The following is a 139,826-nucleotide window of genomic DNA, read 5'->3' as shown; positions in this document are numbered from 1 at the left end:
CACATGATTTTGGATCCCTAAGTGGGCAGAGGTGCACTCATCTTCCCAAAAGCTTTCCAGAGATCCCCAAAGGTAATGTTCCGGTGGTGCTTCGGGAGGGAGAAGGAAACGCAGCCCAACTCGGAGGCGGCATTTCTCGCCTTCCAGAATGGCCACCCTTGCCGCATTGCCCATTTCAAACAAAACCTTGCCTCTCCATGACGGGGTTGCTGCCAGGGGAAAGCAAAGGTGCGTCAGCGCCGGGCGAGAGTTCCCTGAGGCCCGGGTGAGCACCTGGGCACCCACAGCCTGAGACACCACCCCTGGGTCCCTCCACGTCGTCGAGGCGTCCAGCCCCGTGCTGGGAACTGGCGCATTGCGGACAATGGAAGTCTCTTCACACTGTAGCGTTTCCCTAATTAAAAAAACTAGAAGCAAGCTCAGTGGTGCAAGCCAGGAGAAAAGCAAAACAAACAGATAAAGCCCCTTTTCTTATTCTCTCCTGGAAATACATTAATTTGGCTACAGCTCATGAGAAATGGACCCTTTCTGTTGTCATTCCCTATCCTAACCGGCCCCAGTACAACCAGTCCCTTTATTACATGGATGATGTGAAATCCGAAGAAGGTCTTCTGGTGAAAAGATGTGAAAGGCGATGTAGTATTTATCAAACGTATCTGACCCACGATGATGGCTTATTGTAGAGCTTCTAGCCTAAAATCGCCTACGGAAGGATCAAAACCAGAGGAAGTAGGATCTAAATTGTGATGTGATGCTAAAGTACGTGTGTTATGTATCTCTGTATGCGCCTGTATATAAAGAGGCACATATTTCAGCAGCGCCCGTTGTGTGCTACCGTGTGCGCACATACACACACGCACACGCAGACGTGCATATCTGTGGGCTAGAACTGTTCACAGACACACAGGCGGTAGAAAACCGTGCATGATTTCACGCGTGCCCATGCCCCAGGTTTCAACCGTTCCTCTGGAACAGCAGGCGACGACACACAATAACACACACACACGCACACGCGTGGCAGAGCTGCAAACACAGAATGCGCGCTGCCTGTGCGGCACGTTGCCTGCGCGCACCCGCCTTACCCGCCCTGTGGGCACATGTGTGCGCACACGCGTGTGCAGCACGCTGGCTGGGAGGGCGTGCAGGAGATGCGCCCGAGTGAGGTGGATGTACCTCTCGCCCTCCGGCTGGATTATTTCGGGTGTCCTTTCGCCCCCTGTCCCTGCTTTTCGGGTACATGGGGTTCGGTGCTGGAAGGGGGGGAGCAGCGGTCACCCGTTTGCGGGTCCCACGGCCGCGTCCCCCCCCAGCGTGCAGGCGGCCATTCATCCCTTTATTTATTCCAACATAAACATCTTTGCATTCCGACTGCAGCCCTAACTTGATAAAGCCCTTCCGAGGGGACTCTCCATTTTTCGTCGTTTGATAAGGCTGCAAAAGCAATTCGGCTTGTTGGGAATGGCTCTGGATGCCTTTGTGCTTCCTAAAAGAGCATAAATAATTAAAGTTTGGCAGGGAGGAAAAGCTTTCTTGCAGAACTGTAGTGGCAATAAATGAAATGACTCAGAATCTCTTCTCCAGTCGGTTTTTACGAGAGCTGCCAGACAGTGTCTGTTCACGTTCTCCAGATACTAGGGGCGCCATAACAAAGTTAAGGTCAAGTTAGTGTCTTATCTTGGGTGGCACAAAACACCGCATCTTCTCCAGCCGGACTGGGTGTATTTTTCAAACCCGAATGTTATGCGAGTCGCCTTGATTTTCAAGGAGGGCTTTTGGAAATGTCACTTGGACCTGAATCCTTGGTAATTCCAGGCAACGGTTGCAGATGTTTCAAGACGCCTAACGGTAAAGTATTCGCCTGACTGTGGACATGATGTGCATTTATGTTTCTATGCTGTCTAATCTGCTTGAAGGGGAAAGAAAAAGAAGGGGGATATATATGTAATGCTCAGAGCTGGGCTGGGAACCTACCCCAGGGTGAAAATGCTGTGGCAGGCGGGGACCCCCAGCTCTGCTTTATTCCAGCAGGGTCTCTGCTATGGTACTGGTCTCACATTCTCCAAATTAGATTGCTCTTTAAGGGACTGTTTCCTAAAAGGGCTTAGTATTAACAAATCGTCGCCATGTCTTTGAACTTGAATTAGTTGAAACCGGTTGGCTCCTGCGCCAAAATTTAACTGATGATAGGCTTGCTGCATCGAAAGAAAGGTGAAGGATTCTGGCTAAGGCGTTATTAGTTGTTTGAACAGGAAATAAAATGAAGCTCCGTAGGTTTCGAGAGCCATCTCTCCTTAGGAGATAGGCGATGAGAAACCTGGGGGCACAATCCAAACGGATCCCTGCCCTGCTCTACTGCAAGCTCAGGGTGGTAAGTGACACAGGAGCCATTTTAACTGCGCAGGCATCGTTTTTAGGAGGTTGCTCATGTGTTGCATCAGAATCGAAGGGGCTCGAAAGTTATCGATAAAAGAAAGGAGTGGTGGTTTTGTGCCTCGATCTCTAGTCTTACCTCGCGAGGGTCTATCTGCTGTAACCCGTGTGTGGCGTCTGAGATGGTTTGAGGGCGAGGCACCAAGACAAAACCCACCATATTGTACAAAGAAAAGAAAAAATGAAAGAAAGGGAGGAAAAGGGGGAATGAGTTTCATCTTATCTGCTTGGCTTTGGTCTTTTGCTTTTTAGAAAGGGCAAGTTGGGCTGCGGTGAGGAAGCCCCTTGGGCAGCCCTCGCCTGCTCTGGGGGTCGGAGGATGCGGGAGGGGCAGCTCCGGTGGTGGTGAGGCGGAGGGCAGGGTGCGGGGAGCAGGGTGAAGGGAGCAGGGTGCGGGAGGTAGGGAGCAGGACGCTGCGGGTAGCCCGTGCTGCGGGTCTCCCCTCATCGAGACCCTCCGCGGTGTGCAGCCGAGGTCGCTCTGAGGCGCCTGACACAGTGGGGCCGAGCCTTCTGTGGGCACCGCCGCCTTGCGGAGCCCGGGAACCCCCGGGTCTTTCACCCACTTGCCCGCTATCTAGGGCCAGTTCTCTACCTGCCGAGCTCTTTGCATGCTGTGGGACCAGGCGGCTGCCTTTCTGGAGGTGATCTGGGGCCTGCCGCCTGGCCGGAGGCCCCGGGGATCGTCTGGATTCAGCTGGTGGCCCCCTCGAGGTGGAGAGCTCTCTCAGATTTTGGGTGCATTTGGAGAGCGGCGTGTGGCGAGGCTGCTCTGGCTGTGCTGTACAGTGGTGGAAAAAAGGCATTCCCATAGAGAGCTGGCAAACTTATCTGGAATGAGGGATTGCTCGAGCATAGAGCTATTGCTGGCGCGTTTTATTTATGCTCTTCTTTTTTCAGTCTTTGTGACCTGGGCTGTGCTCGTTTATGTAAAATAATATTTCAAGGCGAAAAAGAAAATCTGCAAAAATGAGCCCTCGAGGGCAGGGCGGCCGCGGGGCTGGCGGCTGCTGTGCGTGTCGCCCGCTCCCAACCCTGCTTTTCCCTTCCAATGAAAATGGACATTTTGGTGGGAGTTGGAGGCACGGGAACAGAGGTCACTTTGTGTGCTGCTTTGCTTCCCAAGGAAACCGTGCTGGGTGGACCTCTCTTCCCTTCCTAGCCCTCTGCTTTCCAGAAGAGCCCGAAAGAGTCTCCCTTTCATAAAAGCGGCTTCTGAGAGATGTTCTGTTTGCGTATTTGTGATCTCAGTTTGTCTCTGGCGCCCTGGCACAAGAGCACACTGTTGGGCTTGTAAGAGGGGGAAAATGAGGTGATCGGGACTCGGGCTCTGGATTTTGTGACCCATTCTGATGCCAGCTGTGGATTGCTGGAGCCTGGCGGGCTGACCCACCCGTGCGAGTGGGGCTTGTATTTCCTGAGTGATTCATAACTCATCCACCATCTCTGTGAGCGGCGGTGGCCGGCGAGCATCGCTCCCGCTAACGAGGAGCCACCGAGCTCCAGAGCCAGGGTTGCCCGGCGGGCTCCCGCTCCCCGGGGACCCCCTTCCCCGACGGTGGATCTGCTCCCCCATCTCTGCTGGCGGGCGGGCCTGGTAGAGATGCGGGCGGGGGCTGCGCACCGCGGGGCTCCGCTTCGGGCTGCAACGGTGGTGGGCAGGCACCCGCCCGGGCGGCGCGGCCCCAGGTGATCACCGGCACCACCGACGTGTACCTCACCGCCGGGGGTAAAGCTGAGGGTGAAAACCGGCTGTATTTGTACAAAGGCTGCTCTCGCCTCTCCGTGCTGGGAGGGCTCTTTGGAGCGGTGTTAGGAGCCTTTCCGAGGGGCTGATATAGATATAAGGACATTTCTGCATCGCGTCACGTGACATAATTACCACTAGAATCAATCAAGATGAATTGCACGTCAGCACACGGTGGGGATTTTTTCTTAGTTGATCCTGTCCAAACCCTCTTGTGCAATAGATGGATCTTGTTCAATGCATTGAAGCCTCCTGGTTGCTTGCAATCGCAAAAAGGAAGACATGACTGAGTTTGACGATTGCAGTCACGGCACTTCCAATATGTATCTGCCAGGGTGCACTTATTACGTCTCACCCTCAGATTTCTCGACGAAACCCTCTTTTTTGTCGCAGTCGTCGTCCTGTCAAATGACTTTTCCTTATTCTTCCAATTTACCTCATGTCCAACCTGTGCGCGAAGTGGCATTCAGGGAATACGGATTAGAGCGCAGCAAATGGCAGTATAGGGGCAGTTATGCTCCTTATTACTCAGCTGAAGAGGTGATGCACAGAGACTTTCTGCAGCCTGCGAACAGGAGGACGGAAATGTTATTCAAAACGGACCCTGTCTGCGGCCACCACGGACCGTCTCCCGCCGCCTCCAACTTCTACAGCTCGGTGGGGAGGAACGGCATCCTGCCGCAAGGCTTCGACCAGTTTTACGAGGCAGCCCCCGGACCCCCGTACCAGCAGCACTCCGAGGGAGAGGGGGACGCGGACAAGGGCGACTTGAAAGCCCAGAACAGCACTTGCAGTAAAACACCTTCCAGCCAAGAGAAGAAAGTGACACCAGCAAACAGCGCCGATTCCCCTTCTGGTGAGGCTGTTGCAGAGAAGAGCAACAGTTCAGGTAGGTATCAGTAGTAAATTGGGGGCAAGAGTACAAGGCCAACACTTTGTCAAGCCGCATTTTATGTGCAATTTTATAAGCATCCAAAGGATTTTATATATCCTATAAGATTTCCTTTACCGTTGTAAAGCGTGTTTACGATAGGAAACCAATTTAGGTGGGCTTAAGGTATTCTTGGAAGAGGATATTAATTGTTATTAAATTGTTGATTTGGAGGGGGGGAGACTGGGAGATTTCACAGGTACTGCTCAGGACTGCCTTCGGTTTAGAGCTTAAGATCTTCGTTTGTTTGGGGAGGGGGGTGGGTGAGAGGAGTTTGAGAAACTTGGAATTTTTCCAGCCCATTTAAATATCTCTCTGTGTTGCTCGAAGTGCTCTCTTTTAAGAAGAAGTTGGGAAATATTCGCTTTTTTGTTAACTCACCCAGAGAGCAAAAGCCCCGGGAATACTTTTTCTTTTAACTGTTAGAGGTCTGTTATCCAGGCAATGTGATATTGTTAAAGTCTGACCTCTTACTAGCTGAGCGTGTTCGCAGCAGCACAAATCAGTTTCTTCTCTCTTGAATTTCAGCAATTCCCCAGAGATCAAGGAAAAAGAGGTGTCCCTATACCAAATATCAGATAAGGGAACTGGAACGCGAGTTTTTCTTCAACGTGTACATAAACAAAGAGAAAAGACTGCAGTTGTCCAGAATGCTCAACCTCACTGATCGGCAAGTTAAAATCTGGTTCCAGAACCGAAGGATGAAAGAAAAGAAACTGAACAGAGATCGACTCCAATATTTCACTGGGAATCCCTTGTTTTGAAAGGAGTAAAAAATAAATTAAAAAAAAAAAAAGAGAGCAAGAGAAAAGGAAGAAAGAAGAAAAACAAAGAATATCCAGTCTCTTTGACCTGCCATCTGAATGCAAAAGTAAATTGGTTTACATGACACATCCACCCTGCGGAACTCAAAGTTTCATTTTCATAGGCAACTCCACACATTGAATAGCCACTGGAGATTTCGGGGCTTGGCGGTTCAGATTCCTGATAAGGGGAAACTAGGGCAAATCCAACTGTCCACTCTCCAGTGTTTCTCGCCAAAGGTGCTTATTTTCCTCTCCCACAGTGCCAGCAATGGACCTGCAGTGTGTCTGGTAGTTTTTGCTTACAATTCATTGAGTTCGGGGGGGGGGCTCTGTTGTTGCTTTTGAGCTAGGGTAACACTTTCCTCCCTTTAAGTGAATGCGGTTTATTTAAGAGATGGTAAATGTACGTTCGCTATATATAAAATATATATATATATGTTTCTATTGTCATCCAAAAGCATGGGCCACTGTCTTTTTCATGTGAATAAATGGTTTCTAGTAAAGTTAAGGTTATAACTTCCGTGCACTCTATGGATTTCCATCTGCAAAGGATTCTAGCTTTTCCCGGGTTAGAGCCAAGATCAATTGAATAATAATGGAAAGCTGCCTAGTCGGGTTGTTTTGAACGCGTTTAAATCAAGATTAGTTTAGATGTGTAACTCTTCCTTTGTAGGAATGCGTAACCTCCTCTGTTCGCCGTGAGGCAGAGCCAGCATGGCTGTCTGCAGCCCATCACTTCTGATGGGGCTGCAATTGCTGTAAACATCGAAAAAGGCTTTTATTTTTAATTAAAATAATAACAATAATTGTCAGTCTCGCAGGAAGGCCAGAATCCGCAAAGCCAATATCTGTTTACTTGTTAGTGAAGAGAGAGGCATAAAGACGGAGGGCTCAGAGCGAGGCAGACGAGAGGGAGCTATAAACAATTGGCACTAGTTGGGGGAAAAAAAAATAAAAGGAAAAAAAAGAGACCCTTTTGGAGGCAGAGGGGTGGATCACTTGGATGCCGTTCCTGGGGAGGGCTAGCGGAGCGCCGGCAGCGCAGCCCGCGGCCCCATCCGCGGCTGCGGCGGGCCCTGCGCGGGGGCCGGCATCCGGCAGGGCTCTGCTCCGCGCCGCTTTATCTTGCGTGACCTGGCTGGGCTGTTTACAAAACCTTGAACTGTCTAGACAACACCATAAAAACCGAGGTTCTAAACAGCTTAATTGGGTTATATTATACACCTTCTGGTGGGTGAAAAAGAGATTTCCGCAATGTGCAATAAAGGCGAGGAGTGAGGAAAGAATTTGCCTGTTTTGAATAGGATGAAGCGGCAGCTCTCACTACGCTTGCAAGTAGGGAAGGCAAAAGTGCCCAAGTAAGTCAGGAAAAGCTCGAGAATTCAAAAAATGGAGAAATAGAAGCGGAGGGAGGCATGACTTAAAAAAAAAATATTTTTAAACCCTTTAGCAAGAAAAACATAAGTGTATGCCTTTGAACTTCCAAAATGTCAAGGTCATCACCTTTAACCTTTCTGAATAATTAGGCGCCTTAAGGTTCCTCTGTTATTTTCAACCACCACCCACTCTCTCTCTCTTTCTGTGTCTCCCTCCCTCTCTCACACACCCGCACAACCACACACACACAGTTATTACCGCATAGTTGGCCGGATTAGCAAATGCATCATAACGCAGAGAAAGCCCCGGCTGGGTCGAGGTGGGCTCTCGGCGGCGGGCGGGAGCGTGCCCTGCTCTGCTCCGCGCCTGCCTTGGCCCGCCGACTCCCGCGTCCCTTGCCCTTCCCTTCTGCTCAGAAGGAATACTCCCCAGATGTCCCTTTTTTTAGCTCTAAGAATAAAACAAAAAGGGTTTGGGTTTAGGTTTTGAGGTTTTGTTTTTGCTCAAAATGATAATAGGTGGGCTGTAGGAAATGCTTCGTAATGTAAGAAGAAAGATGGTCTCTCTATGCAGGTTTTCCGTAGCTGTGCGTTTCTCCACAAAGCCCATTAATTAGAAATGCGCGAAGCGGCGGGGAATTTCTCACAGCGTTTCGCCTGACCTTATAGCAAAATTCTCGCGTTTCTCCCGAGCCTTAGTCCGCAGGACAAGAATGAGGCGTTTGATTTTTCTGTTCCCTGCAGCGCTTTAACAGTCTATCTCAGCAGATTAATACGCCTTTAAAATGCTAAGACACCGCAAAAAAAAGGGCCGCGGAAATAGAAACAACACAGCATTAATCTTGCATAAACGCTCAGGGTTAGCACGGTTACGTTTCTATTTAAAAAGAACAAGAGAAACCCGTGATCGGGAGAAGACGGATCCGCGGAGGAGAACCCCGGGAGAGGCAGGCGGGCGGCCGCGGCAGTGCGGGCCGCGGCCACAGGGGGGCGCCCTGAGGCGCTGCAACGCCCACGGCCGCCCGGCTCCCTGAGAATAACCCCACTAATAAAATAGCTAATATATAAGTAACGATAAGATTTCAGGGCCTTCCAAATGAGGAAATAAAGCATCAAAAAGATTTATTAAACAAATAACCCATAACCGTGACGGGATGGAGAAATACGCCACTTTAAAGGAGAAGAAAAAAAAATTTGGTCGTAATCTTTTATAATGCATCAGAGCTTTAAAAAAAACCCACCATAATTTTAAGAAAAAAAAAAAAGCCACCGAAACTCCAGTGATATCCCTCATTCGTTCCCTAGAACGAAAATCTGTTCATTCCTTTAAGGGCAGCCTTAACGCCAGTGAAACAAAAGTAATACAAAACCCATGCGTTTCCACAGTTTATCTTCGGTTTTTAATCCAGGCTTTTCTTAAAATAAACCTTTAGGCACAGAAAGCATAATTTTAAAAACACACTTTACTTAAGGGGAGATTAACGTTAGATCCTAGAGAGGGCTTATTTTTTAGAAAGCAAAAAGGCAGTCTTTTTAATATCCGAACATCACTTTGCCAAGGCAATGCTGAATGAAATCCCTCTCTTTAAAAGTACTATGGAGATCTATTAAAATGAAAGTAGAGATTAGAAAATTAAAGTGAAGCTTATGAATTTCCTGGATGCTCTCCAGTGACCGAGCATGTTCCGGTTTTTGTTGGTTTTCTTCTTTATATTTTCCTTCCAGTGCGCAGTTTTGATCAGAATGTGAGGAATGAAAGGGCTTCCCTGCCTTCTGCTTATTTGCAGAATTAATCGAAATCTATTTCACGTTGTTTCAGCCATATTCTGCATTTTTTAAAGCCTCTTCTCCCATGAAATCATTTGCTTGCACTTTGCTGTGTTGTTGGGGCTTGGGGTTCTTTTGTTTTTAGAAGTTCATTGTTAACACTTTCCTAGAAATAGCCTTTCCGTCTGTAACAAAATGGCATTGCACAAGCTGAAATCCTTGGGATCCCTGACTCCAAAGGTAGTCCTTACAGGCGCGGCCGGATCCCGAAGGAAAATCCTTTGGTCTCTCGGTGGAGATACCCAGTTCGAGAGGGAAACGTTTAGCGAAGTTTTTGTTTGTTTTTCTTGGCTTGGGAGTGCTCGTTGTGAGCGCCCACACCAACCCCAAACCCATCAGGCTTTATGCGAGGAGCTTTAACCGCTCGCAGTTACAGTGAGGCCGATCGCAGTTGAATGGGAACGACTGATTGGAGCCAGGATGTGTTATTAAAAAAAAAAAATCTATATACCAGAGTATGGAAACGCACTTCTTTCTCGAATAATCATGTAAATGTGATGATTCTCCACGATCCTATAACCTCTTCTATCATTCCCCCCCCCCCTTCTCTGTTTTATTCCTTTAGACAGAAAAAGCTGTGAGCTATTTCCAAGTGTCTATGGGCTTGTCCTTTAAGGAGAACGAAAAGGATATTTGCTTATTTTCTGATTAAACTACACGTGCGGCAGGAATCTGCTGAAAGATAAATATGCCGCCCAAAATACCGAGGCTGAGGGCTGCATCTGCAGCCAACTTACAGGCTAAAATCTCATCGTAGCAGATACTTCTGTGTCCGCAGAAATATAGAAATACAATTGAGGAAGGGTTGAGGCTTCGGGTGAAGCTGAGAGGACAGTCTGGGCTCCTGTGAGACCCCCACTCTCAGAAACACCTTTGAAGAAAAGGTCAGTGTACTATTCTGTTTATTTTATAAGCTTTCATGTTTAGGAAGAGGCATAATGTCATCAGTATGTCGTCTCGTACCCCCCCGTCCCGTCTCCCGCCTACCCCCTCGGTCAAAAAATCCAGGGAATCTGAGCCCTCAGCCCAGACGCCGACTATCTATGAAAATATGGCACATAGAAATCTGGGCAACGTGACAGTTGCATTATTAAAAGAAGAAAGGACACAATATTGTAGCCAATTTTTTTTTTCCCTCCCTGAAATAAAAACTGTTCTTCAATATCTCTGCAATATAACAGCATGGCATAAAATATACCATCCCCGCCTTTAAAGACACCTTAAATGAAATGCTGAAATCGAGTAAATGAAAGGAAATTTCCTAAAAGCTTCCTGGATTCCATCCTGTTTTTTAAATATTTCCTGCAACACCTTTGTTACTGAAGGCATCTGCAAAATATCTAGCCTGTTTCGTACCTCGCTCCCATCCCCCTCACATAATGAGACACAAACAGAGCAAATTGCAACATGAAAATCCTCAGCACAGCCGAGACAAGAAATAATAATCATATCACCAGTAATAAGGTTTAGGAAGATAAGGCAGTGAAAATTAAGCCCTGCTGCCATGTCTGGTAACCTCAGGTTTTTAGCCCTGACATTTGCTAGAGGAGAAAACTGTAATGTCCACCTATGCTTTATTACAAACTGTGATTTACATCTGCATGGACCCATTGGTTGGTTTTTTTTTTTCTCCCTCTTTGGGAAAAATATGGGGCTCTGAGAGCCAAACCTTTATATTAATGTAGATTGTATATCTCATTTATTGCACAATATTGATTTATTTATTAATGTTAATTACTTGATTCCATTTTAATATGATTTAAAACAAGAATGACATTAAATGCCCAGAGCCTAAGTCCCCAGTTCCCCAGTGGCTCTCCCATGTTTATTCAACTTCTATTTACATCAAACTTAAACTTTCCTACTGTTCATTTTTAATAATAAAAAAAATGCTGCCCGCTTTTAAACCTCTTCATGATTTATCATGAGCGAAGTGTCTTACTGAGCCGTTTACCAGTCCTGAATACGATATTTAAGTCATTATCATCGCAACCATCAGCTGAGTTCCCATGTAGTGACATGAGAGAAATACATATTTTCAAATGAAAAAATCAAAGAACCCTCAGGTCTAATCAGGAGCCGAGCAGTCAGTTCCCCCAGCACCGGCCGGGCTGGTGTGGACGGCAAGCGCAGCCTTTGCTTATTGTTTTAACTTCGCTGCCGGGCGAAATCCTCTGCAGAGCTCTGGGCTCACACTTCTGCTGGGATATTTCTGGGACCCCCTTTTCTGCAAGTGTAAATAAAGATTATGAAAGAGCCATTTGATGGGCATAAAATTCCTGATTAGATTTAACAGTCGAGTCTTAAACTGCGTCAAGGAAAATAGTATTTTGTTTCTTTAAACTCTGTGGGTTGTCCGGGCTGTTGTTGCAGAAGAGGAAATTGCTGGAAAGCGAGGGGGGGATGCGGGGCTCGGAGGGAGCGTCGTGGGCTCCGCCGCAGCTTCTCCTCCTCCTCCAGCGCAGGGAAATCTTAGCCATGGCTCTGATAATGATCTTAACTTGCCATCCCGGCGGAGCTCGACCCTCGGCGCCGGTGGAGCGCGCCCGCGGAGGGCCAGCGCCAGGCGCAGGGGATGCTGCTGCGGGAAGATCTTGAGAGCAGCGACTATGCCGAAGGTAATATTTAAACTCTTAGGCGAGCCAGGAGCCGGAGACTGCAGCTATAAAAGACTCTGGCTCTTAACCTGACAATGATGTTGTATTTGAACAGCTGCGATAAGGTTTTAAAGGGTCTGTCTCATTGCCACAGCGAAATTTTAAATAGGGTTATTGTTTCCAGCAGTGCAAAGTGTACGGTAAAAGTGCAAAACATCCAAATGCCAAGAAAAGGAGGAAAATGCAAACCCACGCTGGTAGGGTTTCCGCCGTGCAAAAGGCGCGTTTAGATTTTTTTAAATCCTTCCACGTGCTGTCTGCTTTTGGGGACCTGAAAGGGCGTTTTGATGGTAGAAAGGCCCAAAATAAACAGGCGGGGGAATCCGAAACAAAAATTATCCACAAGTTCACTTTGTCTGGATAAGAGTCTTTGACAGCATCAGCCCCAGATAAGAAACACCTCACTTTGAGTACAGTAAAAAAAAAAAAAAAAGAAAGAAAAAAGAAAATAACCCCCTCCACAAACCAAAACAGCACACACACCAAAAAAAACAAAACCAAACCAAAAGAGAACACAACAAAAGCACTAAAAACCCAACAAGAAAAAAAGGGGAGGGGGGAATAAAAAAAAGAAAAGCAAGAAAGAAAGAGTAATAAACAGTTTGTGCCGTCACTATTTAAACTGTAATAGATGCGGGTGTAGATAGGGGTAGGAAGTTGGGGGGGAAACAGTAAAACAGGTTTAAAATGTTGGGGCGGAAAACTCTGGTTTGCCATGTAAACAGTTGCTGTTGCCTTCGGTATTTCTTTTCTTTTTATCATACAGATGCATTTGTCATTCTCCTTCAAAACCAAAACAAGACATGGAAAGAAAAAGTTGCTGGAAGAGTTGCAGTGAGGCTATGAGTTTCTGTATGCTTTTTAATGAGCAACACTACAGGAGAAATTATCTTTATGATGCTTTCGGTTTCCAGGGCAAGTGAAAAACCCACTTTCTTTTTTAAATATTTCTTTAATTTCTTTAATTTTTCTTTTTTTTTCCCTTTTCCCAGGCGGTCGGGCGAGAGCATAGTAAAATAATTTTAGGAATGTGGCTTCCCTATAAAACTCGAGTTATGACAAAAGTCTAGATTTTAATATTTGACAATTTGTGTTAAAACAAAAATTGACCTTCTCGGTTAGCAGCAAGGAAAAAAATCAATAGTATAATTTTCAATAATTCATAACGCGAACGCCATTATGCTAAATCTTAACTATTAATCTTATCCTTTACAAAGTCTGGATTGATTTGTTAATAAAATATCTTCCCGTGCGCGGCAACAGAGGGTATAACTCTGGAAAAAGCTTCAGAAGCAAGAAAATTACCAAGTAGCCCAAGAATGTAGATGAGGGTTTTATTGATCGCCCCTGATTCTCCTTAATACGCATTAATAAATCCCGCAACCTTTTGTCCCCGCACTTGTCAGACGCGGGGCTTTTACGGGAGCCATGGCAGACAAGCGGCGGTTTGGTTTTCAGCCAGCCGTGCCACCCGGGGAGGTGGTGTTGGGGGGGGGGTGGGAGGGGGCTGTGTGTGCTCCGCACCCGCGGAGGTTCCGCGGCGGTGGGAGGGGGGGGCCCGGCCCGGCTGCCGCAGCGCGGGCGCGGCGCGGCGGTGCGGTGCCGGCGCGGCGGCCTAGGGGTCGCTGTTGACCGCGGCGGGGCGCGGCGGGGCGGCGCGGCGGGGCGCGTCAGCGGCGGGGCGGCGGGGCGCGGGGCGGCGGGCGCTGCCATTGGCCCGGCTGTCATGTGGTCGCGCGGAGGCATCCGCAATTACACGGGAATGTTTTCCTAGAGATGTCAGCCTACAAAGGACACAATCTCTCTTCCTCAAATTCCGCCCCAAAATGTCCTTTCCCAACAGCTCTCCTGCCGCTAATACTTTTTTAGTAGATTCTCTCATCAGTGCGTGCAGGAGTGACAGTTTCTACTCCAACAGCGCCAGCATGTATATGCCACCTAGCACAGACATTGGGACGTATGGGATGCAAACCTGTGGACTCCTTCCGTCTCTGGCTAAAAGAGAAGTTAATCACCAAAATATGGGTATGAATGTACATCCTTATATACCTCAAGTAGACACTTGGACAGACCCGAACAGATCTTGTCGAATAGAGCAACCTGTTACACAGCAGGTCCCCACTTGTTCCTTCACTACAAATATTAAAGAAGAAAGCAATTGCTGCATGTATTCCGATAAGAGATCCAAACTCATTTCTGCAGACGTCCCTTCCTACCAGAGGCTGGTGTCTGAATCATGCCCCATTGAGAACCCAGAGGTTCCCGTCCCAGGATATTTTAGACTGAGCCAGACCTACGCCACTGGGAAAACCCAAGAGTACAATAATAGCCCTGAAACGAGTTCAACTGTAATGTTACAGTTAAACCCTCGCGGCAGCTCCAAACCGCAGATATCTGCTCAACTTCAGCTGGAAAAGAAAATGAATGAAAACCCGAACAGCCAAGACAGCACCGCTAAAGTCTCTCAAGTGGAAAGTCCCGAGCCCAAGTCCACGTTGCAAGACGAGCGGAGCTGCCTGCCCGAAGGCTCCGTGTCAAGCCCAGAAGTCCAGGAGAAGGAGAGTAAAGGTCTGTATTACCGAGTTTAAACCGTGCCGTGGTGTAACTCCAACACACCAGCACCATAAAGCAGGCTCGAATATACTAACGAGCATCACAGCCATCACATTTAATGCTAAGGAGTATCGGGCTGCAGGTGCTGTGTCGCTGAAGATTTTGGCAGGAAAAAAAATGCCACACTAAAGGGTCCGGGGATTTTCTGTAGAGGTCTGCCTCTTCCGTGCATGCAGACCTGCAGACAGCCTCCGTGATACGGGGAATATAGCCGTCTGCTCCTTAGTGCGCTGCAGCAGCCAAAAGCAGCCCCATACCTCTAAAAAAAGCAGGTCTGGAGGTTGTAAAATACGACCAGCTCAAGTTTTCTCTCGTAAGATTTCGCTGATTTTTTTTGTTTAATTTATTTTTTTTCACTGAGCCTTACTGCGGTTTGATTGCAGTTAAAGTTAATTACGATCCTATTAAAATAGGTGAGGAATAGGTGCTACCAGGCTGGGTAAAGTTGGAAATAAACGCACAATGAAAGCAGCAGCTCGCTATCTGCCTGGTCCAAAGATGGAATGTTTCAGTGTGATGCTTTAGATAACCTTGGGTTTGTCTCCAAAAGTGCTACAGTATTTTTGAAATGCGATTGGAAGCTAAAGGTGGTGTAATCTGATTTTATTTTCGCTTTAAAAGTGCACTAAAGCCTTCCTTTTGGATGGCGTGTTTCGAAGAACCCCGAAACGGGAATTTTTTTTTATATCAAAATGTACTTTGCAACCTCTAGGTCGATTTTTACCCTACGTGTGCATGGAGATTATCTTTATCTGAATTATATTTAACATCCTGGGTCTAGATTGATGTGGGGCAAATTTCTTTGTGGTGGGAAGAAAATCTAGAAAGAAAATGGAAAAAGATAAAAAATCCGAGCTGAGGGTGTTAATTTCTTGTATGTCTTTATGTCTTTTTGGCTGGCAAAACGGCCATGTCTGTTCCTAGGTGTGCTTGTGTAATTCAGCTGGTGGCTGGGGAGATGCTGCTCCCAAATACAGAGAGAGGGGATTTTGTGATTGGGATATTTTCCTAGCAACTGTCGTGGGAACCCGAGGCGCCCATGGCGGAGATAGACCAGTTAAAATCCGGCCATGGGGCTGATGGCAGGTTAAATATTGTTAAAATGCTGAACGCCAGCTGAGAAGTGGAGAGGCAGTTGCGGGCCGGGGCAGGAGGAGTGCAGGGCGGTAGCAGGCAGGGGCCGGGTGTCAGGGCCGGGCAAGTCCAGCCTGGCAACGGGTCCCCTCCCGGTGCCCACCCCGCACCCGAGCCCTGTTTAGTGCCCGCATCCACCATATCTGCCAGACACTGCAGAGGAGGGGTCATGGCCAAGGGTACAATCTAACAGACTGAGGTATTTTTGATTTTTTGTTTCTTCTTCTTCTCCTTCTTTGATTTTGATAGAGGAAATCAAGTCTGATACTCCAACAAGCAATTGGCTAACTGCAAAGAGTGGCAGAAAGAAGAGGTGTCCTTACACTAAACACCAAACACTGGAATTAGAGAAAGAGTTCTTATTCAATATGTATCTCACTCGAGAGCGCCGTCTAGAGATCAGTAAGAGCGTAAACCTCACTGACAGGCAGGTCAAGATTTGGTTTCAAAACCGCAGAATGAAGCTCAAGAAGATGAGCAGGGAGAACCGAATCCGGGAACTGACCGCTAATCTGACCTTCTCTTAAACCCTAACCCCGGGGGGGGCACCAGTGAGGAGTGGGCACAGCACCGCCACTTGTTAAAGGCAGGAGAGACTGTGGCAAAACCCGGCATTTCCCAGTTTTGTTTTGGTTTGTTTTGTTTCTGATAGAATGTGACTTTTCGTCCTTCTTTTAGCGCTGCAAGTGAATATGTATTACTATGATGAGTATATATAAAACCTAGCACGTGTAATTTATTTTTGTTCTCATCGTAATGCAGGGTAACTATTATTGAATATTATCATTTGGTCTTAACTTATTGGAACTGTCGAACATCCAAGCAATGTGACTTTTTCATGTTTTTACTAACAAAATGGTATTTATGTGGGGCTGTTACACGGGCCATAACCTTTGGAGTACATTCAATACTTTAAGAAAAGGGGGGGGGAGGGAAACTTTGGGGGCGGGGGAAAGAGAAGCACATTATAAGGTAACTATCCTCGCAAATGAACTTCGAGATTGTCCTTCGTAAAATGGAATATTTCCTTCTTCTCCATTGTAGACATTTCCTTGTGGTGCATATGTGGAATAGTAGTCGTTCAGCAGCAATATGTCCTTCTTGTGCATGTTCTGTTTGCATGTATAATGCAATAAACTCTGTAAACTACTGCGGTTCCTTTGGTTTTCTACAAATACTGAAAGTACAGATGCAGGTTGGTCTCCTGATCTTTCTCTATGAGCAGCTCTTTGGACTGATGTACCTTCTTTGCCATTTTCTGGTCTTTGTGTGTATCTGCCTGGTTTTCTTTCTTTCTCCCTCTTTTCTTTTTTTTTTTTTCCTTCCCCCTTCCTTTTTTAGGGGTGGGGTGGAGACTGGGGCGGGAAATGATGTAAATCTGGTTCATTTATAATTGTGCCTGTAAACAAATGATTAATTGATAAAATGTTGTGTGATGTTCCCAGTCTGACAAACTGAATGAAAAAAAAAAAAGAAAAAAAAAAGAGGGGGGAAGGAAACAAAAATAAAAACGTACTAAAATATTATGACCTCAACTGGACATCCTCATCCAATCAACTCATAAATGGTAAGTGATAAAAATTCTTTCTACTACAAGCTGTCAGCAATATGTATGTCATTTTATTTGACGTTCGCATGTTGATTTAAAAAATATCAGTCACCGCGTGCTTACAATGTGTAGATTTTGATTCCGTGTCTTTACTCTCTTAAAAGAATCCCAACATGCCAAATGCAAAGCTGGGCATAAGATAAATGTTAAGGAGTTCGGCTCTTGATCAGCTCAAGAGCTTTTGGAAGGTGGTGGATGTGAAAATGTTCCCTCAAACGTCTGTCAAGTTTGGCTTTTTTGAGCAGAAACGCTTCAAACGTGCTTACAAAAGTACACTGGCCTCTTCAGACCTACTTTTGTCAGCCTGCACCGTTTCTGTTTACTCAGAGATCGTTTTATTTCACGCAATTCCATTTTAGTAGAACACAGCCAGATAATGACGTTCACGACTCTTAACCCTTTCTGTACATAGCTGAAAAATGTTATTCGCAGGGCTCTGCTGAGGAAGGGTGCGTGTGTGAGAGGGAGCGGGTGAGTGCCTGTGTGAGCAGAAATACTCAGCAGAACTGCAAATGGCTTGCAAATGAACATGACTCCAAATTGAAGTGCAAATACTTGGGCATACTTTCACCTTCAAACAGTACTGGAAAAATAGAGCGCTACTGTTTGCGCTGGGAAACCAGCTCATTCACCATTAGCGCCCATTCCTCCCCTAAGCAGTTTGTAAATCAAGAAATTAAACGCAAGATAGTGCCAACATTGTCTGACTTGGTGGCACTAGCACTGGTCACGTTGCAGCTGGTGGTGTTGCATTTTGCTCTTTTGTTGCTGAGATTTAAATTTATATCAATTAAGTACTTAAATTTAGGCCAATACTTCCTCATGTGCGCGTTCACTCTTAGGGCAGGGATATATATTCCTCAAACCAAAACATCATAATTTTGATGTTGCGGGAGCCGCAAGCCCGTAGGTATTTTGTGCTTGCTCTCGTTTCGAAAACAAACAAAAAACCCGGTGCTCAACAGCCCCCGCACCCACGCCCCCCCCCAAAAAAAAAATCTTTAAATATTGCATGCATTTGAACCGTCTTTTATTTCCTTTTAAAGATACTGGCTACATCACCAAAGAAGTTTCAGCAGTGGGAAGTAATTAGCTGGCTCCATACCAAGTGTTTAATGTATATAGAAAAAAAAGGAGACTCGCTCTAATTTGACCGCTTTATCAATTTTTATCTGTGTAAAGCATGGGACAACTTTTCGCCATATCAGAAACTCAGCTTCTTGAGAAAAAAATATAGAAGTATGAAACATAAAGGAAAATACTAAAGTGTGATGAGAGAAACAAACAAATAGCAAGGGGGGGGGAGGAAAAAAAAGTAAAAAAAGAGAAGAAAAAAGGAAGAAAACAACCCCAGAGAGTAATAAATCATTAAATAAACAGGAATTTCAGTCCCTTCCTCATAACGGCCCGGGAGTAGGAAGTGTTTTCGCAGCGCTGCTGTCGCTGGTGCCCTCGGCGGGCTCCCCACTAACCGTGTGCTTTCCTCCAGATCCCGGCACAGCCGCCGTCCCTCGCTCGGCAGAGCAGGCGTGGGCAGAAGACCATGGGTAATCTGGTTTTCCGTACTAACTGGGCACCGTGTCGCTCGGGGAAGGGTAACGGGGCAGGGAGAGGGGGGAGGGGAGGACGGAAGGAAAAGAAAGCAAACTGGGCAAAAATCTCACGTAGGCATTGAACGTGGCCAGCGCATCCCGGCCCAGCTCCCCCACGAGCTAGGGGCGGAGGAGTCAGTTCTGCCGGGGAGGGGGGGCAGTGGAAGCTCTGCCTGCGCGGCCCCTGCCCTGCTGCCGCGGAGCTACCTGCAGCCGAGCCCGCCGGCCTCCTCTGGGCAGCGCTGGGCACGGCCAGGGGGGCTGCTCTGGGGCTGCATAGCCTCGAAATTTCGCAGATACAGGAGCGTGTGTTGAGCCACACGTCAGTTGTGCTTGGAGACAGAGGCTTTGCTGTTTCCATCCGTCCGTTTTATTAGGGACACATTAATCTATAATCAAATACACCTCATAAAATTTTTATTGAAAGGCATAAAATCATTACAGAGGTCTTCCACCTGTTTTAAAACAACAAAATGGGCATCTCTTTTTAAAAGTGTACCCTTTCCATGGAAACTTTCTGTCAAAGGGTGGTGTGGGGGGAGCGGATAATAATACCCGCACATGCTCTGAAATATGGAAGTACCGCAATGTGCTTTTACTGTAACATTTTCCTGTTTTATGAGAAGTCGTTACAGTCCCAGCTTGCGATGGTTTGTTTTTACAGGCAAGAATCCCCCTTTCCCAGCGGGTTTCCTCAGCAGCTTGGAGTGTGATTAGCAAGCCAAGGCTGTTGAATTTATTTTAACACCCTGCCTCTCATTGATTAAGAAATGAATGGCAGAAATCACTCAAAGGAGATGAAGAAATAGTGCGCGCCCGCCGCGGCCGTGGGCTGCCAGAGCGGCCACGCCAGCCGCTCCCGGGCAGGCAGGGCAGGCAGGGCGGGCAGCGAGGACGGGCAGGGCAGGCAAGGCAGGGTGGGTGGGCAAGCGGGCAGAGAGGACGGGCAAGGAGGGAAGGGCGGGCAGGGAAGGCAGGGCAGGCGGGCAGGGCGGGCAGAGCGGGCGGCCCCTGCGAGGTCCGGGAGCGCTGTGCGGGGCTGTTGTTGATGATGATTTTTTTTTTTAATCACAGCAGCCCCAGTTTAGCGGATTGATTTACTCGCAGTATTGGTAAATATGATCACGTGGGCTGCGCAACCAATGGTTGAGGGTTGCAGTCTGCAAAATACTACGATTGTTCTCCGGGAGGGTATCATATACAGTTAACAGTGTAACCTTTTATATGACTACGAGGGAAGCCTAAAATGTCGTCTAGTGGCACCATAAGTAACTATTATGTCGATTCTCTCATAGGCCATGAAAGCGAAGAAGTTTACGGGAGTAGATTCGTCCAGGGAGGTCACAGTGCGACCTCCAGGCCATCAGGTGTTGCAGAGAGTTCAGATTTTTCTTCCTGTAGCTTTGCACCAAAATCCACCGTGTTCTCCACCTCCTGGTCCACGGTTCACCCTCAGCCGTCTGCGGCAATGACCGGGATCTACCACCCCTACATGCACCAGCCCCACTTAGGGGCAGCCGACGCCGGCCGCTACGTGCGCTCCTGGATCGAGCCCTTCCCGGGCTTCCCGGGCGGCGGCGGCGGCGGCGGCGGCAGCGGCGGCGGCTCCGCTTCCAGCTCCGGCTCCTCCAACGGGCGCCACTACGGGATAAAGCCGGAGACTGGAGCAGCCGCCTCCTCGTCTTCCTCCTCCTCCTCTTCCTCTTCCAAAAGGACTGAGTGCTCCTCGTCCCGGGAGTCCCAGGGGATCGGTGTACCCGAGTACACGTGCAGCTCCTTCCTCCAGGAGCCCCGAGAGAAGGCGGCTGCCGGCAGCTCCAAGGACCCCGCCGCTTGCAGCCACAACCCTAGCCCGAGCAGCGATCTGAAGGAGGAGAAACAGCAGCAACTTGACCCAAGTAAGTAAAAAAAAAAAAAAAAAAAGAAAAATAGGGGGGAGAGAGAGGAAGAGAGGGGCAGAGAGAGAGGGAGAGAAAGAAAGAAGGAAAGAAAGAAAGAAATTGTTCCTTTGATTTATTGCCGAAACCTGTAAGGCTCGAATGTGCAAAACTGATAGTTTTACTAACCTATAAAAACGTCTAGACGCCTACCCCAGCGCAAGCAGCAACAAGCACCCATAAAAGACTCCACATAACCACCTACCATCAAGACATCATTTGTACAGTAAACAGACTGGGGCATTAAGGCTTTTATGATAATTTCTCCAAAGTTGTGAAAACAGTCCATCCTTCGTTAAATTAATTTAACGACCTTTCTCTCTCCTCCCCCCCCCCTCCCGGCCCCCGTTCCCTATATACCACCCTTCTTCCAGATAATCCTGCAGCAAACTGGATCCACGCTCGTTCAACAAGGAAAAAGCGTTGTCCCTACACAAAGTATCAAACTCTGGAACTGGAAAAAGAATTTCTCTTTAATATGTACCTCACCCGAGACCGCCGTTACGAAGTAGCTAGGATTTTAAATCTCACAGAGAGACAGGTCAAAATCTGGTTTCAAAACAGAAGAATGAAAATGAAAAAGATGAACAAGGAGAAAGGAAATAAAGGAGACTAACGCTGGGGTAGAAAGGCAGTTGGGGAATACTGCTTTAGTTTTGAGTTTGGGAGGTTTGGGTTTTATTTTGGATTTGGGTTTTTTGGTTGACGAGTTCCTCTTTTTTTTCCGGGGGGGAGGGGTCTTTCTCTTCCTTTCTTTTTCTGTTCTTTTTTCTCTTTTTTTTTCTTTTTTTTTCTTTTTTTTTTTTGTTGGTTTGGTTTTATTCATTCTCCCCCTGTACTCTCAGCCCCACATACATTTCTCCTCCTCCTCCCGGTCCCCCCCCCATCTCCCCCAGGAACTTTAAATCAATCTGGTCCTTTTTCTTTTTTTCTTTTTCTTTTTTTTTTTTTTTCCTTAGCTAGAAGTGAAACGTGGTCTATGTCAGGTATTTTGGGAAATTTTGTCTTGCTCGCCAACGTGTTTTGCAGAGTCGCTTCATCCTCCCTTCCTCCTTCCCAGACCGTTTGGTTGATATTGTGAGTGCACGTTAGCTTTGGGAACTCTATCTGATGTTAAATGTTTGACATGTTCCTTAAAAGTGATGTAGTCTAGATAGTTACTATGCCAAAATAAAGGTAAGGAAATTAATTATAATTACGGTAATAAAATATATATTAAATTACAGTGGCTTAAATCAATTGGGGTGCTGTGTTCTCCACGATTTACTAAGAGGAACCCTTTCACAAAACCTCTGCTTTCTAGGTCTGAATTTCGCTCCTTCGCAATAGATGCCACAGAGGGGCCACGAGCTATCCCCCCCACACCTTTAGTGCACTGGTAGGAGGTTGTCTCATCCCTGAAGCCGTTCGCAATAGGCCTAACGCCTCGCGGTTCCCCGGCTAGCTGGCGTCCCTGCCCCCGGTGACTGTTGTGTTAATTAACCGCCCCGTGTCTCGAACTACGGACCTGTTGTAATTGTTGTCAGTTATTACACAATAAAGTCTGCCGTGACCGAACGACAGCGCTGCGGTGAGAGGACAAATCTGTGCACCCCTCGCGATGCTATCCGCGCCGCCGACCCTACCGCGCAGCTCCCGCGGGGCACTGCCGGCCCGGGGCCACGGGAAAGCCCGGCCTCGCTGCCGGGCCAGCAGCACCTCTGGCAGCCACAAAGGCCGGAGGAAAATCACTTCCTCTCCGCTCTCGCCTAATCGACGTTTGCTCTTGGAGGGCAGCGGCGGCGAGGCCGGCTCCGGCCTCTCCGTGTACGTGCACGGGCCGCGTACCCCTCCCGAGCTCCTGGGTTACCAGCGCTCTCTGAAACACCAGCCACCTCTTGGGACAACTTAGGAAATGTTCCCGCACCGGTCCTCCAGAATCAATGGAAAAAAATGGTGCCTACTCGCTTAAACTTCTTTTATTGTTGGGGGCCTCTTCCAACCTCTACGCTCGTTAATCTGGAGGTTGGAGGGCTCTGGGGGGACTCGGCTGCTTCCAAACGTTCGGCTTTGTTGTCAGAGCTCATTTAGCAACGTGTCTCCTGCCTTCTGCATTTATAAGCCCACATGACTTTATCAAGATAATTGAGATGAAGTTCATTGTAAAAAATGCTTTGTTTAAAGAGCAACCATTAAAATGAAGGACCCGTAAATATTTACGAGCAGTTCGGTTAATTCAAGAATAAGGGGAGAGCTGAGAGACCTGGTGTTTAATGTTTTCTACCTCTGTAAAAAAAAAAAAAGGGCAAAAGCCTGCAGTGCCAGGAAAAGGTGTTGCATTGCTTCCCATCCATTGTGGAGAAGATACCTATAATTCTTTTAAAACAGGAAGAACCGTGGTATAATAAAACCATTGAGATGGCTAGACGTCTGGACCTAATGAGTTTACGATATGCTATGGCGCTTTTCTTTGAAACCACCTTATTTTGATGTTTGTGTTTGTTAAAGGTGGGGGGGAAAGGCCAAAAAATCCAGACGAACTAGGTCTTAAAATCTTGGACTATAAATTTCAATATGTCAGCTTTGGGCCAAGGCAACAGACTCAAAAAAGACCCGAAGGTCACTGAACTGAGAGATTTTACAAAGTCCACTGATTTGTTGAAATATATTTCATTGTTTCTTCCACTGCGACGTTAGCCTCCGTGTTTGCAGAAATAACTATGGAGGGGGGTGATCTATAACTAACAACACATAAACAATATTCTTGCCACACAACACTCTATTAAGTTGATTCCAGCAAAGGTTCTGGTAAGATTGTCGTCAAGTCCACAGCATCTCTTTTAAATATTTTATTTCTGGCAGATTGACAGTTTCTACCTTGTCTATTTCCCCCCCCCCCCTCCCGCCTTTGTTTACCTATTTCTAATATGGTGTGCGTTGTTTCAAAATGGCAGAAAGAAAACCAAACGGCTCGAACGCCGAAACGCGGTTTTTCCATGGAAATGACTTTTTGTGTCAAACTGAACAATAACTTAATTGCTACCCGTTGGTTGTGTTAATATATGTTTGTACATATGCGTAGTCGCGTGCGCACGCATCATACCGAATAATTCACAGGCATGTGTGGTGAAGGGGGGGAGGATGAACAAAGATCCATCTTTACTTTCGTTTACATAAATCAATCCATAAATACAGAAATGCACGGGCAAACAAAATAACATGTTCACTACAAAAACGTATAACTCTGAAACTACCACACATGGAGAATTCGTGGTGTAATACGTGGGGAAACACGATTGAAAACGCGATCGCAGCGGTCTTCAAAGCTCAGGCATCTTTGCTGGCTGCCATGTGTAAACGAGGCGCATTCTTTGTATGTAGTTAATTATAGCACTGGCAAAAAAAAGATAAAAGGGGGTCACCGAAATGTGCTAAGAAAATGGCACTATGAAGTCCGGCTGACAAAAAAAAAAAAAAAGTGAAAAAAAGGGGGAGGGAAAAGAAAAAAAAGGAAAAATAAAAAGAATGAAAACCATCCCAGAACCAGCGAGCACAGGAAGGACCGCTCAGCGCTGAGGCCCCGCCGGGGCAGTGCAGAGCCGGCCGGTGTCCCGCAGGGTCCCTTTGGATTTCTGGCAGAACCACAGGACGGCGACGGGGCCGAGGAGTCTGCGGGCAGCGCGGGGCGGGAGGGCGCTGCCTGCCGCCGCATGCCGCCAGAGGGCGCCCGCGCTCCACTTTAGTGCCGCCGCCGCGCCTCTCGCTCCGCGTCCCGCTTACTGCTCTGCGCGCCCCCCCGGCGCGGAGAACCGCTGATGGGACTGCAGCTCCATGCGAGTGGCAGTGCTGGCACGTGGGGGGCGGGTGGTCTGGAGTGGATGCGGAAAGCATCCATGCTGACCCTCCGCGCCTCTCTGCGGAGTGAGGCTGTTTCCCTGCTGCCGCCATTCCACCAACACACCGCCTGGCCTGGCCTCCTGCCTTCCTGCTGCTCTCTTGCTATGGCGTTTTGCTTTTGCTTCTATCTGTCCTTGTAGCATTAAAAATCCGTGTGCCCTCTCCAGGCCTCTCTCACTCCATCACCCCCCACCCGCCTGTTCCCCGGCTGTCCTTGAGCCTCTCCCGGCCTCCAAAATCTTGTGTTCTAGGCTGCCGGGCCCCTGCTTGGGCGCGGATGTCACTGCGGGCCTAGCACCCGTTCGGGCACTCATGTGCTGGGCAGCAGGGCTGGTCACCTAGACAAAGAAAGTTAATTGTGATGGAGGAGGGGAGGTCGGGGGGTGGGGGAGCAAAGTGTGATGGGGAAGGAGCCTGCGATGCCTTTTATGTAACCACAAGTATTTTTTGTCAATTCACACCAGATGGTCACACGTGGCTCTAGCGGGGCCCGTATTATATTTCACCTAAATTTTTCGTTTCTCTTCAAAATAGGGCGGACTCGACCTCCTGGGGTGTCTGTCCAAAAAGCCGGTTCCCACCGCAGGACGAAGCGGGGAAGAGAGGGCTGGAGACAGCACTTCTCGAGGCTCGGGCCCCCTCGATGGCTGCCTGCCCGAGGAGCAGGGGCAGAGCAGAGCCTGCCGGGCACCGCCTTCCTTCCTTCCTTTCGTATAACAGGGCTCGCTTTTTTGGGACCGCGTCCCCGAGCGGTGCTAACCGATCATCCACATATTTTCCTTTTTTTTTTCCCCTCCATCTCTCTGCCTCGGTAATGACGTCCACCAAGGGTGAAATGATGGAAAGTATATTCATAGGCATGATTTCCATTAAGTGTCAATTAACCTGGAGCCTCAGCCATGCGTGCATAGCGTCAAGGGTAAATGTGCATCTCATTTCCCAGCGCTTTGCTAGCCTGCAAGGGAATGACTGGAGGGCCCGTAGCACCCCTCCGCCCTCTGTATCTCCCCGGCTGCCCTTGCCGGCACCCCCGGCTCCGTGCGCCGGGCACCGGCTCCCTCGGCTGGTCTCTGCCCTAGCCGGACGGCGGTGCAGGCCTCGGTTCAGTGCTCAGCCGCGGCCCTGGGTCCCTAGAGGCCTCGCCCCGGGCAGCGCGCCCGCGGTTATCGCGCGGGATCTGCGCGGCTGCCTCGCCTCTGCGCGGCGGGGGTTTCGCCGGCTCCTGGCGAGCGCGCACCGGCGGGGGGAGCGGAGGCGCCGTGGCTGGGGTGGATCCGGGCAGGGCTGGGCCGGGTTTTTTTCTTGCCTGAGGAGCGGCACATGTAAACTGAAGCCAAAAGTCCCCCCTGAGCTCATGAGCGTGTGTGTGTGTATGTGTGTGTGTGTGCGCGGGCTGCTGTGTGCCTAATAGGAAATAGTAAAAGCAGTGAGGCAGGTCATTTTGGGAGCGATTATAATCCAGTCCTGGTCACCACATACACGGAGAGCAGGAGCGGTGAGCGCACGGGCGAGCTGCGGCGGCATGAGCGCGGCGTAGAGGCACCAGCGGCGGCGGCGGCGGGAGCAGCGCCCCGTGCCCGAGCCCGCTCCCCCGCCCGCCGCTGCCCCCTCCCAGATGAGTTCCTACTTTGTCAACCCGCTGTACTCCAAGTACAAGGCGGCGGCTGCGGCGGCGGCGGCGGCGGGGGAGCCCATCAATCCCTCCTACTACGACTGTCACTTCGCGCCCGAGGTGAGCGGCCGCCACGCCGCCGCCGCCGCTGCCGCCGCCCTGCTCTACGGGAACGGCGCGGCCGCCGGCGGCTTCCCGCACCCAGCGCCCGGAGGGGCGGGGGGCGGCGGCGCGGCCGCGGACTTTTACCACCCGGCCGGGGGGAGCCCCACGGCCGCCTACCAGCCGCCTCCTCCTCCCCCCGCCGCGCCTCCGCCTCCTGCCCCCTGCAGTGGGGTTACCTGTCACGGGGAGCCCGCTAAATTTTACGGATACGATAACTTACAGAGACAGCAGATTTTTACGACACAGCAAGAGGCCGAGCTGGTACAATATCCTGACTGTAAATCGTCCAGTGCTAATATTGGCGAGGAACCAGACCACTTAAATCAGAGCTCGTCTCCTGCTCAAATGTTTCCCTGGATGAGACCACAAGGTTGGACGCAGTAAAAAATTTGCTTCCATCTCACGTCTGAGTTCGAAACTTTCTTTTCCTCCTCCCGCTTCTTTCTTGCTGCATCTCGCTCCCTGCCTCTGCCACCCTCGCTCCCTGCCTCTCTCCCCGCGATTCCTATCTCCGCGGTGGCTTGCGATAATAAAGCGATACAGTAAGCAAACAGAAAGCTCAGCAGAAGGCGGCTGTCGCCCCAAGAGTAGCTTTAAAGTCCATTTGGACACCGAGGTGTATTGCCACTCTCGCCCGGCTCCTGCCGCAGCCGTCCGAACGGGAGGGAGCAGGGCCGGGGGGCCGGTCATGAGATAATAAAGTGACCCCGTAAACTCAGTCCCGCAAACCCCGGTGAAGGGGTGGGGAGCCGAGTCACTTCGTGCATCTGCTACTGCTGTTTGTCCCGCACTCGTGTATAGAACTCGGCTGTGTTGAGCCCTCTGCTTTTTCTCCACTGCATTGCTGTGGGGCTTCTCCCCAGGGATTCCAGAGGGGCCCGAGCCCTCGCTCCCTCCTTATGCCTGGTTTTGAACGGCCACATCAACTTCCAAAACCTTGTGTTTTTGTTTTAAACAGCAGCGCCGGGCAGGAGGAGAGGAAGACAAACATACAGTCGATTCCAGACACTAGAGCTGGAAAAGGAATTCCTCTTTAACCCCTATCTGACCAGGAAGAGGAGGATCGAAGTGTCCCACGCATTAGGACTCACGGAAAGGCAGGTAAAGATCTGGTTTCAGAACAGGAGGATGAAATGGAAAAAAGAGAACAACAAGGACAAATTCCCCGCTTCCAGACAGGAGGGAAAGGAAGGGGAGGCCAAAAAGGAAGCACATGATCTGGAAGAAGACAGAGCTGAGGGCCAAACTAATTAAATTTTGCCCTAAAAGCTTTTGCGAAACACCATCAGAAACAACCAGCGCCACAGCCCGACATGTCAGCCGGTCTCCCCTGTACGAGGTCCTGCTGGGGAACGAGAGACCCAGTGTACCTCTGCTTGACATTTCTCTGCTTCGGGTGCTTCAGTTGTTCATGGTTTTGTTTTTAACCATATCCGGACCAATTTCTAGATTCAACAGTTCATCTGCTTCTTTTGCAAATTTGATACAGAGTTTGTAGCAATAAATTTCTAATAATTTTTTTTCCAATCTTCAAAGACGGTGATTGCGAGAAACAACATAAACTTCATAATAATGAATTCCAATAAGCAAGACATTTAACGATGCTTTATTAATCAAGACAAGTGCACTTGTACTATTTTAATTCTTGTTCTTATGTTGACTAAATTAAATAAATTTAATAAATTTGAAGAAAAGAACTTAGAAGTATATTTAACCTTCTGCTATGATATTTGATTAAAATAAACCAAATTTATTCAAATATAAACTGTATCGGCATCTTCATATCTTTTTCGTAATCCACTCCTCCAGTAAACCTCAGTGCCCCTCCACGTCTGGACTAACTCCCCCCTGCGCCTTTCTCCGTATTTCTCTCTCTGCTGGGTGTTTCGGTGGGGTCTGGTTAGGGCACATTGGCTACAAATCCTGTGTTTCTCTCCCTGCTGCCTGCACACCCGGCCAGAGCCGCCAGACATGGCTCTGCGGGATCGTGGTGGAAACAGCGGACAGCGGGGACCAAGGGCCCACCCTCGGGCTGAACCCACGCTGCGGCCCGGTCCCGTGAGCCTCCTCGATGTGTGCGCCCGGGCCCTGTCTTTACCTTTCCCGCCGCCCCTGAGCTGCGGGACGGCGGGGCCAGGGGCTGCTGCCGCCAGACAGGGGCTTTGCCTTGCCTAGATGAGCGTTGATCCTGATCGCTGGTGGGCTTCCATCCGCAGCCAAATCCGGCCTAAGCCACCCTGCGGATGGCGGATGACTGGAGAGACTAAAAGCTTTTGTGGCCTTACGTGGAGTTTTCTCGGGAGCTGTAATGGTTAGTGCTCCCAAATCACGCGTAAAAGTAGAGAAGGGCATTTTCCCCCATAAGTATTATGGCACGGCTCGAGTGCATTCCCCTCGAAGGCCACAGCCGGAGAGAGCAGATTCCCCGCAAGATTCCCCGCAGCCAAGGGGAGAGGAGCCCGCTCTGATCAGTAAAACGGTTTAATTTATCTCGTCTTTTCCCCTCCCTCCCCTTTTTCCAGCTCCTCGGCGAGGTCCCGCAGCCTGCGATATCTGAGAGGACGGCAGAGAGCAGTCCTTTTTAGGAACAGTAGCCAGAGCGCTGGGGTATGAGGTATAAAACGCTACCAAGATATTTGCGTCATTTTTTCTCCACAGCATCACGCCCCCGTGAGTGATGGTTACGTGAAGGGAACTGCAGGGACGCGCCAGCCACTGCCGCGAACACGAGAAATTTACATTTTCTGAACGAGAAACTGTTAGGGGCCGAGCCGGGGTCCCACTCAGAAACACATCGAGGAGCCTGGAGGGGTGCCGGCCTCCGCCGTCCGCCCCCAGTGCTGCAGCCCTTCTCCCGTGCCCACCGCTTCGCTCCAGGGAATAGATCCGGCACGGCGAGAACTGCCATGCCCGGTGTCGGGATCTGTGTGGTGGGCATGGTTCACTTCGTTTCCCTTCCCTTTACCCCCGCCCGGCCACCGAGCTAGGCACGTTTCCATTCCTGCAAAACAGTAGCTCTAGAGGGAGTCACAAGCAAGCGGAGCTATTGTTCTAGGTTTATTTTAATCCCGTAGTTGGTTAAAGGTTGTAAACGAGGGGAAACTGCAGCAAAGAGGTGAAGTAAACATTTTGCCGCATGGATTTGCATAAATACACGGGCACCCTTAATGTCCGGGAAGGATGTGGGGCTGGTGGCGGCACGGTTAAGGAAACCCAATGTCCTGACACGTAACATCCCCTCCTTGGTTTTCAAAATAATACCCGTTGCCAATGGCACCGACATGTTGGGTCTCAGGTCAGGGTAAAAGCCCCTTCCCTATGCTGCGGTTGTGGCCAAGCCCTGGTGTAGCAGGTCTCTGCAGGCGCTGCCGCAGAGATATCAGTGCCGCAGACCGGGACGGCAATACGGGAAGCGCGTGTCGGAGACCTGCACACCTGAGCGAGCACTAATATTCATTCGGGAAAGAGCTGATGCTGTGGTTGTGTTTAATTTCCAGACAAAGAGAATAAAATTGAAATATTCCTGAAGAAGTTTCCGTTAAGCGTCGCTCTCCCTGTGCCGACTGGGAACGCAGCCACGTAGACAAAACTGACTTCCTTGTGTGCACATCATCTGCAAAGGCCTAGCTGTAGCTGGGATAGTCCCTGTCTTATTCATTGAGAAAACAATAAAATCGCTGTAGTTGTGAAGGTATCTCCCCCTTATAGCCTGGCAGCTGAATCTCCCCCTCTTTCGTACTTGGAATCATGCTAAAAAAAAAAAGAAAACTGAGCTAGAAATTGTCCCGGGCGGTCAGTAAGCCCCCGATTAACCGGACTCCTCGAGCTCCGGAGCAAGCAGTGGTATTTTGGCAGAGAAAAGCCGTAGCTGCGCGAGTAGCGGAGGCAATGGAGGCAAGAGGCAGCCTGCGGTGGCCGCAGTGCGGATATACCGCGCCTTTGGTTTCCGCGGGATTTCTCCGTTTCCACCCGGGGCAGCTCTGCCCTGCCGTGGGTGCCGCAGAGCCACCTAGAACGGTACCGGTGCCTCGGCAGAGGGGCATGACACGCGTGTGATATTCACGAGTGTGCAACTGCCAGAAACAGAGTCCTAAAAGGATCCTCCACCTTTAGAAGTGTTTACTTTTGTTAGTTCTATTTTTGAGGCAGGTACAATCAACCCGGAGGTCACTGATGGAGGGGTCTGCTTATTTTCTAGAATAAAAATTGAGCACGAATACTCCGTCTCCGAGCAGAGCATTCCCTGTGGACACGGGGCAGGTTTTAGCTTTTTCTAGTACTTTCTGAGAATGGGATTTTGCCCCAGATCCTAGTAGCCACGGTAAGGTTTTCTTGGGGACAGGGGCATCCTCACCGGCGGAGCCGCGGGCAGCCTGGGCACGATGTCAGCGCCCTCCGTCACCCGTGGGCAAAGGGCACACTGGGTGGGGAAGCGGCCCTGCCTATTTTTAGGTCAGCAACGGCTTCGGCTTCAGTAGTGGGCGCTCAAGCAAGTGTGGATGCTTTTAGGGCAAGCCGGGGCGGAGGGGGGGGGGGGAGATGAGTGTAAAGCCGCCTTTCGTTGGGGAACGACGTGGAGCTGCCGGAGCCGCTCGGTCCCCCTATTTGTGCGGCTCCGAGGAAGCTAACCCTTCTCCCTGCGCGGATGTTCCGCGCATTGCCGCGCCAGCAGGCCTCCGCAACCGCGCCCGGGGCTCGCAGGCCGCGGGCAGGCGGGATCGGGGACTCAGTAAAAGCGCAGCGCGCAGGCGAAAGAAACATGGCGCTGGGAAGCAGTATGTGCAAAATCCGCAAGGAATTGCAGTAAATTCCTTTTTGTTTGAAGAAAATTTACAACTTGGTAATAGACCTTTTTATGACCTATTTGGGCTCGTCATTGGCTGCGGCTGGTCATGTGCAGGCAGCGAGCGCTTTCATGGCCTTTTCCTGATTTCCCTGGCGAATTTCCCCCTGCATTCTGCCTTCAGAGAGCTTCAGCCCCTCTTTTTCTAACCTTTGTCTAGGCTGAGGTGTATGGCAGTCGCCCTCATGTTTGTGCCCTGCACCCTAAAACCCGCGGTCGGTCCCGCCGTTGCCGTGCTGACACGTCCCCGGCCCCGCGGCACTTCCTCTCCCGCGACAGCGGGGGAATGCGCGGAGCTCCGCGCCAGCAGCCGCGCTGGCTCCAGCCCCCCGCTCCTCTCCCGCCGCTTGTTGCCGACACATCCTCCGGCACACGGATTGCTACGCGGGTGCAAAATGGATTACAGCGACCGTCCCGGGCTCCTTCTCCGGCGGGCAGTGCCACTAACCGGTAAGCACTCGGCTCCCCTCGGGATTGCCGCTGGTTCTCCGCACCCGCGCACAGTCCCGCACAGCAGAACGGCTCCGGCTGCCCTGTCCTTCAGCCCCGCTGGTCACCTGTCCCTCATAGTCCCTTGTTTTCCCTAATCCCATTTCTGTTATTGTTATTACTGTTATTATTGCTATTATTACTGTTGCTCTTATTGCTATTGTAATTATTGGCATTGTTATTGTTACTAATAACGGTTGTGGGTACGCCGCGGGGTGTATGAGGCTGTTGCGCTAACTGGAACGGAAAAGGCGTTGGGGCCCGCGATGGAGCGGCGATGAGAGCCCCTCCGCCCCGAGGGGCGGAAGGCTGGGGCGTAGAGCTCGCAGGCAGCATTTTTCATTAGCGGGGTTTCTTCCAGTAAAAAGCGGTTTTTTTTTTTCCTTTGGGTACTTTTTTCCCTTCCAGTCTGAAGCGCAGTGTGGTGATACTGTGGTTTGGTTTTCTCATGCGGAAGGGCGGTCGCGTAACTTTGAAGCTTAACAGGTGTTTTCGCAGGAGAATCGGGGTCAGCGCTCCCGCAGAGGCGGAGGGCGCGGGGCGGTCCCGCCGAGCCGGTCGGGCCGGTGGTTGTGCCCGGGGCCCCGCCAGAACGGTTTAGCATATCCTTCTCTCTTCACTGTGCATGAGCCAGGTTCCGACCGGCCCTGTGGGAGGCACGAGGGCCGGGCTCCGCAGCCGCACAGCTCGGGGAGGGCTGCGCGGAGCCACGGCCAGGGGACACTTCGCAGTGCGGCTGCTGAACCGCGTGGAAATAGGGGACGAGTTTGCCGGGAAAAAAATCCTCTCCTCAGCCCAGGTTTATTTTGAAATATGTAGAGGAGGTAGAACACTCATATAAACTATATCTGCGATACCTATATGTGTGTATACACCCGTATCTGCATTACCTATATACTTACATATGTACGTTCTCTGTAGAATATTGCTCCTTTGGAAGTATATTATTTTGAACGCACATGTATTTTACCCATTTCCTCTTCATTTTCAAGATGTGAATGCACAGCAGAAAATCCGCTGCCTGGCATTTAGTGTTTACATCGTTGGTCAGCAATGAAAATGCTCCATGCCATTGCACTGCGCGAATTTACTGAATCGCCAATTTACCGAATCGCTAGTTTACCTCAAAAGCAGCCGCTTATTTAACGGTAAAGCAAACCGACTGATTAAACCATCCCTAGTGAGAATGGAAAAGGGTGTGTTGTGCCCCAGGTACATAATTTGAAGCCGCAGGAGAAATTATTCTTTAATCCATCCCTGAGCATCTTCCCAGCTTGCTCAGCCCGAGCCCAGCTCAGGAAGCGGTAGGATGCTTTTCCCTCCCGCTTTGGCTCTGCAATAGCCGGCTGCCCTCCACTGCTGAAAGACATGAGGATTATTTGAGTGGATAATTTTCAACATAGCAACAGTCTTTAAGAGTAACTTGGAAAGTATGTATTGCGTTAGGTTTCACTCTCAGAATCTCTCCTAGGTGACACAGTAATTGTAGCTGCTTGGATATAAATCTCTCCAAAAACTTCGAAAAATCTCGTCCTTGAGCTGTTTTGAAATTATTCGTAGCCTGGGGGAAAAGAAGGAAACAAAAGCAGGATGTTCTAACGAATTCTTATGTGCATGTCAGTCTGCGGGTCTATATGCTGACACATGCGGATACACATACTCATTTATGGTCCCACTGGTTTCTGTGGGAGTTCGGCTTTTTTTCCTTTCTAAATGGCTTCCTTCCTTTCTTGCTTTTGCTCTTGTTTTTCTCTGTTTTGCTCCCCCTTTCATTTTTTTAGTTAACATTGAAACATAAATATGTGTATGCTCTTATATATACCTATGTGTTTGTGAGTGTTCATAACTAATTCTGCATGGATGTGTATATATATTTATGGCACATACTAGAACTGTATTTTTATATATATTTATACACCTATATAAGGTGGGCGCCTGTGTGAATGTAGATGTGTTGGTGTGCTGTAATTTTTGAAATACACAAACTACATTTACATTTCTCACACCTGCTCCGTTTTCCGACGTGTTTGGCAGAATTTATGAGTCATCTCATTTTTTTTTTTTTTGTTGAAAGGAAATAGCTGAGCCCTAGCCCACACTTTATTGACGCACGGGCAGTGAAAGAACAGCAGCACAAAATAACCCTCAGGACAGCGCAGGCTGCGTTCCCCAGCAGTGCCCAGGTATCCCTGGCGCCATCTGCCATTTGGGAAGTTAAGCTGGGTTCCTGCTTAGCTGCTCCAAGTTGCCTGGGCGAGAAGAGCAGCCTCTGCTCCCCGAGCCTGTAGGGGTTTTGGGGCAAGGAAGGGAGGCGATGTGAACCGTGGACCCAGGAAACCTGAGGAAAGAAACACACGTTGGGTTTGCACTCTTACGAAACGCAAATCCGGACGATTCGTTTATTTCCCAATAATGTTTCTCTTTCCCCAAACAAATATAATTCTCATGGGGTGTTTTATGAGCGCTTAGGGCAGAAAAAAATCCGAACAAAGACAGTATTTCACCCCTCGGTTGGCAGGCAGCTGTTAAAGGTATTTACGGCTCTACTGCAGTGCGGCACTCAATGCTGCTGAAGCGGGAGAGGGAAAAACAGGAAGCGAAAGGAAAAGATGAGGCACAATAAACATTGCAGCAGGTCGCAGGGGCCGGGCAGGGCGCGGAGGAAGGGTCCTGCCAGAAAAAAAGAGGCAATAAAACTGCATTCAGAGGCAGCAGGCTCTGTCCGAACCCAGTACTCGCCTCCCACCACCGCGGGGGAGGAGGAAGAAGGGGGGGCAGCCCGTATCGCTCATCCAGCGCCCCACGCTGGAGCCGACCCGAACTGGACCCCGCCGAGGTGCCGGGGCTGAGGCCTCAGCCCAGCTCCCCGGCCGGTTCCGCCGTCGAGGTCCGTCTCCGACACCTCTGCCCGAGTGTGGTGCCGCCCCGACGGCCAGGGCAGGGGTCACCTGCCCGCGGCTCCCCCCCTCGGATGGTCAGGCCAGGCCAGGCCGGGGTGCGGAGCGGAGCGGCCGCCGGGGGCGCGGTAGGCCCTGGCTGCCTCCACCAGCCATTTTGTCTCTACGGCCTCTTCCAGGAGAAGGCGCTGTAGGACAAGCCTGGCCACTCTCCGCGCCTCCGAGAGGGGCCTGCCGGCCGGCCGCCCCCCACCGCCTGTCCCGGGCCCCGACCTGGCCTCCCGCCTGCCCACGGGAGAGGTCCACAGGAGGGGCCCTCCCTAGCCGTGGCCCAGTTGTCCCACTGCTTCCAGCCCTGCGGCCTCCCTCCACCCTGGGTCCGCGAGCTCTTGCACGCACCCGCACACACCCCTCTGCGCTCCCTGCCTTTCCCCGCGGTGCCGGCGGGGCTCACCTTGGGTGCCCCGCCGCCCTCCAGGTCACCGGCCCGCCCTTTGATGTCGGGCAGTCACTTATTCCTTCTCTGCCCCTTTGATGTGTGTGCCAGAGCACCATGGCAGCCAGCACCCTCCTCTCTGCTGGCTCCCTTCCACCGAGCAGAGCCCCCCTACCCTCTGCAAGCGGGGCCTGGCAGCTTTCACTGCCTCAGCCTCACCTGTTACCTCCAGGTTTCATCTGACCCAGCTTTGCCCGGACATGACCCTGAGGATCCATAGCCCCCCAGGCCGTGCCTGCCCCAGCTCGACGCTCCCACGGCCTCCGGTCTCCCCTCCCTGCTTTGTGCTCCTCGCCCTCTTCCCCCGCGGACCCGGGGTGCCGCCGCCGCTGCCGCCTTTTGATGTCGGGGCGCGGCTCGCCACCACCCTGCCCACCCCGGTTCTCCGCTGCCGCCGGATCTGCCTGCGGGAGTGGGGACCTGTGGGCAGGGGCCTTTGCATGCCCACATCCTGCTCGGCGAGGGCATGGGTGGTGGGGTGACTGCTGAAAGGTCAGGGTTATGAGAAAATAGAGGAGGACTAATGTTTTGGACGCTATCAAGGCTCTCTGTAGGTCTTCAAAGTCAAAGGTGGAGCCTGTCATTTGCTGGTGGTGTGGTCCTCGGGGTAGGATGCTGGCAATCATGTCTATCAAGTGCCATCGAGAGCGACAGTGGTTTATACATGTGATTCAATTTCCCCAATCCTTTTATCGCAAGTTACCAGAGGGAAACCAATTGTCAGTGGGTAACTTAATTCCACATCTTATCCACCCCCAGATAATCAGTCCTGAATATGAGAACTGGCATAAAAACCTAGAGAACGAACCGGCCAGAGCTTCAAAGTCAACATTCACATCTGCATCTTAGAATAAGAATGTGAAAATCCTCCTAATTCCCTCTTCAAAATGTCAGGGCTAGAATTACTCAGTTGCTGAAACATTCATCTTCATCTTGCCCATGATCACAGGGAGCTGTATCTCATTCATCAACTCCTCACTACCCCACAGCCCCACCGTTCCCAGCCCCAGCCTCAAGGCCACATTTGCCTGAGGCACATGCCCGGCCCGGCTTTGCAGGGGCTGACTCTCCGACCGGGCACCAGCAGTGCTGCCACGCTGACTGCCTCTCCATGGCTCTCCTCCTCCTGCACGTGTGGGATGCGACCCAGTCCAAACTAGGATCTTTGCTTGCCCACAGGGTAGGCCAAGAGAGTAGAAGCTGTTTTAGATACCAGAGAAGGTGGGGAAGACGATCACAGGGCTGGAGCCCACTCGTGGTCCCTGCTGCCCAGGACAGGACCTCCACTGTATCCAGCACCAGCTGCCAGGCCTGGGGCAAACACCTCTGCTTCTGCATTGCTGTCCCAGCCTCTTTTCCCTACATTTTCTTGGACTTCCCCATTGTATCCCTACCACTCACATCCCGATCCTTATCCTTTTCTCCCACCTTCTCAGGGGACCAGCACCCTGGCATCTTGCAGCTGCCTGCCGCTGAGGCCGTTCCCCAGATGTCAGAGAGAACGGCCTCTTTTGGAGCGAGGGGGTGCCTGAAGGCTGCCACAGAGCCTGGTCCCACACAGGGCAATCCACTCCTGCCCTGGGGGAGAATGGCCTGCCCCCCCCCCCCCCCCCCCCCGAACTTTAATCGGCAGTATGATGAAGCAAGCTTCTCAAACTCCGCCTGAAAGGCCACCTTGAACAGTGACCTTGCCAGCTATTCTGGGCAGGTAAGGGCACAGGGGAAAAAGTCATTCCGCGGCTTAGGCCATTATAAAAGCACACAGGTGATGTCAAATGATTAAAGTGTTGACACAGCAAGAGAAACAGCGGAATGCCGAATAAGTCTGTGTCTTAAAGAGAGAGCAGGGAAGGTGCTCAGGACGCCTCTTGTACTAAGGGGGAAAATTAATTGATCAGCTGTGATCTGAGTCACCTAAAGAGCACAGCGGAGCTGAGCTGCGCCTTTAGGGCAATTTAAAACTCGTGTTAACAGGCAGATTGAGCAGCACACGGCCGAGTCAGAGGAGACCAGGTGGGACCTAACCAGGCACCACCCAGCTGGTGCCGACAACAACAGAGAGCTGAACCTATCTCGCTTTTCAGAGCTGAGACCCAGCGCAGCAGCTCGACCGTATCCTCACTCGCGGGCCGGGGCAGAGGCCGGTCCCCATGATCTGCGGCTGGTCCTCGACGGGGCTGACGCGACTCCCCGCCCTCTGGGGAAGGCACAAGCCCCTCCTTGGAAGCGCTGGGAGCTGCTGGCAGCTCGGACTTCCTCATCTTAGCCATGATAGATTAGGAGCTGATGCCCGGGTTCCTTTATGCTATGTAGCTGCCAGGGACATTTGACTTCCTGTGCTCGGGCTCCTTGAAATTCTCATTTGCTAATTCACACCCTGCTCCCTTCACACCAGGGCTGTTTTATTGTTTTATAACCGTCCTCAAACTTCCAGTCCTCAAAGATCTCATTGTGGCAGGCTTCACACTTTCTCCCTTTCCAAAGCCCGGTGCCCTCTCTGTTGCCAGCGGTTTGGTCCCTCATAAGGGTCCATGGGTGCCCGGAGAGCCCACAGTCCCTGACACAGCTTTCCCGAGATACAGCTCAGGAGATGAATAAGTCAAAAGCGTTTTCCAAGGCACCTTGCCAAAATCTCAGAAACATCCAAGGAAGGGAGAGAGAGAACCCCCTTCTCTGAACTACCTCTCTTTTTTTTGCCTTTCTGGCGATGGGCTTCCCTATCTCCTAAGAGGTGCAAAGAAAGGGTTGAATGGGTACCCATAGCTAAATTCACCCGGTTCCTTTCCCAAGAGCAATTTGACAGTGGTAACTCCCCTTTTAGCAGTTTTCTCTACAACACGCTGCTCAAAAAGGCCGGCATTACGCCGCGGAGCTGACCTTCTGCCCATCCCCGCTACTCCGACCCAGTCCCGTTTTATAGGACAGATTCAGAGAACCTTTATTTAGCGAATAAAAGTTTAAAGCCGAAGGTTATTTATGGTTCCGCAGAGATAGGTCCTGAGTGGCTATTTAGGAGCACGTGATTCCAATAAACTTTGTTTTATGGCTTGAGAGTTGACAAGCCAAAATATAATTCCCACCATAAATTAGTTTAAGAGCATACAAGTGCAGATGCTTGCGTTCCTGGAAGCAGTAATCGGGAAAGTGTTAGCAGGGAACCGTCTGCGGGAATGCGGCCGTGCAGGCACCTCTGCTCCCGGGTCTCCCCGGCCGCGGGGGAAGCGCACAGTAAGTCCGCTACCGACCTCCCCGCAGCCGAGACCGGGATGCCGCTGGGCCCCTAGCAGCGCCGCGGGAGCGGGGCACCGGCGCTGCTCCGCACGGCCCCGCGGAAGGCTTTGCGGGGAAAACCGACAGGTAGAACCCAGGTGGCTAGGGCAGCTCCGGCATGAGCGGGGTGCTCCCGACGGAGGTTTTGGAATTTAGCGGGGCATCTTATCCGGAGCTAACCTTTATTTATTATCCAAGAAAGATAAAAGGAAAAAGAAGGATAAGGGAATCTTCAGTGCTGAAATGCTGATATGACTCCACCGTCCTCACAAGCTCTGAATGCTAACCAGAGTGGAAAGAACTAAATATATGTATATAAATTTATTAAGTTTTTTGAACAAAAAAAACAGCCTTGGGAAGCTCTACCTAATGAACTACTGATAACGGGGCAATTGCTCTGTGTGTAATACAATAACTCTCCAAGATATCGTAGAAAGGCAATAGAGGAGGTTGAAAAATCGCTCACAGAAAAGAACCCCTCAGTGTTACTTTTAAACATACGATGCATTTCAGGAGCGTTAAGCTGGGCGCGTGGTTTTATTTTGCTTATTGTGATCTTTGAATGCATTTATAAGAAGATTTGAAGGAAAGTTCAAGTCAAATCTATCCTTCTATAAGGCAAACAAAGACGCGTGTCTCGTGGTTACTGTTAGGTTGATTGGGTCATCTTAAAGGGGACCTATTTTAGAGTAATCCGAGCTTTACTCTTATCAAATTCTGTCTCTTTCTGTGCTCAGCATGGTTATGATGCTGCATGGCATATTGTGATGTTTTACGGGTGACGGTTTAGCAAAGGTGATCTGAATATTTCATTTGTGACTGAGTTGCCACAGAACAAAAAAAGGCCTTTGTTATTCCTTTTTCCGCCACTGAAAGAGGGAGGTCTGATTTTCTATCCTTTTAGAGATTAACTGGTATAAAATCTAGACTATGAATATTAAAAGTAAAAAATCATACCCCAGGCACAGGGAAAGCGTGTGTTTATAAAAAACCTGCCTGAATGAAACGTGGCCCTCATTCGGAAGGGACTTCCACCCCACCACTCCGCTGCTCGCAGGATTTACCACCAGCTCCTCTCTGCCTTTATCTGTCAAATGTGGTCTGTAACTGTTCTCCAGAAATATCAGCCGTATGTGGAATACGACAGTAACAAACGTTTTTATTGCAACAGGTTCGCCAGTATGGAAGAACATCCACGGTGAGTAACCTTTTATTTCTTGTAGAGCTTGTGTTGCTTGAAAATCCTGTTTCTTCCCTTCATATTGGAAGAATTAAGAATGATGTATCCCTGATGAATATTGCTAACCACCCAAAAAAAAGAAGAGGCAAAAGGCTATGTCAGCATGGGAAGGCTCTTGTGGTGTCAGTTTGTGGTACCATGTTGTAATCCTGGCTAGCGTTGAAAGTAGAGGTGCAGCCTCCTGTGGGATTATTATGGGCTGTACAGGTGTCCTCCTGCTCTTAGACACTCTGGAGCAATTAGCAACGATTCCATTTCGGTTCGGCTGGTCTGTACAGCGCCTCCCCGCGCAGATTCTGGATGGATCACTTTGTGTCCCAGTGCCTCACAACCTTGGCTACTCCCACTCTTCTCTCTAGCCTGGATTCAAAGCAGAGCCGTGCCTGCTATCTAATGTTAGCCTCCTTTGGCACAGCCTAGTGAACGGGCGAAAGAGGAGGCGGGCTCTGGAGGCTGCCAGCGCCAGAGCCACCCGGGTCATCCACCCCTGCAGCAGGGTCGCTCCAATCCGCCGCTGCTGGGTCTCCTCCAGGCAAGGGAGACTCAAACGTGGACTGAAATGTTGGGAAGGCAACGGAAGGGAATGGGTGTTTGAACTTAGGAGAGAGACCTTTTACTCTAGGGGTTTTCGCATCCCCGATGGTCCCGCGGGAGTTGGCCGGGGTAACAAGAGGGGAGGGCAGCAGGTCCGTGTGTGGCAGGAAACGCTGTTGAACCTCTCTGGCTGCAGGAAGGAGCTAAGTGTGTTAGTCCTGGTGCTTCAGGCTGAGAGTGACTTGTCTCTCAAACAGGAAAAGAAAGCCTGGGATATTTGGAGATGAGTTAGGTATACATTGCCCTCCCCTCTTCTGCCAGCCCTGTTCTGGCCACGAGGAGAGTGTAGAGGAGCAGAGTTGTGCTTGTTTGCGTTTCTCCCTATTTCCTCTCTGTGCTTGCTGATAAATAACCTCTTTCACTGCTTGTGTCAGGCTGTTTCTCTTTTTGCCTTACGTTTTGATACTGGTTTTCAAGCCTTTTAAATACGAATTAAAAGATCGCCTCCAGCGTTTAAGTTTTAATTTTGTTCCATAGGTAACTTTCCTCCTCCCGTAGATCAGCCCTGTGCTATGTAGATGCCCTTGGCATTTTATTCCAGGGCCGGCCCTAAATGTATGGATTACTTGTTTTCTGCCCAAGTAAATTTAGCATACTGATTATGAACCAGAATACAAAAAAGCCTGATAGATCAAAAGCATTTTGTATGGGCAGTTGAACAGGAGGTGAATATATAACGCTTTTGCTCATCAATAACTCTTTGGCTTTGACCTGTCTGAGCAAGTCGTGCAATAAGGTGAAACGCAGGTCACGGCGTCTAACAAATATGAAAATGTGTAGTATTAAGCAGTGAGGGGAGCTGCTGCTTCCCCGGCACCATTGCTTCTCCCTGGGCAGCCCTCTGAGCGCTCGTCCGCTCCCGGGGGCTGCCCCAAACCCCACCTCGCTTTGGGGGTGTGTGTTTCATCCTGACAGTTCAGCTGGGTGGTTAACACACCCCCCGGGGGGGAGGTATCCTCCCCTCCCCCGGAGAAAGGAGGAGAAAGCTGAAAGAGACACTGAAAATAGTCGGGTGGAGATTAAAGTAATCCGGGAGGGGGAAGAGGGGGGCACAACGGCGACAGAGAAGGGGAAACAGATTAGGGACACAAAGTCGTTTCGAGTTGCACTTGCCATGAAGAAGACACCAGGGCAGTGGTAAGAAAGCAGATGTTTAAAAATAGCATCCCCAGATGAGGCTGCTGGGAATTGGAGGCAGGGTAACAAACCGGTACACATCGCTCGGATAAACGCAACACCCCTAAATCTGCCCTCCGCAGTGGTTGGATGTATCACCCCTGCACCATTATTTGTCCTTATGGTGCCTGTTTTAAATAGTGGAAGGAGAAGAGGTTGACCGCAGGACAGCAGTGAGGAGCTGGGTCAGACACAATTCATGAACTTTTGTACTCCTGTGTGCCGCTGTCGACAAAGTAAAAATAATGAAACTTTGTGATATGTTTGTAAATGATTTCGGCTGACCTCTCGCCCTGCCCTTCACCATAAACGCTACGGCGGGGAGAACCTGGGAGGGTGCGAGGCTGCGGCTCGCAGACAGCTCACAGGGATAATAGCTAGACCAGCATAATAGGATGAAGGTAAATTTGGAAAATTTGGAAACTCTCTTCTTCCCGAAAGCGGCTAACTCCAGCCTTTACTCTTCTCTTTTCACCAATCGCTGTTTCTGTTGTCGGCTGTTTTTCTTCTGTTTCGATATCTCTTTTTTTATTATTATTTTATATTTTAGGGGGAGGGGAAATTCTGATAATGGAGAATCTCTTTAGATTCGTGTTAGTCTAAATATATAAAGACTCTTTCTAGATTATTTTAACCATTATTATTCCAAGTGGCGTGATTTGACCGGTAACGTCTGTTTTCGTAAAAAGGACGTAGACGGCAGAGCATTTAAAGTGAGCAGCAGGTCTTTCTGAGAATTTGGTAGGCGAAATTCGTCGCTATAAATTGGTGGAGAGTCGTATGGCTGTATTGCAGCAATAATAAGAAGCATGAATCTTTTCTGAAATCCCACCTTCCTGCAAATCCGTATCTCAGAATTGAGTCCCAGCAGAATAGTTTGCATTCCTCAGAAGACAGTAAAGACTAAGAGAATTGCAAAGCCCTGCTATATTGTAGATGAAAACAGAATGTTATTACGTTGTCTATATATACCCTGTAGAACCGAATTTGTGTGATATTCATATAGTCACAGATTCGATTCTAGGGGAATATATGGTCGATGCAAAAACTTCACCGTTCTGCAAATGGTTAGAAGTTTAAATACTGGCGGAATCAAAAGGCATGTCCGTGCTGAACACCCAGAAATTACAAAAGTTTTTCTGCCTCTCTCCTATTTGCCAGGTTTTAGGACGTCTCTTCAAATTTCAGTTGTCGTTCAGTCGTAACTCTCACTGACAGACTGTGAATCCAAACAGTTAAATCTCACCAGAAGTTATACAATTTATTTAAAAAAAAATAACAAAAAAAATCCACTAATCGGTGAATGAATCTTTCAAAAGATACTCATAAATTAGCCAGATATGCCAGACTTTAGCAAAATTTTCCCATCAAGGGTTCAGATCGCATCCAAATATTTACAGCAACAGCAAAAGAGCTGCACTCGCCTCACTGGAATGTATTTACTTGTGCTCCTGGAATGATATTGATGAATGAAGACCGAATTTATCTCATTAAAGCCGTGATATTTTTAACCTAATTAAATGCCGTCTCTAGTTCAATTGATTGAACTTTAGTGGTTAAAAGTGAGCGGTTTCTTGCCATCTGTATGGTTTTACATGCATACGTGTATAGCTTTACATACATAGGCGTGCGCTGGCGTCTGTGCGCGCATACGTATGCACAGAGATATATGTTGAGCCTTGAAAGTGAATGAGAAGTTACTGATTGCCTAATTTTATTCAGCAGAACTAAATTCTGGTAACTTTTGGGTGACCTCTGCGAGACAAAGGCAGAACAGATCTATTGTACAACATATTACCCTCTTTTTGGATGGCTTTGCTTTCCCTCACCTCCTTATCAGTTTCCTCCCTTTTAACCCCTCTTCAGCTCCTCACTCCGAATATTTCTTTCGGTATTTTACTTAAAGCGAGGTAACAAACCCCGGTGGCGGTCGCAGATGGGAAATCAGACGGCAGAGCACAGTCAACCGGGGCGGAGGGCCGCCAGCTCAGACAAAAGGCTGGCCGTACCTGCTGGCCAAGGGGAGCACCGCTGCCCCAGGGGTGCCCCAGCACCCCCGGCACCTGCTCGGGGGGTGCGACCAGTCGGGGAGGGGGGTCATTCGGTTACGGGGATATTCTGGGGTGAAATCCGTGGAAACACTGAGCTGCGGCGAAATCCGGTGATGGGCTCCCGGCTCCCCATTGGCCGGGCCGGTCACATGCCCGCCTAACTTTATTCAGTTGACAGCAAGTAGGAGGGCTCTATGGCAGGGGGAAAAAAGACAACACGAGAAAAATTAGTATTTTCTACCTTCAGAAATTAATGGCCATGAGTTCGTACATGGTGAACTCCAAGTATGTGGATCCCAAATTTCCTCCTTGCGAGGAATATTTGCAGAACAGCTACCTAGGCGAGCAAGGGGCCGAGTACTACAGTGGCTCGCAGGGCTCTGATTTCCAGCACCAGGGACTCTACTCACGGTCAAACTACAGCGAGCAGCCCTTTAGCTGTAGCAATGCCCAAGGCTCTGCCGTGCAGCCGCGGGGTCACGGACAGGAGCAATCCGGCCCGGCGAGCCACTTCCCCGGCCAAGCAGAGCATTGTCCACCGCCTCCAATGCCCAACTCGCGAGCCTGCAGCCAGCAGTCGGCCCTCAAACCCCCCCACGGGTCGGCACTTAAGCAGCCAGCAGTAGTTTACCCCTGGATGAAGAAAGTCCATGTTAACTCGGGTAAGGATCCTCTTCTTACTTTGCTCTTCTACCCTGCCTCCGGCCGCCCTCAGCGGCGCTCGCTCGAGTCCCTGCCAGGCTGCTGGGCGAGCTTTTTAAGCCGAGGTAGCCAATTACACTCGTCATAAATTTTTATTGCCGAGGAAATAGGCCGTTGGCCATGCGGGGCTTTACCGTGCAAGGGGAAAACTCCATTTCAGGATCATGCTAGGGGCTCCCAGCCTACCTAGCTGCCTGCATTAGTGGGGGGAGAGCAGCACGTCCATTGTAAGGCACCGGGACGAGCCCAGCCCGGCCACATGTTCGCAGCTCGTAAGGTTTTCTTTTGTAAATTCGAACCGGCAAGTCAAGATTAGCTTTGTAAAGTTCTCCGTATTTTTTTCCCAGTGAATCCCAATTACAACGGAGGGGAACCTAAACGCTCCCGCACAGCTTACACCAGACAGCAAGTCCTAGAACTGGAAAAAGAATTTCATTTTAACAGGTACCTGACCAGGCGCCGCCGTATCGAGATAGCCCACACTTTGTGTCTCTCTGAGCGCCAGATCAAGATCTGGTTTCAGAACAGAAGAATGAAGTGGAAAAAAGATCACAAACTGCCCAACACGAAGGGCAGGTCTTCTTCCTCTGGTTCAAACTCCCATTTACAGACTGGTTCCAAGGACCATCAGACTGACTTGACAACTTTGTAGAAGAGGTGAAATTTTCCATTTCATCCTTCGCTTCTGACCAGTACTGTACATAACTGACACTGCCAAGCAGAACCTGCATGTAGCAGCTAAGGACTCGAGAAACTGTCATCTTTCTTTAAGGTACTGTTGTACAAAGGAGACAAAATGACGCTACTTTGGACTTTATTTTATTTGCCTCTGCTAGCACAACCTAAAAAAAGAAAAAAGGGGGGGAGGAAAGAAAGAAAGGGAGGAAAAAAAAGAGAGAAAAGAAACATAATGCAGGCAGTGGGAATTAGGAAAATATTAAACGAGACCTTCTGTCCATAAAAAGTAATAAATCATTGAAAATGAAACTGTCCTGTGTTTCAGTTTTGAATTCGAAAGTGAAGGTTTGATGCTTTATACTGGGGTTTTTACTTTTAATTGTCTTTTTCTCCCATGCAATTTCGGGATGATGCATCTGGGCAAGTTAAGGACAGGAAATTTATAGCGTAGTCTTATTTGAACATGAAGACTACTAATTGTGAACTTTTTTGCTGCTTTACCTTTCTTGGTGTAATGAAAATACTTGCTCATTTCCATAACGTCTCAGAAGGTGTGCATAGGACTTCAGTGAAAACGGGTTATTCTATGTACTGATAGTGTTAGTATATTTATTTATTTGTTAAGTAGAAGAGTGAAGATAAAAAGAAAAATAGTAAAACCAAAAAACAGGGAAGGGGAGTTGAAATACAACATTTCTCCTTCCCAGTCTCATGAACTCATGTATAATGTTTACTTGTCTTGAACGTACACAACTTTCTTGTCCTTTTTTTTTTTTTTGTCATTTCCTTCTTTGTGAATAGGAAAAGCATCCCTGCTCCTTACTGTGTGCCATCTAGGGCTAGAAGGCTTGAAATCTGTTTCCAAAGCCTGCTCTGCTCAGTGTTGTGCTTTAAATCATCGATACCTCATTTAAAAATGGAGGGGGGTGGGGTGGTGGAAACAAGAAAAAAAAAAAGAGACCACAACAAAATAACTCCCCCCACCAAAAAAAAAAAAAAAAAAAAGAAAAGAAAAAAGAAAACCCCAGAGTGAAAAATGTGTGAGATTTCTGATCTAACCAGAGCCACTCGAAGCTGAATGCATTCTTTCAACCAGATTTTTAGTATCTTTTCTTTCTGAGGCAGAGACGGGTGATGTGGGTTGTGCTTTGCTTTGTTTGGTTGTTATTTTTGGTCCTTTTTTTTTTTTTTAAGAACAGTGATTGTTTTTGAGAAAACCACATGACTGCCATGGCTAGAAATCTCTGAGCGAGTTGCTTTCAGGGAAACAGGAAAGGCTTGGACGGGAGCAGAGCTGGTCTAATACCCACCGATTTGTCCCTGGTTGCTGGCTGCATCATGCCAAAGTTTTAGTGAGCTGTAACTCCCAAACCTAGCCCTCAGCTCTCAACCCAAACCAGCTCTCTCAGCCACTTACACCTCCTCTCAAGTGATTTTAAAGCTCAGCCCTTATCTCCTGCACCCTCAGGGCAGCCTGGGAGAGGAACCATATCAGCGAAATTGTAACGAGGTGATCCCTTTATTAAAGAGAAAAGGGGCAAAGAAGGAAACTCGGAGCAAAGGCGGAAGGGAGGTGGAAAGAGCAGGGGGTGAGTTAACATGCCCATCTCCAGGCTGGGTGTTTCCCACCCAAGACCCACTGCTTTTTGGTCTCGCTCGCGAAAACGTGGCCAAAACGGGCTTGAATGCATTCGAAAATGAAAGGCGAGCTTTTCATCAGGAGTGTGTTCGGCAGCATTAACTGTGGCCAGCGGTTAATTTCTGCCCCTTTCTCATCCCTAGAAGTCCGCAAAGTGTCTTTAAGACTTGGTCTTTTGTTTTAGAGCCTGGAGAAAACTCTTTGTTCTTCCTTAGGGTTAGCCCAGTTCTCAGACTTGCACATGGCAATACTTGAATATCTCCACGTCGTGATATTAAAGATGGATATTCCCGCATTATTCGCGTCATTGTTTCTATGACAAAAAGCACCGAGTTCATACATAGTAAAGACGTCTTTTTTTCTGACGCCTTCACGTTGAGAAGCTGAAAAGGTATTTTACTGAAGTTCGGCTAAATTGCAGGAGCAGGTTCACCCAGAGGACAAATTTTCTATTCGATTAGTTGTATTTCAGCCGGGAAGAGTGACCTCTAAACCCTTAACCTTTTGGACCCAAACTACCCTTCCCTTTCTCTGGCATGGAGAGCAGCTAGCAGCAGCGCTTGAGGAGGGAATTCCTGAGACAAGTTTTCAAGTTTTGTTATACCCAGCTCCTGTGGTAGCGGCCTTTCGTCTCCAGAGCTGTCCAAAACCCTCCCTTTGCTCTTCAGATGAAACCCGGGAAATAAAAAAAAAAAAAAAAAAAAAAAAGGGAAAATCAACTCCCCCAAAAAGGGGGTTGGGGAGAACCTTCTCTGGCTATTCTTGAAAATGCCCCTCCTGGACCCCCGCTGTTTACTCAAAGTCTGTGATAAGTTGGTTGGGAGCAGGGCAAAAGGGTTGTTGGAGAGAGAGCCGCCAACTTTGGCATCATGTGGTACATGGCCTAGGATAAGCAAATCCTTACTTTGGGCTTCTTATCAACCGAGATGGCTCCCGAAGTTAAAGGACCAAATTCTGCTCCAGATTTACTTCCCCCACCCACTGAAGTCAAACAGGGATGTATCTGCGAGCAGAATTTGTCTCATTGTCTTTTGAAATGTTAATATCTCCAGGACGAGTGTTGAGTTCAGCACAACTCTTACAGCCCCTGTTGCAAGACCCCTTTGAGCGAGGCTGGGGGCACTGTCAGTTTACACAGTTGTAATTGCGCTGTGAGCTCGGAGAATATGTGAACTGGAGGCAAGTAGTACCAAAAGAAATAGTTTCCAGATGCCAATTCTCTGAAGGGTCAGCAATATCTGTAATAACGACTAGGAGCACTGGTCACTATCTCCCCTGCAAAACGAACCTGAGGTTTATTTCTTATTGATTTTTAACCCTCCTCCAGAGTTACTTTGTGTCGAAAGGGGAGCTTGTTATTTTTATATATCATGACTGAAACGTTGTGCGTTGGAGCCTTTGTTAAACGGTTGCATTGTCCAGCAATACTCTCATCTCTGTTGAAGTGTGATGCTTTTTATAGACTTTGCCAATGTTTTGCTGCCATTGATTAAAGCGTTATTTATACTAAATGTCGCCTGTAGTTTTGATGTAAGCCCTCCGTATACATTTGAAATAATAAAAGGCGTAGAGAAATAGTTTCTGGTTTGTACCTTGAACAAACAGTCCTTACAAGGTGGGTCTTTCTGCTGTGAAAATGCTGGTCCCTCCCATCATTACAGTGTTAAAAGATGAGTGACTCTACATAGCATCCTTCCAAATGTCCCTTTGAACAGGTCCGATGATTGCCCCAGCTATAATGGTGTGACTTTAGGCCAAGCTGGAGTCTATATTTACATTTAGGCTGCAGTTAAAAGTGCCTGTCATCCATTTGCTACTGCTTTGCATTTAACAAGCCCTCCTAGAATGACTCCTGGATTTATGCATGTGCGGTAGGAGGCAAGGAGCCACACCTGAAGTCACCTCGATCCCTACACAGATGGGTGCCTTTTAGGTGAGTCCTGGAAGGAATCCATTCAAAAAAGAAATTTGAAATGGAAATGCTGGGAGTAGCTCTTCCTGTGCAGTAAGCGTTCCTTTTTTTATTTTTTAATTATTTTTTTTCCAGCCGATACAAACCAAAGACCACGAGAAAACACAGACTTGGGGAGTTTAAACTTCCCTGTGCACCTAAAGCAAACATTTATTTATTTATTTTTAATCCCCCTGCCTAAGCACCTCAGGCAACAACATGCACCTCTGGTCAGCTGAAGCAGATTGCACTATCTTTGTTACAAGTATTTGTCACTGAAGACTTGTCCTCCCCTGGAGCGTGGTCAAGGCAGGATCCAAAGGAGAGCACCCCGTTCGGACCGGCCAGGAGAGGGGTGCCAGGGGGAGGCGCGGGCCCTTTCCGACGGGGTGCACAGAGGTGGGTGCGGGTGCGGTCCTGAGCACAAGTTGAAATGTCGAGGCACATTTTTTGATTATACTTTCTCTCCCCTGTTTAATGGCTCCTCCTGTTACTCCCGATACATCAATACGGTTCTGTATATTATATCACCACTAGTCGTTAAGGTAAGAATGAAGAGGAAAGGCAGAGTCAATAGCAAACCCCATTCACTGTACAGTACAGTAAATAGGGACCTCTCTGTGCAGAGCCCTACGGCTTCCAACGGCCATGTTTGTTAGCCCTTTCCCCTGATTCTTTTTCCTTTTTTTTTTTTTTCCTTCCCCCCAAGCCTAGAGACCAAAATAATCTCGGTAGGAACAGTCATAACAGGCAGAATTTCAAAGTGCAAGGAAGATGATAAGAATAGATTTCTACAAGTCCTGACCACGTGATTTGCGAAATAATTAATTCAGCACGTCCCTTAAGAAACACGGAGTCGTCATTAATCTGCCAAGCAAAGGACTCTATCAGACTTGAAAACTGAAGAGATCCCAAGAATATAATATACAAAGGGTGCAGTCCCTCTCTCTGCACACCTAGCTCTTTGCTAGCTGCCGAAAAAGAGACGCCCGGTACGTAAATATTTTTTACTTTTATTCCTTCTTATTTAAGCCTTAATGAACTCAGCTGTCAAACGCTTGACAAATAGGACACGTTGCTTCCTGATTTCCAGCTCGGCAGCGGCCGGGGACCGGACCGGGCGCAAGCGGTGACCTTTGCTTCCCAGGGAGCAGGGGAAAGAGGGCGAGCGCGGAGCAGCGCGGAGTGCCGCGAAGGAGGCAGCCTGACCGCCTCCCTGGGCGGCGGCGCTGGACGCGACCGCCTGCGCGGGGAGGCGCGGAAGGAACAATGCGGCTGTCAGGACAGCCGCTGCCCGGTGCCACCGGCAGGGAAGGGCCCTCAACTCCTTTGCAAGCAGGGTCGTAAATTTTGCCGCGCGTCTTTGACAGCGGGGCTGCAGCGGGGCCAGAGCCAGCTCTGAGCGCGCCTTCCCCCACCGCCCACACAAAGGCCGGCCCCAGCCCCGCTCCCGCAGACCCGGTCCCCCGGTCCCGGCCCCGCTCCAGCCCCGGCCGCCGTTCGTGTCCTCCCGAGCCTCACCGCCCGGGCGGAAGAGCCCGGTCTCATCCAGCCCCCGAAACAGGCTCGCCGCCTTGCAAGTCCCCGATCGATAGCTCGGACTAGGGGGAAATGCTATTTGTGTTTTTATATAAAGCCACCCTCTATGAACTCCACAGAATATGGACAACGAGGCTGAGATTTCTCTGTGAAATCCCAGAGTCAGCTGGAAATACTTTCTGCAAACAGGATATTCTTTATTATTCCTTGCTGGAGTAATTTCTAAAAAAACCCTAGATTGTAGCTTTTTATTACTTCCGTTTCGGTGGCAGGACAGAGACAAAGTTTCCTATGTTATGAATTATACATTCAAACAATAACACATTAATTCAATTATTCAAAGATGACAAATGTTTATGTGCTTTGGTAGTGACTAAGGAACAGATTTGCTACTTCACGAGAACTCCTACGTTTTTATCAATGAAGTTTTATATTATCCTGTTGGTCCGGGAAAGAAACCAAACTCCACCAAGACACGCAGTAAAACGGACCCGAACATAAATCGCAGCCCTTTCATAAGAGCGTTTATTCCCGCATATAGCCCGGGCTATTTTATCAGTTTGACAATTGCCGGAGTTGTTGTTATAAATCATCATAAGTAATTCCTGAAAGGGTGCGAGGCTGCTGGGGGGCGGGCGGAGACTGTAAATCTTTCTGTTTTATTGCTCTATGAACATATGCTCCGATTGAAGAAGGCTTAGATCCTTTACTAGAGACAAATTCGTGCAAAGCTGGAGTCCCACCAGCCAGAGGATTAACATTTCCTTAATAGGCTTTTTTTTTTTCAGTCCCCTTTACGATGTCTTAATTCTGGTGGTGGTGGTGAAGGTGCTCCTTCCTTCCTTCCTTTCTTTCAGCCGTCCTCCATTTTCACATGAAATTTCGCCTTTTTAGATTTTTAAATTTATTTTTATTTTTAAGCCCTAGACTCTGACAAGACACCCGAGGGCTGTGGGGCTTTTTCCAGGTGGGTCGAAACTGCCCTCCAAAAAGTCGTTTTCTTCTGAATCCCTTTGTGCTTTTTGCTCAACCGGTGCCCAGCTTTTCCCTCCACTTTTGTGTAAGAAGAGAAAGACCTCTCCGTCATCCAAAATGTCTAAACAGCGGCCAGAATTATGTTCGGCTTTGTGTGTATGTACACAAGTATGCAGAACACGCTGTGCGTGTAGGGGTTGCTGTATGTACACACAGACACGCGAGCGCGGGGGGCTCTGCAAAACTACCCATACACCGAAATATATGGCTGACAGAAAAGGATATAAAGAACCATTACCTCTTACTTGAGGCGAGATTTAAGTGCATCATTTCAAAGAAATATAGGATTATAAATCCGAAGCCGTACACAATAATTTACATTGAACTTATGTTTCCATCACTGGACTCCAATCTTTTTATAACTGGTTTGCAAAGTCAGGAAAAGCAATGTAATTTAGATAAATGTTACAATGCACTTACGGTTAGTATTGTAAGGTAATACGTTACTGTCACATCTCCATGCTTTGGATGGTAATGAAATCATAGCAGATGTTAGATTAGGTGTAGTGTATTTATAGCTACAGATATGTTAGAAAAATCAAACAGAGGAGCTAATATAGTTCTTTTCTTACTGAACTGGAATTGTTGGGGGAGATTTGTGGGTACACATGACGGATATACTTCGGGTTTGCTCTATGCCTACACAGGGAGGGAAGGCAAGCTCAGGGCAGACACACACACGCACAAATGTCATGAGGTTGTTGGCCTGGCTTTTTTCTTCCCCAGCGCTTGTTTAGCCCCCAGACAGGGATAGTCCCGGCTACCCAGCATCTTCCCGGTACGGAGAAAGAGAAAGAAAAAATTCGCTCAAGCCAGCGGGCCCCAGCGCCTTTCCACCAGAGCAGCGCTGCTGTGGAGCTGCCCCCTGCGCAGGCTCTCGTCTGCGGCCGGTCCCAAATACCTCCTCTTTCTCCTCCGGGAATTTCTGCTCCCTGGGATCATCCCGAGGAATTCACCTTTTCCCCAGGCTCCACCGGCCAAACGGGGCGCGTAAGTGCGAGCGCCGCCGATGTGCAGCGCGGAGCGGCGCGGAGCTCTGCGGGAGGAGAGCGGGCCGGTGCGCGGAATGAGGGTGCGGTGCGCGGCCCGTCTTGCGGGGGCCGGGGCGGCGGCCCGGGTGCGCGGGGGTGCGGGCGGCAGCGGGGAGCGCGCCAGGCTCGGCCCGGCGAGCTGCTCCCGTGATCACGTGGGCCCTGTTCCTGTATTTTAAGGCAGTGCCTATATTTCTGATTATAAAGGGGTTTCTCCTGCTCGCCCCCAAAATTCATCAATGGCCGCACGATTTAAAACCAAAACAAAACACGAGCCGGCCAATTGCCGCCTGTGGTTGCAGGAGGCTGATGGCTGAGGGGTTGTGTGTTGATTTTTTTTCCTCTCTCTCTCCTTTTTTTTTTTTTTTAAGCCCAACAAATTCCGATTTCCACTCGCTCTCTTTTATTGGTAGTTGAGCCTGAGCTTGTTTTCGCTCTATCGGGAATTCTGGTGTATGGAAATGTCTGTAAAACCGCAAGATCAGGTTTAGGAGAGTATTGTCTGCAGACAAAGGGTGAAGGATATATTCTAAGAACTGCAAGCGCAGATCCTGAAAAGTGAGGAGTCCAGGTTTATGATAAATTGATGCACAGGTAAGCAACTGCATGACAAAATGGGACCTTTTAACCACAGGGGCTGCATTATCGCCTTTGCTCAGAGACTGTCTGGAATTTGTTTGCAATCTCTGCCCATAAGGGCTGCAAATGCATTGACTGGTCTCCACCTCTTTGAACGCTTTAAGCTGTATCTTCTTTCTATTATGCTCCTTAAAGAAAAGGTAGAGTCCTTCCCAAAGGCTAGGGGAAGACGTTTAACCCTATCCTCTTCCAGGTTTTTGCTGGCTGCAGGAAGGGAATTGCAAATAATCAAAGAAACAAGAGGGAGACAACTTTGCTAGATGCTCCCATTGCCAAAGTAAGATTGAGCATCGCGTTAATGCGTTGCCGTGGGTAGCCGGGCAGGGGGTAGCCGTGTTGACTTGTAAAGAGCGATTTAAACCAGGGTCATCGGTAATGTAGCCCCTGCATAAGGTTTCTTAAATATTACTGCCAAATGTCTTCCCAAATCTTTTCCCCTCTCAGTGCATTCGTGTTCCTCAGTGGCTGTTGTTTTCATCACCCAGTAGTTTTGGTGTTGGTACTACCGGTGTGCTCATGCTTCCCAGTTACACACACTGTCTGAAGCACGGCTTGATATTTATGTACCGAGGAGTTTCTTGCCCTCCATTCGTGCAGTTTGATCAGTCCGGCGGTGGGAAGGTGCCCGGGGGAACCGGCCGGTGTCTCTTCGGGTGGACGGGGGAGCTGACAGAGGCCGTGCAGCCTCCCCGCACACATCTGCAGCTCATCTTCCTCTTGGGCTGTTGCAACTAGCCCGGCTCTCGCAGAAGCGCCTGTCCCCACCGGTCTGTGGCCTGCCTGCAGCCCGGGTGAACTCTCGGTTATGTTTGTTAGACAGCCCCCGCTTAAAGCCCAGCTTTGTGCGAGCGGGCAGGAGTGGGTGTAGGGCAGAGCCGACCTTGGTCGCCCCGGCAGCCCCGGCAACTACCCAGCGGGGCCGAGGTGCCAGTAGGATGCAGGGCAGGAAGGCGAGGGAAAGGGAAGAAAGGAGGAAGTTGGGGTGGTTGGTGTGATTTTTTTTTGTTTTCCTTTTTGTTGCGTGTTGCTCTGCTCGATCAGAAGTTAAAAGCAGTGAACATTTTTCTTAGCTATATGCCTCCAAGCTGCTGGCCTGCCAAGTTAGTCAGCTGAATCCAATTACTGCAAGCAGCATTTCATTTGGCTCGATGGAAGCACTCACTTATAACTTCACCTAAAATTTCAATAATACCTATATTGGGCCCAAGCCTGAATAATTCTAAAGATTTCCCTGCTTTTAGCTCTGGCAACTTCTCCGAGGTGGGCTCTGGGGGAGCAGCGCCGAGAGCAGAGCACAACCCCAGCGTGCCCGGGATCCCCTACCCGCAGAACAAACTCTGGGGGCTACTCCTGTGGCCGTGGAAATCCCGGGATTTGGCCAAGCTCTCGTCAAGTACAGCGTGTTTAGAGCAAGAAGGCTTCCGCTTGTGAGGCTCAGGAGCTGTTTCAAGAAGGGATGAGAAGTCGATAATTAATTAGGCACAAAATGAAAACTTACCGTATTAATCAACAGTGGCTAACAATGTCTCGGTTTGCAATATTATGATCTCTCCGCTCAGGGGCTAAGGTGCAACGCCACTTACGTTGCCTTCAAACACCCTGTAAAGTGATATTTCTAATGACCCGTCTTTAAAAAAAATAAAGCACTTAAAATTGACGTACACCCACGTGAATATATTATATAAGACGTTGCCGGGACAGGCCCAGGCCAAGAACCTGAGTGAGCATCATGTGTAATCATGAAGCTCCACTTCCCCAACTCCAGTTTGCCAGCATAAATTAAGGTGATAAGAAGAGGGAATGTTGCATCCTACTGGGTTTGGGTAGGGAGAGAGAAGACTTGGTGGAAAGTTGTAAGGTCTGTTGCGTTGTGAGCTATTGGAGTCGCTTCCGTTGGTTGTTCATTAAGTGGTGAGTTATTGCTGTACGAGGCAAAGGTCATTTCAAAGGCTTATGGTGGCTAGATATCGTCTTTATAATGACCTGGGCTTCTTTGTGGGGGATTTTCTGGCACTCTTAAATTCTTAAAGTCGTGAATCGACACGTAACACAGCCAAATACAAAATGCTCATTTCGGGACGCAAATACTTGTGGGGCATTTTCAGCGCTGGGGGTTCTCCGCTTATCTTTCTCTCCGTCATACCAGGGAGCCGGGAGGTAGGAAGGGAGAAAGACCTGCGCTAGCTCTGTTTCCCCAGGGCCCTCCTCGGGCCGCGAGTTGCGGGAGGTAGGAGCGGTGGTTGTGACCGACGGGGAGGACCCCGCAGTTCCCATGCAATGGCGCTCCCGCTCCTCCGTGATCTGAATCTCCGCTCCCCTCTGCGCCCCGGCCCGGGCTGAGAGATCGGGGAGGCAGGCGCGGCTCCGCTCCGCGGTCGGTACGCGGGGTGCGGCGGAGCGGCTGCCACAGGCCGCCCTGCCAGGGTACGATCCGCATCTGCGGTATTTTCTCGTTTTTTCGCTCCCCGCCTCTCTCAAGGCACTATTAACAAATGGAGAGAAACATCTGCCCTTTGTCTGCCAATAGATCTGACGCGGAAGGAGAGACACGGTGAGGGGCTACGGACGAGATGTGCATTTATTAACAAAATCCTAAGGAAGAAAGTCCAAAACAAAGCAGTTTCCGCTGAGAGTTCTCATTTTTGTTGCAGGTCCGTGCCCACGGATTATCCCAAGGAACCTGAAGATCCTACCCACACAGTTAAAGTCAAAAATCAAGAAAAAACATAAGTGTGGTGAGTTCTCTAAATTTCCTTTTCCGTCCACCTCCCTCTTTCCCCAGCGCTGCAGGCCCACCGCAGGGACCAAAGCCAGGGCCCGGCCGCCGTCCCGCCGAGCGGGAAGTGCTGCTCGGGCGGGCTCGCCACCGCCTTCGACGCCAGATTATACCAATAAATACCAGCCCGCAGGAAGCCCCGATGAAAGCGGGGTCAGAGGGAGCCGAGCCCGGCTGGGAAGCAGCCTTGCCCTGCACCCGGCCGCGGGGAGCAGGCGTCTACCCATGGGGGTGCTCCGTAGCTGATTTAAGAGGCCTCACAGTGGTCACTGCTCCGTACTGGAGCGCCCCGTCGCTCCTCTGTCCGCGGGCCCTTCTGCGCTTTTCAGTGCTCTCAACTCTGAGCAAGACCTCCCGGCTCAGGTTCAGGTCCAGCCTCAGCGGTGGGTGCCCGGCTGTCCAAGGCAGCCCGCCCAGGGCAGAGGGTCCCCACCGCCTGGCTCTCAGGCCGCAGCCCGGAGCGGCGGCTGGGTCCGGCAGTGGGTCCAGCGTGTTCCTTATATACAGGGCTGCCCCGGGCCGGCTGCCGGGAAACGTGCCGAGCAGGGGATTCTTTTGCCGGGCTCCCTCCTACGCGCCGGCTGCTTTGCACTTCTGAAAGTGCCGTGGCTTTGGAAGTGTTTTTCTTTTCATTCCTGGCCGGAGCGTTTACTGCCACGGCACTAGCAGTCATAAATTTTGTTACAAACCGCAATGACAGGTGCATTGATATGCACCCTGAGAGCTCCAGCTGCTTTAATAACCGCTCCGCTGGCCGTGCTCACCGCCTCTTATTTATTCGGTATCATATTAGATATTGATCCTCAGCAGAATTAAGTGTAGTGGAAGTTTTAGTAGAGAACTGCTTAATATGGAGGTGTCGAGAGGAAAGCGCCGGGTAGACGCGCGGGCTCCCGACTTCTCCTCAGGTATTGCCGTGAGAGGGCCGGTAACCTCCAAAGGCGTTGGAGCCAGCGGCTGGACGGACAAAAAGCCCCATTATCGTGTCCAACGCCAACAGTTCAGATGAGGTTAACCTTTCTGGAGAGGAGGAAGGGAAATCTGAAACACAGACATGGATACGTTGTGGTTTCCTATCCTTGGAGACTCTGAGCCCACCTCCCACCGCTCGGCCCCACCATTTGGATGTCACCTCTTTTTTTTTTTTTTTTTTTTCCCTGGAGGCTGTTTCTGGCCAAACCACCAAGTGTTGAGCCCCTGCTTTGGTGTTACCTATAAAAACATCACCCCGGGCCTTGCACTCGTGGAAAATCAAACCCTGGAAAGGTCTCTCTCGCCTCTTTCTCTCCCTCACTCTCTTTTTAAGATCTAAAGATGAGCCACCAAACAGTTGAGCATTGTCTATGTGATTTATGGCCCATAGCCTCCTTTTTAGGTTCAAGCAGAGTTCACAAGCAGTTGGTATTTCAGAAAAGAAATAAGGCTTTTAACAGCTTAACAGCAATATTCTTTCTTAAGATTCTGCGTATTCTTTTGGGAACTATATTTCACAAGGCACATAAAAGCCTACGCTTAAGGCGGTGTTGTGCTAACAAAAGTCCTCAGTCCAGACCGCTCCCTAAAATGTAGATGATGGAAGTGGAAAACGAGCGACAGAGTTATTTTGCACAAAAAAATACTTTCAGGACTCGTCAAGATTGTCACAGCGTATTAAAAAGCATCTGAATCGTCACCGTCCATTTCTATAGACAACTTTTTAAACTAAAATTTTCCAGGAGAGGAAAATAGCTCTTTTCCCATTTCCATCAGCTTCGCAGATCATCCCAAGCTTTTGTTCAGGGAAGAAAAGGACCCCGGTGGTTTGTGACAGGGGATAAACCGCCGAGAGCGGCCGCGAATCTCAGCTCGCTAAAGTTAATCTGAATTACACAGACGTGTATAATCCCGGTGAATTTTAGGGAACAGATGAGCAGTACTTGGCGGTACCAAAAGCTGCGGGACAAAGAGCAGTATCCTGGTAGTATTGCTCAAGTATAGGCCGGAGAACGGTAATTATCGGACACTGCTCAAAAATTTCTAGCTACTCTTCTCTGGTATGTTAATAGGTTTGAACCCTGAAGAAATACAAGGAACTCTGCAGATACGATGAGTTACAGGCTTACATTGCCAGGTGAAGCATGTGGCAATTTACAGAATTACTAAAACCGTCGGAGAAAACACCTATCGGACAAGAAAACAAAATGACAGGGAATATTAAAAAAGCCTCAACAAAATCACAGAACAGTTTCTATCTTGCAAAAACTGCAGAGAAGTTGCAAGGGAAAAGGGAGCAGCATCCTGGCCCAAAACCTCTGCCCGTAGGGGACAGTGCGTTTTCGGCTTAAACAGCCTGTCTGGGGGCCGGGAGGCGGGGAGGGGAGCTCCACAAGTTCGCAAACTGCAAAAGAAGAGAAACCCCTAAAAATTATCTCCCATCTCTCAGGTTCTTTCTAATGGGGACAAATAAAAGGGACGAGAAACGTTGGGTGAGGGAATTTAATTCATCACAGAATTAAAATAGGGGAGCTGACCTGAGACTTCCTTTATAGTGCAAAGTGAAGGGAGTGAATGGCGCCGGTTACACTTTAACTCCTGAGGAATCCGGGGGAAGAAGGAGGGCGGGTTTACAAAGAGGACGGGATTCTTCTGCTTCTGCCTGGCCACAGCTTGGGCTCAATCCATCATGTCAGCCCTGCGCGGCCCTGCGCAAGCGTGTCTAGCGGGCGAGGGGCGCGAGGGACTCTGGGTTAAAATGGACCGGGGGGGCCCTGGGAACACCACCCAGCGCGGCCTCGCCTTGCTCAGTGGTAGCCCTTCCCTTGCAACCGCGGAGAGAGATTCGGCCGAACTCCTGGGGGAACGGTCCACAAGCAGGACAAAGCAAGAAAACATTCCCCAAAATGACTCAAAATCTGGCCTCTGGGAAGTCCCGACAATGTGATCCCGTTCCCCTCAGCTCCACGGCTCTCAGTGGCTCCTTTCCTGCTGTCCCCTTCTTCTTCCCTCTTATGCCCTACCCTTCTCCCTGGTGTGCTCCAATTTGGCCCGGCTCCTGCCTGGTGATCCTGCTCATTTCTTGGTGTCTTCTGCTCACTCTCTCGTGACTCTGGTACTTCTCTGGGGTCCCCTGCTCCACTCTCTGGTGTCTCCTGCTCTTTCTCTGGTGTCCCTTGCTCCTTTTCTGGTGTCTCCTGCTCCTTGCTTTATGCTCCCTGCTCCTAATCTGGTGTCCCTTGCTCCTTCGTGGATGTCACCCGCTCCTTCCCCTCTGCCCCTGCTCCCACCCTGACGTCTCCGAGGTCTACGGGCCCTGCCGATGCGGTTAGTGCTGCTGTGCGGGGCTTTCCAGGGACAGCCCGGAGGCTCCAGGCCATCGTCCCCCACTGAAGGTCTCTTTTGTGTCCCCGTTGTCCCCCTTCCCAGGTGGATACGAGTGGCCCGGGCCGACGACGTGAGGCGCGGGACGGCAGTCAATGTTATTTGAGCGGGGGCCGCGGGCCTCGGCGATCGCAGAGCGGAGAATGCAGAAAGCCGCTTACTACGACAACGCGGGGCTCTTCGGGGGCTACAGCTATAGCAAGGCCGACGCCTACCCCTACGGCGCGACCCACCAGTCCTACGGCCAGGCTGGCCTGGACGGCGAGTACCCCGGCTCCGCCTGCTCCGTCCAGGGCTCGGGTCCCGGTCGTGCCCCTGCCCACAAGGGCAGCGAGCTGAGCGGCAGCTGCATGCGGACGGCGGGGGGTGGCCCAGGGGGCAGCCAGCCCTCGGGCATCGGCGAACAGCAGCCCCCGGCGCTGCCGCCCTCCTCCCCGCCCAACCCCCCTCCCAGCGCGCCCCCTCCGAAAAAAAACAAGGGAGGCCCCAACTCCTCGAGCTCGACCACCGCCACCCTCAGCAAGCAGATATTCCCCTGGATGAAGGAGTCCCGGCAGAACTCCAAGCAGAAAAGCACCTGCGCCCCTTCAGGTAGCCTGACACCCCCGACCTGGCCCACGGCCCGCCCTGGGAGCCGGACAGAGCCTCTCGGGCTGAGCGCCTGCCTCTGCACCTTGTCCCCTCCTCCTCCAGGGGCAATGGCCCCCATACACCGCTCGGGGGTCTCAGCCCCACCGAGCGCTGCAGGCAGGGAAGGCTGGGGGCTCCTGCCCTGTTCCCCCCACCAGCCCAGTGACGGAAGGCACGGCCCCGACGGGCCTGGACAGGGCCGCTGGTGTCCCTGGGGTAGGCAGCTGCGGGAGGGTGGTGCGTGCCGGGTAGGGAGCGGTGGGAGGACGCCCCCGGACTTCCTGCCCCCCCTCTTCGGGAGCCGGCAGAAAGAGGGGAGCTCCTGGGAACCCTGAGGAGGCTTTCGGGGGGGACCAACTTGTGCCTCTTTCCTGCAGGAGAAAGCTGCGAGGACAAGAGCCCCCCCGGGCCGGCCTCCAAGCGGGTGCGCACAGCCTACACCAGCGCGCAGCTGGTGGAGCTGGAGAAGGAGTTTCACTTCAACCGCTATCTGTGCCGGCCGCGCAGGGTGGAGATGGCCAACCTTCTCAACCTGACAGAGCGGCAGATAAAGATCTGGTTCCAGAACCGCCGGATGAAGTACAAAAAGGACCAGAAAGCCAAAGGCATCATGCACTCTCCCGTCGGACAGTCCCCGGACCGCAGCCCCCCCCTGAGCGGCCCAAACCACGTCGGTTACTCCAGCCAGATCCCCAGCGTCAACAGCCTCAGCTATGACGCGCCCTCGCCCACCTCTTTCGCAAAGTCCCAGCAGAGCATGTACGGGCTGGCCGCCTACACGGCGCCGCTGAGCAGCTGCCTGCCGCAGCAGAAGCGCTACGCGGGCGCGGAGTACGACCCCCACCCCATGCAGAGCGGCGGCGGCGGTTTCGCCAATCCCAGCCTGCAGGGCAGCCCTGTTTACGTGGGGGGCAACTTCGTGGACTCGATGCCGGCCTCGGGCCCCATGTTCAACCTGGGGCACCTGCAGCATCCCTCCTCCGCCAGCGTGGACTACAGCTGCGCTGCCCAGATCCCCGGTGGCCATCACCACGGACCTTGCGACCCCCACCCCACCTACACGGACCTCTCCTCCCACCACAGCTCTCAGGGACGGATGCAGGAGGCACCCAAGCTCACGCATCTGTAGCGGGGCGGCGGGGCCCGCTCCCCTCTCCATTACCTCACTTTTCTGACGGGACAGTGTTACTTTGCTCTCGAGTGCCAACAGTGTTAGTGGATTTGTCTCCCCTAGCAGCTCCCTTCTTCCTTCCGCAGCCCCGGGTAGGTCCGCGAGCAGGAGCCTTTCTCTTAGAGCTGTGTTTAAGCATGACAGTGCAATATACTGCAAACCGAGGGACTGGTAAGCTGGTAATGATGTACTTGAAGGTAAGTCTTAGAGATGCCGTAGTGTTAGCAGCGCGTCATGCTGAGGTGTTTTAGAGCAGGGGTGAGCGGTGGGAACTCGCCCGCGCGTAAACTTATTCCAGAGAAGTTAATTTATGAATTCTTCCGTAACGTAAGGATTGCATTGGACTAAACGATATGTATTTATTATTTTAAGCGAGACATTTTTGTATCACTGATTATTTATCCTCGTCTTAATGTATTTATGTGGGTATTTGTAGAGTTCCTTCACCAATACTTCGGGAGAGCGATTCAGGTCCGTGGTGACTGACATTTCACCTATTTAGTATATTCGGTCTGAGCTAGTTGAGAGAGTAGTCTTGAACAGTTGTAACAGTGGCTGGTGTTCGTAGTTTATGTAAGGATTAATTAAGACAGCAAGTCGTAAGTCATGAATAGAGTAAAACAAACTGTGGCATCACACAAAAGAGCCGTTACACTTTAAAAAAAATAATAGTATCGGAGTTATTTTAAAAGTATTTATTTATGGCCGGCCCCCAGCGCCAGGGTGGCTTGGGGGCAGCTGGCTTGGCCGGGTGAAGCCACCCTTGGCTGGAAGCACAGCCGCTTGGAGGAGGCGATCTACGAAGCAGGGCTCTTGGCCATCTTGTTTCAGATCAAATCCTGCGTACAAAAGCCTCGATGAGGTTAACGTTTATTTATTGACTGGGTATCTATCACACATATTATTATTTGGGTGGGCTATTTTATTTTCTTTCTTATTTTTTATTGTTTTAAATTACACTCTGGCTATCTGAAATAGGAAAGAAATTAGAAGCTTAGAACGCAAAAAAATTAGAAACCCTCTGATAGTGCTAATTTCATTAGGGTCTCCATAGCAATCTGCGCAGCAGCTGCCGCCTCCTTTGTTATTTATACTGTTGTCTTTATACTATCCATAAATCAATTTTTTGGACATCTTTGGAAGCCTGAGCTTTTCCTCTTGTTTTTCATAAAACTAAACTTTGAAAGAAAATTGACAATCAGGTAGACGCAGCCGAAGGGCAGCCGCAGAGGCGGGGTGCGGGCAGGGGCGCCCGGCGAGGATGGTCCCGTCCCCCCGGACCGCGGCTGCGGGGCATCGCCGCCTCCTTCCGTCACCAATGGGACCGCTAACACGGGGAGGAATAAAGAAAAATTAAAAAAAAAAAGGAAAAAAACCCCAAAGAACCACAAAACGATGCTCTGAACCCTCGTGTTTCCTCCTCTTTAGTTACACGGCTGTATTGAATCCCTCGCTGAATATACAGATACTTCTTTTGTAAACGTTGTCATTAAAGTCTCTTCCTGACGGTACACGTCGCTCCGAGAAGACTGTTCTTACCTCTTTCTAAAAGTGTCGAGATAAAGATAAATCCGAACTTCCGTATTCCCCACGAACCCATCTGACATGCCACTTGCTAGTCTGACAAACACTGCAGCTCCTACTCCATCCTCTAATGAAAGGACCTGGTATTCCTATTGTGGGAAATATTTTAACCCCTCTAATTCTAGTCAACACAGACAAATTTTATCTCTTTTTTCTTTCCTTCCTTCCTTCCTTCCTTCCTTCCTTCCTTCCTTCCTTCCTTCCTTCCTTCCTTCCTTCCTTCCTTCCTTCCTTCCTTCCTTCCTTCCTTCCTTCCTTCCTTCCTTCCTTCCTTCCTTCCTTCCTTCCTTCCTTCCTTCCTTCCTTCCTTCCTTCCTTCCTTCCTTCCTTCCTTCCTTCCCTCCCTCCCTCCTTCCTTTCCTCCCTTCCTTCCTCCCTCTCTCCCTCCCTTTCTTCCTTCTATCCATTCCCCTTTCCCTCCTTCCTTCCCTCCTTCCCCCTTTCCCTCCTTCATTCCCTCCTTCCCTTCTCCCTTCCTCCCCTTCTTTCCTTCCTCACCTTCCTTGTCTTCCTTCTTCACCTTCCTTTCTTCCTCAACTTCTGGTATTTATGTTTGGCTGGACAGTAACAACTCAAAATCCTACTTAGGGTTTTATTTTCCCCTCTGTGCAATTTTAACTATGTCGTGCTATGTTGAGAAGTGTAACTTCTGTTAAATTTCACTTTTACCCAAGCGAATTTGGATATACGTGTTGTAGATCTGTAAACAATACAGAACAGAATAAACTACTTTGTTCAGACATATTTTAACCATTTTGAGCCCTAAAATTGTTTTCTCTGGAAGTTTCCACACAAATTGTTTCATAGAAGCTCAATTCAGGAGTAAAAAACACATACAAGTAATGCAAAAAGCAAGGCTAAACACCACTTGTGAATTACACTTTATAATATTCCATAAATATATATATGTTTGTATCTCCAGAATTTTCTGTAATCAATGTACCCAGGACTGAGATTGTACATGTGGGGTTTTTTTGTGTGTTCTTGAAAACACCATGTATTTTGTACCATCTGCTTCTATATGTGAAATGGCAAGGCACCCCTATTTCTGCGGGGTCATTCCTGGTGTAACCCAATGTGCTTTTCTCAAGAGTTTCCCACCTTCATGCTCTGTAGGTTGCTTTTCAAACAGTGTCTGCTCTGACTTACATGATTAGTCCTTCAGTAAATCTGTTAAGAAAGAAAAGGCCATTTATAGGTAGCCCTTCCCAAGATCTGAGGAAGAAGGGGGTTTGAGAGGAACCCTGACCACAAACACGGAGTTACTGAGGCACACTGCCCTGAGATACTTTCATATTGCAGAAAGATGGGGTTTGCAGACTTGGTTTCCAGTGGGGGGGAGGAGGAGCATGTGCGAAGGGAAATCTTGTAAATAAATTCACTTTTCTTCTCTGTGACTCTGGCAGAGGTGTCTTGTTTGTGACACAGGAGGAGTCCATGATGATACCCTAATTATTGGAAGCAACGTTACTTTAGCGAGATCACTGACATTTTTACAATGTTTGTACAAGCATCAGCAATCTAGAGGGGAGAGACACTTTGGCACAAGCCAGACTTTTTCTTGGCCCATCATTTAAAACCCATAAATTATAAATGCCCCCTTTCACACTCAATAGGAACTCAGATCTTTTGCAACAGCATCTGATGTGATGAACTCCAGTCACCTATTTAAAACACAACCAGTCAGCCAAGGCCAGGCCTGGGGCTGATCCTAGCCTTGCCTTTCTTTGCATGTAGGAGTCATATCATCCCTTCCCCTCCTTCCCTGCTCCCTCCATCTGCTCCAGACTCATAACAGGGTCACTGAGCCAGGGCCTCTCAATGTCGGCAGCACTGCTGAAGTGTTTGGGATAGAGAGCTGCTGACAGCACTGGTTGAGGGCCATCAGGGATGTTCTGAGCTTCAGTGAGTCTGTGCAGGTTTTCCTGTTCAGATCAGTGGGTTTTGGGTCTCCAGTTGTTGTTTTGGCTCTTATGGTAACTCACTATTTAATGGGGGCCCAGCAGTTTCCCTGCTGCAAAAGTCAATGAAGCTTTGTGTCATCTCTGTGCAGTCAGTGAAGGGCTGAGTTGCATCTTTGTACCTGTTTCTTTTGAGGGGTGTCCCATCCATGTCCCTCTGTCTAGGGCCTGGTGAGCAGCACCAGGGCAGGGGAACCCAGACAGGCACAGCCAGGAGCTCCAAGGGATGCCACTCTCTTACGGGTGACACTTGTGTGAGGCTGGGGAAACAAAACCAAATGCATCCTACTTCATTAGCAAGTGGTCCCTGGGCAAAGTAGGGCTTCCAGCCCTGGTCCCTTGGTAGTCCAGGGAGGGATTCCAGGGCACCCCATATGGCTGCCACCAAGGGACCATATCTGGGTCATCTGGGCTGTACCAACCTATCCATGGGTAAAGAGGAGGCAGCTAGCTGCAGGTGCAGCAGGCAAGGACAGGCAGCAGCAGAGGTTGGCTAAGAAAGAGGGAGCCCATCAGCATCAGCTAGAAGCCCGCTGACTTTCTTAGGGACCCACTGTGTCACTGATGCTCTGTGGCGAGAAGTCTGAAGGCAGGAGCCACCACTGGGGTCTCTGCACTGCTCCAGCCCCATGGGAAACCCTATGAAACATCCTGCGAATAGGTCTAGGCACAGAAGGGGTTACTCTGCTGAGGAACAAAGAGGGTAAAGTGGTTGGGGGTGCTGGGATCCTGCTGGGAGGGTGCCTCACTGACAGCTGTCAGCCAGGGAGGCAGGGAAAGAGATGCAGCTCGCAACACCATCCTTCTATGTGCCAGCCTGCTGTGTGTGCCCAGCGGCCACACACAATGGCAGCCCAGTGAAGGCGCAGTGTGCTGTATGGCTGGGAGGCCCAGGCATCCAGCAGACCTGCCTGGGAACAAAAGCTGGAGCCAGACAGGCAGCACAAAGGGGCTGGTGTTGCTGGGGCAATTGGTGGTTGGCTGGGCACTATGTGATGTAATACATCGATGAACTGGCTACCTCTGCTTTTAAAAGGCACGAGATGTGCTGGACCACAACTCTGTTGGCCACAGCCGCTTTCCAGGGATTGAGTGGCAGGTTAATCCCTGAACGGGCTCTCCATTCCCATGAGAGCAGCAGCAGTGGCAACGTGGTCCTGGCTGGCAGTGGGGCTTGTGGGGGAGGGAAGGGGCTGGCTCTATTAAGGATCATCAATCACATGATGAACACTTTTCAATGGACAGCAGTTCCTCTGACTTCTGTTCTAGCCTGAGCCAGCTGGGACTTGATCAGAAATCCCAACAGCAGAGGCAGAGCCCAGTCCTGGAGCCTCAGAGCCATGGAGTAATATAGGAGGATGGGACTGAGCCTGTTTGGTCAGAAAGGCTGAGATACAAAAAGGGACACAGCAAAGTGTCTGTACTTGCACATCCCCAGACCTCTGCAAGTGCTGCTTGGGAGTAGACTTTGGCCTTCAGAGCCCAGGATCTTGGAGCTCCCTGAACCCAGAAAAGCTCAGCTGCAATGATCATAAGCACAAAGCTGAACAAAATCAGCATGGGATCTGTACTATTACTAATAGGATGGAGTCTTCTGGGTAAAAATACACTTGAACTTACAAGTTGAGCACTTCTTTATTTCTTTTTCATTTGTTGTTGTGCAGTTTTTCTTGCAACAGCAGAAGTTTTGAAGAGGGCAGGCAACCCCCAGCCCCTGTGTAGTGTTGATCTTTCCTCCAAGGAACTTTGGCCACGTTTTAGGACCTTTGGGAGAAAGAAGGGCTAGACAAGGCAGAAATCCTGGCTGCAAACCCTTCAACATCTCTGTTTTGCACAGAGCAGCATGGCTTACCTTAATACCTCTGGGTTATCCATACATGTATATTTTCCTACTAAATTCATAGCCATGGGACAGAAAATGGCATTACAAGGCACAGGAGCTCGATCAGAATTACTCTTCTGGGCAAATCTTTACAGAATGAGGGAGAGACTCCTTTTCTCTGTGTTCATATGGAGGATCTTTGTAGTTAATCCCACACACTGCGAGAGCAGAGGTCTCTATCCCAGGCCTGGTGAAACTGCTCCAGGGGTCAGGCAGGAAAGCGGAGCTTGTGGCAGGGAAATACAGATGGCAGAAGGAAACATACTTTCCTCAGGAAGAGTTCGAAATACCCTGCCTGTCTGGAAGGGCTGTGCTTGTGCTGGAGCTGAGCCTGCCCCACCCCAGAGTGGCAGAATGATTTCCCTTCTTTGCCCTGGGGTTTCTGCACATCCCTGGTTTTATTCACACTTTACAAAATAAACTCCCCAGAGCTTCTCCTTTTTCTCTGCTAGCCTTCCTCCCAGGGGCCTTTTATGGTTTGCCTGTGTTAACAGGGACAATGCTTAAATCCCCAGTGTTTGCTTCCTTCTCTTTGGGATGCCCCCCACGCCCTGGCTGTCTCCACACCATGAAGTGCATCCCCACATACCGCTGAGAACCAGCTCTCTTGATGTTATGTTGTGGCAGCAGAGGGGCAAGGACAAAGCCACGTTTGAATCAGACCTTCCATATAATTTTCTTGAGGAGGGGTCTGTTGAATCTCCTGTGTGTTATTGTGACAAGCACAGATGGTGGAGGGTTACTCCAGAGAGGAAATGCAATGTGCACCCACCTCAGGGTAGTCCCTGCGGCTCAGGGCTCCCATTGCCTTCACACGTGTGCTGCTCAAGCAGCCTCCTCACTGTACTGCTGGTAAGCATTTGCACTCAAACAGGCTTTGGGCTTTTTAACTGGGCTTGTTTCCACATCATGTCTTGATTTCCCAGTGGCTGTCTCAGGCTTTGCAGTGCCATGTGCTCCCAGAAGTGTGATGGCACAGGGGTTGGTTTGGTCCAATGTTCTCACAGGGGTTTCTGCCCCAGCAGCTCCCCTGGCTCATGCCATCACTGCACCACATGACAGACATCCCTAAAACTCCCAGCCGTTCTTGAATTGCCTTTCACAGCATCACATTCCTCCCACCCTTCTTTTTAACTAACTTTTCTTCTTTCTCCTTTTGACTTCCATGGACTCTTTCCTATTAGACCTCTTGCAAAAACCCAACAAAATCAGCTGCAGTCTCTCAATTTCCTGTCACCGGGACTTGGCCATTTAAGTATGAACACTGTGAAATTCAGAAGCGTAGAAAAGTGGATCCCTGTCAAAAGCCAAAACAGCAACAAGAGGTGCTCTGCCTGTGTTTAGCCACTGATTCCTGCTTTCCTCATCCTTGAACAACCCTGCAAAAACAAACAGGTAGTGAACAAGAAACTCAGTAACAGAATCCAGCTGTGTGAATGGGAAGATCGTATGTTGGTGTGAACACAGACAGCTCTTCTAGCATTTAAAACAGAGCTTTAGGTGTAATTAAAGTTGTGTTCTGCAAACAGAAGACTCAAGTAAAGCAGCAGCCCTCCTCCAGAGCCAGTGCTGTTTGCTTCATTGCAGGCAGGAGCTTGGGGAGACTGAAAAGCACAGATGCTCTCTTGCATGGCCAGCCTTTCTCTGCTAAAGAGCTTGGTGTTCCCAGGCTTCTGTTTTGTCAGAAGATGACATTTCCCCAACTGTTCTGATTGCCATGGGTGTGCTGAGCAAGTTTGTATAATCCATAATTGAACCCCTCCCTCAAAATGTAGGTTTCCTGACAAGGTGTATTTAATTTAAACTCTTCTTCTAATGCATGCAACCAAATAGAAATGTAGGTGATATCCCATTACTAGTGCAGCAGGGTAGCACAGCCCAGAACAGTGGATAAGGCTGTGTCTGGTAGAACACCTAACTTCGTGTCTCTGTGCTTGCAGCAACTGCTCTGCCTGTAGATCCCAAGTCCCAAGCAGAGTAAAGCTGTAAACCCAGCCTTTGCTCTGTAATAGTTGCTTTATAGCAGTTGGGTTGGATGAGCTGGGGAGAAAGCAGGGCTGATAGAAGTTGACATTGCTGATTGGAGTCCATATGCAGGGGAGCACTCCTATGTCCTTGAGGACTTGTGTCTGCCTGTCCCAGGGATGTGTTCCCTTAGGGCCTGTGCAGGAAAGAAATAGAACAGGCCTGCTATGAACCATCAATTGGGTGTAATAGTGGGGCAACGGGGGCTGAGCTGCAGAGCATTTCTTCATGGGAAAGAGTTGAGGTTGAGTCAGTGAAATGGTCTGATTGTGTGTCCTAATGTTGTCCCTTCCCTGCTACCAGCCCTCTGAAATCTGTGGAAGACCTTGTGTAACTTTTCATTCTCTGTAGATCCTGGCTGCCCTTGGGTGGCTGTCACCATGTCAGGTCCTCACAAAATCTATGGCCTCTTCTTGACCACAACAAGCAGTGCTTTGGCCAAGAGTTTATTGAGCTCTTTGGGCTGTTGAGTTGAAGGCAGTGAATGAAGGCATTTAAAGTTCATGGTTTTATTCAGAAATATATATTTTTAAAATAAGGTACCACCTTGCATTTCCCAACTGATTTCACATCCACTTCTTAAGACTTCGAAGGTTACGTGTGTAATTTGAAGCAGCATGATGCAGCTGTTCCTCATGGTCTTTGTTTAGTGCCAAGTCACCGAAGCCCAAGTGTGCTCTTCCCAGAGTACCTTTTCGATGTTCTGAACTGCATTGACACATGATTATCAGTCGACCAGTTAGATAAAACTCATCATTATCCAAATCAAGCATGTGTAGCTCAGACTGGATGGTCAAGTGTTACTTGGAGCCATGTAGGGAAAGACCATCCCTTTTGGAGTCCAGGCTTCACATTCTTCACACTTGTTTTTGCTGCCTGCCGTTCTGGGGGGATGAAACCAAGAGAGAGAGTTGGAGTGTTTGCCTGGGCAGTGCAGCTTGCTGCACTCTGCCAGGTGAAAGCGCTCTGTAAACAGTACTGAATCGCCAAGGGAAAAATGAAAACCCATTAACAGGGTGAGCCCGGGGATTCACTTTTGAGAGGCTGCAGAGCACTTATCTGATGGAGCGAGACCATTAAGTGCCGCGAGGTGCAGCATCCCCCCGCCGGGTGCGGACAGCCTGGGGGTGCCTGCGCAGTCCTCCTCTCCCCCGGCTGCTCCCCCGGGCTGCGCGGGTTCCCGTGGAAGCTCCCGGGGACTTGGCCGCCAGCAGGACAAGGGGAGGGGGCAGAGCTGCCCTGAGACGGGAGCCCTGCTAGTCCGGGGAAAGCAGCGTGTCCCGGCGGGGTCTGGTGAAGGCTCGGGGTGCTGCCCACCCGCAGTCCCGCACTGGCCCTGGGCAGGTGGCCGTGGGCCGTGGAGCCAGCGGCGCCCGGAACCCCCGGTGAGGGTTCCCTGTGCAGGGTTCCCATTGGCCGCGGGGCGGGACGTGCCGCCCCACTCCCAGCCCTATATTAGGGAAATATTGCCCCAGAGGGGTGCGCGGAGTGGTGTTGCCCCGCAAGCAATGGACGTGGGGTACTTTCCCCTCGCCTTCCCGCCGGGGCTGTGCCGCGGGGCCCCGGAGTCACCCTTTACCCGGCGGACGGAAGCCACCTTCCTGGCGTTGGGCACCGCAGCCAGCGCCGCATCAGCCCCGCCGCCCGCTGCTTGCGCAGGGGCAGCGGGGTACATGGCCGCCCCCCCTGCAGCGCCGGGCTCCAGCTACCGGCCGTCCCGCGGAGCCGGGCCGCCGGGATACGCCACATCCATCTTCCCCAGGAGCAGCAGCCCGCCGACGCCTCCAGAGCCCGGCCCCTCCTGCCCCGGCGCTGCCCCCGCGCCCGGCTCCCTGGCTCCCGTGGCGGCCCCGGCGGCGCCCCGCACCTTCGAGTGGATGCGAGCGAAGCGGAGCGCGCCCGGGAGAAGTGAGTGGGGTGGCGGGGCGCGGGCGGGGGCTGCTCCCATCCCGGCTCCTCTCTGCTCCCCTTCTGCCCCGGCCCCGACCCCCCACAGCTCCCTTCCCCTTTCCCCCCGCTGAAGCGCGGTGTTCTTCGGCGTTGCAGGCGGCGCGGCGCCGTGCAGAGGGGACCCTCCCGCCTGCCCCGTACGCACCAGCTTCAGCACCAGGCAGCTCACGGAGCTGGAGAAAGAGTTTCACTTCAGCCGGTACCTGTCGCGGGCTCGCCGTCTCGAGGTGGCCCGCTCGCTGCGCCTCCGCGACGCCCAGGTGAAGGTCTGGTTCCAGAACCGCCGCATGAAGCAGAAGAAGCGGGAGCGGGAGGCGCTGGCAGCCCCCACCACCGCGCCCGCAGATGCCCTGGGCGGCCCGGCGTGAGGCCCCATAGCTCCCCACGGAGGGGTCCGCCGGGGACATCGGGGCAGGGCTGGATGCTGCGGCCGGCGGGAGACTCGCGGTGTCCTTTGGCGCGGGACCGCGGCAATGCAGGTCCGCTGTGGTTGTTGATATTTTCTTTCTTTCTCTACTGCAACTTATTTACAGCTTTATTTATGAGGATTCAGGGAAAGGTGCCAGCCCGGAAAGCTGCTGCTCAAATTCTGCTCGAGGGAGCGGGCTGGCGCAGCCTGGAGCTAACGGGGACTGCCGCTCCACCGGCTGCCCTGGGTTCGGCGGCTGCCCAAGCAACCGGCCTCTTCCCCGTTTTGCATTTAAGGAGAGATCCGCAGACTAGGGCAGGGTTCATGCAGAAGAAGGGGGGAAAACCCGAGAAGGCAGAGCAGAATATAGCAGGGAAAACTTCTCACTGGATTATGAGTCCAGGATCCCCTTCTGGAAAAAGTGCCCTTGTCTTGTGCCCTACCCTTCACAAAATTGCTGCAAAAAATATGCTGTTTCTGCTTGTATTTATTCCTCATTCGTTCCTATTCCTTATGTGGCTAGTTTAGTCCAAAATCTGCTTAGTAACTGTGAGGGAAGATTTTAAAAGGAAGTAATTCTAAGGAGTAGCACCTCTTCCCATTCAAACTGCAGAGGTGCTGGGATTTTCCTTACAGAGGCTGCACAGGGCCGGACAGCAGCCACTCCACTGGCTTCCAGCACCTCTTGCATGTGCCTAGGCAAGGACAAGACAACATAAAATCTCTTACAGCATCTAGATGTAAGATCGTCCAGCTCTGCAGCCTTGATTATACCTTACAGTTAAAGAAATGCATCATGTGAAATCTGTTTGTAACAAGTCTTATTACATGCAAAACCTAAAGACCTGTTAAAGTGCAGAAGAATGCTTGGGTTTGACCACAGAACTCTGGCAGCGAAAGACCAAGAGGATTCCTGGGTCTTTTACTTTGGGGTACCCATTCAAAAAGAACAACCGATTACCACGTATGAGTGCAAAATTCACCAGTGTTCTGCACTTGTCTCCATTTCATCTTTCTCAGAGATAAAATAACTGTACTGAAGTGCATAAAAGAGTAAAGTTTAGATTCTTTTCCTACCTGTGAATTGGAAAGCATAGCAAGAACGTGGAGAGGAATGACATCTGGATTTACCGGAAGGTGATTTTATTTATTTGTGGGACAAAATGATTTTGGATGGCACATTCATTGTTCTGGATTTCTGTTGGGTGAAGAACAATTTGTAGCAGGAGGGGAGATGTATCTCAGGGGACCTGTGAGCACTGAGTTCCTGTTTGGAAGCCAGCCCCAGACACAAACAGCTGTTGGTCTTTGTTGGATGCTTGTTGGACAAAGCAAGACAGAAGATGAAGATGGATGTCTCAAGTCAGAAAGTCCATAATGTAGGGGATATTTATTCTCTGTAATACCTCCCATTCTCCAATGTACTCCTCTGCTTATAATCTTTCCTATGAAGATTTCTGCCTTGGACCGGGAAGCCACTGCTGATGGCAGCTTCAGCAGAGGTTGGCAGGAGTCCTGGGAAACAGTGTGCTCCCAAAGCCAGCCAGGCAGTTTGGGATGATGCCATGGCTGAGCATGAGCAAGAGGCCTCCTTGGCAAAGAGATGGGTGCCCCTGCAGTGAGCATCTGCAGGAGGGGCCCTTCTAAGACACAAGGATTTGGTTACATGTCCTATCCAGACTGTACCTGGAAAGTACAATAAAGCTAGAGGCTCGCAGCTGTGCATGCACACAGGGATATTTTTATTCTGTATATGGTGTTACAGTTTGTGTCCCACTGCTTTGCTTCACAGGTTATCACTGAAAAATTCTCAGGACTGAAGTACTTGTGTGGAACTAGTTGCAACTAAAATACACGGTTTTCAATTCCTTATTAAAGTACTGACACCAAGCAAGTGTTACACTGTAGGCTGATCATTCATTAAGAAATAGGAAAAATTATTTCTGCCACCTGTTTTTGAGAAGATGCTATTTAAAGCAGAGTAAAGCAAAATCTGGTAAAATTAATAGAAACTCAAGGAAATAAAATTTGATGTGCAAGCTGAATATTAAAGGCAAGTCAATTACTAACCAACCCTTTTCAGGTGTTCTTAAGGTACATTTCTACCAAGTCTCCTGATAGTTTTTTGTTTTTAAACAACAATAAGCACAGACAAGTAGTTGGAATAGCCCATCTTGATAAATGCCTATGGTTCACACGCAAACTTTAGAAAACAGCTGTGTTTTCAGTTACCTCCAAATTTGTCACATGTCTATGGGATTGCCGGTTTGTCAGCCTATTATTTTCCTAATGGTTTTGACATTTGTGCTGGGCACTTCAGACCAGAAGAATGTTCTCCATACTGTTGGCATGCTCCTGCACTACCAATATGGAAAGAAAGATTCTCATTGATTTCAGTGGTGCTGGATCAAGCCATTACAGCACACTAAGTCTTTTGTAATGAATGTTTTCATGCGGTATATTTTCCTGAATAAATAAATACATGTGCCGGCCTTGTAGCAGAGCACAGTTCTGTATCCATCAAAACGACACAGCCTGAATATATAGAGATTTACTCGCAAATTAAGATGAAAACTTACAACTATTTTATGGCAGTCTGAATCAATTTGCTGGTATGAACACAACTATATTCTGCCTTAAGAGCCAGTACTTAGTATTAAGTGCAGTTTCTGCTCACATGACAGGGCCAGTTTAATAGGATCTTTCTTCTTCACCAGCAGTTTTAGCTGCATGAGGATTAGATACTTCTCCTTTGCACTGTTCTGTCAGCAAGATAGGCAGAGGAAGGAGCAAGGAGCAAGTTGTGCTAATTCCTGAATAATTAAATGCTTGTGATATACATGGGTGCACACATGAGCCAAATAAATGATAGATAAGGTCTAAGATTCCCTCGTTTAACATTAATTCCATTAATTGTGTCACACACATTCAGTTTAAAGCCTAGCAGTTGAAAACAGGTTTTGGGTTAGGCACATGGAGGTAAGAGCACAACCTGCAGTTCTCACTGCAATCAGGACAAAATACCCACCACCATATAATTTATCACAAGTTATGAAAATACTATTTCCTGGTCTTATTTTCTCTCAAACATCATTAGAAAACACAGAAAGACCGTTCTCTTTCAGTAATATATTATTTTTTGCCTACTGATTGTTGCTCAAAGGGCCACAGGCTACAAAGGGATATGAACAAAACAGTATTTTTAATGTGTTCCCATTTTGCCTGAAACTGAACAAAATATTGATTTGGAAGGCTTCAAAGGAGAAAAAACTTGTAAAATTACTGTTCCTAACTGGTATATGTGAATGTAGAGAATTCATATCCTTTGGATAGGTAACTGATAACAGAATTACACCTCTTTGAAAACCAAGCTTAGGCAAGAGCCCAGGCTTGTTTTGGTATCTGGCTTTCCATGCAGATCTGAATGATACTGCTTGCAAATACAGCACAGGGAATGCTTTGCTGAGGGTCAAACCAACGACTCCAGGATATGGTATAAACTGCAGATACAAGTTTATTTTGAGCATGAAAGGACACAGCAGTAAGCCAGAAAACAAAAATATGCAACCCAATCACCACATTTTAATCTCCTTTTAAAAGTGTGCCATTTCCTCTATTTATTGGTAAAACCTGGAATGGTGGCTTACGCATAAACCAGTACAGATTATTAGTAGAGGAGAACAGACTATTACCTCTCTTAAGAAAAACCTTTGCAGGCAAAGTTACAAAATGGAAAGACCTCCTTGTAGTTCCAAGCACTTGTCTCTAACAGCTAATAAATCATACTTATGATGTGTCCTGCACTATTCAGCCTAAATTCCAAGGAAATCCCAAGAACATTTGCAAATCCCTGACGGCCAAGGAGAAAGACGTATGGAGAGAAACCCCAAATAAGACATGGTTGTTACCAGTTTATCACTAAGAGGTGACTGAAGTTTAGGGAAAACACATTCTTTTCTATTAGCTATATTTGGCTACATACATGACTCAATCTCAAGCATTATTTTTTATGACTTTTCTTAATGTCAGTGAACTAGAAGAGTCTTTGGCTAGGGAAAAGCACCCTGTTGAAAGAAAGGAAGGTGAATCAAATGACAAATAACTCTGCTCCCTAAAGTAACAATGTCTGTTATTCATTTTTCCCCCAGCCATATCTCCAAAATGCCCCCCAAATAGTTATGGGCAATATATAGGAAAAGATATTTCCCAGAGCCAGTGTCTTATTGTATTTTACTTTTATCCACAAATTATTTGCTATTCTTGAGCACCAGCCAAGTGAACAAAGTAACCCTCAGCTGTGCAACATGTGAACCTTCGTTGTCTTAAACTTATGCCTGCACAGAGTGTTAAAATCTCAGATAAAGATACAGTCCTTAAAACTATTTGTAAGCAGAACAAGACTTCCTTTATACTGAAAACATTTAGACCACATGCACACAAAAGAGCTTTTCATAAACAGTTTTGTTTTTCTTGTGTTCTTGTTTCCTTAAAAAGCAACAGATCCCGGTGATTAGCAGATTGAAAACCAGCAGTTTCAGTAAACAAACAAATGCATGAACAAATACAGTTAGCTCATTCTCTACCAGCCCATTAGACTTCCCAACAAGTTTTTCCTGGAAAATAGATATTTTTTACTACACTTCATCAGAAAGCATAGTGTTACAGATAACAGACCACAATTTTCAGTTTATTCTGGAAATCGAGGCACCTTTAACCAGGATAGCATACCATGCCTTGTGAAAACGTGTAACAGGTCCAGCTCCAGCAGTCTGGCCCTGGCCTTAAGAGTGCATGACATTAAGAGTTAGACCCCTACACCCACCACCATGGGGGACAGACCTAACCTGGGTGCTTGTTCCCTTACACAGAGAACAAAGAACTTGGCAACACATCGATCCATGCTGCTGTGGGTGTTTTTTACACCCATAAAATTACACCCATATGTGAATTCAGTGGATCAGGAGAGCTGCTTTTGCTGGCCAAAGCAACCATTCCTTCCGCCCATACAGCCTGGGAAAAAACACCTGCATCCCAGTAATATGATTTTGGTGACAGTAATACAGCAGGAGAACCTTGAGAGCTAAGGCTGTCCAGCCATTACTCTTCATCTTAATGGTTGCGCTACACTAAATCTACAGTCCTAATGCCCCTTTTTATGTTCCTTTAACAAGTAAGCTAGATTAAACACAATAAAGTTTATAGTGGTATTTGAAAATAGATAAAAATCTCACTAAATTTTTTAATGACTACTCAGATCAGATTTTGCCCAGTTACTGTTCAGATAATGGAAACAGTTTCTAATCCTGGCAGTCTCTAGTATCAGATCCATATGTTAAGCATAGTTATTGGAATAATTATTTTTAAAGCACACACATTTATAGACTTATAAATTATACCATTTATGTGGGATAACATTTTCTTCAACATCAGAGTGTATCAAATCCAATTATAATTATGAAACAGGGATAAAACCCTATCAATAAACAACATCTATCTTTCCCTTTAGAAATTCAGCTGAGTAGAAACATGGTAGGTACTTGACACCAGTGCATTATCAAAACTGTTTTCTCCTGCTGGAGAGACTAGACCCTAAAACACAGCTCACACAGCAGGGTGACGTCTTACAACAGGTCTAAGATTTTGTAAAATGTTGTGATTGTAACCAGCACTGTGAGCACTGTGACTTTCATTTTAATGTGACCAGGCAGACAGTGCAAAAAGTGGGGCAGGACTGTTGAACACTCTTAATGTCACGTCTCACTTAAGAAATGGTCCACCTGGTGCTTCTGGTTGCTTTTCAAATGTGGTACCAAACAAAATAGATTTGGTAATCTGATTTGGGACATCACAAGTGTGAATTCTTACTGCAACAGCCACATGAGGAAAAGATTATCACAACTCTAGGGCTAATAATAACTGTGAAAGAAAAAGGGAAAAAGGAAAAAAGAATTATGTCCTGTCTGCATGTTATCAGTGTCATTTATGATGTTGTGTCTGCCACCTGTGATCTAAGTCCTGCAACAGAGCTCATCCTCCCCAGGGGCAGACAGCCTTGCTTTCAAGAACTGGAAGAGCATGGCTCTGACCTCCTCTTCTGAAGATTTTTTCCTAAATTTAAAATCCATTGTATTTAATAAAAAGGTGATGGCATATCTGGAAGTTGTCAGCACCAGTCACATCCAGACCAGGACACCACACACTGCCAGCCTGCAACTTGTTTCCTAAAGCCATCATCAGCCTGAGCATCGCTGGTGGCTGCATAATATCCGAGCAGTACAACCAATTGCTTACATTTGCTGGGTTACTCAGTCTCAGGGCTTGTTTTGCATTGGTCCTGCCTGCATTCAACCCTGTTGATAGCTCAGGTTGACTGGCCATCTGACTCATCAGTGTAAGTCTTCTGTACCAGAGTTGAGATATACTGGCAAGTCCATGTATTCATTTTATTAAACACATTTAAGTCAGATCCTAAAAACATTACTCCTTGTCCTGGTTTCAGTTGTAATAGTTATTTTTCTCCTTCCTCATAGCTGCTGCAGTGCTGTGTTTCAGCTTTAGTCTGAGAACAATGCTGATAACACACCAACATTTTAGTTGTTGTTAAGTAATGCTTATCCTGATCAAGAACTTCTCAGTCTCAGTCTCCTCTGCCAGTGAGGAGGGCACAAGAAGCCGGGAGGAAGCAGAGACAGGACATCTGACCCAAACTTGCCAAACGGGTATTTTTCATATCACAGCACATCATGCCCAGTATGTAAACTGGGGGGAGTCACCTGGAAGGCACAGATCACTGCTTGGGTCAGGCTGGGTATCAGTTGGTGCGTGGTGAGCAATTGTATTGTGCAACACTTGTGCTTATTATTTTCTTTTCCTCTTTTAGTTTTATATTCTCTCCCCTTGTTACTTCCTTATCTTTATCTTTATTATTATTATGATTAGTAGTAGCAGTAGTAGTTTTGTATTATACCTTAGTTATTTGACTGTTCTTATCTCAACATGTGGGATTTACATTCTTTTGATTCTCCTCCCCATCCTGCCAGGAGTGTGTGTGTGTGTGTGTGGAGTGACAGAGTGGCTGCATGGTTCTGAGTTACAGGCTGGGCTCAAACCATGAAACTCCTGAAACTCTTGCCAGCTTTCAGGGAACTGAGAGGTGGTGGTGTACTGGGGAAGTTACGTTTACACATGGCTGCTAGCTGGAATTCAGATAGCCTGTGCTCTCTGCGCACTCATAGAAACTGAATCTGGCTCATGTGGCTCAAAACATTTCTCAATCAGGCATTCCTTTTCCACCTACCAGTGCTCAAAGGGCTTCAAAGTGCATATTCTTTGCAAAATGTTCTGAAGTCATTGCTGCACTACTTTTTATTTCTGGCTGCTTGGTCTCAAAAAAGACTAAAGGAGACACCTGGTGCTTTTCTCACACCCTTCTACTGGTGCCAGGAAAAGGATCAATTTGATCTGCCACATCTCCTCACAAATCTCAACAGTTACTCAGCCTCACCAACTCATGCCCGCTACTAAAAAGACCATATGCTTTTAATCTATATATATTCAAGTTCTTTCAGTCAGTGTGATTTTTTTCCTTACCACAGTTGTACCCTGGGGAGAAACTATGTGAAGTATGAAGTTCTACAGCTGTAATGAAGATATGGCAAAGCTTTTCTTGCTCCTTTTATGGAGCAAGACAATGATTTTAGATGGAAAAGGTTCAACTTCTGAAGTTTCTGCTATGTCATATCTGGTGAATCAACTCAGCCTCAGTTAAAAATATAGCAGGGCACTCCTGTATAGTCAGGTTGCGTGTTTAGATTGTAAGTGTTGGCAGAAAAAATAGCAATAGGGAAAATTATGTCTTATTTATGAGACACATGGGGGAAATGATTCAGAAAATAAAAAGTAAATTCCATGTAAGCTTTTTACAAAAGGAGGTTTCTCATCTGGAGGCAAAAAGTTTATAAAAGGTCATTTAGCTCTGCAGCATTTAGCTGTAAAACCAGAAAAAGTCAGTATAAATAACAGATTGCTTCTCTAAGGACTAAGCAATCAGGTAGAACCAGTTACAAGTCTTATGCTGAAGTGAGAGGGATAGAACAAAAAGCCAAGAGCTAAGCCCCATTCCAGCTCAGCAGAGACAGCATTCATGTGAGGTCAACAAGGTTCAAGTCCCTTCTCCAGTGTGTTGGTCTCCTCAAGGATACAGAGGTTGAATGGGATGGTTTAACCCCCTAAATTCTCTACCAAATTTCCTTCTTAGTTGTTAAGATTTTGTGTTGGACTTTCATGTTTCAAAAGAGTGCCACACATAGGACAGATGAGTATTTTTTGTAGGTCTCTTGCTTTCTCTCTCTCTTTCTAAGATCTTCGAGAGGGGTTTTGATTTTATCCCAGTGTGGAACAGAAACACATTTTTAATCTCAAAAATCTTTTGGGACAAGGAAACCATTTCCTGCCCAGCTCTACAATTAATCACAGCACATCCTTCTTACAGTGTGCTACAGATAAATAATTCATTACAGCTGCTTCTTCCCTCCATGCAGGCTAGGCAGTTGTGATCATTTCTACAGGAAGAAGGAGAAAGTTAATTCTTTCTATGCCTGCCTCCAGAGAAGGATTTAGACCCTCTCACAAGAAGCTTTGATGAATTAATAAACCTCCTCATTATTTACCACGCTTATCCAGTAACTGAGTTCAATTGCAGCTCTTTAATTTTCCAGATAACATATTTAGAGTTTGAGAAGATTTGCCTAACCAGTGCCTACAGTCAAACTGTGAACAATTATTCCTACTTTTATTAACAAGATGGGTCTGGATTTTGCTGTACTATGAGTTACATAAATATCAGGATGAATCCTCACAGCTCTTGCTACTGCTTGTTGGAGTCATGACTGCAGCTTTGACATTTGTGCCAGTTTGACAATGCAGCGGTGATCCATGCTTTAAGAAAACAGATTTATTGGTGTCTGGTCAATTAAGAATTACAAAAGATAGACAAATACAGGAGCAGTCTGTTAATGCAGGTTGGATCCAAGGGAGCCAAAGACAGTTTGGCAGGGAGGATCAAGGGAGGTAGTACTGACCTTTGCAGTAGCACAGGCATGGAAACCTGGACAAAGTCCTGTTGAAGCTATTGTCTCCCTTCTGGGAGCTCCTACTTGCAAACTCCTCTAATCTGAGATCTTGTTTAAAAACCAAATCCTGGTCTCATATAGCTTAAGCTATATGGAACCCATTGCTCTAGAAACATGCTCCACCTGCATCTGAGCCACCATCAGGCTTCTGGGGGCATTGATAGGCCTGATCAGCCCCATCTGGCACCCACATCGCATCCTGCCATTGGTCCAGGAGATCTATTTAAAGCTCAGCCTAGGGGAGTTACCCTATTTGTTCAGTTATGGTTTCTGTTTAGCTGGGCTTTGACCTGTGGGTTGATATGCCTTTCACTGTAACGGTGCTTGATGGCCTCGGCTGTGAGCAATAGCTGTAGAGTTCTCCTCATGAAAGTTTAGGTCAAGCACTGCACCAGCTACCAAGAAGGAGAAAAAATGACTGCTACTGCTGAAACCAGGACAGCTGGGAAGATCAAGGTTTGATTTCAATATCTTGGCTATTTTGGAGCATGGGGAAAGCTGCTTGGCAGCTGCTGTGAATGACAAGGATATGCATGAGCCTGGGGGCTGGTAATGCTTCCAGTGGGTGAAACAGTGAAGTTGGGATTTCAGCACAACTGCTTTGATGCCTGTTCAGCAGTGCAGCTGTGAGGATGACAGATGAGCTAAAATAGACTTGGCACCCCTGAAAAACCTCACCCTGCTGAATGGAAGAAGGCAAGAAAAGAGGTAAGAAAAGGAGAAAATTATTCTCATGGTTTTTTGTACATAGTCTGAGATCCCATTTGCTTTCATAAATGCTATTCTTGTGCCTTTTAGAACTCCAAGATTTTTTTTTCTATTCTCATGTGGCTTGTTGGAAATGCATCAGCATTAATTGATTTGTCAATTTAGTATGCAGTATCTTCCATTAGTGCAAAGTGGTTAGTGTTAATACTCTATTGCATTTTTATAGAAGCATGTTCCTAGAAATCATGTTATCTTGTTTACACAACTGTTAGATTAAAACTTATACCTGCCTGATAATGAAAATAAGAGAACACTCAACATGCAGTTAAGTCTATCATAGTGTGAAACTATTGTAAGATACATCTGAACTGCTGTGAAAACAACTTAATTTTTTACTCTGTTGTGAATGCTACCACAGGGTATATATATATGCCAACTTCCCAAGGAAGTGCACAGGATCTGCAGAGATGAGTTTGTCCTCAATTTTGAGTTCAGATTCTCATATAAAATGGTACCTCCTTAGTAAACTCACAGGACTGTGTGTGTAATTGAAACTTGCAACTTGGCTCATACTTGGCCCATCTTAGCATCATTCCTTACACTGAAGAATAGTGGATTGCATGAAATGGCAAACACTTGAATAAAGATACACCAAATGCCTTGTGAGATCCATTTGATCACGCTAGTCCAGATCCATCTGTTTCTGTAGCTCTGTGTACTTTGCCAGATTGTTTAGTGTACAGAGAACCTCTGGTGTGAAGTCATGCTAAAAACACCCTCCTGCTGCTGCCTGGCACTGGATGTGTTGGCAGGGAAGGATTTACTCAAGTCTTCCTTCATTGCAGAGATTCCCAGCAGCCATAATAGCTTTTTAAAGGCACTGACAGGCAGCATAATGCAGAGCAGCTCCCAGGATGCTTAAGTTATACCAGAGGGGTAGTCTGGCTGTGGGCCAGGCAAGGAGAAGGCATTTCAGTGCTGGTTTGTTTGCTGTCTCTTGCTACCACTTGGCCTATTCTCAAACACCAGCCATAATCACACAAGCAGCCTTCAGAGGTTTCACTCAGTGAAATTGCCATACAGTTTTCTTTCAGAGAGAACCACTCTTAATTGAATCTATGACTGTCAGTGCTCCTCCTGTGTCTTGGAAAGGCCTGACTTGTTAGAGACCTGCTCCATGGAAATGGAGAACAGAGGTCCCCAGTCGTGTGCTGAGAAAGTGTTCTGGTGAGGTCTGTTGAGCAGCATGTGGCCCCAGCTGGTTGTCTTGGGATGAATAAGGTCGTGATCATATGACAACACAGGAAAACTCTGCAGTGTCCTCTTCCTCCTCAGCAGTGTTCTGAAGAGGAATGTCTGCTGTCAGCGTTTGGCACACGCAACCACTGTATCCACATTATATTGGACTTAACCTACAATGTGCTTCATGAACCTGAGAGCTGCATGTGACACCTAGCAGAACACAAATTTAGAGGAGTTCATTCAAATGCTTCCGCTTTCTGGTGATTTGTTTAATCTTATGTCCTGCCATACACTTGGCCAGCTAGACTGTAATTTGCCCAGCAATAGTGGCTGTGTTCAAAAGCAAACAGTTTAAATTAATGCAAGAGACCAAAAGTCTTTCATTGCCATTTCCAACTCCTCTTGTGAAAATATTCCTAATAATTCTGTCTGCAAAGGACTTGTACTGCAGATTTAGGTATGCATTATTGGTAGTAATACATTTTATTAAATATTACCATAGAACAAAAGAATACAAATTAAATACACATGTTGTCTAATATTGAGGGACCTAATAAGAACAGTCTGTTTTTTTTTTCTAGGCAGCAGATTTATACTATTCAAACTCCATTTTATTTACAAAGGAGCATATGTATATATAGCCTAGTCCTGTTTCCCCAGTGGGCAGTTTAACTGTACTAATGAGCACATTAAATGGTAAAAGGTCTCCTCTCTGCACTGAGCACAAGAGTGATGCCTCTTCTCAAAAAGCTGGGAGAGAAGTGTATAAAATAAAGGTGAAGGTGGTGATGGAGCTGGTTTTATTGTTGCTGTCTACCATCACTGGAGGTCTTCCTGGAGGCTTCCCTACAAGATACTCTGCTAAAATAGTCCTTTCAGTGGGAGCAGGGAGGAGGACTGGGAATGCAGAAACTAAAACCACTGTCCTGATCCCCTGTCCCAGAGAAGGGAGCCTGAGCATCTGTGCCATGTCACATGTCAAGGCATGGGCTGAGCTCCACTCAGTTTTCATCCTGTTTGGCAGTTTGGATTTGTCAATGTATTTCTGTTGGTATGTATTTGTTGATACTTGATGAATTGTTTTCTGATTTCTGTTCCCTGACAGTTTCCATCATCTGCCTTAATTTCTGGAGCTGAGCTTTTTGTATCAAACTGACCTCTACAGAGAAACCGCTCTCTTTAACTGGGTGTCAATATGAGGATTTGGCCTGGCTCATACTTAGCTCACTCTCAAGCCTTATCAGGGCAACTTTTGCACCATGTCTTGTGTTTTTAGCCTTCGAAGTACTGTTGGTGAAGAAATGACTCAAATAGGACATACCAGTTTAATTTAGACTATCACAATCTCCTAATACAAAGCCACTCAACTTCTTAAGACTGCTAAGTTTCTGTAATTTGGGTGCTATTCAACTTGCAACTGTAGAAATGTAGCTTTCATCAGCATTTGAAAACAATTATTCTTTGTCACAACTGTTTTCAGTCCTTATCTGTTTCAGTTTATTTACTGTCTCTTTTGCTTTTGCTACCGCTCTAATAGCGTGCTTCAACTACCAAGTGAAGAATATACTTAATAATTATGCTTAATGATTCAACAGAAAGTGTTACCAGAGGACCTTCATATTCTTTCCAAACAATGCATTTCTGTATTTGTTCCATATCTTCCAGTACTTGTAGGATTTAAGACTTTTACCTTGTGAGAGTGAAATATCGTTATGTCCTTTGCAGTAGAATAAGTCTATTTCATAAAATGGGATATTCTTAATTCTTACTAAAATGTCTAAAAAGATGAGGATCAGAAGGCACTGTAGGGTAATGGAATAAGTCTTTCACATATCCACCATCTTTTCTGCAACCTACATATTGGATGCATAATTTTATGTCATTTTTCCAAACTTTGGATAGCCTTTTTAGAATTAAGACTAAGGAATTAGTGGTTGTTTAAAGGCAAGATGTATGCCTCAAAATGCAGAGTTTTTCTGAAATATTAACTTGGGGTGAAGAAAAGGCAGCTGTACCATTTAATGAGCCCCATAATTATAGCTTTATTTATAACAGGCCACTTCAGGAAGCATTTAGGTACCAGGATGTTGAAAACAAAGTATTTGGCATGGTCAGTAAAAAAAGCACTTAAGATTCTCAGAACAGCCTCCTTTCATTCGGATGATTTTACGCCAGATTTGCCTCCTCTCCTCCATCATTTGTGTTTTAAAGGTAAAAAAAAAAATGGTCCAGAATTGTTCTGAACCAATCCAGGGGAGCAATATATTCCAAAGCTGTATAGCCATAACTAACCACCTTTGTTCATGTTTATATCAGGGAAGAATTTTAATTTGCAATTAACTTGCAGTTTCAGGCAGTTAGAGGCTGACCTTTTTCTGCTCTCAGGCTCTAAACCAGATTTAGCTATCTCTTCAGAGAACTAATATGATTAAATCTTCATGTGTGTCAGAGCTCCACATAGATGAGTGGCAGAGGAACTTAAGATAGCTTGAGTCACCTTTCTTGGGAAACCCTAGAGCTGGTTATAGCATTCCAAATAGCTCTTTCTGCAATGAATTAAAACCAACCAAACAAACTCAACCACAAAACCAACCCCCAACCAAAAGAACCCCAACAAACCAACCCACAACCTTTCCTGTTGAGATTCCTTCCTAAAAAGGAAATGTAAATTAGTCTGAACTTGTATCTTCAGCTCCTATAAGATATTGCCTCTACATGTTACGTGGAGCATGCTAAGCTGACTTTCTATAAGCAACAGGGATTCCCTGTGACAGGGAGCCTGAGCCACTGTATTTGTAAATGTTTCTTTTGATGTTGCTCTGCTGGTCCAGTGCAACCTTGTCCCTGGATATCGGCCAGTGGTTCTTCCTACCATTGAACAGACAGAAGTTTTGCCTTCACTCGTCTTGTGCTTGTATTTCCCAGTTAAGAGAATTACCACACTGCGGGACTCAGTAAAGTTTCCACAGGATATGGGTTCAAAGGGTTTTTCCTCAGACTGGATTAACTGAGGGGAGTAACATGAGGATGTGGACCTTTTGGACTGAGTCCAGAGGAGGGCCATGAAGATGGTTATGGGGCTGGAGCACCTCTCCTATGAAGACAGGCTGAGAGACCTGGGCTTGTTCAGCATGGAGAAGACTCCAGGAAGAGCTGATAGCAGCCTTCCAATACCTAAAGGAGTACAAGAAATATGAAGGGGAATGTTTTACATGGGCTTGTAGTGCTAGGACAAAGGCTTTGAACTAGAAGTAGATTTAGGTTAAATACAAGGAAGAAATTCTACTGAGGAAGGTGAGATGCTGGAGCAGGTTGTCTAGGAAACCTGTGGCTGTCCCATCCTTGGCAGTGTTCAAGGCGAGGCTGGAAGGGGCTTGGGGCAATCTGGTACAGTGGGATGTGTCCCTGCCTATGGCAGGGGGGATGGAACTAAAGGAGCTTTAGCTTCCTTTCCAACGCAAACCATTCCATGAGTGACTCCCGAACACCGGTATATTCACAAACGCCCTCTCTACCTGTTAAGCACCGTTTAAGCGTGGAAAGCCTGTTTCAAACCGCACAAGCAGCCGCCACCTGCTCCCCCCATCGCATCTCAGCCCTCTGGCCGGCGCGGGTACGGGGTGGGGGGGGGAGCTGGCGCGGGCCCCGCCCCGGGCGGCAGGGGCGGGGCGGGCCCCGGATGCAGTTGCTGTCCCGGCTGCGCGGCGCCCGGTTCCTGTGCGTGTCCTCGGCCTGCAGCCGCCCGCCGGTCGCGACATGTCGCTGGTGGCGGAGGCCTTCGTGACTCAGCTGGCCGGTGAGGGACGCGCGCGGGTGGCTGGTGGCACAGAGGGGGTCGCGGGCGGGCTGGGCCCCGCTGCGCACAGGGTCGCGGCCGGAGGGTGGCGGCGGGGCAGGAGCCAAACCTTGGCGGCCGCGGTGCTCCCGGCCCGGGGTGACCCGGGGCTGGGGCGAAGCGGCCTTGTCTTCCTCGGGGAGGGGCGGCCGTGAGGGCTGGCGGCGCTCCGAGCGCGTCGCCTGCCTGGCGCTTTGAGGCAAGGACAGGTCATGGCGCAACTCCCCACAGGGCATGGCGGTGCGGGTTCGTCATTGGGCCCCATTATAGGGTCCCTAGGGCGTAGCTTCACTTTCGTTTAATAACTTCCATGTCTTTCAAACCACTTACTTTCCCTTAGTGGTCCAAAAACCGGCATCTTTTTTATATTTAAGCAGCTGGAGTTGAGTTCCGCCCCGTAGGAGAGCTCAGTGCGGTGCCGTCCTCTTTCTGCTCCCCATGGCTGAGTCCTGCGTTTCCTATGTTGCTCTTGTGATATACTGCTGATATACTCCAGCAGGACGTGAGCCTTGTCATGAAACAGAAATGAGTATCACTGTGGAGTTATGTAGCAAAAATGATGTTAATCTGCTCTGAACAGGAAAAAAACCAACGTGCACCTCTGATAATTCCAGGCTAGGAAGTTCAAAATACATTTAGTGTTTCACACTGAAAGTGTGAGCATTGGTCAGTTTCTCCTTGTTATTTTCTGTTCCGATTTCTTGCTGCTCGACAAGCGCACAAGCAATAAATACCGCAAGGAAACAGCATTTTAATTGCTACTGTTTTGTTTAGGAGACCAAGTCAGTGTTTTGTCCCAGGAGCTGAGGTGTGTACTACTCACTAGAGGCCCCAGTGTAAGTCTGAGATGGATTCTCTAGTATGAGCATAGGTTCCAGAGCAGGCTTGCCCCTGACTGATGGGTAAAGTGAAGGTGATGGATCTTGAATCTGAGCATGAAGAAGTACCCATAGACAAGCTTGAAAGCTGAGTTGGGCACTTGGATTGGCATTCACTAATTCACAAATATTAGCGCAAGCCGTATTTTCTAAGGGCTAGAGCCTGGGATCCTCTGGGTATTGAGAATGCAGTCATGATCACCATTGCTTCATGACATTTGCTAGCCTTTATGATCTCTTTAGTATACTGTATTTATACTGTGAAACATAAGGATAATGACGTAGGTGAGTAGTGTTGTTGATTTGTTCCTCTGCTTTGTGATTGTTATGAATATTCTAGAGTGACAGCTTGCTGGTATTGTTTTCTGGAATTCGAAAGTAAACTCAAAACTCTGTAGGTATCTTATTGGTTTCTTATTGAAAATGTGGTTTGTTTTTTCTCTCCCCCTGCCCCCCCCCTGCAACTTCCTCCTAAACAAGCAAATTGTTGTAAAATACAGCAATGACAGATCCAAATTAAATACAGTGTGAAGAAAATGTGTGTTTGAAATACCGGAAACAAGAAGACAAAGTTCTGCAACAACTGGCTCTTTTCCCTCCTTGCTGAAGTGTTCTTGGGGAGATTCTTGCATCTCTTTTGGGATAGTTGCACTCTGCTTGTACTAGTCTCATTTGTGTGTTAACAGTTGTACTTGTTAAGGTGGTTTTTTAGGGGACCAGAGCTGCTCAAGTACTTCTGGACCCTCCTACAATTTAATAATCTTAAAACAGTAGCACCTCGTCTTTACCTGTCAGTCACAGGTTAAGTGATGCTCATTTTCTTTTTATAGGTAATTTGTGGGCATCTAATAGAAAAATACTGGAAATATTCTTTGCAGATCAGAAATGGTTGGGGCTTATTTTATTAATCACATACTTCTGCTGGATATGCAGGTACTTACTGTGACTCAAGGTGCAATACAAATCCTTGTTGCAGACCTGAATCATTCTTCAAAACAAAATTATTGTTTTGAAAGGCATTGTCTTTGCTTTCCTGGAACCGAATCAGTGTCAAAAGCAGTTACCTGCCTTGAAAATAATTAAAAAAACCTGTTTTGCCAGTGGGTCGTGGCCTTCCTGGCTTGTCTGTACTGTGTACCAGTCCCAGACTGAAACTAAATAATGGCAAAATCATTCAATTTGTGCATATGGAAGATTTTTTTGGGGGGGGGGGGCGGAAGTTATTCAGGATATTGGCCAATACCCACCACACTTCTGATTTTCCTGAGACATTGCACAGACACAGAAGTTATTTCATTCTCATACCAAGAAGATATGAATATCCCACAAACATAGGAATATTTGTGAGGAAGAAAAATGGTGTATCTGCAATGAAAAAATAACACTTAAGAATGACATTTATTTTAATAGTGTCTTATCTGTGGTTGTGAATACTCCCTTTCTGATATGTATGGACAGAAGTGTAAGAATGATTGAGAATTCTTTCCGTGTCCATAAAAATGAAATTTCATTGGCCTGTCATCAGGGGTCCTGTTCATGAAGACAGCTGCTTTGTCATGGCGGGTAAAATGAACTAGTGCTACTCTAACACACAACAGCTATGAAGCATGGGTCTTTGCATGCGGGTGTTTGAAGACAATCATCCCAGCATAGTTTGTTTTCTAGAAATGTTTTAAAAGCCAAGGGGAAGGTTTTAGTAGGGAAGAGGATGACAGCTTTGTTTTACACAGTCTTTTTTGTGTATATATTAGAGGGTTTTTTTTCAAATACTACCTATCTTTACCTTTTCTGCACCTTTTGCATTCACTTCTGATATCCCATATTCACTGTCTTAGTAGAAATCGAAACACAGAAAATACCATCTGAATACAAGAAAAACTTTTACTTTGAGGGTCGGTTAACATTGGAATGGGGTGCTCAGAGCAATTGTGGAGTCTCCATCCTTGAAGGTGCTCAGTACCAAACTGGAGGTGGTCCCAGGCAATCTGCTGCAGTTTCCCCTGGACCTCCAAAAGTGCCTTCCAAACTTAGCTCTTCTGCAGTAGTTCAGCACCCTCTCTGTGTAACATGCATTCACCTGAACATGCTGAGCATTGCCTGCTGCTGTAATGAATTAACAATTAAATACAAAACGGTGACTAAATTACTTATGTGGAGTAAAACACCTGCTTTAGTGCCATTCAACTGTCTGCTTATTCAGAAGTATAAAGAGGTTGGTGCTGTGACTCAGGGAATAATATTTCTAGGCTTCATGAATTGCAAACATGTAATGTCATATTTTAAATAATCTATTTCCGAACTGTAGAAAATATTAATTAGATAATATGGTAGAGAATTTGTTTAGAATAGCTCAGCATCAATCATATATTAACAGGGTAGGAAATGAGTATTTATACTGTAAGAAGAATTAGAGTGCCAGCTTTCAAGTGGTCCAGAACATTAATCTTTCTAACTGTAGTAGTTTTGAGAAGCTGACTGCTCAAATCATCTATAAAAGATTGTTGAAAAGATGTTTAATTGATCACTGAATTACTCAATATGCTATCCTTTCCCCTTCGCCCCCCCAAAAAACGCCAAAACATTAGCTTTAGATTAGTGATCAAAAGAGAGAAAATAATATTCTTGTTTGTACTTTGATGTCTGTAAAATTACTTCTGTTTATTGCCATTTGAGTTATGTCCAAGGGTCTTAGGCTAGTTTTAATAATAAAGAAAATGAATGCAGTTTGAAAAACAGATGGCCTTCTGCCTTTAGATATTTTACATTCTTAGTGAGTCTACCTCCAATGTGACATGCCAGAGCACAAATAAATCTCTGACGTGCATGTTTTATGTATTGAGACAAGCTGCAATTTGGCTAAGAACAAATACATAGGGAATGAAACCTGACCACCTAAATTGTTCGGGCACATAAAGACATAAAATTTAAACTGAGTATGCATTTTGTACATCAAAATATGCATAGGTAAATGTTAACATTTCCTGCACATGTAAGGTGAAAAATAAAGCTATTTGTGCTTAATAATAGGTTGTCTGCAACACAGATTGTTTGAGCCTGCTGCAGAGGTGCTTGTAGTCAAAGAAGTGGTTTGAAAATACCAAGTTTTCAGGTTGTATAATTTTATCTCAGTACTCTTTTATGTGGCCTTTTTTTTGGTAATCAAACTAAAAGGAATCCCTTTAACTTCAGTTTCAATAAACAAGTCTCTTATGCCGCTCTTGCCAATTTGTGCTCATTCACATACATTTTATGACTTGATTTAAACCTGTACTTTGTGTGAATTGCCTAATTTTTTTTTATTTTTTTTGGTCAGGAGAAAAATTACTTTCACAGTTATTATAGTACAGTAAATATTTCATTTTGAAGTAGTGTTATTTCTTGGTTTTAAGAAGCGATACAATTACAGTTTGTAATAGAGTATGCTTCTGTAGTTGTTTCTGGCTCCATTAAGGCTAAGCAGTGTTTCTCTAATCAGCATTTTATTGTTACACATTTTCTGCTAAAGTAATGTCTTCTTTTCTCATGCCAAAAAGAGATTGCTGTAGAGATAATGGTAACAAAATTAGTAAATAAAAAGTCACATGTATTTTGATGCTGTCCAGTTTGATTTGCAAGTGAGCTTTCATCAGTTGTAGGATGATTCAGATATGAGTGCTGTTTAGGAGCCTAACTGTTCAGCTCACAGGAAGTCATAGGAGAACACGTTTGGAGAAGAACCAGATTTTAATTCTCTTTCTCACTCCTTTTTTCTCTCTGGTCCTTGACTGCTCTGTTTTCTGACTGTCCCCAAGCACTAACCTTGCTTTTTTGTGTAGGTTTGGACCCTATGAGCCACTTCCTTTTCAAAACAAAAATGAATGAAAGAGCTTGGTTGCTGTCCTTGGCTCTAGTTGGAAGGTGTTGCGTGTTGCTGCACTGCTGGGCATCTTCAGCTGTCTTTTTTGAAAGCTGGTGACAAACTGCAGGTGCATGCAAGCCATGGGGAGGGCAGAGTGAAAGTCCACACCAGGTTCTGAAATGTTGATTATTATTATTTTTAAATTCTGGCCTTCAGTTACTGAGAAGGTGACATAGATGTCATGTGAAAATGGATGTTTTAATACAGACTGGAAGAAGCTACATGTAGTAGTAAAACCTATGAAATGCATAGGAAGGATTGGAAACATCCAAGGGAAAAAATACAGTTATTACAGAGAATGTGGGACAAATTGATACCAGTCTCATTTGGCGGGGGAGGTGGGAACATCCAACCAAAAAAATGGAATGCGCATACTGAATTTGAAGGTAAAAATGCTGAGATTGGAATTTTTAACAGTTCTGCATTCTAGCAGTTGTGTAATGAAATCGAAGCCAACGTAATGCTTGCATCCTTAACAAGAACTTTCAATGTCCAACATTTTTTTTCTCATTTGAATGCCATATTGGAGAAACTCTGGATGCATTGGAGGGTGTTCATGGAAAGCCTTGGAAAAGAAATTAGGAAGGCTGTGAGGATATGATTAAGACAACAGAATAAGTGTTTTCAGATTTTGAAGCAGGGAGTCTGCAGTATTTCCTACAGGTGAAGAAGAGCTATTGCAAGTGCCATAGTTTTGGGCTGACTTAAAGGTTGAGCTTTAAAGCAGCATTTTCGTCTTGGCTAGGGGCAGTGCGTGGTTGGCTGACTGCACCAATGCTAAGTGTTTACATTTCTACCCTGCAGAATTCTCCTGCCTAGACATCTTGGGTTTTCTTGCCTCATTGCAAGACTGGCAGAGAGACTCTCTGTTGTCATCACTTTGTTTCCTGGTACTGCTGTGCTCAGGCTGTGGGCAAGATAAAGAGATAATGAAGGGGAGCCTTAACAGAAGGCCAGAGGGGCCGGGACTGGGTGAGCAGGAGTTGTGTATGTGGGGAGTAGGTTTTGGAGCAGGTATGGGATACTGGGGTGCTGATTGCTGGAACAGATGTGTAGCATCTCTGTTGTGGAGTAGAAGTGCCTTGGATGAGAAAGTAGGGAGCTAGTAGCTCCTTGAGGCACTTCGCAGAAATGGTGCTAAGTCTGCCTGCCAGACGTCCTTAGGGGAGGAGGAGTTCAGACTATCACAGAGAAGAGGGGATCTCAGTCTAAGAGAGCTTTCAAAGGTCTGATTTAAAATATACAAATGTCGATAACATGGCTGAGAAACATCCCAGTCCAGTAAGGCACTTAAGACATTCATTAATATCATACTTGCACCATCCTGTTCTTCACAGTTCCTATGCTTGAAGTTTTACTTCTTGAGTAAGGGCCAAAGAGGACAAGGTTCTTAAGTAGCACAAAGGGAAGGGATTGATTTAGAGATCTATAAAAAGCTATAATTAAGAATTACAGAGCTTTGAGATGGAGCATTTATGCTGAATAACAGGAATAAGTAAAATAGCTCCAGCTTGTCAGGACTTTATAAATAAGTCTTTTGAGATCATTTAGCTGGCATGCTCTCTGATTTTTCTGAAGAAATCCAGATGTTGATTTAGGAGCAAGTTTTATTTATGGATTTGATTTTACTGAGGTTTTTGGCCTCCTCTCCTGATGGGAGGCATGGTTCTGCAAGTGCAGAGATGCCAAGCAGTCACCCTCCTGTGGCCTCCCTTAGCAGTGAGAATGCTGAGCACCCTGGAGGATTGAACCCACAGATGTGTGTACTCTGGAAAGTCAATTCAAAGGCAGTAACAGAATTGGACTAATGCTCAAATATATGCAATTAATAGCTTTCTTGGAGGGTGAAGAAGCAGATCGTGTAATACTAAATGGCTGTTGCAGTAATGTCACACACTGACTCTCTTAGTGGTGCAGCCACAGGGAACTCAAGTTTGAGAACCGCTGCTGAGATTAAGTCTTTACATTGACAGTCTGCTTGATCAATAATTACTGAGCAGTCATGATTTATCTGAATTGTAATATCTCTACAGAGGAGGCCTGGGATGGATTTAAGCAAATGATGTAATTATTTGATACATGATTTAGTGCATACTGTTTAACTTATGTGAAAGTCAGCTTTCATTTGGCAAAGCACTATGAGATGCTTTTTGGTCCCTTGTCAGCAGAGCCTGGGAGTTGCTGATGCTTTCATTTTTTCTTGGCCCTTGTTAGTTTACAGGATCAGGCAAATTACTTGAAATTGATTTGTACTGGTGTGGGTGGGTTGAACCAGTGGGTCTTATGGAAGCTAATTCACAACTTTCTTATACTTCCTTTATTGATCACTGTTAATGTACAAGATGTATATTTTTAACTGCTTTGGTTCCAAAGTGGCTGCAGCTTCACTGGATTAAACAAAAGATATTCTTCCACATATTTCATGTAATAAGGATATAGAAGCACATAAATTCCTGTAATTTTCTTTTTAAACAATGTATTGGTACTTGAAAATACCACTGATTTGTATTATGAAAAGAGAAGAAGTGCTCATCTGCTCCTTTTTGATGCATCTTGACATCAACTGGCTAATAATCCTTTCTCCTCCTGGAGTCTGTGGGATAGCTTTCTGTGTGGTTTTCTTGGCATTACCATATTCTAGACCAGAGTGAGCAGCAGATTTCCCCAAAGCACCAGTCTTGGGAAACCAAAAAAAAGGTAACTATTTTCCTGCTGATTGCCGCATAATATTTTGAGATTGTAAGTAATAATGTTGGATGTGGATGTTGCCCAGATGTAAGACTAAATTTCTTTTTAGTGTTTACTCTTGTGAGAAAACAATTTTGAGGTATCTCATTATAACTTAATCAAATTTTAACCTAGGGAGACGCTGAAGGAAACTGTGTGGAAATAATGTGTAAGTTAATATCTCCAGTGTAATACTGCATTACAGTGATTCAAATGCCGACTTTTTTGTTGTTTTTTGTATTTATTAGAGGATATCTTGCCTTTGGCTGTTTTAACAGGCCTTTAATGCCATGTGAACCAAACTAGTAAATACAGATGTTTTAGCTTTCCTCCTTTTTATGCAAGCTTAATATCAAAATGTTTAAGAAGATACCGGAAAAGACACTGGGCCATGCAAATTTGATTACTTTAGAGAAGGAGTAGTCTTTATTTGTATACAATTTAAACTCCTTAAGATTTCAGGAAATCGCTCTCTCTGAGAAGATCAAGTATTCCCAGACCAGGTCCTAGCCTCACCTACACAACAGTACATAGTTAGCTGTGTAGAGGAGGTTGTTAGTCAACAGAGTACTATGGTTACAGAAGCAGAAAGAAGATTTCAAAGGATAAATTGCTGGCATACTGAGAATTTAGTAAATTTTGTTTATGAGAGATTTGGGGCAGAAATTGTCTTGATTTACTTCTCACTGTATAGGTTCAGTACTTGAGAAATAATAGCAGGATAGTTACATTCAGTGTTAGTTTGTTAGCTTCTTATTAAGCATAGGCTGGTTTTATAGCAGAAAATGATTTCTCTCTGCGTTGCCTTTCAATAATGTTCTTGTCCCACTGAGTTTCTGTGGTATTGCTAAGAGCTGGGAACAGCCTAATTGCAAGTTGAGTATTTTTCTACAAAAACTTTCAACCTGTTGATAACTTAATTTTTTGTGCAGGAGGGAACATCTTGATGCCCGGACCCAGAGGTCTGGGTAGCTTGACAAGTGTGCTAAATGAGTGTCAGAAAAACAGGGCGAACCACACTGCCTACCCTACCGTTTGAAACTTCCTATTTGTACTAGACTGCAGAAATGGCATAATTGTTGGTTAGCATATTCCACAATTTAACATGCAAAGTATTTAGCGTCTTCTCATTTTCACAGTCAGGGTAATATTTTTAAGTAAAGGATTAGCAAGTAAGTATTAATGGCATAACTGTAAAGCATTTATTTCATTACATCTTTTTCATAATTGTGAAGCTGCTTGGGAAAGGTGGATAAAAATGTCTGTTTCCCCTATCCATTCAGGCAGCACTGACACAGAATAGTTTCCCAGTAATTCAGAGGGTAGGAGGTGGAACTGGGTTTTGTATGCTCATGAAGAGACTCTGAACAGCCTGGACAAGGAATTGGTGGGGCTGAGGCACTGTAGAGCATCTTGGTAATGTGGTACTTTCTGTTGCATAGATTTCACTGGGGGAATGTTATGACAGGCTCTCATTATTTGAATTAAAATTCACCATTATGCAAGTATAGTATGTCCTGTTTTGAGAGCATTAGTTGGAGCTGAGACGTGCGTAGGCCTCTGGTGAGATGCTGATCCCTTGCTGATGGTGGAGTCCAGTGGTCTTTAAGTATTTCTTCTTACAGCCTATGTGCATTCTCTTCTCTCATTGTTCCAAAAGTATTTGAGTGGATAAGGTACTATTATTGAAATGGCAGCCTGAAACATCTGGAAATGTTGAAATGAAAATACTATATGAATATCTGTCTCTGGCCTTAGTGTTGCTCAAGTAAAATGTTTCAGCACAAAATCTGAAAATTGTACTTAAGCAGCATATTTTTAGTGGCAAAGAATTTGACATGGCTGTCATGACTCATTCTACATTTTGGAAGGTTTTTGTGAGAGCAGAAATGATGTATTTTCTAAGTCATTCTTTGACATGACAGGTGAGTAGTCTAGGAATGTCTTTTAATAGATAGTTACAAACCTGAATAATTAAAACACCACTGGGAACATACAACACACCAGTTCACAGAATTTTCTTCTGAAAGTTTGACACCTAAGAACCCTGTTTATAATTTGGAATCTTCATTTTTTATGCTAACCTTTAAAACACTTTGACTAACAAACAAATTGAGCTTAGTTAAATTTCCATGCATTTTTAGTTATCCACAAAAACAGAGATGTTATGTAGGTGGTCTGCTTACTGGTTGACTTCTCCAGTTGTTGTGATGCTGCATCTGCCAATTTCTCAGCACCTAGGATAACAAGGCTTTATGCAGTGATGATTTCTGTGTCCTTCTCCCTTTAGTTTTCACTTCCCAGTAACATTTGAATTCAAGCTTATTTCAGGCAAATTTAACAGGGAGGACTGATCCTGCAGATGATTGTTTCCTATAGCTGGCATTAAAATGAGCAGCGTGGTAGAGAAGTAGGGAAAGATGATAGTATGAGGTTTGCTTGTCCTGATCAAGCAGCAGACAATCCACATGAAAGACAAAATATTTGAATTTGTTAAGCATGGGAAAAGTTTTCGGTAAGGTGGGAAAACAGCTTTTACTAAAGACTGCAAGCCTGAAAGACAGACCCATTGAAAACCACACAATAGTAATTTGAGGCAGAAGGAAGAACCAAGTAGTTCCTTAAGATATGTAGAGAAGCTGTTCCTGTAAGGCATACTTCCAGGCAGTTATTTCATCCTGTGAACAGCTAATGATAAGAATGTCTCTCGTGTAGGATCTAACACATAAATGTGATTCTGTGTTGAAAACTTCTGAAACTGAATTGACATCACATTTGTTAATTTTCTCTTTATATACCTAGTGTCACAGTAGCTGTGGTTAGCAGGGAAACGAACATTTAAAGACCAGAAGATTATAGTTGCCGAAGGATAAACTGGATTTGACTTCATTAGTGCACAAATGATAAGTTTGTGAGGAGTTATTATAGCATTAATCAACTTGATGGATTGGAAATATGACAGAACTGAAGCAGCGTGTAATATTAGTGCCTATTATTCTACAAATTATGTCTTCACCTACATTCATAAGGCAAGAGTCATTGCCGTACATTAAAGATGTTACACATTTTCTCCTCTTGTGGAGGCATGTGACATCCCTTCAGCAATTCCTCCTCCTCTCTTCCCCAGCGGAGTTCTGGTCTTCCTTAACTGCATGTTTTGACCTTTCAACTAATCAAAGCAGCTTGGGAGCCGATACTTGAATTTAGTGTACACCTTACAAGCCTGGACCTCTCATATAGCAGTGTGTATTTAAACTTCTTGCTCCATCAGAATAAAAGTATTTTGTACTCCAGATGTCTTGGAAGAAGGAAAGTGAGTAGCAATTGGAAGATATGGAACAGATAATGAGTGGGTATTTAATAATTTGATTTCCAGAGGATTGCACAAGCTTTGTTTTGTGCCTCCAGTGTCATTGAACATGATCTGCATGCAATTCTGAATGCATGCTGCCCAATATTTTTTCTAAGGTATGAGTAATAAAACATGAATCATAATGTGAAGTTGATTGTTTTAAAATCCAGTCTGTGGAGTGATAGCAAAATCAATTATCTTTTGTCTGGTCTGTGTGCAAAGAACGGAAGGCCTCACTTCAAGGCTTATGAGCATGTATTCACCTCATCCAGATATGGTCAGAATTGTGACCTCCCTCTGGAGACCATCAGGTGCCAAGGGCAAGCAGGTATTCACTCATTTTCTTAGAACTGCTGACATTTTAAATTTAGGGTGGTGCTAATAATGAAGGCTGAAATTTTCATGTGGCTGTTTGTTCTTATTTCATTATTTGTCAGAAAACGTATGTTAGTACACAACTAAACTGTCAATGAGTGAATGCAAAGATTTAAAGCTCCTTCCCTCAAGTTAGGTGTGTGCTTCTGTATACTGACTATCAGATAACGACTTCATATAATGACTAATGAAGTTATGGTCAGCAGATAATGGTTCATGAAAATCTGTGGTGTAGTTTTGGATTCTGTGTGCCAGGAAGTTTTTACATGTACCTATGTATGCATATCTATCTCCACAGCTGCATATAGTGTAGTGCCAGGATCAGACTGGAATTAGTGTTTGAATTTCTTGAAATAGACCTAGCGTTTTTGTTGGGAAAAGCTCACTTGACTTTTGTGTATCTGAAGTATTTCAGCCACATGCTTGTGTAAAAATAGGCTACTTCCAGTTTGGGCTAGAATTCAAGAAGTAGATGTAAATCTGACATTCAGTCTGAAGAGGGGCAGGCAAAAAAAAGTCAGTTGAAATGGGCACATGTGATTTGAAGTTCTCTGTACGATTTTTGGCATGTGAAAAGGATGTTTTTACTGGCTGGCTGGAGTATTTATGAGATTGATGTACATTCATTACTTAGTTACTTCTGTAAGTATCTCAGAATCCAACACTGGTAAGTTTGCTAAAGTATAGTAATAACATTCTTAATTTCCTCATTCTGTTTGCTCTTGCAAGACTTCAGTGGACCTGAAGAAATGTATGTTAGATAAAATACTTTAAACAGTTAAGGCTGTAGTACAGCAGGCACTATCTTAGTCTTATTTAAAGAAGTAAATGTACTTCCACCTGAAGAATTTTTACTCCAGGGCAAAACTTTAATGGAGAAACCATTAACCATTAAAACCAGTAACTGCTACAATAAAACATAAAACATTTTTTGATGACACTTAAATGTGATTAGTTGCTTTCTCATGCCCATACTAGTATAGCTTTGATAGGCTCTGTGCTTGAATGTTAGAGGCAGTGACCTTTGCAAAACTGTGTACAGTGTTAGACGCTTTACAGCTCTGTGTGACTTACATAAAACCTAATACTTCATGAATATCCAAAAAGAATGATAGTTAGGAAATTGTGTAGTCTTTTTTTTTTTTTCTTCAAGTTCTGAGGACAAAGACAAAAAGCATGACCTTACTGAAGCCAGTGGTGTATTTCTATTTGAACTACAGTTATTTATAGACATCATTTCTTTAAAAAGAATAATTTATGTGATTAACGCATCAGTTTTGTTTACAAATAGCTATTTTGCATAGAACGCAAGGTTTGAATTGGTATTTAAAAATAGATTTGTTAATCAGACATTAACAAGGAATGTAATGGAGACAAAGCAGTGTGATGATGTGTTATCTTAATGCTACCATTAGCAGTAAATCAGTACTGATTATATTTTTGCCTTCCCATAAATTCAGGTGGTATATGATTGGTATAGTGCAATGGTTCTCAACTGGAAGATGTTACTGTCTTTTATTTCCTTACCTATTTTGTAACAACTGCTCAGTTTAGAGCAACTGATGATGCATTTTTTTTTAAATGCATATTGACATTCCCATTTTAGGGTTCACCATCATTTAAAACAATAGGTAGTCCCGGTTGTTATGATGGGTAAGTTTCTGACGTGCCCAAGCACCTGGCTTGGTGGGTATTATGTAGGACCAGTGAGGACATAACTTTAAAGGCAGAAAGCTTCTCCATTTCCCCAGTGCATTCTTCATGCTTGGTTTAGAGGTTTGTGCTTCTCTTCTCTGTGTCTTGTTCTATTCTTTCCAGAATTCTTTGTTTAGTACCTTAATAAATAGTTGCTCTTGAGAGTGGCTGGAATTGCGATGGGGAGGTGCACAAGGATGTCTTTATGGTGGAGGTAAAAGAGCTGCTTTAGCTGCTCGAGAGCTATGAGACCATTCTGTAATGTAACGTGTAGCTTAAATTCTAGCTTTTCTTGCAGCATTAAATTTTGGGATTTGGTTTTCTGCTCTGTGTGGTCCCTCTGTGAGCAGGGGAGAAGTATGGGAGAAGAGAGTGACAGTGGGATATTTTTAGGGCAGGTAAAATCTTGCAACAGCGTCTTTGCAGTTTGAGTTCCTGCTCTAGGTAATGTTTGTGTTCAGTTAGCATTTGCGAACATGTTGTTTGTCTTGCTTAATTAATTCCTCCTCTTTCCACAGCTGCAGAACCTTGGCCTGAAAATGCTGCATTGTATCAGCAACTGAAGGGTGGGTACACTGTTCTTTTGCAATTAATAAATACTTTATTTTTAGAAAACACATTAAATATGCACTAAGACAATTAACTGAAAGGAAACACAGAAACTGTAAAAGAGTCCTTTGTATTGTTTGTCTGGTCAGAGGTTTTAGCTATGCTTGCATCTGCCAATATAAACCAGCTATTCATGGCCTATAAGGTCCTTGGTTTATTATTGACTCATTATATTGGCTGCTGTAGGCAGTGTAAAATGATGTGGTTGCAGGCGCAGTTGGCAGATTTACTGCACCAATAGCTGAGGCAGCAGATTTTTGAAGTCTTGTGGTAAAGTGGGCTCTCAGTAAAAAGGAACTGTTAAAATGTATAGGCTAGGATGGTTCAGGCTCCCTTTAGCAGCTCTTCATATATCATCAGATCACATTATGGCCCCCATTTGGGGCTCAGCAGCCTGCTACAGTTGTCAGAAGACTGCAAAGTAATGAAGACTAATAGGTAGCAGCCCTAGTCTTCTAAGCATGGAATTTTTATTGCAGTGAACTTGTCATCTTTCTTTTGTGTGACAGACCTAGACACAGTGTGCAATATTAACTGCAAGCCGCTTTTATAGGTTTCTGAATACTTTTACTTTTTAGCCAGAGGAGTTATGAAGATGCGGTTTTATTTAACTTTGATTAGAAGAAGAGTAATTGGCATAAACCTCAAGCATTTGGCTTTTAGTCGTGAACATTTTTTTATTGTACATTGAGGTAACGTATGATAAGTGCAGTTGCATTTGCGGGAGAAATATTCCTGGTATTCTGGAATTCCTTTTTTTTTTTTTTCTTCTTTCTTTTTTTAATATTCACATCACAGGTTTTCTAGTCCAGCTGCATAGTAATTATATAAGTGCTCCTTTTCTATGCATAGGAAATGCAACCCAGAATGGCTTACAGTTACAGGTCAGTGGCTAAATAGGTACTGTTGTTTGTAATTTTTTTGTTTGTTTGTTTTTCTTTCAACAGAGGAACAAATTTTGCTTTCTGATAACGCATCTTCCCTTGCTGTACAGGTAAAATGTCATATTTTCCAGACTAAAGACGTTAATTGCATTTTTTTCTTTTAATGATTACCTAGCTAAAGTGACTGTATTTAGCTAAATAAATAAGCATTATTTCTGTCAAAATCAATTACTTATTTCTTGCATCTGATGTGCTTTACATTGTCATTGAAGTGCCAGAGCTTTAGGACATGAGGATTTTGAAAGACCCATGTAGAGTGCTGCTGCTTGTACTCATATTTATATTGGTATATGTTTGTACATTATCTGCTTGTCTACCTGTTCTGGGGACTGTGCATGGTTTCTGTCTTTTGTCTCTTGGTATGCTAGTTTGTCTTGTAACATTTTGCATGATGCTTATGGTTATTAATGGTATAATATAATAGTATAATCATATATTAGCCAGAAGTTACTGATTCTCAAAGGTCACACTGCCCCAGACTTAAGGCATGTTTGCTTCATCCTGTGGGCATCAAATCTTTGTATGTCTCTGATAGGTTTTTCTTCATTTCATCATGTATACAGAATTGAGATCCAATGTGGTTTTTAGAAATAGTCCATATAATTGACTAAGTTGCATCTTGAATTGACTTAAAAGCACCTCTGTGGCTGTGAAGTCCTCATAAACTCCATTAACCTGTTAGGCTCAGTAACCCCAAGTCTCGAGGGGATGTTTTGCCCATTAGGAGAGAGGGCCTGGCTGTCAGAAGTGGTGATGAGCAGGATGTCTATAAGGTTCTTGTTCATCAAAGCAACTTTGCTGCTGATGTGGTTAGCAGGGAGTTGCACTCTTCCCTGCCTTTTGCGTTTTGTGTGTCGTCTGGGTCAGAGCACCTAGAGCAGGCAGTCTTTGATGGCTGTCCAGAAAGGTTACATCTCATTTAGTCAAAGTGGAACACTTGGAGACTGTAACTGACATTATTGGTAAAAAGGTTAGAATCATTTGATCATGGTAACTACTTCTAGGATCTCAAACTTTTTTCCTTCAAGCTAGCAGTCTGGGAGATGCCTCTAAGAGTAAGCTGTCACAGCAAGAAGACACCTTTGTCCTTTGCTGGAATGAGTCATCTTTGATACACCGAATAAATGGTCAATGTTTATTTATTTGGGCAGTGTGTTTTATGTTGTGCCTCACAGCAATGCAAATAAGTGTTTTTGTTGTTCACTTGATCTCAGTGTTCCTTTTAACTCCAGAAACTATATTTTTTGTGGTTCTCGTGAATATTTGCACTAATGATACGTATAGGTGTGATTTGTATTTAAAACACACAGAAAAGAAACAACATAATTCTAAAATTTCCTTTTCTAATGCATCATTTTGCTTTACTGTTTCCAGTCCATTGTTATCCTACACATGTCACTTAGATGATAAATTAACTATAATATATTAAAAATGCTTCTTTTTCTTCAATATTCTCTAGCTGGACAGCTGATAGTAGCCATGGCTATAAATATGGCTCTGGCAGATATCTGATCTTAAACTTTATAGAACAATTTTGTATTGGGGGATCATATCTATTTTGAAGAATCTACGTAACATGGTTGTGACTGCGAAAGAATAGCTATCCCTGGTGTCCTTGATCCAATTTGAAATTATACTAGGATCTGTAGATCTGTAGTTATGTATTACTAGCTTAGTGATCTGAAAGCTTTGAATATACCCTTGTGTTTCACATAAGGGAATTGCTGAGTTCCTTTAGAATTTATCCTTCATTCTGATGCGAGCCTGTTTATCTTTTTACTGTTTTTTGGTTTATTTGTTTGCATTTTTTTCCCCTCGTACTAAATTGGGCACATGAATATTACTAGAGCAGATACATATCTTTTTCATCACTTGTTGAACTTCCATATGGTGAAAACGCTCTTTTGATCAGTGGGACTGGGACTCCAAATCCTGATGTGTATGGAGTCAGCCACCATCAAATCTTTAAGAAACACAGTTTGCAACAAGACTGTAAATGTGCTGCATCTGGTCTTTCAGATCTTTCTCAAAATCTCCTTGGAGCACCTATTCATAATACTGCTGCAGTAGATATCATAGGCCATATATGCAGATATCTACATATAAAATAAAGAATAAAATCCAATGCCATAGTAAGTAATTAGAGTAAAAGCTGACTGTTTTAAACTTGATGACTCTGCAATACATGACATTTCATGTACATCTTGTCAACAGAGAATATCAAGTAGACAGCAGAGCAAGTTACTTTCAGTGTAGGTGTAACAGATTGTTGTAGGCATTATGTTTGAATTGATGAGTGGTGAGATCTCCAGACTGAACACAGGAAGTTGGTTCAGTCTTGCTGTTTCAATAATGATTTGACTTATGACTTCTCATTGTGCAATGAAATCTGGACTCCTGATTATAGCTACATGTCAGATCAGAGAGGGGGATTGCAAAGTAACTGTGGTAGTATTCAGTAGCTAAAAACCAATCAAACCAACAGCAAAAAAAAAAAAAGAAGGAATTCCCTCTCATCTTGTGGAACCTCCCTGCTGATTCTGGTAGTTGTCTTTTGTGGTTGTTGTTTGTTTTTTAGTTCCTCTTCTGCCCCTTGTTATTGGAAACAGAATAAATTAACAATTCCCTTCTCTTTTACTGGGTTCAGATTCTTTACATTTGTTGAAAGTGCAGCATAACTTCAAATGACCTAATGCATTATCTCTGGTACCTCTTGGTGTTTGCACTCCTTGTTTGTTAACTGGAAGTAGTGTGTTATACACTTGTGTTGAAAGTGAAGCCCTTTTGATCTTAGGCTGTAAAATCTTGATACTGAATGAAATTTTATTTTCACTGCAAATGAAGTAAGATAAAATACCAATCAGTAACAATGATCCAGCTGCAGGAAAGAGAACATTGTATGTAGAATGAAGGCTCTGCTCTTGTGACATGTTTAGACCTCTTCCCATTAAAGTTAATGAAAACATACATCTCCCTGGTAAAGTAACTCATGGTTAAAACTGTTGTCTGCTTACTTATTGTACAGCTTCCATCATACAATATTCTTGCTTATCAGCCTTATAGTAGTAAAAAAGCCACCAAACCCCAGAAACAAATATACAGCTGTATTCCAATAACAAAACAACTCCACAACTTCTAGAAGAGGAAATATGGGGTTTTAAACAGTATTTCAGTCTGAAGCAGAGAGCCTGTGTAGGCTATTAATGCCTGGTACAGGTAAGTTTAGTGCCTAGGTGGAAGTGCTGTGGCTGAGTGGGAGTGGGTTAGTGCAGCTGTGCTGTGCCAAGCCTTTTGCCTCAAATGGCGCATCTCTGTGCACTGTTCCAACTTGTCAGGAGGAGGAATGTGGATGTTGAGACTGTCTCTGTTATTACAGGTTCTTCTGAAATCCTTATGCAGGTAGTCTCAGAGTCTTGCTTAAAAGGCTGTCTAAAATGTTCAGGACTGTGAAATTGTCATCACTGTCCTGAGAGTATAAAGCCTGGAGCTCATTACATTAGAATACATATTAATTGCTCATGCAATTGATGTTGTAAATGGTCTTAATATATTCCAGGAAGGTGCATTTAGAATTGGCTGTTCTTAGTCCTGAATGACAGAAGGATGTTTGGACAATTTAAAATAGTGTTACACAGACCAATTGCTTATTTACTTCAACAAGTAATCAAATAAGTATGTAAATAATGCATGATTAATTGCCCTCCACAGATTTATGATTTTTTTTTTGTGTGTGTATGAGCTGTGGTTTGTTTTTTCTCTAGACAAAATATTAGCAGAGATTTGAACTTGTTGCTGAATCTTGAACAAAGGCTTAGTACTGAAATGAAAATCTGATGATACCTTTTTTAAAGAGAATAAAAGCTGGAATTCTTCATGATGAGAAATGCAGTATCAACATAATCAATCTAGCAGCATTGCGTTGTAGCTGAAAACATGCTTAAATCCCAGGCCATACAGGTGCTGTTTGTGAGTGAAACATCTTTCATATAGTTCTAAGATGAAATTACCCCTGAATGAATAGCATCTTCATTTATCTTCAAAACCTCTGTGCTACCAGCGAATCTACTCTTTCTGCATTCTACAAGAATTACATTATACCATTAAAGCAGTGTTGTGCTGCAGTGTAAAATAGATTGTTTTGGAGAATGAACGTGGCTTTGCTATAAATTACGTTCACAGGTACAAAGGAATTTGTTATTTTGTTTAAAATAGTCACAAATATAATTAAGCTCTTAATTTATGTTAAACTACACATGTGGCCATTACCATAACTGGATTAGGAATTTAATCTGTCACTCAAAGAATGATACTGAACAGTTTTCATTTATAACCTTAGACATACTATTTCAGTTACAGGGTCTGCAGCTGTTTGATATGAAAACTGAATGATTCTGTAGATTTGTTCGTGGTTTTTAATTTTAAAATGTGTTCCTGCAATAAAGTAGAGAATAACTCTTTAGTTGTCATTGCATATTTTCCTTTGTACGCTCATGAAGTAATGTAAAAATGAAAACAGAAAATGCCTTTCACTCATTCTTACAGCAGTATTGTGAGTGCTTTTAGAAGTGCTGCTGAGTCAGATATGGCTTGGAATGGCTCACCCTTTATTAAAAACTAAGCATGAATATGTCTGCTTCAAATGAAGCCTGGAGTGTGCCATCTGAAAATAGTGTTCCTCATGTGGGAACGTAAGTTGTGAACTATTTGAGTCTTGGCATAAGTAATTTCATTCTTGCCCCTGATCTCAGAAACTGCAATGTGGGTATGATTTACATTAAGTTGTAACTATTTTTTAAGAAGTATACATGTTTGCTCATATGTATTATTCTGAGAGGGAACTGGAGGGGAAGAGGAGAGCATTGTGGTGGAACTCTGACAGGGTGATTCACTGCCCAGTGTCTGTTAATGTTTCCTATTGATGGTGTCCAAACAGGGAGGGGAGGACAAAGAGGAAGGAAAAGCAAGAGTAAAAATGGCATCTAAAACAATTAACTGTAGGAAAAAATAGAAAACTCCTCCCTCCCTCTTCTTACTCCTTTCCATTGTATTTCATGCATAGTAATTTTCCATCCTTGTCATCATAGGAAGACACAATGGCGTCCCTTTCTTGTATTGTTTCAAGGGCAGCAGCATCAGAGATGAGAATGTCAGTAGAATGAGAAGAGGATGGGGAAGGTGCCATTGATTGAGAAGAGGATGGGGAGTTGTCCTATGCCTGGCTGGGGTTTCTGGGCTTTGGGCTTTTGAACTGTGCTAAAGTAGCACAAAGATGATTGCTGTGATTATTGTTTTTAGGTAATTGAAATCTAATCTATTATCTACATTTTGAATTTGAAATTGGGCAGGTTATAGGAAGACAAACAAGCCTTAAGCTGATACTGTCCTTTAAGCAATGCTGTTGTAAATGTATTCTCTATCTCTTGCAGGTGTCACCTGCAATGATTGAACTGAATGATAGGCATATGGTTGTTGATTAATTTTATAACCAGTGTCACCTCGAAGCTTCCTATCAGTGCTTTCATATAGCTTCTGATACTTCATTTTCACAGAGCAAAATGTATGAACTGGCTTATTCTGCGCTGACTTTGAGAACAGGGTGGCTCATGCTACTGGCTGGGAGGAGAACGCAGGGCAGTGCAAGACATAGGCATGTGTGGATCAATGTGCAGTAGGGAGAGGAGAGGCACCGAGAAGCTTCTCCATGCTTTTTCTTCAATTTGTTTTCCTTGCTCCATGGCTCTTTCTGTCCTAGTCTGTAACGGTAAATATTGGGAGGGCAGGGAAGGGCAGGCATAATCCATGTGGTGGCACATTTTTTTCACCCCCTGTTCTATTTCTCCTTATGGGCTTAGAGCAACTCTCCACCTCCCTGTGTAGAGGTCTTCCATTCAAAACAAGGTGTACAGAGGCAGTAGTAACTTTCTAGACTTGATACTTTCAGTCTTGAAGAAGTAGCATTGTTAAAAACATTGTTCACATTTCTCTCTTCCCTTCACAGGTGCCAGAAGTGTAGGTAATGATACAGGGAGAGAGGCTGGAAGAGTGTGAGGGAATACTTGTCCTGCAGGGAAGCAAGGCAGTGTAAGTGGGAGAGAAGCTGACAGACCCTACTAAGCAGAATCTTTATTTTTAATGCCTTCATCTGTTTCGTACATTAACCTCATCCAAAGAAAGGACACAGTTTGTTCCAGAAATAACTTGGAGAAAAATATTTGTAGCAGACATGATATTAAGCATAAGTTACTAAAACTGGACAATTTTCCAGGCATCTGCTTCAGTCATTGACCAGTGCTGATACTGCACAAGAGATTAGGACTCTGTTTTTAAAATGACAGAAATGCAAATAATCAGTGGAATATATGGATAAAGGAAGCACTCCTGCTGATGCTAGGGGAATAAACTCAGTTCTTCCCAATCTGAGATTTCATTACCCTTGTTTTATGCTGCATTAACTAGTATAAGCCATGAAATTACTCTTTCAATTTAAAAGCCTGAGTGTTTTGATGTCCTTCAGTTGTAGTGAATTCTGTATATTTATGCTTGAACTAAGTTTTCTGTATTTGTGTAAAGTCTATTGGGCAGTCATCTCTTGATCTTCTGTAACATGCGCTAGGGGAAAGAAGAATGTTAATCCCTTCTCTTTATGAATTGATAAATATAGTTAACTCTTTGGGTAGGTGTTAAGCATAACATCCCCCCCCCAAGTTTATCCTTTCCAGAAGGAATTTAGTTCTTTCCCTGCTTAGAGTTTGTTTGGAAGAGTTGTTTTCAAAGTATCAATAAACATTTTCAGTGAGCATCTTTACAGTTGCCTTGGACGAAGGAACTTTATCTAAAGTAATGTGTACCAGTTTTACTACAGGCATGAGAGCCAATACCCTCCGCCCTCATTCTGAAAAACTGCAACTGCTGTAGTATTATTGCGTGAGAATCCCAGATGCTGGAGGAGATCCAAGCTGTGGCCTGCTAAAGTCACCCTGTTCATTCTCTGGTAGTACAGTTTTATTTCCAGAGGAGAAAGAGCAGGAAATTTAATACTGTTCTTTGGAATGAAAAGTACCTTTGAAAGGCTGTGCTCAGTTAAGTGTCTTATTTGTATTTTTGCTGTTACTGTCTTTTTTATCATTTTTAGGTGAATTTTCACAAGGGTTTGATTTTGTGTCACTTGGATTTTGATTGGCCCCTTTCAGTCCCTTTTTAAGTTGATCAGCCAAATTTATGATGTTAACAATAATCTCTGATGTGCAAGAATAAGCCTGGGCTTATTCTTTCAGATCTTTCAGATTGCTCAGCTTTTGATGCTGTGTCTTTGAAGAGGTGTTGATATCTTAATAAATTTCAGCAGAACTGCACTGGGGTGGTTTCAGCCTTCAGTCTCTCACCCTACACTCCAAAAGCACCCAGAGGAACTGAGCTCACTCCCTTTAGCTTATGGTTTCTCTCACAAGAAAAGCTAGGGTTTACTTGCCTGCTCAAATTATGTGTGTGAGGTACCCAAAGGGAAATGAGATGCTCTGAGCTGGAATAATCAGTGTTCCACCACATCTTTTAGCTGAGTTGGAAGCCATGGCGGTCTGATACCATCTGCACACCAAATGTGCTGGTTCCTGACATTCTACATAAGAAGTCAAAAAGAGAACAAATCCTCCCTTGATCACTGGACTGAAGCAATAAATGAGATAGACTCACAAAAATTGCTGCTTTGTTCTGTTATCTCTAATATTTCTTTGATCTGTGCCAATTTCAACTATTCTGGTAATAGTTCATGCTGCTTCCTGTCAAACATCAGTTATTATATAAAATCTAATTTATGTAGCTTGGATGTATCAGAAAATAAGATTTAAGTTTTCTGGTGGTAGATGTTTATGAGAATACATTGGTCGTGATTCTTGTCTATCTCTTTTTCTGAAAGAAAACATAATTTCCATAAATATGAAATACATTCACTGTGCTCTAAAACTCGAACACCTGTATTGTTAATACTGATAATTGCCAAAGCCTGTTAGTTACATCAGTGAAAGAATGTAAGTTCTCTCATAGCAATGCAAATTGTAAGGCTTATTTCTTAGGCTGAGCTCTTGTGATTTGAGGTAGTACTGCCTCCTTTTGTCAGTTGACATGTATTTTTTAGCTAACTTGAAGGCTATCCAGTGGACCATTAGCTTAAGCTGAATCAAGAAATGGATACTGGTCTGCTTTTCTTGGTAATGATTAGTTCAGCACTGTGAATCCAATAAGGACTGAACTTCTCTCATATTGTGGAGCTTTCCTTTGTTTTCCTGCAGAATGATATGTAAAGAGCACTAAAAATTTAATAGGATACAAATTACAGTGTGAGGTACTGGTCTTTTAATTCCCTGGGCTTTTATCTTTTTAAACATGTGATAGCAGGATTGTATTTTTTTAAAAGGTTTATTGTATAGCATTACATGATTTTTTGTCTTCAGCTCTTTCATTATTCAGTTTCCTCTTGTTTTTGAATTTCATTACTATTTCACTACTCATCTTAAAGTCAATCCTAAATATAGACAAAGACTGAAGTGGAATAGGTGTTGGCATGTTGAAAGGGAGTTTCTGGAACAGGCCTCATAAGGCTGCTGGAGAGGCAGTTGCAATAGTCAGGGTTTCTGAACCTTGCAGGACTGCTGGTGTGAATGCAGAACTGGATGGATTTGCTCAGTTTTAATCTTCAATCACTCTTCAGTTTCTCAAGCTCACCCCTGGTCATCAGTTCCATTAGAACTGAAGACAACTATTCCAAGGAAGTTTCCTCAAGTTTTGGTTTGGTGTTTGTCTCAGGATCTGTATTTTTGAATATTTTTTTTTAACCTCACTGAGGGTAGAATGAGTCATTTCTAAGCTTACCAAAGTCTGCACTTTATTATACAGAGTAGTGAGCATTTTTATTAATATTTGTTCCCACATTAGAGCTCAATTCTAGTTCACACTTCTCTATCATCTTTTCATTACAAAGTGCAAAAAAAGCACATGGACACAGTGTGTTTGCATTTCTGAGATGCCAAAATGGCAACGTATTCTTAATCCTCTTTGTGCTAGGCCAGAGGTTGAGGTGGAATTTTCCTGCCAAGTGTAATAAAGGTTCATATTCCTTGGTCTGTGGATATTTACTGAGAAGAAGGAGGGAGATAAAGTTCAGATTCAGATTTTTGGTGGAAACTTGGCTGAACTCTTTACACTGAAAAGATTTAATTTATAGTTCAGTCTCTATACTGAGGACTATTTTTGGTAGAAACCTTGTACTATGTAGGAGCCAATATATGATGTGATGTACAGTAGGCAACAATTTGCTGAAGCAGCTCATGTAACTTCAGTTTTCTGTGCCAGTGTGTCTTATTTCTGATATGTTGATATGAGAAAGTAAAAACTGTGATATAACTCACCTCCTTTTACTTAACTGTGTCTCTGCACTTCTAGGCTTTCCAGTTACTTGTGTGTTGCCCTGACTCCAGTGCAGTTCAGACTTCTGAACTTGCAGGGAGAATAGTACATTACAGTTAAAAATTCATCTCTATCTTAATGCAAAACTGCAGAGTTAATTTAGTGCCTTACTGTGAAAGAAATTAACTCGGTAAGTCTAGACCAAATGGAATTTCACATATTTTTGAGATGAAATTGAACAGCTAAGGATTAAATAGTATGGTAGAATTTTGCTCCATTCCTCTCACCCAAAGATGAAATTCTTTGGAGCCGTTGTTTGATGCCATCAGTTCCATAGCACGGTACTGTTGAGATGATTCTGTTAGCTACTGGTGGAGCCTTCAGAAGAACGAAGTCTTTGTACTAGTTGAATTAGGGTGTATATTTTTGGTGGGTTAGATTGTGTCCAGGAATGTCATAGGAGCATTTAATCTAAACCAAGTTTCTGTATTTTTGTCTATCTATTTCTAAAGAAGTTGCATATGAAGCCCCAGTTTGAGCAGAAGACATGATGGAACAGCCTGGACATTGCTAGGTCTGGAGGTCTGCAGACAAAGGAAGACGTACAAGACTGACAGACTAATTCCTTAAATTCTTGTTTAAGAATTAGTCTTTTGTGTACTTTTACAGTTTGCATGGACTTTGGGATGCTAAGACAGGAAGAGCCTCAATTTTTGGTGGACTTCTAACAGGCTCTCAAGCTTAGAATGTGTGGTGATGTCAAATCTGGCTAGTGCCTTGTATCTTCTTTAGGTGGTAGTTGCACCTTTAAGCAGTAATAGAGGTTCTAGTTGGGGTGAAGCATACTAGAGACCAATTTATTGGTAAATAGTGCAGGACCTGCAATATTGAGCCTATGTTGACCATGACTAGTACCCTCTCTTTGTGTGTCTGTCTATATGTCTGTCTGCATGTATATGTAAAGTAATTGGCTCTTAAAGTTAGGCTAAGGAAATTAAAAGCTGTAGAAATCCAGGTTTCCAGGAGATTTTGCTGAGCCTCCACAGTTCTGAGGTGGCCTCTTGTCAGCCATCATCAATGTCTTTTCTAGCAGCTTGCCATCCTTGTTCCTTGCTTTAAATTGGAATTTGGATTTGAGTTAGGTCATCTAAACCTGCAAGAGCCAATGTTGTAAAAGCACAGTGCAGTTCTTGGATTTTGTTGGAAAAGGAACAAAGCTTCTGGCTTTTCTGCACAGATTGGGTTGAGGTTTGGGTACAAGTGACTTGGAGAGCAGGAGACAGGAGAGGGCTGGTTTTTTTTGTTTGATGGATACTAGAGAAGCCCCAAAGTTAGGAACAGGGCTGGTATCAGTGTTAGTTCTTGCCCTATGGTCTCATTTAGTTCAGAGGTAAGCAGTCTCAAGGTTAAGGTTTAGGTTATTTCGATGTCTCTGAATAGGGTCTGAGCATCTAAATCTGACAGAGTGCAGTTTACTTCCAGGTCCTTCAATCAGAAGAGCTAGGAGGAGGCTGAAGTAGAAAGTGCTGTGTTGCAGCAGCATTTTTCTTCATGGTGGTAGCCTTCTTGGTTTAGACTTTTTTCACCTCAAGCCACTGTGGATAAACAGGTACAATTTTGGAATCTGGAATTGTGACCTGTCTAATCGCAAAGAAAAAATGATTGCTAGGACTTAGCCGAGATGACCTGTGAGAGACTCTAGAAATTAAGAGGTTCCTTATTCACCATGTTCTGACCAAATTAAAAATATTTTTCTTGATATTTTGGTATTCAACAGAAACATACTAAGGATTTTGTGGTGGTGGCAGATGCTGACAAAAATTGGTATCCTACTGAGAATGCTTTGAATCTAAGGTTACAGATAGAAAGAAACAGTAAATTGATCACTTATGCTGTCTGTGATTCACATAAATTAAAGATAATAAATACTTCCTCCTAAAGCAGACTTGTGCTCTGATAGCAGAGCACATAGAGCAAAACCTCTGCCAGCTACTGTAAATACAATCATAGAATGGTTTGGGTTGGAAGGGACCTTAAAGGTCACGCAGTTCCAACCCCCCTGGCATGGGTAGGGACACCTTCCACTAGACCAGGTTGCTCAAAGCCCCATCCCAGCCTTCCAGGGGTGAGGCATCCACAACTTCTCTGAGCAACCTGTTCCAGTTCCTGACCTCCCTTACAGTAAAGAATTTTTTTTCCTTATGTCTAAATCTACCCTTTTTTAGTTTAAAGCTATTACCCCTTGTCCTGTCATGTAATGTTGGATGGTGCTATATGTGCTTGCTGTTACAGAACATGAACTTCGATAGCCAGCTTTAGCCAGAACAAATAAGTATTATTCTTTTCAGGAAGGTTAGAATACCATTTAATTTTATGCAGCCACAGCATGTAATTGTGTCTGTCAGATACTGGTCCTTTGCTCATCTTGAAAAAAACAGTAACAATAGATGAAACTTCATTAGAAGAATTCCAGTCAATAGCTGGATAAGAAACAGTGGTCTAAGAAAGTTAAAAAACACTTGTTTTTATTTTACCTCCCCTTTTTTTCTTCCTAAAAGTAGTATGCAAGGATCTATACTTTGCAAGTGTGTGCTAAGAACTAGCTAAAATGTAGCAAAATGTATTGAGAGCACATTTGTTTGTCACTGGTGTATTAATACTTTTTAAATACGACTCTTTGTTTCCAGGCCTTTTTACAAATGTGCAATCTGCCAATCCGGGTGGTTTGCAGGGCAAATGCCGAGTACATGTCCCCATCTGGTAAGTGTGGCCTTCATTTAGATTACTACATTATATCTCCGTTTTGATACCATGGCAACTACGCCTTGTCTTGCTGATAACAGTCGGTCAGTGCTCATGTGTGTGGGTTGCCTTCCCCCCTCCTCTCCAGTGTGGTTTCTCTTTACAAACAATTAAAACAGTCAAATGCAAAGTAAGACTGGCACAATGTGTAACTGCCCTGTGGATGCAGTACCTATACAGAATGCTCAGTTCAAATGCCTGGTGGAAACCTCTCAAGCGCCTGAGGGTGGTTGAATTCTGAAGCAGAAAAACATGTTTCCAAAAGTGGCTTTATTTTGCATCCAGGGAATATTCCAGTAAATGCTGTTATGTCTTCCCATTGCTGGGGTGAGACAACATTATAGAAAGATGATGTTTTTCTACCCTCTCTGGAAGATGATTGCCAGGATGTTGATACAGAAGAAGACTGAAGGGTGCCCTGTCATTGTTAGGGGGGACAGGCAATTTTAAATCATCTGCTGATCCATGAGACTCTGGAAAAAATCCAAACCCACCAACAGTAAATTATTATAAAGGTGACTGGTTGTCTGAAAACATCAGAGGCTGGCTTCAGAAGGTTGCCTGAAAATCAGAATTGCTGAGTGCAGGGCAAAACGTCTGGCAATTCTTGCACCCTGTCCTGGATTTTTGTTGTTGGAGAGAGGTGTTTATTTACCTGGTACCTGGCTTTGGCTGATGACTGCCACATGGAAGTGCCTGTCAGTATATGTCTCCCAGCTGCATGGGTTCTGTTGCTGCTGCTGATATTTTGGTCAAAGCAGTGAAATTATGTGATTTATAAAAACCCAAGTTGGTTGGTAGCAGTGAAAAAACAGCAAAATACAGAGATATATGAATTGTTTGTTAGTACATAAAGGTAGCTTTGAAACACTGAATGCATGCACAGAGGAGCATCTTACATGCACAGAGGAGTGCCTTGCATGCGCAGGAGGACTGGTGACAGTTGCATGCTATTACTTCTCTGCCACTTGCACCCTTGTCCACACTTGCTGGCATCTGATGTAATTTGGGTCTGAACACTTCCTTCTTCTGCTGAAAACAAGGAGCACAAGAGGGAATATGATGCTGCTTCAGGTTTAAATGTAGGTAGAAATACATGTGTTCTTTTTGCCCTTATTCCTGCAGTCATTATTTTTATTATTATTTTTATTCACTTGCCCCATTTGCTCTCTTTATATTGGTCCTTTGGTGATAATTCAGACAAGGTTTCAATTTGTTCCCTTCTCCCTCCCTACTACCCTGTCTCACAGCAGCAGCAGCAGACAGAGATCTGCATCTCATCATTTTCGGGGGGAAGGTTATTTATGTCATAGTCATTGTAATGACAAAACCCATTCTGAGGGATTTAGGAGTATGATCTTGGTGTGTGAAGCACATTCTGGTTTAAAACACTGAATTGTGAAGCACGAAGTGGTCTGTGTTTCCTTCTGCGACATGCAGCATGTGCATGCAGATGAAGCCTTTGTTGGTGTGAACTTCATTTATTGCCCTTAGGCTGATAGAGCCAGTGAGAAGTGAATCTCATGATTAAGACCATGACTGAATCTGCTCTTAGCAGGAACAGTGTTTGAGCTAAGCTGAACAGTAGGTTGTGTTTCAGTGAAAAGAGTGAATGTATTGATAATAACATATCTGGAGTCAGGTGGGTGCTGATCTTGTTCTTTGGGCTGCCTGCTGAGAGCAGTTTGCCCACAGTGAGAGGTGGGCAAAGTAAAGTAAAAGGGTTCTCTGCCTCACTGCACTGTGCAGGCTTATTGACTGCTTTAGGGCTTGAGGATGTTTTCAGTAATACAGAACATCCAGCATTTTATGGATTATTTCAGTCATGTAAATAATCCTAAAGGATTTAGTCTTAAATATAAGGTTGAATGTTTATCAATTGCACTTGGATGAAGATTTGCAGGACAGATAACCTGGTTAGAGTGGATTGAAGCAGGAGCCCTCAGCTTCATACCCTGAGAGCTGGGAAAAGGGGTGTGAGGCAAATTCTGTCGTGCTCCTGGACTTGCTGTGTGTAACAGGGCATCCTCTTGTATCTCTGCTTGCTTTAAAGCTTTAGCTCAGTTCTGCATGTAGGGAAGGTTATCAGGCAGTGAAGGTGGTGCATGCAGACTTGGGAGCCCTTCAAAACCTGACAGGTTCCATCAGTGATACAATTATTTCCCAGTCTCCTTTTCAGGACTGGCCATCTTTAGCCCTGCTCCATGCTGGACCCTGATGGCTCAGCTTCACAGTCTGAATGTTGAGCCTTACTAGGGTTAAGTTTTGACCCCATTTTGCTTCCATGATGATGAAGCACCTCCTTACCCCTTCTAGCTCCCCAGGTTGTGAAGCTGTGGGTCTCATACTGAGAACCTCTTCCTGACCCTGGACCATGGTGCTAGAAAATGCCAGCTCACAACTGGAGAGTGAAGATTAGGGCAGCCAGTAGGAGCCAGCTGGCCTAGTTGTTGGAAATCTGAAGGACTGGAGGAGGGAGAGTCAAGACCCTGCCTTGCTGAGTGTATACTTGCACTTCCCCTGCTTGCATTCCTCGGCACAGTGCCATGTCTCCCGTCATCTTTTCAGCAGCCTTTTCCCCTCCAGTGGGTTAGAAGGGAGGGTGGGAACATGTTGTGTCGTAAAACTAGCCAAAGGCTCTCTGTCTGCTTTCCTGGGATTTCCCAGCTGTACTTCAGAGAAACATTGAATTAAGTCTTTCCAGCAAAGCAAAATCCATTATTAAAATACAAGTAGATAGATCTCAATAACTTTGAAATCCACAATTTCAAGTATTATGTGTAGAAGAGGTTCAGAAAGAGGAGGATGTTTGTTATTACAAATGTTCTCTGGGTGAGCTATGCATGTTAGAGCTTTGCATGTGCTCATTTGAAAGAAACAAAACCTTGCTGATGTTCAGGTGTACCTACAATATTTAATTGCTTTGAAAATTGTAAATGATGTTTTACAGGTATAAAAGGCTCTTACTAAAATACATTTCTCATTTTACAGGCAAAGTACCCTTTATTCATGTGGGAAATCAAGTAGTATCTGAACTTGGGCCCATAGTCCAGTTTGTAAAAGCCAAGGTAATAGTATGTTGTTTTTGTCAATTAGTAAATAGCATGTTAATCCTATTTAGCTTTGTGCTGATTTGGTGGTCTCTTCTGTAATGTTACTTAAAAGAAAGATATGCTGGAATAGGAGTTTGTTAAGGTGGAAATTTTTTTTTTGTCATTTACCCGAATTCTGGAAGTAATTTTGATGCAGCATAGCTGTATACCAGTGCTGGTCTCTGGGACTGTTCTGTCCCTGGGTCATGGAGCTCTTAAACCCAGAACTGACTGATTTAGATCCGGAAGTGTCAGATACTGTCCAGATTTGCCTTTACTTCCCCTTGCTAACCCTGCCCTATATTTTAAAAACTACCGTATTTTCACTGAGCAGTTGGTAAAGCTGTATCACGAATATGAGTTTGTGTTTACTCCTTGCCACAGATGCACACTAACCAGGAAGCTGTGTGCTCAAACTGTTTTCATCAATAACTGATGATAAGCTATATTTCTTGCAGATTAGCTATGTTATGATGATTTCTTTCTAATTCTTAAGGATGTATGCAAAAATTGCATATGTAATTTGTTACTGAACTATGTAAGAGATTGGGATCTGAGCCAAAGCTCATTGACTTCAGAAGTCCTTGGGTCAGGCATTGCTGAATATACCAATATCCTTTCTTCCATGTGTGTCTTTTTCTCTTTTCCCCATTAGGGCCATTCTCTCAGTGATGGGTTGGATGAAGTCCAAAAAGCCGAGATGAAAGCCTACATGGAATTAGTCAATAATATGCTCTTGACAGCAGAGGTACAGCAAACCATAGTAACTCCACATGCTTACATAAGTAACTATAGGCAAGAAAGCTTTAGGACATTTTTCTATATTGGAAATACTTGTTCTTAGATTAGGTTGTTAACTTTTGAGGAGAAAGGAGGCAGGAATAAATTCTCTGTGTGCTATGGGTTGCTTGCTGAATGAAATGTTTCTGTAGACACAAGCCAAATGTATGATCTCCTCACCTAATGGAAGTGTGTCATGTAGCAGAAGTAGTAACCAACTGGAAAATGCCAGTGGTCCCAGGGAACCCACCCAACCCACAGCTGGCCAGGCACCCTGCTATGACCTTCCACGGTGTCTGTGCTCATGTGCCTAGTGGGAAGCTGGATTTGTGTCCGTCGCCAATTAACATGATGCACACGCAGTATGGGAACAGTGTTGAAAATGCTGGGAACCTGCAGGTGTCTGGGGAGCTGAGGGCTGGTAACCTGTGTGCTGGGTTAAGTGCAGCTTGGGCAGTAGAAATGGGCCTGTGATTGCAGTTTGGATCTGGTATTGGTAGAGTAAGCACTAGGAACTGGGCTTTTGTCTTCCAGTTTTAAATTCTTTTCTATATTCAGAGGTCTAACAGAAGGAATGAAATGGACATTTAATTTAATATAGAAAAGAAAATTCTAGTTGTGAGTAATGATTGTCTCTGTATTCTCCTTTATTAAGAAGTTGTAGTAAGTGTTCTTTCTGTTCCTAGCTCTATCTCCAATGGTGTGATGATGTTACAGTAGAGGAGGTGAGTGGTTCTGTGGCATTTATCATAATTAAAATTTAATGAGAAAACACTTTTGCTCACAATTGCAAGTCCCTACTCATAAATGAAACATTGAGGTTTATACCAGTAATGATACAGTCTTTTCACTTTAATTTCACTTGCATATACATTTTAGGGAAGTTGTGTCATTACTGAAGGTAGCCAACTGCATAATAGATAGGTCTTTTGTATGTTTCTGAAGTAATAGTTTTAAATGGTTATGCTCTAAATTCTGTGCAAATAATTACAGCATATCACACAACTCCTCTTCTACAGCTCCCTTTCTGATAGAAATTTTTGAACATTGGCTGTTTTGTGCTTAGAGATATCTGTGTTTTCTTCTATAATAACACAGTACCTCTCTGTTTCTAAACAAAGATTACTCACCCGAGGTATGGCTCCCCTTACCCGTGGCCTCTTAACCGCATTTTGTCCTATCAGAAGCAGTGGGAGGTAAGGCGAAAGATGAAAGCCATTGGATGGGCGGGGAAGACACTTCAACAGGTCAGTATGAAAAGTGAAGCTTATTTCTTTACTATGGGTTTTTTTCTCCCCCTTTTTTTAAGGCTTTGGAGAGTCACACTTTCTTGAAATATATGTAAAAAAATATAGTTTGTACTTAAAACATTATCCAGAATCAGGCATTTGCCATTAGCAGCAATAAATCTTAAATTATGTGCAACCTGATGGGGTGGGAAGAAGTATGTTTTGCTATGAGCATACATGTCTGGAGATGTTATTTTTTTAGGCTATAGTCCTGAAAATAGGTTGTAAGCTACAGCCCCCACTTCCTGTATGATGTTAATAGGCACACTTTGCAGGACGGCAGCTTCCCTTGTTAGAGGTCTAAAAAAACAAACCCTCCACAAAGCAGATTTGAGGTGTAAGTTAGTACCTTTCATTGAGCTAAGTTAGAAATGTTATGAGAAGCACTTAATCAGGATTGCCTTGTATTGAATGTTAGATTAAGTAACATTTAGCTACCTGCCTACTGTATAGGTTTGACTGATTTTAACGGCTTTTGATGTTACACATTATATGTTCCATGTTCCCAAAATCAGTGCAAATAGAGTAAGAAGGTTATTTTTTGCAGTGTTGGGATTTCCTGGCAATACAGATTTCTTCTCTTTTGTATCTTTTGATAGGTGCTTGAAGATGTAGATCAGTGTTGTCAGGCTCTCTCTCAGCGACTAGGAACACAACCATATTTCTTCAATAAGCAGTAAGTTACTCTACTGAAATATTACATACAGGAATATGAGATATAGATATGTATCTATTCACACACACATATACATGGAAAACTATTTAGCACTCTGAAATACTACAAATAAATTGTGTGTTTTTTGTCCAGTATTTTTCACTTTGTGACTTCTGGGAGTCTGTAGGAGGTAAATAAGGAAAGCAGCCTGTTGCTGACGTATTCAAGTTATTACACAAGGGTCCACATCTCCACTGGAGAGTTCTTAGTGATCCACAAATAGAAAGGCAAAAATTTATCAATTAGAAAACCCTTGTTCTGCTTACCTTGAACACCGGTATTGAAGGACTTGAAGTTATAAATGTATTTTGAAAAAAAAAGAGAAAAAGAGTGCACATGGACTAGTTATATACAAAGGTCCAAGATGGCAATCCAGAAGGCTTATACTTAAATTGAGGTAGGACTGAAAACATTCAATAGACAACTGTTTCCCAAAATACCTGTTTTCTTCTGTGTAGTCCCCCTTCAAAAAAGAGATGTTTTCAGCTGCTGTCACCCTGGAGCTCCTTTTATTATTGGCTGAACAGTTCCTCACTATGTAAAAGCACAAAAAGACAAAAAGGGAATTGGGGGATTATGCTTCCTCCCCTTCTGTTTTTTTTTTTTTTTTTCATTTGTGAGATTATACTTGGGGCTTTTGGATATACACCTGCAGAAGAAAAACTCTAAAAAGACACAATGAGCATTTCCCTTGTTACGGAACTAAAAGGTGGAGCACGGTTTAAAGTTGGGTCAGCAACTCTATCCAATTTTAAAAGTGTTATTTCCACATTTTGAAAGCAAAGAATGATGCCATACTGAGAACAAGGAGTATGCTTATATGCTGTATGCACAGTTTTCATGTATTTGGTAAGCTCAGTGTTGCCTCATTCTTTACCAATCCTTAGATTGTGTGGCCATCAAAAAGTCATTCAGAACAGCAGGGTTTTTCTTGATCAGGACTTGCCTTCCAAAATACCTGTTCTTTTTTTTTGTGTTTGTTTTTACAGACCAACTGAATTAGATGCTCTGGTATTTGGACATCTGTTCACAATCCTTACTACTCAACTAACCACTGATGAACTCTCTGAAAAAGTAAAACACTACAGTAACCTCACAGCCTTCTGTCGGCGAATAGAGCAGCAGTACTTTGAGGGTAATGGTAAAGAGAGCTCCTCAACTGCTGCAGCCCGATCTGCTAAGAAGTCCTTACTGAAATAAGCATGTTGTTTGGTAGCCGTGTGAATTGCATTTCAGTTTTGGGGTTTGTTGTTCAATGGATTTATTTTGAGAATGGAAATGTGTGTTAGCTTTTTAAAGCTGCCAAGTCGTTCTGGAGGAAGAAAAAACTCTAAATGCAGGTTTTGCGTTGTAGAATATGCTGTGCACATTTAACCTGAAACAACTGTGTGGGCACTTCCATTTTAGAAACCTGTTTGCACTTACCCTAAAGTGACCTTGGAAAATATTGTATCTGTATTAAAAAAAAAAAAAAAAAACCTTCAAAAAATTTCTCGTTGATCTTTTAAATACCTTTCTTACTAAGTTCCGTGTCTATGTTGTTATATAAGTGGGATCATACTGTCAGGAAGATCCTGTTATTACCTAGTAGACTATGGTAAACTAGTTAGAATTACTAAACTGGGAATAAAAGAACTCTTAAAGATCTTAAATTTGCCTGCCTCAGCCAAAATTCATGCAGAAATTGGGTGAAAAAAATGTCTTGGAGCTCTGCAGCACACAAGTGATGTGATTTTATTCATTCAATTCTTACTTTGTGTCAGAAGTAGCTCCTGGCTGTAATTACTACTACTTATGTGTGTCCTGTCTCTGCTTTTATTTCTTGTTCATCTTTGGATTTACATTTTTCTTTCCTTCCTATGATCTCCCAGTTTTAATCTTCAGTTTGTCTTGCTCTAAGAAATGAATTTGCTGGGTAAGATCTGTCTCACTATTCCGATTTCCAGTATGTTAATGTTGCTTCTCTGAACTTTGAAGTACTTGCTGGGGTGGTTTTCTTAGCAAAAGAGCTTTGTACAAGCCTGTGGGTGGCATGCCTTGGTCCCTCTGTCTCCATGTTATCCCATGGTACATATAGGCACAATAATGAACAGTAAACAAAGAAATATAATTGTGGTGCTCCAAGACCCCTGGCAATGTGGAACTTTTCAAGGAAGATGTCCTGTGTGTAGGCAAGGACTTGATCTGACTAGTATTTCTGTGAATGCATTAAGTGGTAATTTTCTGTTCTGCTTTGTCAGTTGTCCTTGATGCTTTTCCCAGAGCACCAACCACCCCAGGAATGTGCCGGTGGCAAAAACAGCCCTTGTGAAGTCCTAGGCACCACTGGGAACCAGCTCAGGCTGTTTGGCTAGTTGGAACTGCTGAGTTTTCTTACTGTGAAATATATTCTTTTGACTGTACTACTCTACGTCAGAATACTTAATGGCTTGAACTGGTTATGCAATGGTCATGAGATTTTTGGCCGTTTCCTTCAGTCCTAAAAACTGAACAGAAAGCAGCTGTGTATCTTTTGCTGGCTGGGTCTCCCTTGACTGTGCCTCATGAACCATTACTGCTTACTTATCTTTACTGCGGGGGACCACTCTTGTCAGCTTGACTGCAAAAATGGACCTGAATTCTTACTTTTTTCCCATCAATTTTCATCAACCCCCCCAAAAGACTTACTGCTTTTTGATGCAGAATTCCTGCTGGAGTCAAATTCATATAAGCATCAAAGTGTAAGAGGGTCTTGGCCTTTTATCAAATCGCTCTTGCTAGGAGAAGAAAACTGCCTTGTTCTGCATTTCAGTCTTAAAATTTCACTTGTGTATGTTGAATACCTTTTCAAACTAAACCTCATTAACTTTTGACTGCTTATTGACAATTTCTTCCCTCCAAGTGGTCTGTAGGTATGAACCCAGCTATTTCTGTTGAACCTGCTTTTCTACACTAATGCAACTTTTGGAAAAACTGGAAAAGAATTTGTTGGGGCTTTTCTTCCTAGTTTGGGAAAAATACGATGATACACACTACTTTGAGAGAACACTCTAATAATTTCTAAAGCTAGCAATGCCATGGTGGTGGGGAAATCCTGTGTGAAAGCTGAAGTATCTTAATCCAGAGCAATTAAACTTGCCTTTTACCTCCTGCTATCTACAGAGGACCATTCATGAGTACATTTATAACCTAGCTTCTGTAGTTTTGGCAGTTGTTCTGTTACCAGTAGGCAGAACTCCAGGAGTAATTTACTCACTGGATTTCTAAACCCACCTATGCACAACTATTAACTTACATGCAGTGTGAAAAAGGGCAGATGGGGATGTATTCCTTCTTTCAGGCTGTAGTGGCTGTTAGCTGCCTTGTAACCATTTTTTAGCAATTGCTTTAGAACAGCATTGAATTAAACCATGCTTTTGTATTTTGGCAAGGCTTCCTTGGGGCAGAGTGAGCTCTGGTAATACAACATTCTGAATGTTGAACAGCTCATTATTGCAAATGTTCAGTAGCATAGAGCAAGCTTTGTAGCTTCAGAGGATAAAAAAATCCCACTGAGGTAGCCATATGCATTAACCCACTTTGAATGTCTCATCTAATATATATACTTAAATGCTGTGGAAATGGTTTGGCAGAAGACAGATACTCATCTGTTACAAACAAATTTTGTGTAAATCCACCTGAGCTGCTCAGACTGCACTTAAGGATACAGAGACAGGCAAATTACTGACATTTTCAATATTGAAGTGTTGGGACAAGCAGAGACTGAGCTCTGGAAGCTAAACTGAATAGTTTCTGAAAGTTTAACCACCCCTTGTTCCTTGTGTGTGACTTTGATAACTTAATTAGTAAAACAAAATTAAATGGGGGAAAAACATTCCTTACTTCCTTGGCTGAAGAGCATATGTTATGTGGCATGTTTGCTACAGGCTGCACATCATTCTAGGCAATACCTAAACTTAAAACTACACGGAAGATCTTGGCTTTGCTACCAGTATTGAAAATAGATATTAAAATCCTAGCTGAAGGACATACTTTGTACTTAATAAATACAAGAAAGCATTATGGTTTCTTTAAATGACACCGCTAGCATGACTAGTGCTACAGAGCAGACAAGTTTGGAAGCTCAAGGACCACAGTTTGTACGCCAGGCTTTAACTCCAGTAAGCTGCAGCCCTATACAGGACACGAGTGCTGAAAGGACACAGATGCTGATTGCCCCTGAAATGCTGTGAATAAACTGGTGAAGGAAGCAAACAGCTGAAACTTCTGAAGTTTCCCAAAATTAAGAAAAGAAGTATATTTCTAACAGAAAGAATGGCAGGAGCAGCTGCACCATGGCTTAACACATACATCCTCTGAATATGCTCCACCAGGAACTAGAGGAGTCCCTTAACCAAAACAGTACACAAAGTCCTAAAAGCACTCATAACTACAAGCGGATGGGCGTTACCGAGTCTGAACAACGTATAAATTGCTTGCCCCTTGTGGTTTGCTTCTCACAGTCTTTTGTTTCACATACTAATAGTTTCATAGGATTGAGCTAAATGCTAGTTGCAAAGTAGCAGATATTTTCCTTCTCTGGTGGAACTAAAACAATTGGGAAAGTCCTGGTGAACACAGAACTACTCTTCCACTCCTAAAATGCTTCTTTGGGGTTCTGGAAGAGACTAATCCTGCTCAGCAGTTACCTGGTTATGTCCTTGCTGGATTTTGGAGTCTTGGTCCTAGCTGAAATACATTGTGCCCATTCAGATATGGAGGTCTGGTTGTCCTGACCAGCACAGCAGTGTATGCATGGCTAAACTGTAGATCCTGCATACCCTGCAGCATGGCATGTACAGCACAGAAAATGGAGCAACATCCTGCTCCACCACAGGCAGTGGCAAACTAGCTTGGATTTGAAAGGGCTGGGATTTCAGCCACAGGCTAATTTATAGTATTGGATCATTGTTTCCAGCTGACAGCCCTTCCTGAGCACCTGGTTTTCCTGTCCCTCTGCAGAAAGCTCTCTTTGACTGGGGAGTCTCTGATGCTACATTTTATGATGGTGTGATGAGATTTCAAGACATGTGAAGGAGCTTTGGTGGTAGCAGCTTTTGCTAGGACCTATCACACTTCACATATCAGTAAAACATATAATACTGAGTGGTGTTAATGAGATTCTAATCTGCTATTTTTCTCTGAGTTTTATTTTGTTTCCCCTCCTTCTCCCCAAGGAAAGAAAAATAACCTGGCAATCTCCTGCCTCTCAGATGTACTTAAAGCTCAGTGCTGTGGTAAAAAAGGAACCTAGCAGAGCCCTGCACATGGAAAATGCTGCTGAGCTGCACTTAATGATGCCTCTTAGGATCAGCTGTGCTGCTAGAAAACACTTCATTTCCTGTGTCGTTCTTTCTTTATAAGCAGAGTGCAGCTCCAATGGCTCTCACAACAATTAGCACCCACTTCTTCTGCAGGTTTGAAGTTTTTTGCATTAGTCAGGTTGAGAAATTCATGGTATTAATCATGACTGAAGTTGTTATTTATCACCTGCTGGGTGGGAAATAATAATTTTGGCACTACTGGGGCAGCAGGCCAGAAGTACCAAATTAAGTAAAACATCTAAACACTAGCAAGGATCATTTCTCTGATTAATGAATTGTTACAAAGAAAAAGTGCTACTCATTATCTGATCTTGGGATAAAAGTGGGAGTTCAAAGTAGGAAGCATTAGCAAAGTCAGGCTGTACCCTGGTGTAGTTTGGAACTTTCCTGGCTGATCTCTCTTCTGTCATTCACTAACTGTGAACACGCACCCATCTGCGTTGCAGATTTGCAGTACTGGGCTCACACCCCCAATGCCAGGTTCTTAAAGAAGTAGTATTTGGCAGGGAGCTCAGGGCCCGTTGTGTAATTGCCTCAGAAGAGCTGTTGAAATGACTTTAACCTTCTAGGGCTTGTCCAGGCTGGAAGGTTTGCCATAGGAACAGTTACCACCCTGGCAAAATACCACTGTCTGAAGGCAATGATAGGGGTGCAGGAAACAAAACCTGTGACATCAACAGAATTATATTTATACCCAGGTAAGTGTATCCATACTGGGGCTGTCAGTCACCTACGGGATTAAAAGAGCCCACAGGTTCCAGCTGCGTGATCAGAAACATTACACATGTAAATACAAAAAGGGTTGGCCTGTACAGAAGTGGTTACACTGAGATAAGGTCTGTATGTGCTGCTACAACCCTAAGCCACCAAGTCACCATGACATACCACGTCATCTCCCTGCAAAACCATTGTGGGGAGCTGAGGACGTAACGTCATAGCAGCGCCCACGGAAATGCTGTTTTCTGTGTTCATAAATAAGGTGTAAAAACTGACTGTTGTCCTTGAATTGGTTGAAGAACCCAGCCTGCAAGAGAAGCGCCACTGAAAGCAAGCAGAAACTTCAAGGGTAATTCTGTTTGCTTGTTGAGAACACAAGAAAAAAGAAGTACAATTTTGGCCAGGTTTTCTTGACTTCAAAGCTCTCTGTGGCTGGCCACGCCATTCTCTCACTGCTAAGATCAACAGTTTTTGTCACTGATGCACAGGATTATGGCCCAAGATTATCTTGTGAAAATTATCTTTTACGTCTCAGATGTTATCTCTTGGGCTGTTAGATTAAGAGCTGCCCACTTTCTTTTCTTGTCAAGACAATAAAAACTTCCCTTTAGGTCCACTGCTGTTTCTAGGCCGATTCCTGCAAATTCCTTTGCAGTTTTTATTGGCTCCTTTCCTTAGAAGTGTGTAGCATCTTGATCTACAATGCCTTCTGGCCAAAAAGTGTATAGCTGAGATTGCCGACTATCTCCATGATCTTTTTCGTTTGCAGTTTTAAGTCTCTGTTGTGGCATGTTTAAGGAACCAGTTGATGAAGATCAGCAATTTGGGGGCATTATGGGAAGGGTATGTTTTTATCTACTTAAAAGACTTCTCTGCAGTGTATTTTGTTGTAGGTTATAAAATTTTGTAAAAGGCAGGCAGGCTGCTGGGTGTGTGTGTGTATGTGAACATCACAGACCTGACTATGACTTGTATATTGCATACAAGCATGAGTGCAAAGGTCTTGCTGTTATGCCAAAGCACACTTGTAGCAAAACCTAAACACACCACTGTGGAAAATGCTACCTGTCATCTGATGGAAATGCTTTTGGCACACAGAAGACAGCTCCTGCAGACCTGTTTCCATGGAGGTGCTTTCATTTGGTTCAGTGCATCTTCCTGGGGCTCATCCTGCTGCCCCTTCTCTCTGACATCTATTTGTGATCCCCCTGCTTTTGCTGCTGCTTCAGGCTTTTCCTGCACTGGGGAAAGGAGGGTCATCCTTAGGAAAGTTTTCATGCCTGTGGACTGTATTCCTCCTTATTTGAAAGAGATTCCTTGTGCAGTGAAATCAGTGTGAACAGAGAAATCAGGAAGCTTTCTAGGAGTTGTTTAGGCAGACAGGAACATCCTGCAAGCCTTCTGCTCTGTGTATCTATAGCGAGTCCAAATGCTACTGCCACAGGAAACACATGGTGTTTCCATAAATGGTGATGCTGAAAGTCTGCTTTTCTAACTTACTAATCACAAACAATTCCAATAAAAGGTAATTTGTGTTATTTTTTTAAAAAAGTCTGACAAAATTCAACATTGGAAAAGTGGAAAGTAAGATTAAAACTCATTTGGATAATACAGTTTTCTCCAATTTCTTTGGGATTTTGGTATTATAATACTAAGAAATTATCAATGTAGTCATAAACTGTGATTTACTGAGAAGCAGGCCCTGAAGCTTGGAAGTGCAAGGAGCAGAATCCTCACTCCTGAGCGTGTTAAAACTGCAAAATGCTTAAATGAAGCTTCCAAAAGAGGGTAAAACTGGTAGTGAGAAGAGAATGGCATTGCCTTTCAATCCTTAAATCAGCTCAGTGAACTCCTCAATATATTGTCCTCCTCACTGCAGTGAACTGGAGCCATTTCTTGCACCGAAGCCAACAGAAATTGTTTGATGCATCCCATTTGAACCGTCATTGATCTGTAATTGAACAAGTGATTTCTAGCCAGAGATTACAAAATACTTGGCAAACTTTTCCAAGTGGGTGAGTCAGAGAGAAAAACCTGCCTGACAGAAGAGTCAGTCAAGCTACAGCAGTTGCAAGTAATTTGTCCCAAATGTGAGCAGGACAAAATCTAGAACAGGAGACTGGGTCCCCAGCTCCATGCTCCAACCACCACACTGCATTCTTTGATGTGTTTTTAACCACAACAGCCTCTAAAAATCACCCTTCATTTCTTAGTAGTAATAAATGAACTATCCAAACCCAAAGAACCCAGCAGTTGAGATGATGCAACTTAACAAATAGAAATGGTTAAGATTGCCTTGTCCTCTGCTTATTTCCAAAAGAATAAAGCCCAGGTCATTTATAAAGCCTTCCCCCCTCCCCTCTCCTTTGCAGCCCCTTGGGAGTCACCCAGGAGACAGCACCACTTTCCTCTGCTTCCCCATCTTTAAAATATATTCATTCCAGTTTTCAAATTGCTATTTTGTAGTGCTAAATCTCTACCCGCACTAATTTCTCCAGGTCAGAATCTGACCCTGATTTGAACAAAATCTGGAGTCAGATATTCACACCAGAATGCTTTTGCCTTGCTGCGTGTCAGATGCCATCTCCCTGCAAATGTTTCACACACCTTGGAGTGCAGCTTGTGGAACTGATGAGGTGAAGAGCACTGCAGAGCAGCTCTGTGCTGGTAATCACAGGATTGAAGAAACACATACATCATCTGCCACATAGGTTGGCATTTCAAGTAAAAAACCTTCACAATGTGTAAGATGTTGGACAAATGATGGCCATATGCATGTTTGTCTCTGCGCAGATGTCTTTGCATTCTCAGCTAGGAAAAAGCTGAGGTAGGCTTTTTTTGCCGACAGTTTAATATTAGTGACACAGTTTATGTCCTCCGCAAAAACAATAATGGAGGATAAGGTGACATAAATTATTTGCAAATCGTTTGACATATGCAGGGCATTGTCCTTGCAATAATCGCCATCAGTCTGTCAGTTTAAGATATGAACCATGCCACTGCCATTTTATATCATTGTGTTAAGCTTTCACATGTTGTAATTTTACAGATTTGTTCTTTGGAGAACACTGCAACACAAATCAAACCGCATTATGTTTAGTCATACGCCGTGGGGAGCACCTCCCTGCAATTAGGGGTGAGCGGAGATGAGGAGCAAACAGAGAAGAGGCAGCTCCTCAAAAGTTAGGATATTTCCTAGACACCATTACTCAGCTTTCGTGGTCATTATTCAAGGCAAGAGGAATTATTTAAATTCATGCTAACATCAGTTGCTGGCTGCACGAGCAAAGCGAGCACTGGAAAGCACCATACTGACAGATTAATTTAAAACACCCTTGTCTGTTTTGTTTCTCCATAACAGTCAGGCACAACGTTTGATTCTTATGAATAATGGGGGTTCTTCTAAAGTAAATATACAGATTTCTTTTCAGCTCACAAAAGATCCCTTCAAGACCCAATAGGTGCCTGTAGTATTAACCCTGCTGTCCCATAGACACACAGAATGGTTCTGGAATAACAATGAACTCAGCATTGTCTCTTTTATTCCAGGCAATGTAATTCCTGTGTTACAGCTTAAAAAAGGCCTAAACTGCCTATTTTTTAGTCTGTTTTGTAAATTTGAATTTCAGGTTACTGTGGGAGTCATTCACAAGTACATTGTATGTGTATTCAGTGCCAGATACTTTACATAAACTGTTTGAGAAATGCATTATTCTGCGAGTGTGTGTAATTGGTAAAGGAATCAGTTGGAAATGCTGCAATATACATTCTGGAGAATCACTTTTCAGAGACTTTTAACTGTATTTTGAATAGAGAAACATTATTTGTTTTCCCCTGGGAAAGTTCCCCACGTTCAGTTGTCAGCAAAACAGAATCTTTCTGCTTCCAGTAAGCCCTTAAACTAGAAAGATTTATTGCACTTACACCCTTGAAAGAACATATCTTTTTCTTTGAAGGCAGCCATTATCACCATCCCATTTTATATCTTTTCTGATAAGTGCAGGCAGTAAAGCAGATAAACTCCTTGCATACCAATTAAAGACACATACACACTAACACACTGTATACTATCAGAGATGCTCAGAGTAATATTCTTCCTAGCACAGTAGATATATCTAAGGAGTTTGACTTTTATTATTCTCAGCTTTACACCTCTGACATTTCTAAAACCGTGGAGGAAATTAATGAATTCTCACCCAAGACTCCATTGTCTAATCTTGCCTCAGTGCTCATGAATTATGGAAAATGACAGATCAGCTGATGACGTACAACAGGCTATTTTAAAACAACCCTTTCTAACAAAACCTGGGACATGAAATGCTCACCACTGAATTTCATGCCACCACCTGACAAAACATTGGCCTCATGTTAACTGAGACCTTAAATAACTGTCTCGCTTCCTTGCATAGAAGACGTTGTGCTCATTTTTTATGCACAAAAGGTACGAAAGCCAGACTGCTGAACCTCAGAAAGCCTCTATTCTTTATTCTCAGACAGGATGCTGAAGCGCAGCCTAACTCCATTTTAAGATCAAGCTCAATAACATTTTAAGGTTTTTAAACACAACCTGTTCCACCTACCAGTGTAACTACTTCTTCTACTGCATTTTCCCAGGCAGATAAAAGGTCTCAGCTCTTCCTGAATGGTGACACCAAGAGGATTTGTATGAGAAGGACCCTCTCAGCTGAGATAATTTCAAGGATCAGGCTTTAACAATTGATCGTTATCAGCAGCTGTGCAAGCCCAAGAGTTGTTTGATCCATAATGCTTGGGCAGCCTATGCAACCTTTGGCTAGGACATCTCCCATACCCTCTCTGTCCCAGTTAGTGTGCAAATTCAGTGGGGCAGGAGCCACTCTGATGCATTTCTTTCCCAATAAGTAAAAGCCCCTGAGCATTACCAAAGCCAGCAATGCCAGTGAGGGTCTGCCCTGCTCTCCTCTCACAGCTGGGGCCACTGAAAGCTTTGACCTGCTCCCCATCAACCCCACAAGCAAGGAGCCCCCCACACTCAGCTCCTTTCTTCATCTGCACTCCAATTTAAGATAAACTAGTATATTCACTCACAACATTATTGTCGGGGACGATCAGCTGTGTGCGGTGTTATCTGTGAACATATTTTTACGTCTCCAAGAATCTCACCCAGGGTTTTCCCTGAAATACAGCATCTGAGCACATCAGTGACTGCCTTGTGCACGGTGGCTGAGATACCAGTTTTCTGTCAGGGTTCCCTTTAGATAAGAAACTATGGAAAGCCATACATCTCATTCAAAACATCTGAAAGAGCTGAAGATGCAGAAGACACTAATCAGTAATTAATACAAATAAAAGAAACAATCTTTCATGTAGGTGGTAATAATAGCACTCTGGAGTTTGTTCTAATCCATCTTTTTGTCAAATGAAGCACCAGGGAATTTGTCTGCAACAATCGGAGTATTTTCAGAGCTCTGCTTTGGTTTGCAGTATGTGGTCTAGTCCTGTGTTAACAGAATAAATAATCAAAGGGAATGGTTTAAAAACTGATAAGCTAGGCTTCAATATGCAGAGAAATTCTGCTATGACTTTATACCCAGCTTACAAGTCAGTTATCCAATTTCAGAACCTCCCTGTTCACTTTATATAGAAATTGAAAAAGTGCAACAGTATCCCATTGCACAAATTCTGATCGCTCCCTTTCTTCTGCATTAAACCACTGAAAGCAGCTGGAATAAGGGGCTTCTACCCTCCCTCTCCAGAGAAACAGTGTCTTCCAGAATATCAGACAATCCCAAAATCCTTTTAATAGCCCTGTATTCATTATATTTAGTGACAATTACACAAGTGGCTTCCTGACTGCAAATATGATTCATTACTCTGCAGCAGAAGTAATACCTCTAATAGACTATCCATTGAGTTGACCCAAAATAGCTGCTGAAGAACAGTTGTTCCTGAGCTACTCCACGGATAGATGTTTTTAAGTGATTATAACCATATATAAGAAGAACAGATTATCCTGCCGTGTAATTGTTTAGCACTACCCCCAGATCTTTATGTAAACTAAATTTCAAACATGGACAACAATAAGCAGTTTTCAACACAGACTTTTTTAGGAACTGTTTGCCTGGAACTTGCCAGGAGGTTTTAAGCTCTATTTTAAATTAAACTATTTGCAGTCAGTGTTTAGTCAACCCTTAGCTCCACTATTGCCATCACTCGTCAAGTAAAAAAAAAGAAGAAGAGAAATATGACAGTAATTCTTTCTTCAGAGAAAAGGGAGTAGAAATTGAGTATTTCCAACCCTGATAGACCCGGGGATGCAGTTCCAGCTCCCTCCCCACTCTGGACTAATGCAGACAACTTAACCCTGCTGAGGACAGCACTACCCCAGTGCCTGCAAGCCTGGCTTCAACACGGTGGTGCTGCCCTGTTATAGAGTTTGAAGCCTACACAGCGCTGAGCAGCAGGGTTTCACTGCATGCACAAAGTAGGAAGCCTGGAAATGGAGGGATGATGGTAGAGCAGTAGATGTGGTTTTTCTTGATTTCAGTAAGGCATTTGATACTGTCTCCCACAGCATTCTCATAGATAAGCTAAGGAAGTGTGGGCTTGATGATCAGGTAGTGAGGTGGATCAAGAACTGGTTGAAAGGAAGAAGGCAGAGAGTTGTGGTCAATGGCACAGAATCTAGCTGGAGGTCTGTGACTAGTGGAGTCCCTCAGGGGTCGGTGCTGGGACCAGTGCTGTTTAATATTTTCATCAACAACCTGGATGAGGGAAGTGAGTGTACCCTTAGCAAGTTCACTGATGACACTAAACTGGGAGGAGTGGCTGACACACCAGAAGGCTGTGTTGTCATTCAGCGAGACCTGGACAGGCTGGAGAGTTGGGCAGGGAGAAACTTGATGAAATTCAACAAGAGCAAGTGTAGAGTCTTGCATCTGGGGAAGAACAACCCCATGTACCAGTACAGATTGGGGGTTGACCTGCTGGAAAGGAGTGAAGGGGAAAGGGACCTGGGGGTCCTGGTGGATAGGAGGATGACCATGAGCCAGCAATGTGCCCTTGTGGCCAAGAAGGCAAATGGCATCCTAGGGTGCATTAGAAAGGGTGTGGATAGTAGGGCAAGAGAGGTTCTCCTCCCCCTCTACTCTGCCTTGGTGAGGCCGCTTCTGGAATATTGCATCCAGTTCTGGGCCCCTCAGTTCAAGAAGGACAGGGAATTGCTTGAAAGAGTCCAGCGCAGAGCCACAAAGATGATTAAGGGAGTGGAACATCTCCCTTATGAGGAGAGGCTGAGGGAGCTGGGTCTCTTTAGCTTGGAGAAGAGGAGACTGAGGGGTGACCTCATCAGTGTTTACAAATATGTAAAGGGTGTGTGTCAGGATGATGGAGCTAGGCTTTTTTTCAGTGATATCCAGTGGTAGGACAAGGGGCAGTGGGTGTAAACTGGAGCATAGGAGGTTCCATGTGAATATAAAGAACTTCTTTACTGTAAGAGTGACAGAGCACTGGAACAGGTTGCCCAGGGGGGTTGTGGAGTCTCCTACTTTGGAGATATTCAAGGCCCACCTGGACAAGTTCCTGTGTGATGTACTCTAGGTTACCCTGCTCTTGCAGGGGGGTTGGACTAGATGATCTTTTGAGGTCCCTTCCAACCTTTGGGATTCTGTGATTCTGTGAAATGATCTCAAAAGGTTACCATGTGTTCACTCCCCTACTGCAGAGCCCTACACTGTGAAGACAACCCTATTTTGCTTGTGCACTACCACTGTCCTCCTAGGAAGGTATAGCTCACAGGCCTGCCCTGACCATCTTCAGGTCACCCTTAGTGTCCAAAGCAGACCTCAGCAATTCTGTGTGCCACCCTGGCTCCAGCTCCCTGACACAGGGCTCCTCAGGACATCCATTTCCTACATTCACTGCCCCAGAGCAAGGCAGGCAGTGGGTGGCCAAGGGGATTTTTGATGTAGTCAGACTCGTGCCCTTGCTCTTAGGGCAGGCAGAAAGTGAGGACTAGGGGAAAATCAGGGCCTCACACCCTCCCTCTCGGTGATGCCAACTGCAGTTATCCGTGAACTTCAGAGAGGCCAAATTTTCACCTACATTGTTCAGGATTTCTGTGGGCACAGCAGGCATGCTCAAGGGGAAACCCAATCCTACCAGCTTTCAAAAGAAGCCAAAGAAATACTCCATTGCCTTTACATGGATGATACTAAACACTTGTGCTGTGATCTTCTTTCAGCTTCTTTTGTATTCCTTTTCTTAGCAGTCACTCAGAGTAACCTTCCAGACAACAGTTACTGCCAAAGAGGAAGGCTGGGAGGCCTGAGCTCAATATGAAATGATCCAGGTGGGTGCTCAGCTCAGCTTTAAAATCTTTATTAGTTTTTCAGCTTCCTGTCCAAGTGTTGTGTCTGCTCCCTTGATCAGAGCAATGGCAATTTAAACTAAACCTCACTACATGCAGTGGCTGGTGCTACTGCTGAGCACCTCACTGATGATGTCTCATAGTATTCCCAGTGTCCCACCTTACTGCTCATCTCTCTGATCTAGCTTGTAAAACAGCATCCTACAATGCTGGTATGTAATCTAAAAACCATAATAAGTAATAATTAAACATTAAATCAGATTAATTTGAGGCTCATTTGCCCTGGATAATAATACTATTAATTCTCTAGAGATGAAAGTAAGACGGAAGTGTGAAAACAAAGCACAAATAAAGTCCATAAAATGCAGAGGAAATATTTCCAGTTTTAATTTCCATTTTGTAATGCTGAGTATTCACATTGTAGTATGGTGGTGACATAAATTATGCATCAGCAACAAACAGAGCAAAGCTGATGGACTGCCAAAGCTGTTTCTCCTTAAAGTGCACATTGCCCTGGAACAGTTAAGTTTGGTGCTGAGACGAGACTGCCTACATAGGCATTTTCAAAGGGCTCTTTCAGGGCCGTTGTGCCACTTTCAGCTCTGACAAGGGATCAGAATTAAAGCTGGGGAATCACATGAAACCCCAGCCAGCCTGTGTGGGTCAGCTTCAGAGAGGACAGCTACAAGAGCTATTTTTGTGTTCTTGTGGGTGTTCCCATGCTTGCTGTCTTCATATCAAAGGTGCTCTGTTTATAGAGGGCAATCTGTTGGTGCCAGGCAGAGATGGCTGTGTGATATGAGGAAGGTGAGGCACTGAAACAGTGCCAGAGAAGCTGTGGATGCCCTATCCCTGCCAGTGTTCAAGGCCAGGTTGGATGGAGCAACCTGGTCTGGTGGAAGGTCCCTGCCTATGGCAGGGGGTTGGAACTAGATGAGCTTTAAGGTCCCTTCCAATCCAAACCAGTCTGTGAATCCATGATTCTATCATATATGGCCATGGCAAAATGAGCCCTTCCATGGGTTATCACTGGCTCTAATTAAAGGAAGACACAGGTGGGGTCTCTTTCATTGGAGCTGAGAGGACAGCAATCTCCAGAAGAGCTGCAAAAGAGCACAGATTCATTTGACTGACTGCATGATGTCTGAATTAATGGCCAGGAAAAGAGCTATTATTGTGCCCTTGCTGGTAGGCTGCTTCAGAGAGCTCTTGCTGCACTATCTGCTTAAGTGTGGAAGCAAAAGCTATGCACTCCTCAATACACTACCAAGCAAGGCAGGAGCCAGGCTGACGTGTCAAGCATTTCCTGGATCAATTTTACAAGGCTGAGTGTCTGATACATAATGAATGTTCAATAAGCTGAAATACAAATACTCTGCAAGCAGCAGGCTGTTAGTCAAACCAATGCTGCTCTAACTTTTAAAACAGATTTTTTCTGTTTTATTGACAGCACAGGCAGTAGACACAAAGCGAAGCAGCATAAACCACAGCTCCAAGCAGCTTTGGCTGCTGGTGTTCTTCATGTCTCCTCGTTTCTGAGGCTGGGAAAAAAATCACTAATTAAGTCAATGTAGCTAATCTGGAGATGCTGGGAAGAAAGGGGAGGGGTGTAATTGCTCTCAAATAGCAATGGCTGTTGTGGTTTAATCTCAGCCAGCAACTAAGCCTGCCCCAGCCACTTGCTCAGTCCCCTTTGGTGGGATCATGACAGAATCAGAAAAGTATGAAAACTCATGGGTTGAGATGAAGACAGTTTAATAGGTAAAGCAAAAGCTGTGAGTGCAGGTAAAGCAACATAAGGTATTCATTCACCACTATATTCAGGAAAGTATTGCTTCATCATATGTAATGGTAACTTGGGAAGACAATGGCATCTCTCTGAAAGTTTCTGCTTCCTTCTTCTCCCCTCTGCTTTATATGTTACGTATGACATCATATGGTATGGAATATCCTTCTGGTCAGTTGAGGTCAGTTATCCTGGCTGTGTCCCCTCCAAACTCCTTGTGCACCCTCAGCCTGCTTGCTGGTGGGGTGAGAAGCAGAAAAGGCCTTGATGCTGTGCAAGCTCTGTTCAGCAATAACTGAAACATCCCTGAATTATCAACACTGTTTTCAGCACAAACCCAAAACACAGCCCCATACAAGCTATGAGGAAAATTAACTCTCTCCCAGCCAAACCCAGCACAATGGTCCAGCATGTGTTTGACAGGTGGGAAAACCTTCTGCAAGCTCTTGGTATTGGGGGCCACTTTTTGGGGGAGGGCTTAATTCTTAAGAAAACAGTCAAGTTATTCTTGGTGTGTGTAAGCAATCTGGCTTCTCTCAGCATTTCAGTAACCTTACAAAACTGGAGCAATTTCCAGACCTAAAATTAAATACACAAGCTGTAGCAGGCTTGCAGGCTGGAACAAACTTGCAAGCAACAACCTGCTTCCAACATCGCATTTGAATGTAATGCTTACATTACTAAGCTCTTCAGGATCACAACAGACTTCTAGCTAAATGGAATTAACTCCAGACTAGAATCTGCACCACATGGCTGGCATCATCTCTCACAAGGAGATGTTGGATCAAGCCATGGAGGTACTTCAGTGTGACCCATTAATATAAGTGAGACTCATGAGTCCCACCCTACAATGAACATGAGCTGGCTTCAGTGTGTGCTTGCAGCCGAGAAAGCCAACTGTATTCTGGGCTGCATCAAAAGGTTCATGACCAGCAGGCTGAAGGAGGTGATCCTGCCCCTCTACTCTGCTCTCGTGAGACCTCACTTGGAGTATTGTGTGCAGTTCTGGTGTCCTCAACATAAAAAGGACATGGAACTGTTGGAACAAGTCCAGAGGAGGGCCACGAGGATGATCAGGGACTGGAGCACCTCCTGCATGAAGACAGGCTGAGAAAGTTGGGGCTGTTCAGCCTGGAGAAGAGAAGGCTGCGTGGAGACCTCATAGCAGCCTTCCAGTATCTGAAGGGGGCCTATAAGGATGGTGGTGAGCGACTATTCATTAGGGACTGTAGTGATAGGACAAGGGGTAACAGGTTAAAACTCAAACAGGGGAAGTTTAGATTGGATATAAGGAAGGAATTCTTTACTGTTAGGGTGGTGAGGCACTGGAATGGGTTGCCCAGGGAGGTTGTGAATGCTCCATCCCTGGCAGTGTTCAAGACCAGGTTGGATGAAGCCTTGAGTGATATGGTTTAGTGTGAGGTGTCCCTGCCCATGGCAGGGGGGTTGGAACTTGATGATCTTGAGGTCCTTTCCAACCCTAACTGTTCTATGATTCTATGATCTAGGTTTGCTTCTGTGGCAAACTTCTGCTTTTGGGAAACCCCTTCTAGTAAGTAAAAGTTGCACAAAAGGAGAAACTAAGGCATCAGAAATGACAAGAGTCTAGTCCTGGTTTCTGGTTGCCACTTCTCTTTGGGAGCCAGTAGACAATTTGAATATAAACAAATTACAAACCTTCATGAAAACCACCTGGCAGTGACCTCCTTGGGCCTTCTGCTCTAGCTGAGCACACTGCTGAACACCAGCACTGCTATGTGGCCCCTGGAGGTGGTGCAGCACTGGAGCAGGTCAATCGGGAGGATTTCAGATCTTCATCCTTGGAGGTCTTGAAACTTGACTGCACAAAGCCATGGCTGGCCTGGTCTGGAGACAGCGGTAATCCTGATCTGAGGACTGGAGGCTGGACTAGATATCACAGTGGCAGCCATCTGCCAGCAGCTCTGATGCTGTGGCTCTGCTAGTCCTTCTTTCCTTCAGGTGTTTGGAACTTCAGAAGGTAAACGTTTTGGTCATCCATCTCTTCAGAAATTCTCCCTAGGGTATACATGCACTTCCACATTTCCTCTGGAGGAAACATGGCCACTTAGCCAACAAAAGAAGCCCCTCATTGAGATCTTGTTTTCAGAAATTCAGCCTTCGTAAATGGGTGAGAGCTGATACAGAGAAGTGCACTGAATAACTTTATCATATCATATTTCTGTGGGATCAAGGTAACTTACATTAAACTGTTAGTAGCCATCTAACTATTTAAACCAGTAGATGATACAAAGAAAAGATAAAAGTTTAATCACGTAGCTCAGTTCTATTAAATATATCTGTGAAGTGGTATTTCTGGTTATTTGTGAGTGGAAAAACATTTACTTACTAAATTGTTTCTCATTTATAGTCATCATAGTTTAGGACTCAGTGATTTGTATGGCCAAAACTATTAGATAATCTGTCCAACCGTGTAATGTGCAGAGAATCTCAGCTACCAAACATTTTCTCAGGCCCATGGGATACATCTTGCTGTCATGGATCATTGCAATTGCAGGAATGGTACCTGTGTATATAACTTGAAAGTAATTGCTTTGTTTCTATTTAAGGAAATGCAAGCAAACTTGCCTGAAGTACTCCTTGGGTATATGTTAATATTTGGCAAAACATTCAAAGTAACCTTTTAAAAATTCCCTTTAACTTCCATGGAAGTTACTTACACACTTGAAATTAAGCACACACTGTAGCGCTGTGCTCCAAGATGATGACACGTATACACAATTCCAAGTACTGTTTATACAGGAGTAAACCATAAGCAGTATGATATCGTGTTCCTCAGTTCTGAGAATGAAGTTTAAAAATCCCTAAATTATTTTAATTAAAAAATTCTTTATTAAGAAAAAGAGGCACTTTTCTAAATAATTTATAGCTGGTATAAAACACAGCAACATCAGAGGGTCTGGGGCCCATGGTCACTGTGCAGAAGACCCTTGCTTGTGTCCTGAAGGTGATGCTTTTGTTAGGCACCGTGAGTGACTAGTGGGGTATCATCTGCAGAGGCTGCAGTACTAAACACGACTGAATCTCTAAGCTGATGCAAACTGAATTTCTTGCCTGGTTTGCTGCAGAGGGTCTTTTTACCCTGATTTTAAAGGCTTTGCTGGGTGTGGTAGATTTTCTCACAAGAATAGGAGCAGATTGAGTAGCAGAACAAGAACTCTGCCAGCTCTCCTGGGACAATGCACGGAAAACCTTTTCAACACTCGTTTAATTTATTTTTTTAACAGGAACAAACCAACCAATTTTTCTCCCAACTTGTTATCAGAAATGGTTAAACGTTTTCATCTGATTAAGAAAATCTTTGTGAGCCACAGCAAATCTCAGCTGTTTTGATTAAGATTTTAGAGAACAGTAAACAATTCAAACCACAGTCTCATAATCAAAAATGTGAGTGAGTTTAACCATACCAACATCTATATGAGAAAAGCAGGAATAAGATGATGTATCTTACTGTGTGTTAGAAACAGTATAAGAATGCTCTAAGTTCACTGTACTCATTTCTGAAATGTCTCTTATGAAAATCTAAAAGAAGACAGAATTATTTAACAAATTAAGAAATACTTAATAAGAAACTTTCTCTATTTTTTTAGTGTGCCTTTACTTATTCTTACCAAGATACTTATTCGTGAGCCAAAGTTATTCAAATCAGCTTAAGGATAGTATGTGTGTACATGCATGCTTGTACACAGACTCAGTCAGTATATGAGGAGCTCATACTGCTGTAATAAGCAGGAATAGAAAGAAGAAAACACAATGAACAACACTTTAGAAGAAAGAGGTAAATAGGGAGGAATTACATAAACGTAACATGCTACAAAATGTATTTCTTCATTGTTCACTTAGCGCTGATTCATTCTCATTAAATGATGAAATCAGCTTTGACATCACTGTGCAATAATAGCGTGATATTACAGCTAAATGCTACTTAGATATTACAACTAAATCCTACACTGCTATTATAAAATTAACTTTATAATATAATATTCAAATATTTGTATTGGAGTAAGGGCATATTGATTTGGCTTTCTCATGAACAAAAATGCTTTCCTAGCAAATGGGGACTCTGTTACCGTGAAGAAACATTTAAGGCTATTTATTTACAGCATTTATTTTAGTGGCTTATGGAAAAGAATATCCCATGTTTAAACTGTCAGCATTAGCACATGGAATTTATTTTCTCTGCGCCGATTTAAAAGTCTTCTAAAACTTTTTTTATATGTAATGGCTCCAGGGCTCTTCACAGCTGGGCTGTGGAGAGTCAGATACAAATCACGGTTGCAGTCAGTGTATTCCGAGGTCTTACTCCTATTAACTCTGGCTTAAGAATAATGTCCAATTCCAGAGCTGCTTTTTGATCATCTTCCTCTTTTAGAGAGTGCTCCAAGACCATGTGAGGCTCGCTACAATCACTGTGTACCCCCTGATTTAGACTGTTAACTTTTGTAATGATACAGAGCTGGGGCTGACCCTCCTTTCACTCCCAGACACCCTTTCTACGTACTCCCTTGGCTACAAAACGTTTGTGCATACTTTAAAGCAATCTGGGGCTGATTTATTCAGTGCACCTGCATGATGCTTGAGGGAACATGCTGCACCACCTATCGCCTCCCAGGCACACACATTCCCTCTAATTCTTGGTCATGACCCTGTCTCTTTCTCCCTCAGCTCAGCATTGCATATCTGAAATGCTTCACAGAGAAACATGTCCAAAGGGTGTTGGCTAGGCAGTGGGGAGACAGGGCCAGGACACGTGCACTGAAATCTGCTGCCATTTGTGCTGGCTGTCCCCTTGGTTGCTTTCCTGACCCGAGCACTGTGCAGAGAGTGGGTGAAGGAGTGTTACGAGTTTCACATCACATCAGAAGATAGATATTGTGGTAAGTCTTCAGGGAGGCAGCTTTGAGGAGAAGTGGGAGTATGGCAGTCGTTACAGTTCCCTGAAATGGAAGCTGCTCTTTCCATGGTACCTTCGCAAAAGCAGAAGTGCCCTGGAAATCTTACAGGTCCAGCATCTGGCCCTTGGTGCTCTTTCTTTCCTTCATTAGGAATTTTGTCTGTCTGAATGAGTCAGAGAGGAAGTCTCCTTGGGTTACACAGCAAGCCATACAAAATGAGAGACCGATGGTCTCCTGGAACGGGTAGCACTTTAGCTAATGTACACATGCACAAGGTCAGTGCTCCAACAAAGGAAGCTAGCAGATCTGTCAGCCCTTCTTTGAACAACCTGTTTGAGGATTAATCATATCAATGCTTGCTCCACGAGGTTGTGTGCATTCAGGTGCTATTCTCTCCTCCAGCTCTTTAAACAAGGAAACACTTCCTTTCTAGGATACAGGGGTCAAGTTTGGTCCCCTTTTGCCACCTCAAATCCTTTCAATTTGCCTGTTGCTGCTGAGCTAAATGGTGGCATGAGGTAATTTATTTGGGATCAGGGTTACAGTGTTAATGAGAACACCACATTTCTCTGAAGCTCAGCAGAACTGAGAGCAGCATTCTCAGGCGAGAGAAAAAGAAATCCTCAGCACATACTGGAGCCAAGAGGCATATGGAGCCATTTTAGTCCACAGTTGCATAACTTCTTCTCAGGTTTCAATCTGAGATTGAAAGACTGTAAATCTGAAGGGCAGTTTGAATCCTCATATATGTGCAGGAAGTCCACACATTCGGGATTACTATAAAAGACAGCTAATTAGAGCCCTTCTCCAGCAAGGTGCTGAGAGCCTTCAGCTCCACTTGGACTTGAGAGGACCGGTACGTTTAGCACCTTGAAGGATTAAGCTTCTAAATGTTCCTACTG

The 139,826-nt window shown here is 45.4% G+C and overlaps 8 protein-coding genes across 19 annotated transcripts; all 8 read left to right on the top strand.

The window, feature by feature from the left end:
- Nucleotides 1-4,381: 4,381 nt before the first annotated feature.
- Nucleotides 4,382-5,912, top strand: HOXD11 (homeobox D11). Its single transcript, XM_005152585.2, has 2 exons — nt 4,382-5,066; nt 5,637-5,912. The coding sequence occupies exons 1-2, from the start codon at nt 4,460-4,462 to the stop codon at nt 5,870-5,872; spliced, it is 843 nt and encodes a 280-aa protein (XP_005152642.1). The 5' UTR covers nt 4,382-4,459; the 3' UTR covers nt 5,873-5,912.
- A 7,587-nt stretch (nt 5,913-13,499) lies between these two features.
- HOXD10 (homeobox D10) lies at nt 13,500-16,670 on the top strand. The gene is made up of 2 exons (XM_005152584.4): nt 13,500-14,342; nt 15,771-16,670. Exons 1-2 carry the CDS (start codon nt 13,601-13,603, stop codon nt 16,046-16,048), a joined length of 1,020 nt encoding a protein of 339 aa, XP_005152641.1. The 5' UTR covers nt 13,500-13,600; the 3' UTR covers nt 16,049-16,670.
- Nucleotides 16,671-17,019: 349 nt separating this feature from the next.
- Nucleotides 17,020-21,379, top strand: HOXD9 (homeobox D9). Of its 3 annotated transcripts, XM_031052246.1 has the most exons (4): nt 17,020-17,088; nt 18,620-18,677; nt 20,018-20,620; nt 21,034-21,379. In XM_031052246.1, the coding sequence occupies exons 1-4, from the start codon at nt 17,086-17,088 to the stop codon at nt 21,273-21,275; spliced, it is 906 nt and encodes a 301-aa protein (XP_030908106.1). In that variant the 5' UTR covers nt 17,020-17,085; the 3' UTR covers nt 21,276-21,379. The 3 variants fall into 3 exon arrangements, with proteins under 3 accessions (XP_030908106.1, XP_030908107.1, XP_012985414.1); XM_031052247.1 differs by lacking the exon at nt 17,020-17,088 and having other exon boundaries at nt 18,548-18,677; XM_013129960.2 differs by lacking the exons at nt 17,020-17,088; nt 18,620-18,677 and having other exon boundaries at nt 19,845-20,620.
- Nucleotides 21,380-25,865: 4,486 nt separating this feature from the next.
- On the top strand, nt 25,866-28,001 carry HOXD8 (homeobox D8). 3 transcript variants are annotated; one of them, XM_034065506.1, is made up of 3 exons: nt 25,866-26,267; nt 26,535-26,682; nt 27,271-28,001. In XM_034065506.1, the coding sequence occupies exons 1-3, from the start codon at nt 26,151-26,153 to the stop codon at nt 27,564-27,566; spliced, it is 561 nt and encodes a 186-aa protein (XP_033921397.1). In that variant the 5' UTR covers nt 25,866-26,150; the 3' UTR covers nt 27,567-28,001. The 3 variants fall into 3 exon arrangements, with proteins under 3 accessions (XP_033921397.1, XP_033921396.1, XP_012985351.3); XM_034065505.1 differs by having other exon boundaries at nt 25,866-26,682; nt 27,274-28,001; XM_013129897.3 differs by having other exon boundaries at nt 25,866-26,682.
- A 3,495-nt stretch (nt 28,002-31,496) lies between these two features.
- HOXD3 (homeobox D3) lies at nt 31,497-62,309 on the top strand. 8 transcript variants are annotated; one of them, XM_034065112.1, is made up of 5 exons: nt 48,230-48,320; nt 49,048-49,330; nt 55,234-55,317; nt 58,761-59,306; nt 59,723-62,309. In XM_034065112.1, exons 4-5 carry the CDS (start codon nt 58,811-58,813, stop codon nt 60,472-60,474), a joined length of 1,248 nt encoding a protein of 415 aa, XP_033921003.1. In that variant the 5' UTR covers nt 48,230-48,320; nt 49,048-49,330; nt 55,234-55,317; nt 58,761-58,810; the 3' UTR covers nt 60,475-62,309. The 8 variants fall into 8 exon arrangements, with proteins under 8 accessions (XP_033921005.1, XP_033921003.1, XP_033921010.1 ...); XM_034065116.1 differs by lacking the exons at nt 48,230-48,320; nt 49,048-49,330 and adding exons at nt 51,654-51,902; nt 52,315-52,537; XM_034065114.1 differs by lacking the exons at nt 48,230-48,320; nt 49,048-49,330 and adding an exon at nt 31,497-31,605.
- On the top strand, nt 42,366-45,643 carry HOXD4 (homeobox D4). Its single transcript, XM_005152583.4, has 2 exons — nt 42,366-44,030; nt 44,418-45,643. The coding sequence occupies exons 1-2, from the start codon at nt 43,622-43,624 to the stop codon at nt 44,720-44,722; spliced, it is 714 nt and encodes a 237-aa protein (XP_005152640.1). The 5' UTR covers nt 42,366-43,621; the 3' UTR covers nt 44,723-45,643.
- A 7,167-nt stretch (nt 62,310-69,476) lies between the features above and the next one.
- Nucleotides 69,477-70,641, top strand: HOXD1 (homeobox D1). The gene is made up of 3 exons (XM_034065761.1): nt 69,477-69,876; nt 70,015-70,282; nt 70,452-70,641. Exons 1-3 carry the CDS (start codon nt 69,477-69,479, stop codon nt 70,639-70,641), a joined length of 858 nt encoding a protein of 285 aa, XP_033921652.1.
- Nucleotides 70,642-85,076: 14,435 nt separating this feature from the next.
- On the top strand, nt 85,077-119,289 carry MTX2 (metaxin 2). Its single transcript, XM_005152582.3, has 10 exons — nt 85,077-85,204; nt 98,687-98,734; nt 99,725-99,771; nt 111,808-111,880; nt 114,914-114,990; nt 115,670-115,762; nt 116,481-116,519; nt 116,916-117,041; nt 117,683-117,759; nt 118,788-119,289. The coding sequence occupies exons 1-10, from the start codon at nt 85,165-85,167 to the stop codon at nt 118,996-118,998; spliced, it is 831 nt and encodes a 276-aa protein (XP_005152639.1). The 5' UTR covers nt 85,077-85,164; the 3' UTR covers nt 118,999-119,289.
- Nucleotides 119,290-139,826: the final 20,537 nt, after the last annotated feature.

The sequence above is a fragment of the Melopsittacus undulatus genome, chromosome 8 (genome assembly GCF_012275295.1).
Source record: "Melopsittacus undulatus isolate bMelUnd1 chromosome 8, bMelUnd1.mat.Z, whole genome shotgun sequence".
In the NCBI taxonomy this organism is placed as follows: domain Eukaryota; kingdom Metazoa; phylum Chordata; class Aves; order Psittaciformes; family Psittaculidae; genus Melopsittacus; species Melopsittacus undulatus.
This window is presented reverse-complemented; position numbering and strand designations above follow the sequence as displayed.

Coding starts and splice junctions, on each gene's coding strand:
- HOXD11 (XM_005152585.2), top strand. CDS start 4,460: ATGACTGAGTTTGACGATTGCAGTCACGGCACTTCCAATATGTATCTG. Junction 5,067..5,636: donor AGAGAAGAGCAACAGTTCAG/GTAGGTATCAGT, acceptor CTTGAATTTCAG/CAATTCCCCAGAGATCAAGG.
- HOXD10 (XM_005152584.4), top strand. CDS start 13,601: ATGTCCTTTCCCAACAGCTCTCCTGCCGCTAATACTTTTTTAGTAGAT. Junction 14,343..15,770: donor CCAGGAGAAGGAGAGTAAAG/GTCTGTATTACC, acceptor TGATTTTGATAG/AGGAAATCAAGTCTGATACT.
- HOXD9 (XM_031052246.1), top strand. Junction 18,678..20,017: donor GCGTGGGCAGAAGACCATGG/GTAATCTGGTTT, acceptor ATTCTCTCATAG/GCCATGAAAGCGAAGAAGTT. Junction 20,621..21,033: donor ACAGCAGCAACTTGACCCAA/GTAAGTAAAAAA, acceptor CCCTTCTTCCAG/ATAATCCTGCAGCAAACTGG.
- HOXD8 (XM_013129897.3), top strand. CDS start 26,151: ATGAGTTCCTACTTTGTCAACCCGCTGTACTCCAAGTACAAGGCGGCG. Junction 26,683..27,270: donor TCCCTGGATGAGACCACAAG/GTTGGACGCAGT, acceptor TGTTTTAAACAG/CAGCGCCGGGCAGGAGGAGA.
- HOXD4 (XM_005152583.4), top strand. CDS start 43,622: ATGGCCATGAGTTCGTACATGGTGAACTCCAAGTATGTGGATCCCAAA. Junction 44,031..44,417: donor GAAAGTCCATGTTAACTCGG/GTAAGGATCCTC, acceptor TTTTTTTCCCAG/TGAATCCCAATTACAACGGA.
- HOXD3 (XM_034065114.1), top strand. CDS start 58,811: ATGTTATTTGAGCGGGGGCCGCGGGCCTCGGCGATCGCAGAGCGGAGA. Junction 59,307..59,722: donor AAGCACCTGCGCCCCTTCAG/GTAGCCTGACAC, acceptor TCTTTCCTGCAG/GAGAAAGCTGCGAGGACAAG.
- HOXD1 (XM_034065761.1), top strand. CDS start 69,477: ATGGACGTGGGGTACTTTCCCCTCGCCTTCCCGCCGGGGCTGTGCCGC. Junction 69,877..70,014: donor GCGGAGCGCGCCCGGGAGAA/GTGAGTGGGGTG, acceptor TCGGCGTTGCAG/GCGGCGCGGCGCCGTGCAGA. Junction 70,283..70,451: donor GATGCCCTGGGCGGCCCGGC/GTGAGGCCCCAT, acceptor ACTTATTTACAG/CTTTATTTATGAGGATTCAG.
- MTX2 (XM_005152582.3), top strand. CDS start 85,165: ATGTCGCTGGTGGCGGAGGCCTTCGTGACTCAGCTGGCCG. Junction 85,205..98,686: donor CTTCGTGACTCAGCTGGCCG/GTGAGGGACGCG, acceptor CTCTTTCCACAG/CTGCAGAACCTTGGCCTGAA. Junction 116,520..116,915: donor ATGATGTTACAGTAGAGGAG/GTGAGTGGTTCT, acceptor TTCTAAACAAAG/ATTACTCACCCGAGGTATGG.